The 142,973-nt window shown below is 37.6% G+C and overlaps 1 protein-coding gene across 4 annotated transcripts; it reads left to right on the top strand.

The window, feature by feature from the left end:
• Window positions 1-23,638: 23,638 nt before the first annotated feature.
• On the top strand, window positions 23,639-130,340 carry nfatc1 (nuclear factor of activated T cells 1). 4 transcript variants are annotated; one of them, XM_088601267.1, is made up of 11 exons: window positions 23,643-24,556; window positions 32,024-33,095; window positions 36,721-36,880; window positions 54,323-54,525; window positions 58,522-58,694; window positions 60,762-60,902; window positions 76,001-76,056; window positions 79,286-79,418; window positions 93,303-93,700; window positions 93,800-93,998; window positions 126,901-130,340. In XM_088601267.1, exons 1-11 carry the CDS (start codon window positions 24,424-24,426, stop codon window positions 126,954-126,956), a joined length of 2,724 nt encoding a protein of 907 aa, XP_088457393.1. In that variant the 5' UTR covers window positions 23,643-24,423; the 3' UTR covers window positions 126,957-130,340. The 4 variants fall into 4 exon arrangements, with proteins under 4 accessions (XP_088457390.1, XP_088457394.1, XP_088457393.1 ...); XM_088601264.1 differs by having other exon boundaries at window positions 23,639-24,556; window positions 93,303-93,998; XM_088601268.1 differs by lacking the exon at window positions 93,800-93,998 and having other exon boundaries at window positions 23,642-24,556.
• Window positions 130,341-142,973: the final 12,633 nt, after the last annotated feature.

Genomic DNA, 142,973 nt, shown 5'->3' with positions numbered 1-142,973 from the left:
CTTTGTACCTCAGCAAGCCTTGCTGTCACCTCAAACCTTGTTATTAAAGCTAGAACCAGGCAAGAACGTATTAAAGGTCCATTTGGGGAGTCTTTTGGTAGATTAAGAGTTAAAATTTCATCCAGCCAGTTGTTAAAAGAATCCAGAGACATGGCCTGTGCCACCTAACAGATAAGCCTCTTCCAGACACCCACAATGCTTTGTGTAAAGAACCAATTTCCTATTCTCCACCTGGAATTGTTTTCCATTTTAGTTTCCAAATGTCACTCTGTGTCCTTGTTTCACTACTGTGAGTGAGAAATGATCCCATTAGTTGACCCTATCTGTACCCTTAGGAGTTTTGCATATGTGAATCAAATCTCCTTAAGGATTTTGAATCACTTAATATATTCATACATTGCAAGCCCCCAAGAACAGGATATTTTTCCTTTTGCTCTTTTTTTAGCTATTTAAGGGGATAACACCCTTTTTGTGTTGTGGTGACAAAAACTGAACACACTATTGTAAAATAGGTTTTATTAGTATTTTTTAAAAGCTTGAGGATAACCTTCTATTTAAATTCCACAACTTTTGCTATAAAGACAAGCATTCCCATTGCTTTCTGCATTGCTTCCCCATATGCCTTGATGAGGTCATGGTAGAAACAATATTAATTCCCAGATCCATTTCATGCATGGCTTCTTGTAATTCAGAGTCACCCTAGCAGTGTGTCTAGTGTGCTTTTCTGCTGCCGGTGTGGATGTGGACGGTTTCCCCTAATCAGTGTGGAATATCATCTCTCATGTGTCAGTCGAAACCATGATTTTGTTTAATTATTTTTGAAAAGTCCCTTGCGGATGTTTCTGTGTTTCTCTCTTCCACTATTTTGTATCATGTATAAGTGTAATTAGTTTACCTAAACAGTATCAGAATATAAAATCATTTACATAGAACAGAAAGAGCAACAGGCCTAAACATTGGCCCAGTTAAAGGCAATGATGTTGTATTGCTTTCTGCTTACCTACAGTAGGTTTCGACCCGTATGCAGGCATTACCTTGGATTCCTATGGATTTTAATTTGAGAATCAGCTTTATGAATATGCTCTCGTGCTACTGATTGTAATTGTTGCTTGTCTGAAGAAATCTAGCAAGTTCATTCAACAACACCTTTTCTTAATCCATGTTGGCTCTCTCTTAAACCTCCATTGTTTTCTAACTATTCCTTCAGTTTAGGTACATTCCTCTCTGAAAAATAGAATTAAAAATGCAGAGCTTCAGCTGGAGTCTTCTTCAGGTGTGAAGGAGAAAGAGTGAACAGGAATTTGAAGAAAAGGGGTGGCTCAGGATGAACGAAAGAGCAAAGTGAGTATACACTAAGTGTGATGAGTGAGAAAGACCCTCCAAAGACATGGACATCTGGAGAGGTGTGAGAAGTGGAAGCCTGTAAATGAAAGCAGAAATTACTCTACCATTGAGAGCTCGTGGATGATGTGATCTTAGTTTATGGATGTAACTTTTCTTATCTTTATGATTGTGTGCTGTATTATCGATCCTCTATTATTTTGTAATATTTAATTGCACTTTAAAGCACACAACATTCCTTTACTTTTGTGGTTCTGAAAAAAACCTTTGCCTCTATTGCAGGCTTTTCCATTTCAGCCACAGTAATAGCTGGGTAGAATGTTTTTTTTCTGTTTCTGAAAATCAGCCATGATACACGGAACGTGTTATGTGGAATACTTACGCAGTTGAGAATCTTCTAATGTTTTTAAAAAATCAAATGTATTTGCATACTGTCAGGTATATAAGTTTGGCATGGGATATGTAGATTCTAAATATTGACCCTTTTGAAAAAACCAAATTCACTCAGCAGCTAAATGTGGAAACTTTGCAGGGCGATGAATGTTTTTGCAAGGCACTGTACGAATGTATAGATCGGTGTGTGTTTATTGAGCTGACGTTTATCGCCCTATTCTATCCATCTCAGGGTAACACACTTTCCAGAAAATACTCCTGCCAGATTCCTTCCTGTGCCATGGGTGCTAACTCATGCTGAGCACACAAACTCCAATGCATTTGTGATGGTCTAATGTTGAGGATACTAAAGGAATAGTAAATGATGCACATTGTACACCCCATTTTTTATAAAACATGACTTGACGTGTTTGCCTCACATGACAAATGAAATAACAGATGACATAGAAAATAACATAGCAAATGACATCAAAATTGTTGGAGACAGGAACAGGGTAGCAGCAATAATTAAACCAGCATTTAGCAACTGTGTGCAAAATTCAGCAGTGGTAGTGTTTTCAGTTCAGTGGAAAATACAAGCAGTGGCAGGATTTTGAGTTCAGTGCAAAGCAGAGGGGTGTAACAGGGGTAGGAGTGGAGGGTAGGAGGATTTAAGAGGTGGAGTTAAAGGAGTCTTATGACTGTGGGGTAGAAGCTTTCTTTGAATCTAGAGGTCTGGGCTTTTATACTCCTATATCTTCTGCCAGAAAGAAGAAGAGAGAAAAGTCCATTCCCAGGGTGGTTTTGGTCTTTGATTATATCATCCTCCGTTCTGAGGCAACATGTGGTGAAGACGGTCTGGATGGAAGGGAGTTCTGTACCAGTGATGGTCTCAGCTGTCTCCACCATACCTTCTGTATTTTTTTATGTTCATGAGCTGAGCAATTGCCATACCAGACTGTAAACTAACCTCAAATCTAAAATGTTGAGGTTAGCAGTACTGAGCACAGATTACTGATCCATTATTAAAACACTGTTATTAAAACTGGATCATTTTCTTAACAGTCTTATGCAGTATATTTCCTGAGTAACCACAGATTGCCATTGAAATTTATAGCAGTTCACTTACAAAAATGTACAAATCTCCACCAATCTGTGTACTTCACTGTAGCCATCGCAATACAGCTCAGACATGACCTTTGCTGACATCATCTTCATCAGAGCTGAATAGATAAAATGACTTATTGATTAAGATTCAGCAGCAATGTGTTCCTTGAATTCACACACTGTATATTCTTTTTTTTTGCATTCAAAAGAATATTTCAGTATATTTTACTGTCAGTGGCATACATAATTGCTACCGGACAGAATCCATGTAGCATGTTCTATTTGTGTTTCATGGTTTCTGTCAAAATACAGTGTTTCTCAGAAGTGATTGTACAATCTTAATAGATTTTTTTGTGATTGAGAATTCAGTTCATTTTCATGCCTTTGTGTTTTATGAAAGGAAAAAGGTTTAATATTCAAAAAACCTCTGAAATGTTCTTGTTGTATATCCAAGTTCAAGATTGCTTTAGTTTTCAGTGTTGCTTACTTGGTTTCACAAAAAATGTGGCAAGTTAGAAAGGAAGGAACTACAACAAGTGTTGCTAATACTGTCATACAGATCTTCATAACTCATGTGGGAAATTACAATTTCAAAGTGTGTAAGAGAGATTTTTGAATATACAAAACAGTTGGTGGAGTCCTTGTGTAGCTTTAAACATGTAATAAATTAAGTTGCTGTGCAGCAGAGAACTTTTAGGGTTGCTTTTACACAACGACTTAACAAGCACCTAGATTTTCTTATTATATCATTGACCTACTGTAGGTTCTTAAGGAATGTTAAAAGTAAAGTTTATACAATGCTCCTTCTCCTTGCCCCTTTCCTGCCCAGTTTGTTGTTTGCTTAGTAAATCGGTAGAATTTTGACTGGCAAATCTGCTTTCCCAGAGTTCTGCACTAGCTGCCCATGCAGCACCAACATCCTGTTTCAATAGCTGTGCCTGTTTTTCCTGTTTGTGCTTTTACAGACCTCAAAAACTGTATTTGCCTTTAGCACACAAAGAGTATGATGTACAATAGGTTCATTACTTATTTACATTTGACTTAATATTTTCAGGATAGCCCATATTTAATCACTGATTTGAATCTTCCTGAGCATATTCTTTGTCTGCATATAAACACATGCACTATTTCAAATCTGGTGTTACCCATAATATGTAGAGAAAGCACAACCCTTTTGCATTTCTTTTAATAAAACCATAGATTTTAATTTGGTTTTGGATGTAATCCCAAAATATTAAATTAGTTTCATACCAAAGCAATGTGTCAGTAGTTTATGTTCGTTACTCTGTGTTAAATCCTCTGACCTATGTTTTAGGTCTTAAAACATAGACTATGGGTTTTGCTTTGGTTCAGAGACAGGGAAAGTCAAAACAGAAAAAAATATTTTTCATGAGATTTATTTGTGAGGAAGAAGCTATAGTGAAGAGATTATTGAGGTGAAGCAGGAGTTGCAGAAAAGAGATTATTGAGGAGAGCCAGGAGCTGTGGGGAAGAGATTATTAAGGTGAGGCAGGAGCTACAGTGAAGAGACTAAGTGAGGCAGGAGCTACAGTGAAGAGGTTATTGAGGTGAGGCAGGAGCTACAGTGAAGAGATTATTTAAGTGAGGCAGGAGCTACAGTGAAGAGATTATTTAAGTGAGGCTGGAGCTGCAGTGAAAAGATTATTTAAGTGAGGCAGGAGCTGTGGTGAAGAGATTATTGAGGTGAGTCAGGAGCTACAGTGAAGAGATTATTAAGTGAGGCAGAAGCAGAAGTGAAGAGATTATTAAAGTGAGACAGGAGCAGAAGTGAAGAGATTATTAAGTGAGGCAGGAGCAGAAGTGAAGAGATTATTAAAGTGAGACAGGAGCAGAAGTGAAGAGATTATTAAATGAGGCAGGAGCTACAGAAAAGCATGACAATGCTGAGATAATGAAATCTGAGATGCAAGGTCACAATTGGACAAAGGGAATGTTGAAGATATAAATTCACTTTAGCAACCTGTTTTAAGAAGCAAATGAAATCTGGAATTAAGTATGCATCTTTGAAGCCAGGATTTAACAATTATCTTTCAAGTTGCAGCAACACATTTCTCTCTTTTTTGATTATTTTTGTTAAAATATATATTTTTTAATTTTGGTCTTGATCTTGATTCAGTTATAATCTTACCATGTTAGACTTGCAATGCTTCCAAAGCTGTTGCTGACTCATTCCAAGTTTCTCTGGCTGCTGACTCCAACTTCATTTTATGGCCTACTATTAACTTTTTGTTCAGTTAGAATTATTTTACCCTTCTTACAAGGTTTTTTTTCACTTACACATTTTTGGGTGATCATTATAGTGCCTTCAGATGTTAAAAATTGATAATAATACAAAAAATGCACTGACACTTTCAGGATACAGTATTTTTTCCCTGAGGTTTATCTTGTTAATCTTCTTTGTAATATTCTTCCTAAACGGAACCTTTTATTTGCAGTTACTACTAATACTGTACATTTATATATTTCACAATTTTTGTAATCTCAGAAAAGTCTGAGATTTATCCACCTTAATATATGCAGTTTGCTTTATAGCATTGATCCATTTAAGGCTTGAAGTTTTTTACCTAAAATTTTGGTGATGTGATTGAAAATCTGTTACTTTAAATGGATAAAAATCTGTGTTCTATTTGGATTGTTCATCTAAAGGAAAAGTGGAGTTAATTTATGTTATACAGTACAGTAGATCATTTACAGTGTTGACTGTAAATCTATAACTTGATTTATTTGGAATTTGAAGCCAGTTATTATTAAATATATGTGGTGGTTGCTGTAAGCTATAGACATCTTTTGTTCTGCAGTGAGCAGCATCATTTAGTGAAATTCTTTCTCATTATATAAGTACTGGGTTTATTTTAATGAGAGAATTAATCCTCATAACATAATTTAAAGACAATCAGACTCATTTTCAAACTATAACCAAACCTGCTGCAACTTTTCTGTGCCACTTAATAAGTCAGCTTTCTTGACATTAGCATTGCTATTTTATTTGGCTTATGCTTTTATTCAGATCATCTTACAGCTATGCTCATTAATACAGCTAGGCATTTTGCTAACGTAACAGGAGTGTGGTTGCTTGAAACAAATGAAGTGTCCCTACACAGGGCTTGAACCCATCATTCTTCAGTTACAAATCCAGAACAGTAGCCACTGCTCCACACTGCTGTTCTTATGAGGGTTAGGGTTAGGGTCCCCTGTCTTCTTTGGAGCTCTTTGTGGTACTTGTTTACTAGTATGTATTAGAGGGGTTCATAAGAGAAGCTTCATCGTCTATCTAGAAGATATTTTAATAATCATGATCTCACATGATTAATATCATCTAACATTAATAAATTGGAGCAATATTTACTCTAATTGCATGAGTGGAAAAGATTCTTGTTTGGTAAAAGGCGAGGGCCTCTAAGGCATCACAATGATTGGCTGTCCTTCAGACAAATTAGAAGTATTTTCACACAAGCAACAAAATTTTAAGCAACTCCAAGGTGAGATATTATAACAGTGAAATCTTTAAAAGTTTTCGAACTTCATTAAAACTATGGAGAACACATCACTTTTCTCTTATTTACCTGTTTAGGTTGCTTACAAAAGCACAGTTCCATCCATCCATTTTCTAAGTGCTTTATCCAATACACGGTCGCATTGGAGCTGGAGCCTGTACAAAGATATATACACCCTGGAGGACACCAGTCCATCATAGGGCAGACAACAGCCAGTTTTCCCAGATGTCCATTAATTTACCATTATGCCTTTGAAATGTGAAAGGAAACACACAGCACACAGAGAAAAACCCACATGAAGAACATACAAACTCCACAGAGATAGCACCCAAGGGCCAGAACACAGAGACACAGCACTGCCAGGCAGCAATGCTCACCACTGTGCCACCCTAAAAGCGCAGTTGTGATGGAAAAATAAGGCCTTAATTGTATCATGTCATCTAAAATCTCCAAAATCTGCAAGAGTTTCAACACTTCATCTTCACCTTCACCCACCACCTCCTACACTGAGCCTTCTCGTTCTCCACTATTTCCTTTATCTCTCACTGGTTTTCTCACAGTTCACCCTCCTAATCTGATTCTGACACCCATCTCAGATTCTGACATTTTCTCTTTGCTTCACTGTCACTAACATGCCACTTAAAGTATAAAAAAGTATGAAATGGTCAACTTCACTTTTTAAACAGAAGAGAATTCTGGACAGATTCTCGCTTGCAATGATGAGCCAGATTGTACCTCTACAGTTTATACCATACAACAGTTTTTTACTGGAGTGAGTGAGTGAGTGAGTGAGTGAGTGAGTGAGTGAGTGAGTGAGTGAGTGAGTGAGTGAGTGAGTGAGTGAAGTGCTTTGCTCAAGGCTATAACAGTAGCATCCCACAAAGGTTCTGGGGCCCACAGCTCTCCATTCCAAAGGCCAGAGCCTTAACCATGTTATTGCCCCTGCCCCAAATCATTTGTAAGGCTTACTCAAACCCAGACAATTGACAATGAATATTCTCTTCATGCATCACGTGGTATAAATGGTGTATACTATACATATATTTACAGCAGCCCCTAAACTTGATGTCTTACCAAAGGATCATATAGAAAGTATCACAATTGATTTGTTATATGGATGTATGAATATGAAAGTTGAACCTTAAATCTGAATTTTTGTATTTCATTGCAAAGTGTATTCTTTGTTCAGCTTTATCATGTGAAGCAAAAATCTTCTAACTTTAGCTACATATATATGAAAAACACATATTTCTTCAGTGCCTCTTCACTTGAGAAATTCACGTTTATTTCCTGGAACCGTGGAACCTGAATCACCACTTTTCATGCACGGGTCGACTCATCCGCCCAAACCACACTAAACGCGACACATGGCGGAGTGTCTATCTTCAGCCCCGCTCAGACGATTCCTTCTGACAGGACGTAAGCCCAGCTGATGTGGAGGGGGGAGGAGTTGGGGGGAAGGCTGCTTGCGGTTTACTTTTTCGAGCTCTCCTTAAGTAAAACCATGTGAGGGAGCCCGTTCTCTGGTTTCCCTGATTGGGAGTCTGGTCCTGTCCAATCACGAGAGGTGGCGGTGGGCCAGCTGTGGCAGATCACAGGCAGACTGCGGACTGCACTAGACAGTCAGAGGGGAGTGCAGAGGGTTCCCTGCAGGCTGTTGCCAGGTGGGCAGACAGACCCACCGTGCTGCTTGCGCAGTAGGCTGATGAGGAGGGGTGAGAGGTCAGAACGTTTCCCAGAAGCTCAATAGTTTACAGACCACATTCATGACACATCCCATGTCTGAGTAAGAGGCATGCAGTGCCAGACCCCGGGGAAAAAGAACATACTGTAATTTTTCAGAAATTATTTAAGGTGGAATAGGGCAAGAAATGTCATTTTAAACCACGCTTGGCATTTTTCACAGTTTTGAACATACTTCCATTATTTGTGGATTCTGGTTTTTACCTTTCCTCCCCTTGTCTCCACCAGGTCCGACTCCTCAAATTCTAGCAATAAAATGGGTCAGTATAGTGGGCATTCCACTTTTTCAAACATAATCTCTCTTTCAAGTCTTAAGAAGTCTTAAGAATGAGAGGAAGAATTTTGTGTTATGTCTGTATACTGTAGATTCCATGTTGAGAGTTAAGATCTGTAACATTAAGACTTTTATGATAAATGAATTCTAACACAAAAAACTAATTATTTTTTACACAATGCAAACACAGACTCTTTGTATATATTGCCAATACAAACAATTGAATCTCTGGTCCTAGAAAAGAAGAGCTCATCTGGAAACTAGAAGATGTATTTTGTAGCAGGAGAGTCTGGTGAGATATAAAGCTTGTAAGAACATAAGGAAGGTTAGGTTAGGTTAAATGAAAGGAGGCCATTCAGCCCATCTAGTCCATTTGGTAGTTAGTAGTTAATTGATCCAAGGATCTCATCCAGCAGTTTCTTGAAAGAAACCAGGGTATTCTCTTCGGCAACACGGCTTTGTAGCATATTCCACTCTCCCAAAAAATCATTCTTCAAGCCAGATTTGAACCAGAATTCTCAGGACTTTCTGCACTACAGAAATGCTTCCATTCTGCCAGCTCTTGGAGGTACAGTACATGTGCTTCACTTTATGTTTTCTCTTACACAGAAAGACAATTATATTCACTACTGCTCTGTGAGTTAATTCTTTTTTTAGAATTCCTCTTTGGTTTGTAGGAGTTTTAAAGTATGAAAAATATAGCTGCTTCAACCATAGATCCTTTTCAATACCATCAAACACTGAGGTTCCTTTTTTGTTTGCCTAAATATAGAGTTCCTTCAGTTAAATATACAGCTCTCTCTAGTCCATTAAATAAATCCACCCATCTCTAACCGACCTATTCATTCTCAAACACAACAAATTCAAGTTGTGTTAAACCTGTCTGTAAGCTGTTTGACGTTGTAGGGAAAGACAGCATATCCTGTTTACTTTTGCTGAAATGGGTCTTGAACTCCTGCGACCTTTAAAAGCTCTGTGGCTTTTGCATATCTGCAGTTCTACTTATGTTTAATCTGTACGATTCTTAAAGTACATTGAAACCATTAATAAAAGCAGAGCTATCAAAATTATTAATTTGTAATAAATTAAAATTAAAGTAACTTAAATGCACCTCCTGTAGCACGGCTCAGACCTACTGTAGTACAGAGGTGGCAAACAACTCACATCTATTCTCTACCAGTTTTTCGTGGCTTTTTTTAGAGTTTTATTTACTGTTTTTTTTCAGTTTTCTTTCTTGGGTCTAAAATTATACTTCAGAATCATCAACAAAGAAACAAACTAGGATGCATTCTTAAGTATTGTCTCTAATTTACATCCATGATTTGACATCTCTGTGTCTCACAGTTTCAATGTAATAAGCAACATTCATGTTTCTGTTTCAGATTTTACTATTTTATGCTTTGAATTGGATTGGAGAATTTGCTAAATAATCATAGCAATAAGACATTTTAGAAATTTTTCCAGGGTGGTCTGTGCATTTCAAGATTCCCCTAACCCCACATTACAGCACTTCTTCTCTAAGCTTACTAGTCCTTAGAACTTAATTTCAAACATACAGTATCCTTTTAGAGGAAACTTTGATATGAAATTGTCTCTGACTGACACTAAGTAGTGCTCTGTTTTTCTCAAGGACTACTTCTAAAACCAAAACTTTGTCAAATAATGGAACATTGGAATATCAATTTCATTCTGCAAGAAATTCTCTCCTGATAGGCAGACCTATAATTTGGAATGGGTGAAGGAGATAAAAATTACTTCACCAATTAGGTAAGAAATTTAGAAAAAGCAGATTACACAAACCCAGGGTGAAATTTAGCCAGGACACCAATGTTAACACCCCTACTTTTATTAACAGTACCATAGCATCCCATAAGTGGTCAGGACTTTGGTATAACATCTCATCTGAGAGACAGCATCCCTGGTCACCATACTGGGACTTTGGATTGGAAATTCTGGTCCAGAGGGAAGAGGGACACAGCAGCAACCTGACATACCCTGGCCTCCTTGGTCTTCAATTCTGGCTTGACATCTGAGATCTGACAAGATCAGGCTACAAGGTGGTAACATCGTATTAGATAATGCACCTAATACTACACTCCATTCTTTCCATTACACAATTAATGTGAATTAGCTTACATTTTGGTCTTCCCTATGAGTAGCTCCTATTATATCGATGTCAAGATTGCCTAACCAGTGATTGGCTGAGCAAAGGCAACTACTAATCCCTAAGGTACAAAAGAACATTCTGCACATGCAGAATTATTGGTGTACACAATGTCAGTCTGACATTAGCCATGCCAATAGTACAGTAGACCAGGTGAGCAGAACAATTCTGATTGCTATCTCTGAGTAAACACTAGCCAGTGGAAAGTCCCTGCTGGTATCTAGATTAGTGCTGCATCCTTAGCAATCTGATAAGGAAGTGGTATTGCTCTTTTGCTTTGTTCTACAGGGCAGTGATACATGCATACTGTATCCAAAGATCCAGTAGCTGCCAAATATCCCTGTTGAGCTCTGGATCTTGACTGCTACCACCAGTCAGGATCATCCATGCCTGTGGTTGGAATTCGTGTAATATGGAAGAATAAGGACAGGAAGAATATCAGTGTGAGTCATGGTAATTTTCTGATTGCAGATGCAATGGATATATTTGGGGTTGAAATCTGAGTACTTAAATTCTGGTGGGGTTCAAAAGAAGATCTAAGCTTGCAGAGTCAAAAAGCTTGCAGTGCCTTACATTAGATTTTTCTAGATTAGTGCAGCATTCAACCATGAAGTCTTGCATGAAGTCATGTCATGCAACAGAAAAGTCACTGTAACAGATATTCATAATGGACTATAAATCTGTTCGTGAAGACATTACACACATGTTTAATTAGTGAACTGCTTCAGTTAACAGTGAACAATCGGTTAACAAAGCATCTAAACCCATGTGAAACTGTTCCTCTGACAAGTCAGTCTTACAAGGCGGTGGATGTGGTCTTCAATGGAATGAAAGATAAAACTAGCAAAAAAAAAGTGTCTTCTTAAAATCATAACACATACAATGCATAAACAAGTACATCTGCCTTTGTTTTTTTTTTTTTTGGTCCAAAAGAACTGAGGAGAAACATTGCTAGAAAACCTTCATAACCTTCAGATTGACAGATGGTCTCAGCTAGTCTATTGTACATCCATGGATTTTCTACTTCTTTGAGAATCATAGTACTGCTCTTTTATTAAGTGATATTTTCTGGATTCTACCAAACATTCTGTAGTTTTCCTCACCATTAGTCTAGCAGGTTTCTCTCATATTGCCTTTTGTTTATCCATTGTACATTTAAATAATTGATTATGCAGTGTTTCTGTTTAACCTTCACTGTTTAATCCTTTTTTTTACACTAGCAGGTTAGGCAGAAAGAATCTTTTTGTCGTTGTGTGCATTTCCTTAGAAATCTGGTCAGTTCCATATGATTCTTGTGCTTTGTAAGATTGTGTACTTGCTATCATAAAGAAAATTACAGAACTTATTATACAGTATGAAGATTACCGAGATGTCTGATTCATGTCCAAAATATTCTAACATGACTAAGGACAAATTTGTGTCACTTGTCTTATTCATATATGTTATTCAAAAATAACATTTATTTCATGTACTGTACATTTAATGAAATAACTGTTATTAAATGTACAGATCAATATTCTAATTTAAGAACAATGTGTGGATATTTCAAAAGACTATTTGTTATTAGCTCTTTACAATTAACTTAATAAAGTGTGTATAAAAACTTATTTTCAGTGAACACAATTTGGGAGTTTTGTAACAGCTGCGTCTATACAGAAGAACTTCAAGAAAGTACAGTGTATACTGATCCCATTCTTTCCTTTACAGAAGACAAAACTGGTTCAATACATGTCTTATTCAGATAACTGTCTTCTTCCTGTTTTGTTGAAGTATTTAACTTAGTTGGAGAAGAGAGGACAATCATGTTATTATGCTATTTTGTTTCAATGAGAAGTAAAGTGCTAGTGTAGTGCTATTCTCCCTGATTAGGTTTGCTGTTGAATTTGAGTGCGCCCTTCTTAAATTAAAGTGAAACAGCCCGATGGAATTACCAGCAATTATAGTCCAGATTTTGGCAGCATTGAAAGAGAATTTAATTGTGTTTTTCTTATGTTTCAGACTATATTCAGAAGATATCTTTCAGCTTCTGATGATAATACCTCTATGAGCTAAGAAATCTACCAAGCTGCTTGTCTAGTGAATTAAAAAGCAGGGTGCAGGTTTCATTTTGAATTTTGCCAAATGTTATACACAAGTGCTTATTTGTTCCCTTTCTGTCGCCACAATTGTAGGGGTTTAACCAATTGCCACATTTCAGGTGGAGTCTGAAAAAATGTAGCCACTGTGGCATCTTTAAGGGACGTCTACCCTTTTCATTTCACCATGTTTCATCAGAAAAGAAAAGTGGTCAAATAAAAAGGGTAGAGGGTCCAGAAATTGGTGGTCGGATTTACTTCCTTTCTAGATGCAGGAACAGTTACACGAGAAGCCCTCGAATTTGTCTGTCTTTTGACATTCGGCCATCCAGTGTGAGATATGTCAAAAGGAACATTCAATTGCTCTTGCTCTTGCCTTTAAATGACTTTGCCAACCAAAAAAAAAAGTAAAATATAAAGGTAAAATCAAACCTTCGTTGGTTTTGAAGTTTGAACAGGTTAGGAAGGAATCCTCTTAATAATAAATCTATAATACCTTTTTATGAGGAAAATAACATTTTACAAGAATGTAAACTGAAAAACTGCTGGATATCCACAGTAGTTTTCCAGTTACAACTTGCTCACTTACAGTACAGAATATAGACTGAAAAAAGGCTGAAAATTACAGTTAGTCATAGTTTCACTACATTTGCACTGTGGTTTGTTCTAGGAAGTCTAGGAAGGTTAGATGGTTTGAGCCAGGCTATCCCATTTTGCCACTGTGACTTCAGCTCACATGTAAACCAGCCCGAGAATGTTTGAGTTCAGCCGCATCCTCGCCTCAATAATTTAGCATATTTGAATTACTTAGATTTGAAAAAAAAGACAAAATTAGGAAAGAAGTGAGTGGTTTGCGAGCATTCTTACTAAACATTTCAGCCTCTAAATGGGCTCTTTCAAATTGTCCACTAGGATGAGGTAATGATATATTAAGATATGACGAGACAGCAATTCTCAAAAATGTTGTATTTCATATTATTTTTCAAGTCAAAGGCGTTGGTCATCAAGACAAATTCTATTAACTGGTTGTTCGCCATAGAGATGACAGATTGAACAGTGGAGTTGATGCTCATATTTTTACAGAAGATAGTAAAAACGTACGGTGAATCATTACACAGCCCTTAATTGCACCGGAATTTGATACATAAACCATCAGCCACAATGGAACTGTTGAGTAGTCCTTCATCATTTCTGCACCTGAGGAACAAACATCATCCTTCAGCCTGAGTAACTGTTGCAAAAAGCCAAGCTAAAAGATACTGAGGTGTTTGAGCCTGCTCCCTGCTGAGACATGCTTTGAGTCTTTGAAGGTTGCTTATTTGACTCTGCCATGGCTCTTTTCCTTGCAAGTGACAGTTCAGACATTCCTGGAAACTGCTGCAAAGCTTTTCAAGTGAAGGCCTGCACCTGCTATAGATATACAATTCCCTTCAAGGCCCTTGCATTAGAGAAATTAACATTCAGGGTATTCAAGGAAAGAGAATAGAAGTATAGTAGCATACAAGTTAAACACCTAAAAGTAAATATAATGAGACTTAAAACAATACACTAATTGTATTTCCTTTACAAAAAAGTGATTGAGCATCGACTGTGAAATAGTAAAAGACATGGACATTAAACATAACACACATTTCAGTATGACTTACAAAAGGAAAAATCTAATCGATTTTCAAACTTTAGGCTCAAGAGTAAAAGATTCCATTATCTGACAGATTTAATCTGGAAAAAGACTATTGTGAGTAGTGGAAAAGAAAAACGGAGTTCATGTTCTTTCACTTCAAAAGGGGATTTGGAAGATGGAATCTGGAAGATAGGTAAAATCAAAAACCGGGCCTTATCGTTGTCCTGGAGAGGGAAATCTGCCTGGAGGGAGGAGAATGACACTTGTGAAAGGGGGAGAAAGGTCAGCATCTGGAGGTCTGTGTCGAAAAGAAACAAACAACCATTTGCCTCACTGGAGGAGCAGCAGTAGCTCAGGCCTAGGGAAAGGCAGCTGTGGTGAGTGTTCTCCCAGGACCCAGCGTAAGCAGTGGTGTGTGAAAAACCCAGAGGCAGCAGCCTAGAGATTGTGTCTGTGGACCTGCACTGATTCGAAACCTCAAGACATCATCACTGACAAAATGTTGGTGCTGTTTTCTTCGGAAACACAGACAGACAGAACAGTTTCCCTGAAAAATGTGGCAGTTCCTAAAGTGAAGTTGTTAGCATTTTACTTTATTTCTTGTGATACTTCATTGTACCTGTACTCATTTCTTTCAATTTCTTTGAAATATATGTCCACACTGAACTGTAAAGCAAATTCTCCAGAAGGTGCAGTGTCATCAGCAAGGAAAAAAGAAAGAAAAATTGTAAAAAAGAGCTAATTGGCGTGTCAGAAACTATTGGCCGAAATAACAACATCTGGGCCTGCGCGGCAGAGAGAATGTGCGGCGGCCGGTGCAATGTGGCCTTTGGGAATTTCTTCCTTTAGAAAACTCCCTCGGAGCTGGAAGCATGCCAGCGTGTCCAGGCAACAACCTCAAACACCAGGAAACAGACTGGGGGATTCCGTCATTTCACTGGAGAAAGAAGGAAAGCATTGAGGAGAGACAGGAAAGGAAAGTAAAAAAAAAAGAGGACCCACCTCCCTGAACCCTTGGTTGAGAGCTAAATTTATAAATGCTCCATATCCATACATGTGTACATACCAGTCATTTATCTGAAATTCATAGTGTAAAAACTGGTTTTGACGATGCTGAAACTATTTAAAGGCTGCTTTTTAGAGGAGTATTATTTTATCCTTAATTTGTACTTTCAGATTAAGAAGTCCAAAAAAACAGTTATTGGTAGTTTTAAATCATTTTAAGAGGTTATAACACATCATCCTATGAGCAAAAATGTACACTATATGCACATGGAGAGGGACTATGGCTACATAAAAAAGGGTTTAGTTACTTAGACTACAATCATAGAAATTGGGTAAAATGCAAAACAAAAAAAAGGAAAACAGTCCAGTGCCAAAGCATTTTTGTCATATTGTCTTTGACTGGACCGAAAAGTGCTTCTCTAATGTGTTGGACATGTTTCAATGCCAAGTAAGTCTTCTTACAGTTCTCATATTTCTGTTTGGAGCACACTTTAGCACAGTGTGTTAAATATGTTACCTACAACATGTGGTCAGTTATAATTAGGCTGTGCAAAGTGAGCATTTATGAGCGTACCCAGACTGTTTGCTTTGGTTCATTCAAAGTGATTAAAAACAAGAAAACATCTTCACCACCATGATATTACAGAGGAAGATGCTTGCAAAGTTAGCTTGTTGTTCAAACAACTGTTTCCTAGAAACTGCACAGTACAGAGCAATGAAAATTAATACACATACACATGAAACTGTGGAGAACATGTTCCGATGGACAACAGCAATACACACCATACATACTGTACACACCGTGTTAACATTACTGGACTTGTCTCCACTAGATGCACACAGCTCATCATTATCACAAATGGTGATCAGCCATACTGCAGATAGTGTTGTGCAGCTTTCTGACTTTATCACTGGCTGTGGCCAGGTCAATAAAGAGTGCACCACACTTATGAATGGCTTCAAAACCTGCCTCAATGTGGCCAGTAGTCAGTGGCAATTTGTGCTTGCTGCAGTGTTGCTTTTAACCTGCTTGTTCATAAGGGAGTTGCTCCAGGAGTGGCTCGATTCTGTTCAGTATGAGGTGATGGGACAGTTTGAAACAGACTAAGGGGTGGTAGCAGAAGCTCTTGGGATCTGTTATTAGGTTTTTGAGATTTATGATTTTCTGCAATATTGGCTCTCTTCCAAAGGCAAATAAGGCAAATACTCAGGATGGTACCTTTTCATTCTTCAGTTTTTCCAGTTAAGACCTTGCACATGACCTCCCAAGACTTCAGATGGTGAGAAGTCGTGAGTAAGGCCTCATTCAGCAGATGGGGTGTTCATTATCTGCTTAAGTGTTTTCCTGACTAGGTGAGAGGAGGCTCCATCAGGGTGCCAGTATTTTTTTAATGTGGGTATGTGCAATGGAATCTAGGGTGATGGAACAGGATGTTCGGGTTTTGCCTGAATTTGGAGCTTGCGTGTGAAGTTCATATTTTCAATCAACTCCCACAATCTTGTTCTGCAGATATTATTATCCATTTGGGACTTTATTTAGGATGCTAGACAGGAGACATCCATGTCATCCATTCCTAAAGTAGATGTATGAAAGAGAAGACTTATTTCCCATTATAAATGGGCAAGGAATTGCAAGCACAGGTCAAATCAGGCCCTAGAAAGGCAGAGATAAAAATACTGTATATCACGATTAAAGACATTGTAACTACTGAAGGTTTTGAGAGATAACAAAATCATAAATTGTCTCAGAATGGAAAACTTTCAGAAGGCGAAGGGGAAATGATTAATTTCTTAAATTAAGGTTCACTCGGGTGTTTACGAAATAAAGTTTTCAATAGAAAGGGGTAATATACATTCACTGGAAAACTGTTAATGTCCATCCAAGAAAAGTGTTCACCAAGGAAAATACCAACAATGTGGGGCTAGTGGAGGAAAGACTAAGTTCTATATTAAATAATATTAGCAGTGAAGATGCATAAGTGTTACAGGTACACAATGTGTTTAAATCACCAGAGCAAGATGGTATGCTACCAATGCCACCAAATTAAAAGAGAGATGTTATTTCTGAACCATTAGGAAAACCATCACTTACTGTATGACTGTTCCACAAAAAGATTATTTCCCAAACTGAAAGGGGTAATCCAAGGTCATGCAAGTACAGTATGTGGACTGACAACTGGCTAAAAAATAAAATGAGTACAGAAAGGTGTTGAATACAGAAATTGGGGTGGAATTGGGGCAACCAAAGTGATTGGTATAAGGCCTGCTGTTCTTCCAATTTATATAGATAACATGGATTTTGATATATGATATTTAGTGAAGTTTTCAGTTTTACAAAAATAAGCTGGTTAGAATGCACTGCAGAAGCGACAAACTAAATTCAAAAAGACAAAATTAATGACTAGGTCAACACTTGCCAAATGCAGGTTTCAAGACATGCTGTATATAAATTTATATCAATAGATACTGTACATAAATGTGTATTTATGTGTAAATATACTGTACAGTGTATCTACTGTTTAGACATATACAGTAGGTAGTGTACTGCATGTAATAAAAATAAAGTATTATTAAAAATACAATACCAAATACCATCTCATAAAAAAAATAAAACCTGACAGCAGGTACACATTTGGGGAAATGAGCACATTTAAGAAGCAAAGATTTATATTTAAATATTCTGATCCCTCTACTTCATTACACACTTATCAGTCAATAAACAGTTAATATTTATTAGTTAAGAGTTAATGAACAAAGAAATCATTCTGTTGTATTTTAAATATTTACAGTTTAGAAATCAGTTGCAAAGGCTTTTCAGCTTGCTGAGTGCAGGTAATAAAATGTTTTTGGCATACACCACCTTTAAATCATTGTAATAGCCTTCGCTGTGACAGTCCGAGCAGCGGCAAATGAACCCATTCAGTCTCTTTATACCATATCATTACTGAATTTGCTACAATACTGAACTAATAAAATAAAATGAAACAAGAAACCGGCTTTAAATTGAAAATCACAGCAATGCCAGGGGGTCTGTTCTCTTTCAAAGGAGATTCTTTTTCCTTTTGTACTGTAAGACCTTCTTCCTTAGACAATTTGGACAGAGCTCTCTGCCACAGCGCCAGGAAAGAGTTATCCGTCAATGAATTATGTAAAGCACCTTCTTTTTAAGTCATAATTGTAGTTTAACCCTTTAACTGCCTGATAAACAGGTGCAAACACATTTTCATCTTACTGTATCTTGATTTTATTTGTGGCATTTGATTGTTCTTTTACACTTGGTAAATGGAATTTGTTCATCTTTTTTTATAAATTACATTCCTGCAAGACAGAAGAAAGGTTAATCTTTAGGTTGTAGTTATGTACTACTTCCCAACTACTGACAGCCCAAAATGATAATCTAAAAACACCTGTTTACTTTTTACAGGCTCTTTAAAGAATCCAAGTAGACATAAATGTGACAAAACTACATAAGTTTGGAGTTTGCATATTCCACTGTATCTGGATGATTTTCTTCAACTGTTCTGGGTTCCACCCAGCTCCCGGGGGGATACTGGTGTGATGAATTGCTGTCTCCAATTTGTTACTGTGTGTGGGTACTATGTGATCACTCAAGTCCCGTCTGGGGATGGCGTTTTGCCTTGCAACTTACAGTATTTGTTTGGGAGAGATTTGTTTGGGTCACAAATACCTGTGACCTTCACCAGAAATAAGAGTTTCTGATAGGTGTTTGTGTTCATATGGCATTGATGTCATTCACTGTGTTGGAAGCACAGATGTAAAGGGTATATCCTGATATTATTGTAAGTGACTAAAACTTGTTAAAACAAAGGTTTGATATAATGTGATCTTAAAAAGGCTCAAAACAATATGTTATGTATTTTTCCTTCTTCAACAGGACCCCAATAAGCAAAAAATGTGTCCCAGACTAAAAGATTAAAGCAGTTATATACAGTGAGGTGATTATTCTTAGAAATCTATTTCAGTCTCAACTGAAATGCTCAGCTGCAAAATTTAAATTTGCATTAGGGATTCATCTGGAGCTTAATACTACATTTAAATAATTTTGTTGCTGAATAATGTAATTGTCCTGGACTCCTCTTCCTAATAGTTTCTTTTTTGTGTCGTATTACAAAAAGCTTCATGATCTAAATATAAATCCTACACCAATATCCCCGAATAGAAAACTGAGAAGATTCATACAAAACAGCAGGATTTTGTATCTTAACCATCTGTGTCAGGCCCTACACATCATACAGGGCCTGACTCAGACTCTCAGATGATAGTACACATCTTGCAGGTGCATCAAGAGTACAATGAAAACTGGCCAATAGTGGTGGGCTCAAGGATGCTTATTTTAAAGTGTCAATGTATTTTAAACAACTTCTGTTTTTGATTGTGGGTAGTCAGTTACTAATGGTCCATGTGACAATCATCTTCCTGCTGTCTCTTTATCAGCTGCAGGCATACAATCACATTGCTAGAGGGAAGTTAAAAAAAGATTGTTGCTAAACATACAATCTCAATATGTCCAGACAAGCCTAGGACAGCTTCCAGAGACTCTTCATTGTTGACGTTAAGCCTATTTAAATACGTTTATCTATTAATAGCTCGGCAGAAGAGAGAAGTCTGAAAATTCCCAGGTCTCAGTTATTATGAGTGGGTACTTCTGTCCCTCTCAGGAGCACTTCTGAGTTTACTGAGACCAGGATGATCTGTGGTTCTATACTAGACTAGACTAAGCAGTACCTTTGTGCGAAATATTTGAGTGAAAAAAGTCACCCAAAGCTGCGTGTTGTGGCCTAGTAGTTTCATTAAGATTTATATCGCTATTATACTTGAATGTAAAATTAAGGCTGAGACACAACAGCAAAAATAATTAATTTTAATTGTATTTTTCTGACTTTAAATGTGCAAAATCTACACCTCTGGGCATACTATCAGCCTTTACAGTTTCCTTCTCTAAAGTGGACATCAACTCAGTCTCTATATTGAAGTCTATATTTGAATATTTTCAAAACATAGTCATTTATTTAAATGACAGCTGCTAATTTTCCTTTTGTTAGTTACTGATATGGTAGGGCTCTGAAATGGACTCCATTTTCGAATAAATAGCTATGGAGACACTAAACGTACATTCATTGTTTAATCTGTGAGCTTCATAGAACAGAATGTTTGAGTTAATTTATTAAAATGAAAAAATCTGCAACAAAGATGCATCAGTTGGTTTTAATTGAGGACACCAAAAGTATAAAAAATAAAATTTAAGTATTATTACACTTATACTGTTAAGCCAGTCTGTATTTTGTATTTATCTGACAAACTTTTAATCTTTATTCATAGACCTCACTACGCTAGACTCTATACAGTGATGTGTACCATAAGAAAGCAAACAAATTGTAACAGCAGGCACATATTTTCCAGTCTGCAATTAATATATTTTTATAAGACCAAGTAATAATGATTTTGTGTCAAAGTGTTTATGAAGATTGTGTACTCATTAATCATGTAAATATAAAATAAAGTCTTACTTTTTATTGTTATAAACAGATGTGTTGTGACTGGTATTTCATTTTACCAATCAAAGCTCTGTTACTTTGTAAAAGAGTGGACACTTGTAAAGAATGTGCGCCATCATAGTTCAATTTTTGCTTGATCCCAGGCTGAGGATGAAATTACATATAAATATATATTATAGGACACTTCCTACACAGTTTAATACATGATGGTGGAATATGTTTTTTAAGAGCAATTTTTGGGATACACTCTTCTCATAAGGATTTCTGTATTCTACATCTTTTATAAACCTGCAAAAAAACAACCATAGCAAACAAACAAAAAATATCCATAATCCATCTACACCTAAGAGTCTCTTCTGTGAACATTGAAATCTGTTCCCGATTATTTATATGTAATAATCTTCTATATCAGCTGCCAAATGGTTTTTCAGGTTCAGAGAAGCCCAAAGTTTTATCACCACCTTTATATCCAAATGAATTAGTGTCCAGCTTATTAAAACTGTCACTAATTACAGAGCACTGGAACCTAAATGCTGATAGTGATATTGCTAACTACTGTATAAACCAGTTCGGCAGTAATAACACTGTATATTAAGCTAGAAATGGACAAGGGGACTGCCTTGCTGTCCAAGAGTTATTACACAACTTGAAACAGATTGGTTTTATAGATTGGTGGAAAACAGAATGGCCTTTCGTTACACAAGTTTTCCTAAAATGTCTCGTTGCACAGGGGAATGTCTCTACTAACCATTTTCCTTCATAAAATTCCCATAAATGTTTTCAATGAAAAACAAAAACATATGTGTTAGAGTTCAGACTAGTTTCCTCATTCTTACTTCTTCTTAGCTACTACTGTATTGAAAACCCAAATGGCAGAAAACATAAAAGACTATAAGATATTATCTTGTTGAAGGAAACAAATGAGAGGAGTCCAATTGACCCATATTTGCTTTGGTTTGCTTTAAGCAAACAGACCTCTGGGTTTGTGCCCATAATAGAGGATTTAGATAATAACAAGCAGTGATTTATCTAAAATGAAATAGGTCAATAATATTACATCTCAACACAATTGCCCCATGTTTATCAAAGGCACCCTGTTCTGTTTGAGAAAAATACAGATGTTGAGACAATGGAATTGTACTCCTCTCCTGATGAGTGACTTGTGCCACTGGTAGAAATAGCTGCTTAAGAAAATCTCACACGCAGATTGATTAATTAATAACTAAGAGTAAAATAACAACTCAGAATGCTTTCTGTATGAGGACAAAGAGACAGTCAGCCCCAAATTCAAAAGGATATTAGTAAAATGAAACAAACTGTGAAAGGAATATTAATAGAACAATGCTGTCCCCTCCCCCACTATTTTTCCTTCTGCAAAGATGGAAAATATGCAAATAAATACCAACTTTTATACTCTGAAACTTACTTAAACTGAATTTGTCCCAGTACGCATGGTCACTTGAAATCACAGAGTATGTTCTTATTCTAAAATGATCACATGCATGAATGAGATTATCGAAAAATAAAATATAAATTATATTGAAGTTATCATTTATTCTAAGCTTAACTGAAGTTCAAAATGGCTTTATTTCACAACACAAATAAGCTTTGACTTTGCTGCAATACTTTTGGTGAGCAAAGTATACAAATGTTGTCATAATAGTGATCTGCAAAGAGGATAAGTTTTTTACCAGTTATGAAAAAAAGTTTGTGAATTACAGAACCAGGGTAATCTGGCACGTATAAGATAGCCAGACCAAGAGGTACTGTATAGAGCTAAACAAGCACAAGCAAATATTTTATTTCATTCTCGTCCAGTATCTTTGCTGATGTTATAACATTTGAGGTGTTTGTGAGGAACGAAGATGAAATCCAAAAACCAAGAGGATTAGACTCTGAAGTTAAATGAGATCAGTTTGTTTTGTTAATTCTTTAAAGATTTCCAATGTAAATGCAGGGCTACTACTCTGTCAATCAGACAGTTCTGGCAATATACTGTACAGTACTGTAGACCAGGCAATACTGCTCTCTTACATGTGATCAGCTGTAACCTGAAGGGAGGTTTGTGACTTCTTTCACTTTTTTTCAGCCATTGCTTCATCCCTTGGCATTCTCTGATGTGTGGTGAAAGGATTTTCCATTGCAGCATGAAAAAGGCAAACTCTTCATCTGGCAACACAAATCTCAGCACTTGTCTTCCTCGGTGGCTTAACTGCAGATGACAAAGTCTCGAAACATTTCTGCCCCCCCCCTCACTTTTGAAAACATTTCGGTCAGAAGTGACAAGCCATTCAAAACAGTTTCCCCTCTGCTAATTTGATACTAATCTGCAAGCAGTGCAGCAGGTGCCTAACATAAACATTACTCAATAATTAGAGTTAGTCTACTGTCAAGGGCAAACGCACCTGCCATTTTACTGCAAGAAGGCTCTAATTCATACTAATATTACTGCAGCTTAGGACACAAAGATCATGCATTTATATACACAATTGATTCTTCTCAACAATTATAATTTAACTGTTGTTTAAAATACCCAAGGAAGGAATACTGTCTCTAATCACCTAGTGGGTGATGTGTCTCCATAGTTCTGATATCCAAAAGAAATTCTCTAGTCTTCAACAGAAAGTTCACAAAGACATTATGAAGTGAAACTGAAGTAATACATTTATGCAGTAAGTCTTGATGACAAACTTAAATACTATAATTTCCAAGTTACCTTAATGCTCTAGAAATATAAAATAATTGTAATATGAAACATTGTAACAAAGCTAAAGAGATTGATTCTTGTTTCTAATTTGCATGTGCTTCTATTACTTTTTTTTTAGAAATTCCGTAGGCGTTAAGGAAGCAAACACCACTATATATATATTCATTTTCTTAAGTGGTTAGAGTATCACTCTGACTATTATGCTTAAGTGGAGGATGTAGATTTTTCAATAATGACGAAGATTCTTACTGTAGCAACTTTTGTTTCAAAACGAGTAAATACTGTAAACAACTTCGGCGGAGTCCATTGTATCAGTAGTCCAGAAAGACTCAAGCTATAATCTTTGTTTTTTATATCTTTGTAAACAAATTTATTTTACGCTACGACAGGACTCCAGCAGAGTAAAAGGAACGGGTCACTGTTCAGGATCGCCAACGATAGCCCTCTCTGACTCCAGCCGCAGCGCTTCGGTCCTACGGCTCTAATCTCTGTTCCCTCAGTTAGCTTTTCGGCTGGGAGCTGGCAGGGAGAGGGTATAAACGTCACTAACAGAGGGCGGGGAGAGGTTCTGGAGGTGTTTTCCAGCTTTAAAAAGGCAGGAGTCTACTCTTGACAAGCTCTGCGTCACAGAGACAGAGTCACTGAAAATCTCAATTACATTATCACGAGAGACAGCAAAACACTCCAAACCATTCCTTGTCTTTTAAGAGAGGCAGCCACTCCGCTAAACTTCCCTGCAGCCGCTATGCCCATACATATCCCCTGTTCTTAAATATCAGTCTTTTACTGTCACTTGGACTGAAGGCATTTTTTTACTGTTTTTTTTATTATAAGATTTTTTGGAGTTTTTGTAAGCCTTAACTTTCCTATTTAAAAAAAAGAACAATATTTGTAGACTTCTTTAGTAGAAACGGGATCTCGGAAACTATACCAATCCTTTGAGACATTGTTACTACCGAGAAAGGAGACCTGCCGCTGATTGAATGCAGGATAATAGCTATCTGAGTGTCTCTTCAAAGTTCACCTTCGGACCACTCTTTTCTTCATCTGTAGGAAAGGAAACTTTGGAATTGCATTTATTCCCGCCCTACACCACCATGAAATCTGCTGAGGAAGGTAACTATGCTATATATATACATAAAAATATCTGTGCAACTTTTACGGTTTACTGTTACCGATGTACAGTAGCAGAGACTTTCGTAATGGTTTTAGCCAACCCGTTCAGAATTTCTTGGTTCACGTCTGCAGGACGATTTACTGTGGGTTAATTCGCGACAACTACTACAGAGGAAAATGAATTAAAATTAGTAAGATTCCCCCAGCCCAAGTGTGTGATGCTGTGGTAGACCACTTGTCTCCCAGTGCAACCGAAAAGGCTTTTTTTTCTTACGGGTTATTGCCTATAGGTGTCTCCTCTGTATAACTCATAGCGCGGCGTTGTAAATTTTACATTACAGCAAAGCGTAACAGAAAAGTTCTGATGTAACACTTTGTAGAAACCATTTGGAAATAAGCAGAATCCACTCAACCATCGCTTCTCGTTCAGTTTCACCATAATGTGTCTTGGTCTGAGGTGTATGAAAAGTAATAACTAATAGAGGTTGCGTCGGTCACTATAACTACGTAAAATGTAATACATGAGATGTACTGTAAGTGGACCAGCAAGCTTAGACTACTCATAATGCTACCGCTACTGCTACTACTACTCCTTAATACTAATATTAATAATACGAACACCTTAATTTCCCGTGGATTCCTGTTCAGATATTATTAACTCCAAACTGCTCTCCCGAAATGAAAACCACATTGCTGTTGTATTACCCTTAGATATTAGACGTTAGTTCTTTACTGGAAGAAAAATGTGTGCCAATGTGTGAAGAGTCGATTAAAAACCAATTCAGCTTCCTTTCCTCACTTCTTTTATTTCGTTACGCGCTTGCACTTGTTGACTGGGAGGTCTCCCGAGTGAAAAATCGAGGCGAGTGTAATTTGCTAGTCAAGGTACTGTACCTACTGTAGTGCTTTAATTTTCCACAGACGTTCAGTGTCGGTATCCTGCCTCCGTGCTCTGTACTCTGCGAGTCGAATAAACCGGCACTTGTTGCTGCATCACTCTAGGAAAAGGTTTTGCCAATTTGGCATCGTGTACTTACGGGGTGCCCTGGGAGGCTCCTGCGATTGCAGGGCTATAGTTACTGTACTGTCGTTTTACTGTATGTGCAATTTTCACCACCCTCATTGTAGACCCCCCCCCCAAAAAAAACAAAAAACAAAAAACAAAAAAACAACAAGATTTAAATTGTATGCTGGATTACAAAAAAAAATGTTTAACTTTTGTGTAAGAAATTGGGCTGCAAATGATGAAAACCTTATCAGTTACTAATCTTAAAATTGCCAAGAAGAAAAATCAGGTCAGTGTGCTCTCTTTAATTTGACTGTATACCTTTCCTGTTACTTTAGAATATATACTGTCTACTGTATGCTGCGAAGAGGGTAGCCAATGGAATATTTCATAAAAGATTTACCTCCTGCCTTTTTAATGCATGCAGGAACAGGAACTCTGACAGAACCACACAAGGTACAGTACATGTATGAATGTCTTCACAGGTACAAATACACTTAAATAAATGCATTGGAGTGACATCATCCAATGAGTTTTTAATGCAGCTGTTGATGTCATAGACTCTAGGAGGGACAACCTATCATTATTTTCAATTGCTGAAATGTTGACTTGTAAGTCTTATAATTGATAGCAGACTGGGGTACTGGCGACTCCATCCCCTTGGCTGGTGGAAGCACATCATCACTTGATATAACCAGCATGCTGACTCCAGCAAGATGTTGATCCCCCCTACTGCTTTTGTGGTAACTTAAGGCTATATGAGAGCCAGACTCCAGTGGTTGAAGCCTAAAGTCAATACTGTGATGGCAGCTTCACCAGACATCTTCCTATTTAACTGACAGCCAAATGCTGTAGGGATGTGAATGGTCAGATTGGTATCAGTCGGTCAATCAGTCAGCATCCTTCTAAATTAGATATGCTAAAAAACCAATATGCTAATCCAAGCCTGCAATATAATTTGAAAAATCTGTATATTTTTTTCAAAAAGATAACGCTAAAACTCTGTTCTGTAGATCAGTCTCCCAAGGCATTCTACAACATTGAACTTTATCTTTATACATACTGTAATATTTCTTGATGGCCTAAACAATAAGATACTTTTTCCAGCATTCACATAATCTCTTCTCCTGAGTCTACCTGATTTTGTGTTCAAAGAACGTCGACCCTTTTGCTTGGCCCTGAAGGTTGCCTGAATAAACAATTTTGTTGACTTTTGATTTGCTGTATTCCATTATGTTAGTTGCCTGTGTAATTCTTAAAACAGTATTTGCAATATCATGTGGTCAAATCAATAAGATAATATAGCATCGGTGTCGGTGACATCTGTGCTGTGATGGACGCATACTTCTCATAAGAAACATATTGAGAAACCCTCTGCAAAGAAAACACAACCTGATTTTCTTTGACGATGAAAATGTGTTAAACTCTTTGTAGAAAATAGCTGACCATGGCTGATACAGTTTTAATGATACTGTGGTATCATTCACGATGCAAAGAGCTTAACACAACATAAAGTTAGGATCTGATCAAAAAAATATTGAGTGCTGTCGTGAAATGAACTGCACACTTTCTTGAGGGCTGTTCTTGTGGATTTATTATGCAATTTGCCATTGGACAGTATGTTAAAATGTAATTGTGTATTAGTTTTATTTAATTTGCTACTTTGGTGTGTGGGTTTTTAAAAGTACTTTAAAACTGTTTAGAATTACTTTTTGGATAGGGCTCAAATATTTATATATCACAGAAAGCCTGAAGGAACTTGAAAGTTGTTGTTAAATCATTAGACCACTTTTTCTGCACAGAATTCATCTGTAACAGAATTGGAGTACATACTGTATATACATGCAGTTTGATTTTCCAAATTGCAGATGAGTGGAACAGATTCTAAAATTGGTTTATTGGATTGCATTTCATTTTCTCTTAAACATGCAAACAATCATTAACACGGTCACCATAAAAAATCAGCTAATCGAGCAGAACAGGGAAGGAGAGAGGGAACTAAGAGAAAAAAGATGGAGAAAACACAAGAGCCATCTTTATAAGCTCACAGGAAGGATTCTTCTAAGACTAAAAATCACATATTGTGTTATTTATAAAAATAAATAATTGGAGCCATATAGTGTGAGTTTTATTTTTACCAGTTTTAGATGGTGCAAGACATCTCCCTGTGAGTTTGTGTAGGCGGGTCTGATAGTTTCCTTCACAATCTGTCTGAAATACACTGGTCAGTAAATAAATGCACAAACAAACCACATGGTCAGAGGCCCTTGCGCATTTCTTTACATACAGTACATCTTGATTGAAGACACAGAATTAAAGTGGACCTGCTGGCTGTTAATTGTTGAATTAAGTAAGGGCTCACTATTTCTGAAAGACTTTGTGTCAGATATGTAAGAAATGTTGCTACAGTACCTACATTTGTTTCATGCAGTTGTGAAGAGACATATCTTAAATCTAATTTATTATTGCTTTGCTTTTCTTGTGCCCAACTGAACAGTTTTTACAGGATCAGAGTGGCATTTTACGTGCAGTAGAACCTATGCATGAAAGTAGTACAAACCTAGTGCAACAGAGTGTACAAGGCATGAATGAGATCAGGTTTTGTGATTAACAATACAATGTCATATTACAGTATAAATGAGGAAACTCATGTCCACATGCTTGATGATCACTAAGGGGAAAATGTACTTTGTGTACTACGCAGGATGGACTTCAAAAGTGTTGATTTATGAGTTACTAAAATAGGCTTTATAAGGCTTGACTTTCTCTTGTGTAAGAGAAAGCCTTTTATTCAAAAGTTGTATTAATTATGCATGCATGTAATCAGAAGTCCTCATGCAAAACAGGGATGTGCTGAAAGACAAAACATTTTTATGCTTATAGCTAGCACCTGTCACCAGGAGTTTGAAACAGTTCACACTCTGTATATTGAAAATGCGTTGATTCCAGTGTGTGCATCCTTGCTGCACAAACTTGCTGCTTGAATCTCCATGCTGTACAGTATATAGATCCAGGAAAGAATATGCTTTTGCAGAGCACCCAGTAATGAGCTAACCTAACAGATTGTAGCACTGCACTCTAAGAAACTCAAAAAGTGAGCAATTCATAAATCAGGAACCTGGTTTATTTATGTTTCTGTTTTAAACAATTTTTGTGTGTAATGCATTCATTTAGTGCATATAAAATTGGGATTCCTAGAAAAGTGAATGTGTGAGAGAGAAAAAACAAACAGAAAAGTATTGTTCAACTCCTTAGCAGAGGTTTTTCTTTGTTATTGGTTATCTATTACATTTGGAAGATAAATTCCATTGTTTTTATGTTATAGAAAGAAAGGATAGAACTGTGAATTGCATCATTTGGCAATGTGTTGGTATTGCAAGTAATATAATGGTTCTTTTCTTACTGCGTACAGTACATTAAACATTTGCAGTATAACTTTCATGGATGTGTATTCACTTTGGCCCATTTGTTGCAATTTACATCCCTAGTTGTAGAATATCATCTAAAAGAGTAAGATTTTTTTATAACATTTAAGAGCATTCATTTGGTTAAGGTACCATTCTGATTTTAGATTAGATTTAAGTCTAAAACAAATAAAAGAAGAATGATGTATTAAAACTCCTGTTTGAGGGAAACTAGGCACTTTTTATGTTTTTAAACAACTTGTTTTTTGAGAGGATTATAACAGCATTAGAAACATTCCCGGTACATAAAACAGTATTGGTATTCTGAATTTTTGTGGTCCCAAGATTGTGTAATGCCATTAAGATTGTTTTTCAGTTTGTCTGAAGCACCAGAATTTCGTAATTCTACAGAGGCCTAAATTTCAGAGCAGGTGCACAACTGTCTCTGATTCATGTAGTTGAGCCATTAAAAAAAAACACAGGGTTCAATCTGATCAGGTAAACATTTTACAATTAGACTATTAAAATAAAATACACCAGTCTCACATATTATATAGTATACCAAATTAGAGAAGACTTCAGCAGTTTATTGTAAAGTTCAAGGGAATTCTCCTTTCTCTTCCTTTTTCCATCAGACAAAATATCTACATCTTTGATAAACTAAAGATAGCTCTGGTTTCCACAAAAGCTTTTCATATCCTCCATTTGCTGTGTAAGAAGGGAAACCTATGAGCACAAAATCCATGTTTACAAAAGAAGGAAACAATCACACCATGATTAGTTACAATGACTCTTCTTTATTTTCTTAGATTGCTTCCACACACCCCCAACCCCTCCTTCCTTCAACAAAGTTGACGGGCAGCAGGTTTTCTTGTTTTGTCTTTCTGATGTCATGTGTGTTGCAGACCCGGAAATGCAATGTTTTACATTTTCAGAGACAGCATCAGATAGTGTGAACGAGTGAAAGCAGAGAGAGAGAGGGCTGAGACTCCCAAGAGCAGCTACAAAGCTTGTGACTAGGAAGCTTATGCTAAACACCTGTCACTGTTTCCTCTGTCACATCGGATATTGTGAGCAGTATTGCCTCCAGCCTACGAGCAGCACATGTGGGCTGATACAAACGGCACTTAAAGCATACCTTAACTGTAACAAGTTTAAGCAGTTCAGAAAGTCTGTGTTGCTGAGGCTAAACGATGACCACTGTTCCAGAAGAACCGGAATTCGATTTTAATTTTCTGTTTGAGTACAACCAAAGTGAAGAAGCTAACAGCTATAAAGGTCTGTAATGGGGACGAGAAAAGGGCTTTCAGGGGGCGGAGGGTGATTTCTGTCTTTTTGGGTTATTTTAAAAGTGTGGTGAGCTATCTAATACTTCAAATAAATGTTAAATCAAGTAATACGGCAAAGGTGATGGGGAAAACAAAATCATTCTAAAACTTTGGAATTGAAAAAAATATATCTTACCCCAATTAACAACTGTAAAAGAAAATAAAAGCAAATGTTTCTTGGCTTGTACAGAAACCTGGAATGGTCAGTAGCTGTTTATGTTTTTTTCAGTATTTTAGGACACTGTATGTTCTTAGTTTGACAAACCACAGAGAGTCCAACATCTGATAGTTGTCACTTCTATGTCTTAGTACCAGACATATTCATATTTTGTGAGTATGGAAATGTGTGCCCTGTATTTTGCAGTGTTTGATTCTTTTTTTTACCAGTATATTGTTCCAGTAATAGGAAAAAGTAACTTGAGCCAGTTTGATTGTGCAATAATTATGTATGGTGTGTGCTACGTCAGGTTAGAACTGCTACAATAATGAGTATTCAGCTCATGTATCACTTCATGATGAGCTAACAAGGAAGGTGCAAGGGCCTTGAAGTTACAGAAGTCTTGAAGAGCTCTGGAAGGGAAACCCCACAATTTTACAAAAAGAACTTGTATTCTTGTGAAATGTATCTGTGTTGTGCTCCACCAAAGCTGGTCTTATACAATCAATCAAACTTTATATTATACAGTTTCCTTCAAGGAAAAAAACCTTCACAAATCACTGTATTAAAAAAAAAACTGATTCATTTACAATAGAGGTAATTTTTTATTTAATTTGTTTATTGGTATTTAGTTTTAGTTAACTGATTCTGTTTACAGTTAATGCTTTTGTTTTTAATGTAATACAGGTGATTATGTCGCTCTGAATAACAGATTCATAAATAAAGATAGAAACGCTCTGAATAACAATTACTTCTTGCATTTTGTCACCAATTTGGCAAATGATAGGACAATAATTTTCCTATTATTTTTGAAAATCAGGTTTTAGATTCCTTAAACCTTACGTACATAACGTACACCTTTCAATTGTTTTATTAGAAAAGTATTACCAGATAAATAGGTAATTGTATTATTTTTTTTCTTCTGAGCCCTCTGTAACAATGTGACTCACTTTGTTCCAGTAGCTTCAGTCGCAGATACACTGGAGTCTAGTCTAAACATATCTTGAGTGCACTATAGGAGATAAATTATCCCACGTTTTCTCCAGCTGTTGAGAAGAGGCTTATATTTTTTTCAGGCCAAATATTCTTTATTGCCGAATGTCAGAGTTAACAATGTCAATCTAAATAACGTTTTCATGCATGTTAGTGATGTACAGTATGAAAGGCAAACGTACCCCATGCAGGTTTGCGCTGCTTTCTCAGAGCTCTCAGGTCCTGGGGCACCTTCTGTGTGGAGTCTGCATATCAGAGCAGAGTGTTGTAGTGTCAAGAGTCTACAGACTAGGCTGTACTAAACAACAGGTGTGCTATCAGAAACAGTATATATAACAAAGTCGTATTCTGAAGGCATGATACAATTGTTATACAATTTCTACTTTGCTTGAGAACCATTTTGGTGGAACTAACTGTATTAATGTCCTTTGATACCAGCCACCTGTTGATTTGGCCTTAGGCACACAGCCACTGCAACACATGCCAGACTTCTTCATTTTATTTTTTTTGTTTGTTTTAGCCCCTGGGGGGGTCTACTGGTGCTGCACTCTAATGAAGTCATGCTTCTTGTTTTTCTAGAGGCTTTCAGCTATGCCCCAAACGTCAGCCTTACTCTTCCACTCAGCATGGGGAACCCTTGCCTCTCAACGCCTTACCACAACCTCCAGTCCAGCCCGGTTATCTCTGTGTCTTCCAACCATCAGCTTGGCTATGGTGGTCACGAGGATAATGGAGCCCCTGGTTACTATCTGTCCCCTAGCATCAGGCCAAATGGAGCTCCAGCCTTGGAAAGCCCTCGGATTGAAATCACACCCTACACTGGGCTGCACCATGGCAACCAGTTCCCTGAGGATGAGATCGAAGAGAGCATGCCCAACAAGCGGGGCAATTCCATTGTCACACTGACCCTGCCAAATGCGGACAACTACAGGGACCCCAGCTGTCTGAGCCCCGCCAGCAGCTTGTCCTCCCGGAGCTGCAACTCGGAAGCCTCGTCCTACGAGTCAAACTTCTCCTACAACTACGACAACTCCCCCCAGAACTCGCCCTGGCAGTCCCCTTGCGTGTCTCCCAAGGGCACAGCCCAGGATGAGCGTTATCACCAGGGGCTGGTGCCGTGCCCTCTTGTAGCCTCCCCAAGGCACTCGCCCTCCACCTCCCCGAGGACCAGCATCACTGAAGAGAGCTGGACAGGCAATCGGAGTCCCAGGCCCTCCTCGCCCTGCGGCAGCAAGAGGAAGTACAGCTTCAATGGTGTCCCCTGCAGGCACCCCTCTTACTCTCCCAATCACTCGCCAACACCCTCACCCCAGAACTCCCCACGGGTCAGTGTGACAGATGAGACCTGGCTGCCTAATACCAACCAGTACACAAACTCAGCTATTGTAGCTGCCATCAATGCCCTGACCACTGATGGGGTTACAGACCTTGGGGAAGGAATCCCTGTGAAGTCGAGGAAAACCATGATGGATCACAGCCCCACCATGAGCCTCAAGGTGGAGCCAGGCGGAGAGGACCTAGGTTCTGGGGAGCTTCCCCAAGAGGACTTCTCTAATCCACGCTTACCCTTCAAAAAAGAAAGCTTCTGCGGGGACTTCTTGGTCGTGCCCCCTGCCCCTTACAGCTGGAACAAGCCAAAACCTTATATCAGGTAAGAAAACCTCTTAATCTTGTAGAACACAGACAACGCAGTATTTCTTTTGAGGAAGAGGTTTTCAAGGTGGTCTTATTCCAACTATTCTGCATTAATACTCCTACCCCCTCTTAATGAAACATTTTTATACTGACTAGGCTGAGTGACGCAGGTAGTCAAAGCTGTCTACTTACTGTTCCTCTAGCCTCACCCAGCGTCAGTGCCTGTTCTTGAAAGTTATCAGCACTGATGCCTTGCCTTAAGTTAATTTTGTTTTGTTATATAAGACATTACTCTGAGGAGGCAAGATTCATTTCTGAAATGAAAATCGGTTTTGAAATGGGGTTTTTAAAGGTTCTTAAGCTGCTAATGGTGTTGACCTGTGGTGTTGCATTCATAGTCTTAAGAGCTGAAGATTTTTGTCTCTGTAGTACTCTGTTCATTGAAATAAGTTAACAAAACTGAAATAGAGCAATAAAACCTTTAAATCACCACACCCTGATAGCTGAATAAATGGATATTCTTTAGGCTCTTTACGTATGAAAATGTATTTGATTGATGTAGTTAAAGGAATAAAATATGAATTCTGATATCAACTTTTTTTTTCCTCAGCACCTAATTGGCATTAAATCAAAGTGGAAATTGATCATTTGTGTTGTTGTAGGTTTAGTGATATGTGTTCTCATTTCTGGCTGACTGTACAGTATGTAGGCACTTTTTTTTCTGCCACAAACTAAAATGTTTCTATAATGATAATTTGCACATTGGCTAAGCTAATTTTTTTATACATAAATTTGGGATATTCAGTAACTGAGGCCAGTTAAAACACACAACTAAAATATTACAACAGCTTTTTATTAAATCTCAGGACATTTTTATCATAAAAAATGCCAAGAATCAGTTAACTAAATGTGAATTTACAGACCACCATAATTTCAGTCTGTCACTCCAAAACCTATTAATCAGTTATTTCAAAAAGTACTTCTCAAAGGGAATTCACAATACAATGTACAGTATGGTGTATCTGTTTATGTTACACTAAGGGTTGCATCCAACAATTAAAATTACTAATTAATTTGAAAAAGAAGATAGTATTTTGAAGGTGTGTTTTGGTGCATGTAAAATGTGTCACTGATTCAGAAGAAAATGGTCACACCCTGGAGGGAAAACCCCATTTTGGTGAAAAACCTGGAAATGTGGTTATTTTAAGTATTAATGTTTCCAAGTGATGATTAAGTTTCCTACATGAGTTACTTCACAAGTCATGTGAAACTGAGAAATGATACTATTTTAGGTGTAGCAGCAAGAAATATTTAAATTACAGAGACAGGCTCATCACATTCTGTATATGATTTTATATACAGTATATATATAAATATTTATTTTTGCATGCCTGTCATTATACAATATCATGATATTTGGTCTTTCCTGTGCAGAGCAAATCTATCTATATATATTCAGCATATTTGTTCCCTGAAATTGGAGTTTGTAATTATTGAAGTAATATAATGGTTTGTATCTTCAAAGAGCAGTACAATAACAGTTCAAATTAATTTCTGTTTACTTTCAGATGGATTGCTTTGAAAATCAAACCCACTTCAGAAATGGTCATGCACTGATTACTAAAATGTATAAAAAATGTAATTTCACAATATCTGTGGTCATACTTCCTCTTATGTGAAAGCACTTTATTTAACATGATTTATCCGATAGAGAATTTTCATATTGACTCAGTAGAATTTTTCCACTGACATTTTTTCCTGTAGGAAATACAGTGTTTGATGAAGATAATCTCAAATAGGAAATGATCTTGACAGCCAAACAGAGGGAAACAGTTGGTGGAATAATTGCATTGCCTTGTGCTTTCATGTTGACCTCTTTTTGCTACTAATGTGATGTCATGCTTTGACTGCGGTGATAAGGAAGAAGGGAAATTGGTTCATTTTGGGGCTGCAAGGTCAACAAACAAACAGAGAGAGTTCCGAGAGGACACTGTAACATTTAGGTCATGGGATTATGATTGGAGAAGACATAAAAAGTTCATAAAGTACATTTATTATTAGTTTTATTTCTCCAGTATTTACATAAGAAGCCTTTTTTAGCTCTATTGAAGTTCACATGGCATGCCACAGAAGCAGGAGAGTTGGAATAAACGCTCTTCTTGCTATGTTCTTTTATAGCCATAAATGTGATAGGTTTTACTTTGTAAAAAATGTCATATCAGTCACAGTAAACTTGTAACTTAGTAGTGGGGAGGACATCAGTACTGTCTTGCAACTTATATCAAGACAGAATTATTTAAAACTCAAGAGCAATTTCATAATTAACACAAGAATTTCATTTTCATACAGGTCATGAAAAGCACAACAAATAGAATTATGCTTTGAGATTAGAGGTCTCAAACATTTCGTTTTTTAGATGTAGATGTTTTTACCCAAAGAAGTCCCAACCCATTTGGGAATCATCACTAAAAGCACAGATAGGGACTGTGGGATGGGATGGGACTTACTGTAGCTCTAGTACAGTAAAAGGTAGGTGTCGATCAAAAACAGTAGACAGACATTTTTGTGGATCTGTGTCTTTAAAAAATAAAAATAAAATTCAGTGCTCCTTTCTAGAGATCTGGGTATGGTTTGCTGATAAACTGTTGCTTCTAAACTGCAATTTACAGTATTTCATGTTACTGTGTACATACATTATGTACAGTAGGTCCTAAAAAATCAGTCATGTCATATGTCATATGTTATATCAAATTGTCTTGTCATATTCTTTTTAAAATATAGTCATTTGATGGCTATAGTGTGAGAAGCAAAGAAATCTTAACAGTCTTGATCTGTGTCCTTAATTTCTGGCGTCCTGACTGTTAGATACAAGAATTAAATACTTCTAGATAAGCACTGGCAATGTTCCCTGTTTTTAGCTCATTCAATAAGAAAATAGGCCTGTGTTAAAACATATTAATTTTAATTTAACAGGAAACTTGAGTTTCTTTTAGTGTGAGTGTTACATTTCAAAAACAATAAAAGTCCTTTTCAAAGCTGCATAATGGGAGGCATTTTTGGGTGATTTTTACGATGTTCATATGTCATGAGATGGTTTTCTTTTGTGGTGTAAGAGAAATTATTTTGCAACGTTTGCAAAGCTTGAACCACTCAGCCTCATTCTGCTTCCCTTATACTCACGATGCAAGTGATGGCTTCTGTAATACCATAAGATATATAAATGTGATTACATGCAAGATAAAATAAAAAAGTAATATTTTAAACCAGGAAAATTCTAAAGGACAGTTTCTAATTGAGTTAATATTCTCTTCTTCTTGTAGTTTTGCCTGATTTAATTGTACATGCATTGTAATTGCATTAGGATAAGGTTTGCACCCCATCAAACCAAAGAGAAACTTCTCAGTCCTGATAAAAATGCAAATATAGCCCATTAATCTTCATAACACAGCCATCACTGATGTCCAAGCCTTTTAAATTACTTATGTCATGGTATGATCGTTATTGATGGATATGGCCAATGTGAGATGGGGATAGATGGGCTGCCTCCTGTGGTCTTGGAAGTAATCGCGCTGTGCTCCTTTGTGGTCTGTGCTTTATCTGCAGGGTCATGAATGTTTAATCTGAACACTTGTTTGTTACAGCCCCTCCCTGCCAGCCCTCGACTGGCAGCTGCCATCCTGCTCCGGTGCTTACAGCCTGCAGATTGAGGTGCAGCCCAAATCCCATCATCGCGCTCATTACGAAACGGAAGGGAGCCGAGGTGCAGTGAAGGCACTGGCAGGAGGGCATCCTGTGGTGCAGGTACCGTTATTTCTAGACTGTTTATAAGTCAAATTACCAATAACTGGTCATTTACGATCCTTGACCTTTTTCTCTACTCCTTACGCCACCTCAAGTTGTGACATGTTACGTCCCAGAATCTAACTACTGCCTGAAGCTGAGATACACCAAAGAAAAGTCAGCCAATGTGCAAAACCTTTCCCTAAACCAGAAATACCAACCTGAGAGCCTGATATGGTGACAGTTTGCACTGAGGTGTTGGAGATGCCAGTTTCTGACTGCTGGCATAGTCTAGCTATCCTGTGATAAAGGCTAGAATCCCAGCTTGTGCTAGTTGTGTTCACAATTGTTGTGCCCTTTCTCCAGTAAAGTAAAGAGCTTCCTGTTTATTTCTTGTATTAGAAATAAAACATATATGCCGCTGTGCAAAACTCCTAGACGCAATCAAAAGTTAAAGTATACATGTGTTACGAGTGCCAACAGTTTACTTTAAGCCCCACTGGTGTTTTCTATTATTATAACAACTGTGACTTACTAGTGTAGCTTAAGCAGCCAAGCTGGTCCTTTATCTATCTAGAATTCACACTGAAGAGAGCCTTAAAAGTCATTCATTGTTAGCTTATCCCCTTCATTACTTTCATTTACTATTCTCTCCATACAAAAAGCAAAAATGCTATTTTGGTACTACAAAATATAGATCTATCAGGATTAAGTTAATAAATGTTAAAAAGATTAAAAAATGATTTCATAAAAAATTAAATCACTGAATTGTGTACCTGTATAAAGAAGGAAAAAATAAGAAAATAGAAGAATGTTAAATGTCTAAAATCTTTACAGAGCAGTGTAAAACGGTCACAGAGAAAGGCAAGATCCAGATGCCCTTTTACTTTTTAAAGCATTCCCTCATATCAGCTCTTATATCAGATTCGTAGACCTTTCATTGCTTTGTGGCTAAACTTACATCCAAGTCTAAGAAATCAGCAAATCGAGGGCTTAAATCTAAACCTAGAATAGTGGTTAGTACTTTAACTGGAGAGCTTGGGCTCAAATGCCAGGTGGGAGATTGGTGTTGTAACCTTAAGCAAGGTACTTCATTCACAGTACTCCAGTAAAATACTGTACCCTGCTGTATAAAGTACTCTCCTGGTTGCCATTGTAAACAGTTGTAAATAATTTGTTCTCAACTGACTTATCTGGTTAAACAATGAATACAAACAGAACTATGGATTTATTCCGAACCCATGTAAAGACTTTGAGAAGTAATAGAATGCAATAAAATGCTATACGATATTCCTGTTACAGTACTAAAGAACTACAGAAGGATGTTCTGAAATAAAATCAGAGAAGATATGAACAGTGATTGGCCTCACAAAGGCTTGTGTTTGCTTATGGGTTCAACCAGAGCTCCAAAGGCCATCATAAGGTTTCTCCATACAGAATCCCTCTTTTATCCGCTTAGTGTCACAACATCTCACATGTTTTCTGCTGATCATTTCGAGTTGAAACTACTCTTACTAACATCATATATTATCACTGCCCTCTATCGCTGTATTTGACACTACCAATGTGCTTTGATTTTATTCATGCAGTAACTCACCATGACCTGACTCCTTCTAATCTGACTTGCCTACTACTGTAGTACAGGCTGCCTGTACTTGGACTGTTCAACTGGGGAAATGAAGAACTCCATTACATTTCTTCATTGTGGAATGTCTTGCTGTGTTACTTAGTCTTGTATGATGCATCAAAGTGGCATTTGCCTTGAAAAGCAACAGGTGCTCCATTGTTTAAAGGGAGAAGGATTCTGCCTAGAGAGAAATGGTACAACAGTCTTTTCAGAAGAAATCATCATCTTGCTACAGTAGGTATTTGTCTGCATTACCAGGAAGCAATATTCTGTAATTTCTCCATGAAAACTATAATTACAAACTTATGTTTTTACTACATAGAGTGCTTGGCATACCATAACTGTGAAACTTAAATCATATGCTTTAATTTAACAGACTCTTCTGGGCTGTTAGGGTCCCTGCAGTTGATTTATTGGTCCTTCCCTAACTCCTGTGCTAATAAATCAGACAACATTCAATTTAATAAGAGACTGTCTGACAACTTCCACTGTCCTGCCAGCTGACAAGCAAGTCTTGGTTATCTGAAGAATGGCAAAGCCCTGTGTGTCGCCAAATAAACCATAACAGACAAGTCAAGGCCTGCTTCTTTAAAAACTTAAGAATGTTTTAAAAAGCTACAGTAAAACAAATTCATAGCAATGATCTGTAAACCAGTTCCTGTTTGTTACATAACATGGTTTCTTACCTCCCACTGGGGCTTTAAAATACATTCATGAAGTGTAGAAGACTATGTTTCATGGTATATGAATCTTAAGAATTGTCAGCATAATTTTGTATTTAACGTGCACTGTTAAAATATCAGTATTGAAATGACCACTGTTATAGAGATTAAACAATTTTCTACTTAAAATATCACTTTGAAGTTCTTTTTAAATAAATCTGTGACATATTTATCAGCATATTCAGGCTGACTGTAGCAGTACAAGAATGTAGTTTGTGAATGATGACATTGTAAAATATCGTAACATTTTTTTCCAGAACCAAGTCTTTTGTTCATCACAGTGTTTTCACAGATGAAAATGCTATATTTTTATATAAGACACAACTTAACAATTTCCTTAGATCATGACATTTTGAATTGAACAATTTTACTTACTGTAAGAACTGAAAGCAATACTATCTTATTTGCTTACTACTTAAAGTAAAACACTACAATAAATTCTAGGAACTAACTCTAACAAATTAATTTCAGCACAGTGCTAGTGTATTTTGAATTTTAGGTGGAAACAATTTTCCCCATCTTTAGATTACTTAAATTACTTTCCTGTCTATACTGTCTACATAGGAAATCTCTGTGTATGAAGCTACAATCCAAGAGTTAAATACTCATGAATAGAAAGTTGTTGTTTTTTATTCAACACTAATTTAATGATGGACTACTAAGTAGATAGCAGGTTAAATATGAAAACAGTTCCCGTTAATGAAAAACGAAAATCCTCCCTTGACAAAAAAATACCCTTTTGCCTTCATTGCAGTGAGTGAAAAACATGTTAAATCAAATGCCACATCAAGAAACAGGAAAGTGCCAGTACAAAAAAAAAATACCCAAGTCAACAGTAGGGGTTTGATTCAGTTAAAAGAAAAGCCAGCAAGAAATTAATACTGTTGCAAAGTTGAACTGTGGTGCCAAATACATTTAAGACATTCTGCAGTTCTCCAAAACAAGAAATCATTAGGGGATGCCACAGACATTTCACTCTGCAATACCCGAAGAGTTAGATAAATCCCATGTGCCTTTGCAATAATGAGTTCCAGTTGTTGGGTGCAGCCGTGGAGAAAATAGTGAGAAACAAGAGATTCAGCAGTTCAACAGGGCTTGGTGCTGGCTTACCTGGAAGAGCTGGGTTCTCGCTGATTTCTTCTTATAGCCCAGAGGATCTTGGGATCTTATTGGTGAACTCTGCATCTCTGACACACTGATATCACCTTTAGCATTTTATAGTTTATAATTTGTTGTTCTTGAGGGTCTGGGACCTGATGATTTTAAAGTGACCTTTTAGCTATGTTGTGCTTAAGGCTTGAAATAAAAATTGAAATAAAATACAAAATACATATGTGTATAGAACAAAACTCTCTGATTTTTTCAATTTGTTGCCTAATGTACAGACTGCATTTTTGTCTTGGAGGGTTATTTCTCTCCAAGAAAAGTTCAATACTGACACCACATTGAGTTATGTCCCATGGAGCAGTCTGTCTCAACCACACAAGCCTTTGGCAAACTGTCCTCTCCTCTGTTGAGTTGTCAGTAAAAGCCTTTAACAAGCCACACGATCATCAGAACGTCCAGATTACAAGGTATGGGGAATTGCGGACACTCACAAATCAGCCTTTCTGGTGTTTTTCCTGTGCCTTTACCAAAGGTTGCGTATGTCCTGGAACACAAATGCTCCTTAACTGCATATGTTCTGACCTCCTCACATCTTAGCTGAGTTTGTAAAGTATCACTGTTTCCCTTGTCACAGACCACACATCTGTTATAGAGATGGCAGTCTCAAAGCCTGCCTTGGCAGTGAGGCAATAAGTTTTAATTTAACCACAGTTATATGCAATGTCTGCTTTCATCTTGAAGAATAAGACTTCGTCTACCCTTCACAGAGCCAAGGACTAAAGCATATCTGAGGGTTTTTCTGAAGCAATCTCAGTATAGACACCTTCTTATGGCCAAGGTGAATGTCTTAAAAGCACAGTCACAAACATGCTGTGACTAAGAAGTGGTCTCTCTTCAATACTTTTATGGGTTTTTTTATTCATTAGAATACCTGAATACTGTATGTCCAAAACTGTTTTTTGTTGTCATATTCACAGTGTTAGAAACAGAAAAATATTCTAGAACAGAAGAGAGCTTGCAGACAAAATTTCAATCCATAGAGCTCTTTTGATGTTTAGTAGGTATCCAAATAGCTAATCCTGTAGCTCCTTGAAAAGAGGTCAGGTTATCAGCTTTGACAACACGCCTGGTTAGCTTGTTCCTGACTCCCACAACCCTTTATGAAAAGAAGTGCCATCTATTCTATCCTCAATTTTCTACAACCCTGTAGTTACCACTTCGGTTCTCTAGTTTGTGTTTCTTATTTTTTTGTTCAAGACTGAAGAGGCTTAGTCAGGGTGATATGCCAGCAGCCCTTCAACTCACAACTGGCAACCAACTGAAGCGAAGCAGGTGTGAGCCTGCTCAGTACCTGGATGGGCAACTAAGGTTGCTGCTGGAAGAGGTGTTAGTGGGGCCAGCAGGGGGTGCTCACCCTGCAGTCTATGTGGATCCTAATGCCCCAGTATAGTGACGGGGACACCATACTGTAAAAAGAAGCCATCCTTCAGATGAGACTCTCTGTGGTCACCAGAGGGTTTCTTGAAAAAGGGTGTAACCCCAGCATCCTGCCCAAATGTCCCATTGGCCCTCACTAATTGTGGCCTCCAAATAATCCCCATCTATGATTTGGCTTCATTACTCTGCTCTCCTCCCCACTGATAGCTGATGTGTGGTGAGTGTTCTGGCGCACTATGGCTGCCGTCACATCATCCAGGTGGATGCTGCACATTGGTGGTGGTAGAGGGGATCCCCATTACCTTTAAAGCATTTTGAGTGGAGTGTCCAGAAAAGAGCTATATAAGTGTAAGCAATTATTATTATTAATTATTTTACTTGTTAGAATATAACATTCCTTTGAGCTCAAGAGTACAGTATGGACTGACTCTAGAGCAGCATTCTTTTCTGTAGTGACCAAAACTGTACATAATATTTTCAATAAGATCTTATTTTACAATTCTAACATAAAAGCCATTAATGTCTTAGAAGACAAAAAGGCTTTTGTCAACATAAACACTTAAAACGTAATCTTAGCCAGCTTTTTTATATTGATAATTTATGTTTTTGCTACCTTTCTCTGTCATTTTACTGTTTCTATTCCATGTCCATAAAACATTAAACTTGATGGAAACCCTAGATCCCTTACAGAGGATAAATGTAGGGTCTGGTAAATACAAGGTAAATACAAAAATACATTATTCAATGGATTTTCAATCCAATCCAATTTTTTAATCCATTGTACTGTAATGCACTGAATAGCAAGTCTCACTCAAAGATGAGACTCACACATAAGACAACATGAATTTTAAACTTCCAAGAGCAACCAGCATGTGAACAATTGCATGGTCTCTGGTATATTTTCACATCTGAGTGTACAACAGGAAAGTTGAATTCATTTTAGTTAATTGTAGAAATTACATAACAGTTAAAACAAATTATCAGTTTTTACTTTTTGCAAATGGGAATGAGCAAAAGCTAAACCTACAGTGTACATGTGCGATTTTCCTTTTTAACTTTATTAAATGTCTTTTCATTTTTTTCCACAAAATTGTATCTTTTTTCTTTGCCAAAATCAGTGTGAGCTCAAAAACAACTTTTACAATCAAGAACACATAACCGCATACTGAAATAGCCCCATATTTTACTTTTGTTGTTCATGTCTCTAAAAAAAGACAAAGGCATTTTAACTGTAAAACCTTCATTAGATAATCTGAGTGTGGGTGTGTCAGGATGCATTTTTAAATGAGGGACTTGATCCAGCATTAATTGTAAGCAGCACACTTGTTCTGTTGGTGTTTTTGTTTCCTACCTTCAGTGTAAAGTTAAGGGAAGATCCATTTCAGATGTATTCCTGGCACATTGTCAGTCTGTCACAGCCCTCAGTCTTACTGTTAGCCAGCACACTGTGGTGTTCCCTTCTGTGTGAGTTGGGAGGGGGGGCATTCCATGCTCATGGCCTTGGTATTGAATAACTAATAATTGTGGCAGAATGGCAACTGGAAAATGAAGCTAAATAACTACGTTTACAATAGTTTGAAGTGATGACTGGGACTAACTGGATTTATAGAGTGAAAGATGGAGTGAATGATAAATTAGCCAGCTTTGTTCTCAGGACATTAGACTGAAATACTGTACACGTCACTCTGCCCAAACTGCTCCATCTCATCTATTTTTCTTTCATGTCTGGGTTCGCATTTTATGAAATCCTATGTGGAAAAAACTTTTTTTTTTGCAGCTGTCAGATGATTTGTTTGACTGTCAAATGACTGTGTTGCCTTTCTTCCTTGGTATCAATGACCTTCACTAGACTGGCGCAGGTGGAGATTGGGTGTTTTGGGACCCTGTATTGAAATTGTCTGCCTCTTGTGCGTGACTGTATGTTATTATGTCATGTACCAATTTGTGGGAAGGCTTTTGCATCATACTGTAAGGTTTCTACAATATATTAATTGTGAAAAAGAGCACACAAACGTGCAGCTACTAAAAGTGCAAGTTTTTTTGTGGTAATTTGTAACTTTGGAAAAGACAAATAAACCAGCTGGGTTGTGAGTATTGCTCAGACGGTTTCAGTTGACACCCAGGGATCAAAAGAACAAAAACTGGCTAAGCCACTTAGCATTGAATTTCAGGAGGCAGACGGGCTGTTTTTGTTAAGTCTTAATTTGTTTTATGCAGTACAAAATGAACAGAGGGGCTTGACACATCTGTCTGTGCCTGTAAGACTCTGAATACTTGGTTATGCTGAGTTTAAGCTGTGTTGTAACGATCTCTATGTGTTTTGCCAGCCAGCTGAGCAATGCCACGTGGAGAAGTGTTCTACACATTCCTCCATGCAGCGATAGAATGTTTTGGAGAGAGAGAGTGAGGCCTGTGTAGTCAGATATTTTATCACACACACCCACAGACCAGGATAAATAAACAACAGTGCCAAGCAGCAGCTCATTTTCTTAAACAAATATATGCTTTGCAAGTAGTTAACCCTAACTTAATCAACCTTGAAAGCCTGTCATATCTGAAGCAAAACTTAAATGAGAAACAGCAGTGTTGCTGGTGTGAATTGTGGGGAACTGGGCACCGTCGTTAAACAGAAAAAAACTTTTCCCAATTTAATGTGTTCTCAAAAGCAAACTATATCACAGTATTTCTACAACGAGGTGTAAAAGTTGCTAATTTGTGTACCAAAAATATGAATTATTAGCTCAAATTACTATAATTTACAACTGAAATACACCTATTGGTAGACTTTTGAGTGTCCTTTACTTTCTGTTCAGCTATTATACAGACAAGACTACATGCCCTGCATAATGAATTCACTGGGGATTTTAAAATACAGCTAAAATGTTTCATTGTTGGCCCTAGAAAAGGTCCCTAAAATTAGTCAAATCTGGGAAACTTGTATGCATGTTTTTGGCTCGTGAAAGAAGATTTCATTATGAATACGGTGGCATGATTTCCTTAGGTATTTATGCAAAAAGCCGCAGCCCAATATCCAGTATTTCCAGCAAGTGCAAGTGCATGAGCAAGAAAGTGAGTCAAGGAGTACAACTTGCTTTCATTATGATTGTTAATTGTGCTGGCTCTGTTATTCAAGGCTGCTTACCTTTTAAACAAAAGATTTTATTTTACCTACACAAGTTACAAAGCCTTCATGGTGTAGTGGTCTAGCAAAAATAATCAAATTTGACTCAATGCTCTAAGTAATAAAGCAATTGCAGCAAATCTGTGTTGGATTGTCAAATCTTGAAGATCCGTCTGATCCAGTGGTTTTGGAGGAGGTTCTGGCAGGCCATCAGAGCAGTTATGACCTGATGTTTGTGGATATCTTGATCCTCCATAGAGACAGGAGATTGAAGACAAGGAACTATTGTTTGTCTAGCAGAAGATGAAGAGACAGAAAGGTACAGTAGCAGTGGCTAGAAAAATGGAGGGATCAATGAGAAATAAGACAGAACACCTCTTGATCATGCGTGGAATGGATAGTGAAGGGGTGGTCTTTTTCCAGCCCAATTACCCAATGCATCATAAAAGAGCTTGGAACCTGCACAGCTGAGAATAATTAAGTAATTGATTATACAGCTGACAAGTGTGTTATGGCATTTGAAATTAATAAATGCATTTTGACATGTTAGGAAAAAGCGGTAGGTCCTTCCAGTAAAACTATAGGTGGTAAGTTTAAGATGAAAACTGATAGGGTAATGGTAAAAGCTGTTGTTATGGAATGTGTCCAACTACTGTTAGCTGGCAATGCCATTATGTCCTAAGGACTGAAGTAAACATATTATTTCCATTATTTATTTATTTTTAGTTCAGTTACTCTTATGGTCATTTTACCAGCTCATGAAGTATTCTGTTCAGAATTTTGCACCAGTCAGTAATTTACTGTATATTAGTGAATCTGACATAGTGGGTACAAAAATTCTCTGTCAGCGTGAATGAGAAACTTTGCAAGAAAAAGATATTTAATCCACAGAGAGATGAAAGTTTGAGTTACTTGGCAGTCATTTCACTGCATACTACCTCGTGCCTTCTGGAAACTGATTCTGGGAGTTTGGGACCCTCAAAAGCAAAATAGCATACAAATGTGTTGGGCATTTTTAGGCTAGTGCCTCAAAAAGAAACTGTGAACGACAAGTTTATAAACACTTCATCCAGTCTATTTTTGCGATTTATACATGATGCCAAACACATGCTTCATGATGAAAATTGGTGGCAGCAGAAAGCATACAAGTATAACTCAGAAACTCCTCGAATTGCATGTGCAAAGTACAGACTCAGTTTATTCACTGGAAAATATGTGGAAAGCACAGTTTAAAAAGACTTGTTGAACAACCACAAAATCATAAAAGAAAGTATGCCATATTCTGAAATACCACAATTGTCTGTTGCTCTGGCTGTGCTTCAGATTGGAACATCCCTCTTACAAAATGCTTCAGGTGACACAAAAAAAATAATAATGCATGTTTCAGACATTATGTTAATCAGCATATCAGTAGCGTATGTTCAGGACATTTAAGGTGTAAGCAAGCACAAGTTAGATAAGGGTCACACACCACTGTAGTTGCCTCAGGTGGTTGCTTCCACAGTTTTTTTCCTTTTCAGGAAAACTTAATCTATTACAGAATTAGTTAGCTTGCTGTGTATCTTATCACTCTACAATACACCATTCCATACACATACAGTAAGTATTCTCGAAAACCATTTTATAAATTTCTCAAAGAACAAATTATCATTTAGATAGCCACAGTATTGTATGCATGCCTCCTAAACATTATCTCCTCAACTGTCTGTCTTCATAGATTTTCACAGGGTCCCTTATGACCCTGAGTTGCAATATGTTTGATGAATCAGTTGATACAATTGGATTTAAGGCCAGGTCTGATCCTGTTTTGAGAGATGCACAGCTCCACAATGTTTCCAGATAAACACAGCAGTGCTTTTCCTTTCTCCACAGGCTAAGACACTTGCAAAATCCATCAAATATGCACCTAATATTCGAGCCTTGAGGAGTAACTGAGGTTGGTCACATTTTCAGATGTGATAATGTTGTCTTGCAGCAGGAATCAATTTCAGTTTCAGAGTTTCTCTGTTTCATCTCCACAATTTTCTGGGTACATGACCACCATGTCATCATCTAGCAATCCACAGTTTTATTTTTTATATTGTAGTTGAAAATTTACAAAGACAATTTTCAATTGTAGATAACTGAACGAATCTGAAACCTTTGTGCTTGACCTTATTTAATACAAAGATTTAATATCAGGAGTACATTAAGTAGGAAGCTTTATTAAGGTGACTGGTCATATTAAAATGCTATTAATGCACTTAAAAATGAATCTTGTTTTTTTCAGAATGATGGAAGTCATTTGGTCCCTTGTCTCAAGTAACACCCAATGTTGTAATTTTATAACTGCCGTGCTGCAAACATTTTCAAATGAATCCCTTGTTAATTAGATCATTCTACTCGCTTCACAGTTACAGTATGGGCTTGATCAGATTGACTTAGTGATTAGAACTTAATTAACTTTGTGTGCCATCAACAGTGACTGTTCACTACGGTCCTAAAAGAAATTACTCTGTCAAGTATTTAGAAAAATACTGTTTTTCATGCCTAAAACTTCTGAATTTTGAACTTTGGAAGCATTGAAAATATTCTCTATACCCATAGTATGGATTTAGAAAATATTTAGTTTGTTGCGAGATTTGTCTAAGAATCTGACTGTATTAGTGAAGTGAATTTTCAAGTCTACACCAGTTGTAAGAAAGCATTCCACTTGCTGCTTGCAGAGCATTTTGAAGTTTTGTTTTATGAAGGTCAGTAAATAAATGATTTGATTGAAGTCCTGTCCAGAGTGGATCCTGCCTTGCACCCGTTGCTTGATGGGATAGGCTCCAGCTCCACTGTGACCCTGTATTGGATAAAGCAGTTTGAAAATAGATGGATGGATGATAGTGTTTTATGTGCTGTATCATTTGCCTATAAAGTAGTTAAGGCCCTTATGACCTGCAACTCTTTTACAGTATGTCCTACACTGTTGTCCCAAGATTACAACATACTCTGACCAGAGCAGCTTTTGCACTTTTTAGACATTAACAACTGTTTATTGTTGTGCACAGCTCTGAAAAAAGGTAGAATTAAAGCACAATTCAGAGTAAGGAGGTAACTGTGCGGCAGAATGTGCTTCTTCCAGTGCTTTTGCTCATGTTGTCTTGTGTATAAAAGTAGTTAAAGAGGTTGGTACAGACCCCTCTTCCTTCACCCTTCTGGAATGTAATGTTTCAAACCTCTTTGGTTTTATTCTACAATTTAAAATCATTTACTCTCACTTTCCTGTGGTTTTACCACCCTTCTATACTTAGACTATGACAATACAATGATTCACCGTAGCAAGGATTCCTTTACACCTGTGTGGCTCTGTGGTAATACCCTAATCAAAGCTTACTGCCATAAATCATTTTGCAATCATAGTCTGGTTCAGTAAAGGACACCGAAATATTGCTCAAATCATAAGAAAGCACTGCAAAAAATGAAAGCATTTAGAACTGTTTCTTCTGAGAGCTCAGGATTTTCCAGGCTTATAGAAAGTTCCTCATCCTGCTTTTCGAGTCTTATAGCCAACTAGCGCTTTAACAAATACAGGGTCATAGGGGAGCCAGAGCCTATCCTGGCAAGCAACTGGCACAAAGCAGGATACATCTTATATGGGATGCTAGTCTATCTCGGGGTACACACAGACACAAACAAGCATCCACTCACACCAATGCCAGCTTTCCCTTTTAATGAATCTTTTGGACTGTGGGAAGAAACCATAGCACCCAGGGGAAAGCCACATGAACATGGGGAAAACATACAAACTCCACACAGATAGCACTACAGACATTGGACCCAGGGCTACAACACTGCAGGTAGCAATGCTAACCACTTGCCACCATTCCACCCCCTATAGTCCTATAAATACACTGTGAGATGTGAATCTGTAACCTGTAATGTAAAAGACAGTTTTAAGAATAAAAAAAGGAAAGCTTTTATTTAGTGTGAAGAGAGTAGTACTTACCTATAACAGTCCCGAGAAATATCTAAAAAAAAGGGTATGAACCTGACAGAATGTGTGAAAAACAAGTGTTTTAGTTCGATTAAGCTTCGCAGCTCTTTGGCAAAGCTGTTGCACTTGCAGAGTGTAAGGGGGAAAGGGGAGGGTAAGATCCTGTGAAAAATGACACTGCATGTTATCATGGAGAAACTAAGGTACAATAATAATATTTGTATTTGTATTTGTATCTGTTTTGAATTATTGATCTTTGTCATCTGCATGTGTGCCTGTGATTATGTAGTACAGTCTTTCCAATTGAGAAACATTTAGGGAAATTTTGTGGTGGCTAAATGAGATTTGGACATTCTTCTGTTGTCTGGGGAAGACTGCATTTATGATGTGGAACAAAAGTTTGAAAGTGCGAGGAAAAACTTCGGAAGATGAGTGAGATTTTCCTGTCATCCCAGCCTGCGCTGAAAGCTTACACCATCCCGAGGCAGAGACTTCAGATTTACAGTATACGATGCTGTATAACTGCTTATTACATACTGGCTTTTATGCAAGAAACCACACATTTAATTAAGACATTTTACGGTCAACACAAATTCCTACATGTAGGCAATCCCTGGCTGAGTAATACACAATAACCACTGTGGAAACAGGCAAAATCCCAGAAGTGCCCCCCTTTATTCTTTTTTCTACGTTATACTGCTTCTAAGACATGAGCTGCCTTCATATTGGTGTCCCTCATTCCTGTTGCATTTGCTGTCTTTTAATTGTTTATAAAGCTCAGGCAGAAGAAACCAGCTGCACAAATATACATCAGGACACCTGAAAATCATCTCTAAAATCCCCTCCTGCTGTGTGTCACAAGGCTCCTCTGTGCTCTGCTGCACCGTCTGTACGGCATGACTACCGTGTTGCTCATCTAAATTAAATTGATGATTTGTGTACTAGTATCACTGTTGGTCAGCCAGAAACGTTGCTGAGACCCTCCGATATGCAGATTTTATGGTTGAACTGAAGGCAGGGCAGACAGACAGAATGTGAACCTTAATAATTCAAAAACAAATTCCTTCTGTCCTTTAAGAGAAACACAAAAGATAAGAAAGCAGCGATTCTCATTTGTTTAAAGGCTTCATTACAGATGCATTCTGCCTGTCTGTGAATTATTATCATTTCAAGGATTCAATGTGCAGAAGGGTACAAGTTTTCAAGTGGTATGCGGGAGAATTTAGAGCAGATGAACAAGCCACAGTCGAAGGGTTTTTTTTTTTGCATTGCCTAACTAGATTATCACCATCCCTGCCCTACTTTCATTTTCCACCCCTAAACGTGTATTAACCACAGAAAGTCATTTGCATCAGGGTGTTTATTTACACATCAGCAATGTTCTTTAAAAAATAAGAAGGAGGGAGTGCAGCTGTCTAGTTTCCAGCAGTGCAGCTTAGTGCAGGGCACCGGGTGCTTTCTGCGGCCTGTCTGTTAGTCTGGGTGAGCTGCATCATAAAAGCTGCATCTGCCACAGTTGGGTTATGTTCAACATGCCTCTCCACCCCCGCTACCGCCACCCTCCCTCCTTGTTCCTTCCTTTATTGGGACTTCCTGTGATCATCTTGGTTCAAGCCTAATCACCAAAGCATCAAGTGCACAAGATACTTATCACAGTGGTGTGAAGAAGCATAGGGCCTAAAAGAACAGATCCTATTACAGATTTAAATGAACAGCACCTTCTCTGCATTATATACTGTAGAAGAATTAGAATTGTTTAACCCCTACCAAAAGGCTTTCTACACATTGGATCAATTTTGATTAAGTCCTCTGTCTGGTTTTTGTCCCCTCACTACTTTCCAGTGCTGTGAATACAGATATGGCATTTCTACACAGTTCATGGTGTCACTCCCTTCCTTTAAGTATGCATTCTGTGCATGTCCCCAGGCCAGATCCTCAAGACTTCAGAGTTTATCAGAAGCTTCAGGTTCATCTCCAGCCAATGGCTGTTTAAATACATTTTCCCCCTTGTCTTCATCACTTTAAAAGGCGAGTTATCTATTAAGCTAAAGCTGTGTGAATCTGTATTAATATATATGAGTGGCAGCCATTTCTCATCCCTTCTTAGTCTTTTCTGTCCAAGACTAAAGGTGTTCTGTTCCTTCAGCCTGTCAGTGTAGGACATTCCCTTCTGCCCCAGAATGCATCTGGTTGCTATTCTATGGACGGATTCCTGATCAGCAATATCTTTTATGTGGTGTGGTCACCAAAATCGTCCACAATATTCTAAGTGAGACTTTATCAGTGCATAATACAATATTAACATAATATCCCTTAATAGAAATTCTGTGCTTTTAACTATGTATCCTAATATTGTTTCCCTTTTTAATTGTTTGCCTACATTATCTAGAAGATGTAAAAGATGTGTCAACATTAATCTTTTCATGTAAAGGAATGAAGTCAAGGCTGTAGTCGACGGTTCCTGAAAAGGCTGTTGTTACTCACCATAGAATCACATACTGTGTCTGCAGTGAGAGGACGCAAAATTATTCAGCTAGTTTGAATAATGGCTTTGCTCTTGATTGAGGGACTCCCTTCCTTTCCTGTGTGATTGCAAGTAGGAAATGCACAGCTATGTTTATTGAGAAATAATGTGAGTTAAAAATTGGATAAGAATGTAGCAAACGTCTAACGATTGTGAGGTATTAGAACTAACTGTGAGGTATAATAACAAAGACCGCAAAGTTCTGATGGGCTACAGCTGAACAAGGCCATGTTGTTGTTTTGTTTTTAGCTTCATTAGCTGTGAGCCCAAAGTTAATGATTTTTGTTTCTTTTTTATTAGAAACCGGTAGCTGTTAATAGTTGCCAGTGAAAGGGAGGCATGGAGTCCTGGTTGTTTGAAGTGGTTTCTATGATTCAGTAGCCCTTTCATCTCCATGCAGTATTAGAGCTGGCCCCCTGCCAGAAGGTTATAAGACTTAATGAAAATCATAGCATATGTTGCATTCTGTATAAAAAAGCAGGCTACTCTGCAAGAGAGGCCCAGCATGCCCTAGTATATGTGTATATTTGCTTTCTTTGGAACGGTTAGACCCAAACACCTCTTGTAAATCAAACATGGACCCTTCAGGAGAAGCATCTGATGATAAGTTAAAGGATCCCAGGGTTGTTTTCCCAATTGGTGACAAAATAATCAGGTACTTTACTCACAGTATTGCAAGGTGTAGTTTAAGCAAGACAGGTACTTAAAAGAATTTGCACACATACTGTACATTTTGAACACAGTTTTTGATATCCTTTGTTCTACGAATACGCACATACATTCAAATATTTGATATGGAAAGAACCATGAACGGGTCCACAGTGTTAATTCCAGAAAACAATATGGGATGGGGACAGGCAGGCAGCTTGAGATAACACATATTTTGGAGGATGTGTCCCACCCTCGAGAATGCAAGAGTAAGGCCAGTGGGTTTACAACTGTAGGTTCTGAATATGGGGCACATTGGAAAAAATAAAAAAGAGAAAAAGGTTCAATATCAATTACTGGTGAAAGTAAATCTGATGTTTGCAAGGTATTCAGGATTCCAAATTGTTCTTTTTAATAAGTTAAAAGCCTGTGAAGAAGATAAGGTTTTGTTTTGGAGACTTTTGAAAAATAAAAAGCCACATTTTCATGTATTATGATATGACTTATCAAAATCAAAACAGTATAGGTTCAACAAGGTGAATTCCAAAATCCTGGTACTCAGAAATTGCAGTGGTTAGAAGAAGTTCACTAAACAACATAAGGTCATGGAAAATGTTATGTTTTTAGGTTATGACAAATTTTGCTTTCTGAAAAAGTTTAATTCTTCACACTGTTCTAATGTCACTAACGTTGCTAATACTAAACGTACACTCTTTGGCTTGCTTTTTGTTTGAAGCCCATGAATACAGTATCTTTTTTTAATTTACTCAATATTGTCTGGTGCCTCACTTGTGATATATACTGTTTTACTTCTGCAACTGGTAATCAAAAGGAAAATTAATTGTTTTTTCAATGCACTGTTAACAATAGAGAAGTCAAGGTAGGAAAAAATCATCACCCAGATTACTGGTTTTCTTTGGGAGGTCAATATCTGGTCTCCATGTTGTTATATTTATATCACATTTTGTTATATTTTACAGCTTTGTTAAGTGCCTTTGGGCAACCTTGTTGTGAAAGGCGCTATATAAAAATACATTGAATTGTATTTATTGGATTCACCAGTAAACAGGGGTTATTTGGAATCTGAGTTTCCTTAAAAGCGTCGTGGATGTGGTGGTAGTTTGGCATTCTTCATAGCTCAGTAGATAAACAGTGGCAAGATATAGCTGACAAGATTTGGCTAGACAGAGAGCTGAGGGCAACAATTTCTGCCACCTGTCTCTTTTGCTCATGGTAGACTTTTATAACAAAGTAGATAGATGGAAGACTTTTATAAGAAAGGTTTACAGCACTCCCTATTGTGTCAACGGCTATGGTACTACTTATCATTACTGTCTGCTGTGTTGCCCATATTCATAATTAATTATATCGAACTTAATCCCAGTCCTTTTAATACTGTAATTCATATATCCTTGGTCATGTATAAACTGGGAAATGGGGATTAAATTGAATCACAGGTCATTTCCACTTGTAACTAAGGAATCATTTTAAATCTGATGATTACAGTATGTCATAGTTTCAGAATCTTTATCCTAAATTAAAGTTTGCCATGGTAACTTTTGCAGAAACATTTTCTGTTTTACCATGATTTGCTGCGCTCACACAATGAAATGTTTACATATGGTTTTCCACATTTTGTATGATAAATAATCATTAGCTCTAATAAATGATCATACTTTTAGTATGAATAACTTTCATTCACTGTACTATAATTTACACTTTCATTTTTCTTTCAAACGTAAGTTGCTATTTGATTTCCACAGGAATATGCTTCACTGTCACAAAAAAGGACATTTTTCAGGGTAACTTGTGACACACACAATAAAACTGACTGGTGGATTATCCAGGCTCCAGATAACACCAGGAAACCTACTTTTCATCTAGGCTGACCCAAATAATAGAATTACAAAGCACTTTATGATGTTCATATAAGTTTGAAAAACAGTGTCCAAATGCTGTGAATGAAAATACTTAGAATTTTTTAGATCTTGCTGTTCATTAAGTCCACCAAATCTTTATTTTATAGACCCTGTAGCTGGTGAGCTTTTCTTTGAACTGACCTGGAGATCAAAACAAGAAAAAGAAGAAACAAAAGCTGAAGGGGATGTTCTGGATTTAAGATTTAAATTTACTCCTTGATGAATGCTCTTCATGTCTTCTGAAAAATAAACTGGGACATAGCAGTCAGTAGCTATCATTAATACTCTCTTGTCCTTATTTTGTTCGAATTAGGGGCCTCTGCCTGTAAAAGCCTAAATTGGTCTTTAGGAGTTTACATCTATGTTGCCTAGCTGGAGATGTCTGTTCTTTTGCCAGCTCCACGGTTATATGGAAAGCGAGCCGCTCACCCTGCAGCTCTTCATCGGGACGGCAGACGACCGCCTGCTGCGCCCGCACGCCTTCTACCAGGTCCACCGCATCACGGGCAAGACCGTCTCCACCGCCAGCCACGAGGTCATGCTCTCCAACACCAAGGTGCTGGAGATCCCGCTGCTGCCCGAAAACAACATGCGCGCCATGTGAGTCCGCCGCCCTCCGCCCTCCCTGCTCGCTCTGTGCGAATGTGTGAGCGTGCGCGCACGCCCGCGTGTTAAACCTTCAGCAACAGCTCCAGCTAACACGGTCCCTCCTTGGCCCTCGAAACTGCCGAAGGGTTTTCTTTAAAAACTGCCTCCCGTCTAACTTTGTGCTTGTTTGCTGGTTTCAATTAAATAACAAGAGGGGCAGACGGCAGAGAAGCCGTGCTGTGGAAATGCCAAGGAGCTGCTGCTCTGTTCAGAAGGCAAACTCTGGCACTTTGCAGATATTTAATACAATATGCAAGGGGGCCTCAAAAAGTTGTATGCAACAGACAGCGAAATAGACTACAACTCTTTATGTATAGCCTCAGATTGAACTGGATCTCTGCTGCCATGCAAAAGATTCAGTAGCACCCTCTAAATGAGTGTACTCCCCTAATCCATCTAATCACTGGAAAAGTCCAAAGCAAACTTTACCTATCGCTATGGAAACTGATTAGCTGCAACTTTATAGTTTCTATATCTGGCAAGCTGGACTGTCCTGAAATGAGTGGCCCCAAATGCTATCGGTAGTAAATTTCCTGCTAATAAACTCATGAGCTCAAGTTCCAAAACACCCAGTTTAGATCCCTCAGGGCTTGTTACCAGGGGTTGTTCCAGCCTTCATTGCAGGCAGTAGCATTTGGCATGGATTCATCAAGTCACTGTGGGTCAGCAAGCCCTCACTCAGCATTGTTCAGGAGGAATAATGAACTGTAATTGTAGTTATATCATGGCCTCTCTTAAACCTTTCTTTTGCATTGGAACAGTTCAACTCTCCCTTGACAATGTTGGGTGAGGTAAGGGTATCCCAGAAATTCAATTTTAAAAAAAAATGTATTCTGATATTTTTATACTGTCACAGGAGTTTTGTTGCTGGAGACTTAAATCACATTAGGCGATACCCTGAGCTTAATTTAATATACTTTGACAAGGGAGAGACAAAATCAATTTCTTTTGAGAAAAAAAATCACAATATCCTCATGAGGTGAACAGATTTGTTTAGATGATGTAACAAAAATAAAAACAAATCCAATGTGTAAAGGAAACGCTCCTTTGACTAAGGGAATATACACGACTAAATACAGTAATATCCCAGAAGAATGGCTTCTGAAAGCTAATATGCATTTCTTTTTAGAGAATTGAGCATATTGCCCTAAAAGTAATTACATATAAAATAATGCAGGAACTTTGGAACACACCACACAATTGCACTCAATCTGGGTGGCTACAGGCAATTAATGGGGCATCTGTTTGTATGGAGTGTGTGCACTCAAAGTATTCTCAGGGCTGTAGGTATAAATGTCAGAACCAAACCTAGAAATTTTCCTGCAAATGTTGAAGTAGGTTACATATTCAATGGGAGATCTTTTAAATGTAGTGTTAATAGTGTAATTAAAGAAGTAAAAAACTTACACTAAATTTCCATCCTTTTTTATACATGCAAAACAATGTGTTTAGCTTTCCTGAAATACTCATTAACACTTATAAAGTGCACTGCATACTTACCCTGAAAAGTTAAGTGGTGGTAGCAGAACAGGTTTTGAAAACTGTAGTCTTTCAAAAAGAGAGAACAAGCTAGGAAAGTAAAAGTGAAGTTTTCTCCAGGGCTTCAACAGGAAAGTGTAGGCTGGTGGCAGCAAAAGGTTATGCTCCACTTACCAGCCCTGGTGGAGACTTTCCATAGGTTGTAAAAAGGCATCTTGATAGTTCTAGTCATGGCTAGCTTTGCGTGCCTGTGTGGGTTGAGGACAGTTAAAAAGATTTTTTTTGTGTCCCCTTTTGTTGTTAAAACTTTAGAACTACATTGCATCTGTAATGCAATAACTCACCTAATTTTATTAAACATTTCTGTATTTTAAACAAGTCACCTTGTCTTTCCTAACTGCTATTTATTGTCTTGCAAAATGTTATTGAAAAAGATCTGCAAGTTATCCCTTCCAGAAAAAAAAAACTTTTAAATAAAAATAATATCCACCATCAACCATAGAAGTAGGAATTTACGTGTTTTAAATCAGGTAGAGTTCACACTAAATGTGAATTTAAAGGAAAACTTATTTTAGTATGGAATCATATTTCGTTTTAATAAGCAGAATTGTACTACTTTCAGTGAATTTAATCCATAATTAAAAAACACAGGAATTATGTAAATATCTGCCCAGATGACAAAAGTAATCTTTTTCTAGACACAATCTTTACTGAGCAATCCAGGTCCTTTTTTTTATAATTTCATGAGCGGGTAAGGCAACAAATGAAGTATTTTCCACTGAAAAAAAAATCCTTTAGTGGAAAACCCCAGACAGATTAAAGGTAAACGTGGCATTTGTTAAAAATGCTGAAGCTATGATGCTGAAAAGTTGAAAATATGGAGCAAGAAAGAAAAGAACTAAAATGTTAATAAATTGTCTGAATAATTGCAGAAGTGGGTGTTAAAAGTGATGTCTGAGCCAGCAGGCTACTCTGCTGGAAATATCAATGGGGGGAGAGCAAAGACCTTAAAAAAGGATCTCACGGGAGCCTACTTTGTGGATCGTAAAAATGTATATTTATACATTTATTAAGTCATGAATGTGCAAAACAGTAATTTTTAAGATTTGGTGTGAAAATGCAGGTCTGCGGAATTGAGTGGAGCTTTCAGTGGACCTGACCGATTTGACCTCAAAGCATTCTACAAATCCCACCTCAATAAATCTTGAGCTGGGATGTGAATACAGAAACAGATTTGGATCTGTCTGATAGACTTCAGCAGGGAGTTCCACGAAGATGCAGCTTGACGAGGAGCTATTCCCTGATGTTTTCACTCGTGCTCTGGGAATGACCATTAGTCCAGAATCCTGAAGATGAAGATCTCACTCAGGAATGTAGGGCAGTAAAACCGCACTAGGAAGAAGAGGCTGAGTTCAGTAGCCTTCTACTGTATATCTAGCAAAACAATTTTAATATCAATACGAAATAGGACTAGGAGCCACTGTAAAAGTTAAAATAAGAGCACCAAGTAGGGAATTGTGATAGTCAATACATGAGGAAAAAGTGAGTTATCTTGAGCCTTAAATAATATTTCTTTTGTAAAAGTAAGCAGCTGAGAAATTGTCAAATGCAAGTACAACTTTCATAATTGATATTGAAGTTGTTCAAATTTGACTCTCTGATTCAAAGCCATTAACTATGTCAGACTGCAAATGAGATTGAGAAAAAAGAAGTCACATACCAAATACCTCTGATTTGTCAGAAATAAGTAGGAGAAAATTCAAACTTATTTAGGTGTTGAATCAGCTGCTTGGCTGTTGAAGGATATGCTCATGGGTTAGATATTGAATAGCATAGCTCCAGGTGATTTTAACGACTTAATGTATGAGTATAGTCCAGCTCTTGATCTTAGATCTTCTGATTCAGGTCTTACTCCACCATAGACCTGTCTCTACTCAATGGTCACTAGAATGGGCCTTCTTGTGTGGAGTGCCACTTTTGTGGAACACATTGTCCAGATCCTTGAGACTCTGTAACTGTCTACAATTTAAAAAGTGGTCCCTTGAAGTTCACTTGTAATGTATAAATGTAGTTTCATTCTTGATTTTCATCCATCCATTTGGTAACCATTTTATCCGCTACAGGGACATGAAGGAACTGCAGTATGTCCTGGCAAGCAAAGGGCACAAGACAGGGTACACCCTGGACAAGTCACCAGTCCATCACAGGGCATATGCAGACATAAACACACACATTCACACCAGGGCCAGTTTCCCCAGAATCCAATTAACCTACCAATATGTCTTTGGGAGGAAACCCACACATCATGGGGAGAACATCCAAACTCCATGCAGATAGCATCCCAAGTCCAGAACTGATCCCAGGGCCACAACGCTGCAAGGCAGAAATGCTAACTACAGTACTTCACTAATGTGCTGCCCCCATCTTGATTTTACAAGGTTAATTTTCTGTCTTTGTTATTGTTGACAGAATCGATTGTGCTGGAATCCTGAAGCTCCGCAATTCTGATATTGAGCTCCGAAAGGGGGAAACAGATATTGGGCGCAAGAACACTCGTGTGAGGATGGTCTTTCGCGTGCACATCAACCAGCCCAATGGCCGGACTGTCTCTTTGCAGGTGGCATCCAACCCCATTGAGTGCTGTGAGTACACTGCCTCTTCTCTGTCAACTGGGAAAGGAATATACTCATTATTGCACCCCCATTGAAATAATGGCCATGTATGTCCAGTTACAAAAACAGATAAACAGATATTGTAGAATGCATACCTGACCAAAAGAGCCAATCAGCTTTGTCCCAGCCTCAGCATCTCATTCATCTTGGAACAAAAACAAAACATTTATTTTTAACTCTTGTCTTCTAACTTTTACTTTTTCTAGATTCTCTCACTTCCTCATTAGGGAACAAGCTGTTTTCCATCCCTCTCCACTCTGTGTCTTTAACTAGAAAGATGCAAGCCCATTGCTCATCAGCCCCTGGGCTTTGTTAGGCCAGCAGCACTGTTTTATGTTTAATGTAGATTCTGGCTCTTTCTCTGGAAATAGAAGCAAACAGTACAATGTTGGACAAATTAAATCCTGTCTTGATTTTCTCATTAATTTGTTAGGTTTCCCATTAACACTTTTAGGAAAATCCCAGTAAGTTCACCAACTCTGGGAATCTGGGTGAGGTCTTCATTCCTCATGGTACCCTTTTCACAGAAGGGGAGACCACTTTCTTGACCGGACAAGCGTGACAGCATATCTCAACACTTGCCAGTGTGAGGTCCACAGCAGTGGATTGGTGCTGTGGGGGGTGTGGACAGTGGTCTTACTCTTTCAAGTTACTTGAGCCACATTAAATGTTTAAAAAAGTAAGGCAAGGCAAAAATATTGCACAAGTGCTGCTGCAGGATTTATTTCCATTTTGTAAAATATAGCATGATTATATCAGACAACAAAGTCAATGACTGTGGATCAAAGCATAGATGTGCTTGTTCAAAGTATTAGTTTGGTTTCTCAATCCATCAATTCTAGTCTGGGCTGGTTGTGACAAGGTTTCCCAAAGTAGCAGCTGTCATTTAGAATTTGTATTTCCCTTGTGAGAGTTTGCTATGTTGAGTTTACCTTAGATTTTTACTTCTTGGTATGGTTTTGTGATGTGACCATGGGTATAAAGTGGTTTGCTATGGAATCACTAGGTTCACTACACTGGACCATGCGAATAGTAAAATGCTGTGGAAAATGTCAGGAGGTGACATGAATGCTTGTCAAAGTGTCAGAAGGGTTGTGTCAGCATGAGTGTTGTCAGCCTATTTGATCCTTTTGACTTGCTATGCGCCTGTGAGTCTCAACATTGTCATCAGTGACAGTTGCATCATTCCTCTTGTTGAAGCCAGCAAGGCTGTGGACCCTTTGGGGACTTGCAATTTGAGGATGGGTCTGGGAAAGCCTGCAAGGTTTCCCTCCATTCTGTCATGACACAGGCATGACAGTGACCCACACTGGGTGTGCCCCAGATGGTAGTGGGGTTTTTGGAAGGAAAACAACATTTTTTAATTATTTCAGATTTTTAACTTGTTTGTATATTTAGCTGTGAATATTATTAAGAAAACACTTTTCAGTTCATTTTTTAATACCTTTGTGGAAAACAGATTATACAGTGCTGCTAAACTGTATACTGACTCAGACAAGTAAGGCTAGAGAGCAATATCCAGACTGGAAATTGTTTTGGAAGGTTGGTAAGAATCAACAGGAAAATTTAAGATTTCTATATTAAAAATCTCTTCCAAAGTCCAGAATGATTTTCATTTGTTTAAAACTTTTCCGTTTGCCAATATCTGTTCCTAAGTAATATTTTATTGTACGTCAATATTGCAAAAAAAAAAGCCTTTTTGTTACTTCACAGTATAACTCAATGTCAAAGGCATCTGTGTTGTGGAGTAATAAACTATAATAACGGTAATTAAAAAACAATGGAATCCTCTGCGCTGAAATGTTGCCAGTATGGCTCTATAACATTTTGGTTAAGTCAGTAATCTTTTTGCTCCTTCTGAAACCAGAAAGAAAGCACTTTCTGGAATACAGAAGAGGGAGGGGAGCAGTGGGGGTTGTGGGATTCCTCTTGGCAACGTAAGCACTTTAAAAAAAAAAGTGTCTGGCGGTTCGGGGGTAGACGGGGAGTGGGTTTAAAGGAGCACAGTAGTGAGGAACCACTGCTTCTTCCAAACAGCTCAGAGATCTGCCCAGGAGCTGCCTCTGGTGGAGAAACAGAGTGTGGACAGCTACCCCGTGACTGGAGGGAAAAAGATGGTTCTGAGTGGACACAACTTCCTGCCCGACTCCAAAGTGGTGTTTGTGGAAAAAGCCCCAGGTAGGCTGACCGCCTGACAGCAGCCAGCTAAGAGTGAAAACTGTTCTGTGCCGTCTCACTCCCACTCAGAGCCTCGAAAATATGCGCTTTCCCCTCTCCCTGCCGTCAAAATATTCCTCAGCCTGCCAGAAAGCCACATGTGGTGTACATTAAGGCACTATATTTTTAACCAAACGTATTTACATTTGCAGAAGTTTCCATTGTCTGTTCACTGACGGTTGCCACAAGTAAAGGAATGAATCACAACAGGGCATGTGCAGTTACTCTAGAGTTGGAAGATTTGTTTTGATTTTTTTTTTCCATTTGTTTCCCTTCGGATGGGAAGTGACGGTTCCAAGATGTTGATATCAGACATTTACAAACAGAAATTTCCTTGATTAGCTTTCGAAAATTTGAACATTTCACAGGCAAAGGCGAAGAGTGTAAGCACATGCTGTATCATATGTTGTCAGGGTACCACTGTTTGTTATTTTGTTTTTGAATAAAGGGAAACCAATAACCCCTCCTGCAGTTCTCAAGTCTGCTAAAGGAATTTAAAGTGCAGGCCCTGTTTCTTCATTTACCATTACTGCAATTTCTCAGTCTGCCCTGCCTAAGCCTTTCCCTCCAGTTTAACTGGCCCAGTAATGTCTTCACTTTTGCACCTGATCTGCTGAGTAGCTGAGCTACAGATTCAGAGGGGCTAAGTATTACCCCAAGGCAAGCTGCATCTATGGGGGAAATGAGTGGCCTTTAAATTCTCCTCTTCCACATTATTAATAATAATAAAGACTCCAGCAGAAGAAAACATTAGTCCCGAAGAAATCCTTTACTTTGTTTGATTTTTCACCCTGTATTCATTTGACTGTGGCCCTTGAGGGTTATATTCATGTTGTATAATGTATTTTAAAGCTGCAGTGTCTAGGGGTGTATATTTTCAAATGTGGCAAGCTTTGTAGGTTTTTTTTTGTTATTTCATTATTTCATTGTATGTGGTTTTTTTTTTTCCCCGAGATGTTAAATAAAGCAGAACTGAAATGACGGCGGCCTCAGTGAGATTCAGAAATGATTCAACGCTCACAAAAGACTTCATTCTCCTGAAGTGCAGCTCTGTGTCTGGCATTTACAACAGATATTCACATATAAAATTTGCCCCCAGCTCTTTGAAAGTCAATGTAGAAGTCTACAGGTATAAATTAAGTAAGAGGCAGGAAAATATATATATTTTTTACTCTAATCATAGCTGTTAAATTTTAGCTGGACATATTTGGGGGAAGACAATTCAGAGCATATTTTTCACTGAAGAAACAAAATTGGTGTCCTGTAAATATTTTAAATTAAAATATGATGCAAATATTGTGACAAATGTTTTTTGTTTGTTTTGTCATTTATGAATAATTGTTGTCCCTTTATTGTATCTGTGGCTATGGTCAGACATTAAAAAAGTTTCAATTCAAAACCTATTAAAATAAGATGTATTAAAAATCAGAGGAGGCCAGCTGGACCCTGATGCCCATGTTTTTTTACTCAGACCCATGTGGGAACCCTTTATATACTATTTGTCCAAACACGACTGCAATATGCAGCCTAACACCTGTTTCAGGCAATGGGACCAACTAGTTGGTTCAGGAAATGAATTTTAAACTAATTAAAAAAATTATTGACCAGAAAATCATGTTTATCTACTTCAGTAAGCAAATAATGCATGCGCTAAATGCATTCTCAGTCTTTGTTAGACTCACAAAGGGAAGAGAACTTTACCTATTATTCTTTTACGGTACAATAGGTAAAATAATGATTTGTCCCATTATTGGGAAATAAATGCAATAAAAGTGTAATTTAAGGGGAGTGATTTTTAAAGAAAACGTTAAGCACATAGTTCCTTCTTTAATTTACAACAAACCTTTGTTAATTACAAACATGAACATTCTTATGCTTGTAAGGGTATAGTTTTTAAACAGAATCTAAAATACATGTTCAGTGTTTCCAGTTTACTCCATTTTATTTGATCTCAAGGACCCCAAGAGACAGACTGAAATGCCTGCAAATACAAAATTCTTTGTTAACCACAATGAAAAGAAGTTAAGCTGTTCAAAAGATGCAGGGCTCACAGATATCTAACCTGGTAAAAATCTGGTGGTCTACTAGTCAGGTGGTTGCCTGCTCATTGTTTGTGTGACTGTATAAAGGTCTCTGAAGAGACAAGGAATGAATAGGTCACATCTGGGGATAGGTCTGCAGATACTGTAGTATCCTCAGTTCATTGTGCAAGTCACCTTTGCTGCTGGCCATGCACCTGCTGTTACAGAGTGCTTATAAAGGTAATTGATCTGTACAAACAAATTTACTATGAACACTGCATTTTAAACAGGTGTGGAACCATAGAAAACACATTCCAATGCATTCAAGCCATTGCGGACACTAGCTGAGGTGCTCTCTGATGTGCATTGTTATTGCTACTTGTTTCATGATGCACAGATTTGCAAAAGGCCAAATAACTTGATTAGCATTATATTATCAGACAGATCATTTAAACTCACTTGAAATCAAATCTCATCTGTTTTGTGAAATGTTCACAAAAATGATTGGGGCCAAAACCCTGATCCAATCTGCTTCCAATTTTTTAGATATTAGAAAAATCTTAACACTCAAATGGATAACCAGTTTTAAAAAATACAGTACCTGAGTTTGATTGTAACAAGAAGAATGGAGGCTGTTAACTAAAGTGAAAAGCTGTCTGTCCAGAGGCTCAAATGAAGGAGATGTGTGGGTCTTTGTTTCGTGAATGGAAGAGGCCGGCTCTAGGGCCCTGCAGGAAAGCTGGACTGGCCTTGAGAAGTGAGCGCTCTTGTTTTTGAAGAGGGTTTCCCTGAGTCTGGCACTGGTCTCAGATTCCACAGTGAGCCTGCCATGGAAACACCCTCACTCCCCCCCCGCACCCCCCTCTGCCTCCTCCTTCTCCTTCCAGTATTTCTTCAGAGAAGCAGCACTCCAAACACTTTGGTGCCTTGACATCCTGACTGATTAACCCTCAATATTAGTGAGCTCCTGAGAGTCTACACTTGACTCCCCTCCTGTCCTCGTTAATGCACTGTTCGTCGCTGTGTGTTAACAGACTCAGACTGAAGGGAATCCCCCAGAGGATGGCCACTTGTGTCTCTCTCTCTGCCTCTGCCAGCCAGCCAGGCAGCTAACCTGATTAGCTGAACACAAGGAAGATCGCTAAGCATCAGGGAGCCTGCTATTGACATTTCAGAATCGTGTTTGTTTAGCATTATGAGAGACTCTCAGAGGTCTTCAAAATACAGTACCTTTAATGCTGTCTCTATTATCTGACTTATATTACCTTTAACAACTGTAGTCTTTATGGGCTTCCAGGTTCTTTATACAAATTGGTTGTCAGGTCCTAAATGTGTAGGTCCGCAACCTAATGTACGTAGACAAAAAGTAGAGGGACTTTTATTGAAAGATACTCTTGACTTGTTCCTTTTGTCCTATAGGTACAAATAAATGCATTTAATTTTGAAATAGATAACTGCAAGTTCTCACTTGCAATCATTGTAATATAATACCATCATATCTAATATCTATTTTGATAAATGCAAATTTAAATGAGTAATGTAGTGCTCTGCAGAATTTACAACTATAAAAATGTATTTTTTTAAACAGTTTTTTTACATTTTTCTCAAACCCTTTTTGAAGTGCCAGACTATTTTCAAACCTAAAAGAAGTCCTTTCCCTTCCAGCTTTAAGACCCAGCAGTGCATATACTTCATCTCTGTCCAGATTTTTTTCAGAAAGTTTTATGTCATGAATCTGGAATTCTATTACCTTGGAAAGTTCATGAATAAGGCTAATAAAAAACCCTCCATTCTGCATAATATCCCCCTAATTATGGGTTTCTGGAGTCCTGACAGGCATTACTAGTCCAGTAATCGAAGGTTAAGCAGACTATTAATTTTCCGCAATGTTTTCCAATAAACACCTCCCAGAAATACCAGAGTTTTAAGTAGCAACAGACGTGCCCCCACATTCCAGAAAGATGTATAACCAAGGGTAATCCATTCCACTGGGAAAGAGCAAAGCCAGGGATCAAAGGAAGTGATAGCCCAAGCCAATTGCTGCGGGGATCTGTACGTCATATGGAGAAATTTCACCACATCAGTATGGCGCTGTCTGACAGCTTTATTGGGATTAGTTTACTGTTTTTGACTTTGTCATGAAAAATGCTACAGATGCTAAGAAGATGCAGTGTGTGAATTTACAACTACTATATAAGCTAGGCACGAGCACAAAATAACTCATAAAAGGTTGCAGATGTGATTGGCCATTGGTTTCCATTTTACTCATTGGGTTGCTCGACCTGTGCAGTATCGCTACAGCAACCTCATTGAGCAGCATCCTCAGGGTCTAAACTGAATCAGATTTCTTGGGGTAGCAACATACTGTAGGTTGTTCCAGACAGCCAAGATTAGTTGTGTCCCCTGTTGTATCCTTTGAAGCACTCGTTTTTAATTTTAACCCCTTCTTCCTAGTCCCAGTTTTCTCTCTGAGTTTTAACTTAATGTGTGGAGGAACATACTTCTTTTTAAGATTTTAAATGCCTACATAAAATTGCTTTTCAGTCAGTGAACTAACATTTTTCAGATAACATAACTGCAATTCCAGACAGACAATTTGAAAGTAGGCAGTTTGAAATCATTGACATTGAGTTGTTATGTGCATACAGTATACTGACATACTGTATCTGCTATGTCATGCTATTTTCATTCTGCAAAACTTCAACATTCACTAGTGGATATTTCTGATGTTCCACTAAGGTAATAATACTTTATTGAAACTGCACATATGGTGAGGCTCATAAGAACATAAGAACAGTTACAAGTTAGAGGAGAACCTTCAATCTATCTCTCCCATTTGGTACTAAATAGTAAATTGATCCAAGGATCTCTCCTAGGTAATCCTTGAAGTAAGCCATTGTAACTACATGGCTGGGTAGCTCATTCCATACTGGTGCTGCATGACATGAGATTATCTACAATCACGGCCACACCAGATTCTGGCCTCCCATGCAGCAGAAATCACACTTATGGATTGATAGAAATTAATATATTTTAATTCTTTAACGGTAAATATTATGCTGCATGTAAATATCACATGGTCTACATGTACTGACTCCACACCCTTGTTGTACAGTATATCTATGCATTCTGGTCTTTTTTCTAGTTTCCTTTTATTGATTGGAGGAAGAAAGTGATGAACATACTGTACAGTAACTAATTTATTTTCATAAATTATTTTTAAAATAATGTATTAAATCTTTATGTATAATATTAATTCTTGTTACATACATGTAATACCATACACTTTAGTACAGGGACTGATTATCTATGTACAGAATAAATATGTATGTGTTCTTAAAAGTGTTACTGAATGTGCCATGCATCAGCCAATTTTTTTATGCAGTTTAGTCAACAATGCCTTGGATGGTGAAGTGTTCCACAACAGTAAACCCTGTATTCAGTAGATCATGACAGAGCTGCTAGTGTAAAGCTTTCACAGATGGTGGAAAAACATATTGAGTACTTTCCACAGCTCCACAGAAGCTGTTCAGGCATAGAGCATTAATTTCATTTCATACTGTACTGCGTTGCAGGAGGTGCCATATTTCAGATGAGATATTAAACAGGTTCTGACTACCTGTAGTTACTAAAAATCCTGTGAACTAAATGTAGGGCTGTTCATTATGATGTCTTGGAAAAATTCCACCTCAGGATTGTTTCGTCTATCATAACTTTGTCTCCTCCATTCAATTGGTAAAACAGTTGCTTGTTTCTCCACCTGCTTTACTTTGTAGTATCCTTCTAGTACATTAGGGCTGGCCTATGCTGAAAATTGCAATGATCTTTCTGAATGAACTGTGCTGTACCAAAACAGGGAGTTATTGTTAATTCATCATTAGGTTCTCAATTAGGTACCAGTAGAAATAATTTGATATTCATAAAATGCATTAGGCTTCCTCCTCTTGTTTGTTTTGCATTGCCTTATGCAACTGGCCAACTATTTGTTGTGGCTCAATGCTCTGGCAAGCGTTGGTTGTAAATGTACTAAATGTTGGTTGGACACATACAGCAGTCTGTTTCTACAGGTAGTACTTGTCCATGTGTAAAATATAGAAGCACACAGTTTATAAAAATTAGTATGCATGTGGCCCCAAATATCGCTCTTTTGCAACCTTGGTGATAGAGTATACTGTGTTTTATGAATTCCAGTTTCTTTCCATTATAGCCAAGAGAGCTCTGAACTACAATTGTTTATCAATATGACTTCCGTGTGACAGAGCTTCAGCGTTGAAGCACTTTAGTAATGGAATGTTTCTTGTCAGGAAACACGTAAAATGATTCCAGTAGTCAAAGAGCTGTAAACCCAGCCTTCCTAATTAATTTGACTATTGTTGTTAAAAATACCTGGACTGAAAAGTTAATTATTTCATCCACACTTTAGTAATTTCCTATATTTTGGTTCTCACAAGTTTTGCCAACTGGTTAATCAAGCTCCAGTGTGCCTCTGATCCTCAAAGTGTGGTGTTTTTTTCATTTATTGTTCTTTACAGTGACATTCAGTATTATTGTTTTCATTGTGTTCTGTTTATCTAGAGTGTTACATTTGAATCATTATCTAGTGTCCTGGAATATTATGCAGGTCTTACTCAAAAGTAAAATGGTTTGAAAGGACACTTGTTTGATCTGGAAAAACATGCAGAACTAGCAAAATAGAGTGGCAGTAGTAGTTTGTGATACTGCCTTTGACCTTATAGGATTGCAGTGTGCTTTCACATTGTGCGAGGTTGTTTAGCCATGATAGTTTGCATAACAGACTCTTTATAATGTATGAGTCCCAAGACCTGAGTTTAACAAGATATATTTGCAGGGAGTATTAAAGAATAGCCTTCACATGTCTCTGACTGTTCCAGAGTTCATTTCTGCGAAGAGAGCACTTTCTTGGAAGAATATGTCCAAGCTCTGACTGTTATTGCAGCTTAGAAATGGATAGAAAGTAAAGGCAAACCTGGTCAATCATAAAACTCCAATCATGAGCTCCACTGAGCACGTGTGGACCAATGTCCAAAGACTCTCCTGTTGGCCAGGATTGGCTGATACTGATGTTTTACAATGCCAGTGTAGTTCTAGAATAAACATGTTTTCTAACCCTGGCACCTATTTCACTGTGTTGCCTATAAACAAACACAAGATGAGCTTAAAGGAAGAGAGATCAGTGCTTTCAGGATCCTACAGTTTTCACAGCCTTAATTGAAACTTTGACACGTGTGACTGAATCTTTAAGTTAGGTCCCTGTATGTACTGTTAAACATTAGCCTTGGGGCCTGTTTGTGTGCTGGTAGGAAGTGCATCTTGTTCACTGTGACTCATCAGGGAGGGAATCCCTGTAGAGCATTATGACAGAAATACTTTCCTTTCAGATACTGTAAGTGTATGCCCCTTTTTAACATTTCTTTGATAGTAACAGAAAAAAGACTGCTTTGCATTGCGTTGAAAAGTCTACATATTAGTGGACTTATTTTAAAAGCTACAGCGCTAGTAGCCTGTCTTCTCAGCTTCAACAAAAAAAACACCCACTGTATGAATGTTTTTTTCTGCACCTTTTTATAATGAAATGCTGCAAGCAAGTAAATATAGTTTCATTTCACCGTCTTCGTTTTTAAGAAGTTGCTTAGGTTTAGGAATGTGATTCATTGGTTACAGAAATCATGCTCAGAGCACAACTCTTGAGTGTGCATAAAATAACAGAACTCACTTTCACAGGGAGGTCATTTTATACAATGCTGCTTTGTTCTTTGGTTCAGAATGTATGAAACAATCTGTCCTTCCCTTGCTTTACTTGAGCTGTGGAGGAAATTAATTCCATCTTGTAAATACTGGTTTATTTCTTCTCCAGCAATTTTCAGGGATTGGCCCGTGTTGTCGCATGTGGGCAGCAGGCAGTAAACATGTTTATTGGTCCTGCTGCATTTCGCCCCTGCTTGGCATTGCAACAGTATGTTTTTTTCTGTCCTGGCATACATGCCGCTACGTGCCTGTGAGAATGCAGGATTGTGTGTGGGAGGGAGTGGTGGGGAAGCCTCTGTGTGACTCAGACAAAAGGGAATTCCCTGATGAGTAGGAACGGTTTTACATCTGGGCTGATTGGACCTCTGCCTGGGACTCTGAAGGAGCAGTCTGAACTCGCATCCACAGCAAACAACTCAGAGCCACAACCTAAAGGTTGCTCCACAGCCATTGTGTGCTGGGGCCTGCTTTGAAAGGTTCTTTAAGGTGCTCTCATTTCCACACGTTCAGTGGCAATTAGCAGAGGTAAATTAGCAGGTGTCACGTTGAGAAAGAAAGACAGATCCAGACACAGACGATTGTTTTTGGCAAGAACCAGTGTCTACTGCAAGATCCAAGTTTAATTCCGAAAGATTATCATAATGAGAGCTTGCCAGGTGGCAGTCAGATTTACTAAAAAAAAAAATACTCAAAAATGATCTCTGAAAGGAAAAAAAGACATAATCTTTTTACAAGTGCTTCTATAGTTAGCATAGGAGTCTGAATTTCCATTCTCAAACCACAAGAATTAAATAATTGTGGATGTTTTTTGTCATTCCCACTTTTTTTTGACAGAGGAGAGTTCTGTTCTTCTTAATGGGAAAGAATTAACAAGAGATTAACAACCTCTGAGCTGTACAGTGCTGTCACAGTCACAGTCAGAGGAAATGTATGACAAAAGCAATATCTGTACAAGCTCATTTTGGTCCTTTGATAAAAAAAAAACCCATTGTAAAACATCAGTTAAGATGACAATATTATATTTGTACAGTGTTGAAAATACATATTTATAAATTCTTAATAAGAGTGAAAGGTGATCACAGGCTTTCACATGGTAGTATCCTTAACATAAACATGATGAAACACTTAATTAAAGACATACTGTATGTAACTCACAAAATAAATAGGTTTCGGTGTTGCGTGGTTCAGTGTTTGTAGTCTAAACTGGAACTTAAGTTTGTTTCTTCAAAGTAACTCAGTTCATATGCATCAGTGTTTCTCAAAACCTTTCTGCTTCATTGTTTACAATGATTTACAACAATTGCAGCCAACTGCACAAGCATGCAACATCTACCCTGCTAGAAACGTGGCATTGCATACAGTATATCACAGCCAAACACTGCATGATCAAGTCATCTGCTTTAAGTGCTATACAAATCTAACCATCTCTCTATACTGATCTATGCTGAGTGACGCTCCTCCCTGCTGTTTATTGTGGCCCCTATAGTTTCTACAGACCAATTAAAAGCATAAGCAGCTGTTTGATTTTCTTGGTAGCTATGGATGACAAATGGCGGAATTGTATATTTTCTGATCCCCACGGGCAGCCATTAAGTGAACACTCTTAACATGTCTCCAGCTACTCGATGTTATGTCTATGCTGGTAATTATTTGCTTTAAGGAAGGTAAGAGAAATATTGCGAGTCTGCCTAAAGTCTGGGCAGCTGCCAAGGCAAAGGGTGTTGCCTAGGGTTTCAGAATTAGAAGCATTCTGCAGATGTTACTGAAAGCCAATGGAACATTTTGTGGTTATCAGTCCTCAGGCACACTCTGACATGAAAAGGTATCCCACACATGTGGCATCGTCCCAGTTCATCTGGAAGAAAAAACGTTTTTTTTTATTTTAATCCTGCCGAGCTATTTTCCTGACTAGGAGCCTTCAACAAATTGTTCCATTTCACATTTGCTTGTACATATCTACACATCACGAAAAAAAAAGGAAAACCTGCAAAACATGTTTACTCCAGGAGAGTTGACGTAGCGGTCTAAGGTTTCCCTCTTGGAGTATATCCCAGTGCGGGGGCGGCGAGATTCCCTCTTGGTTCTCCAGACGTAATATGAGGAATCATCTGCCCCTTCGTCTCTGCCACATAGCAGCCTGCGCTATCCAAACCCAGCGTCATGGCCTTTTAATGAGTTGTCTGCTACTCTGACTGTTTTTATTGTCAGCCCAGTGTTGCTTCAGTAGAGTGTAATGAAGTCGGTTGACGTGCTGCTTGCAGTTTTTTTTTCAAACCCCGCTCTAAACTCTTAACCATCTGCGTCTTTTTTTTTCAGTAACGTTTACAGATCTTGGAAATCGATACCTGGTGGTTTCCACTAGAAACAGTCCATGCACAAGGCTTAACCTCTCCACTCCCACCCCCGCAGATTCTTCACCCGTGGCAAGCCAAGTCAAGCACAAATACTTTTTTTTTGTTACATTGCGATGTTAAAAAACATCTCTCTGGAAATCAAAGAGCTGACTGTGCTCGAACCGCATTTCTTCATGGGGGCTTTATTTTACATTTGTAAGCGTTTGTAAAAGTGGCAGCGCACGGACGCCAAGAGCTTTCTAAACTAGACATTTTTAGAGAGGGACCTACACAAGCCTAGCGTGGTTTCTACAAACATACGAGAGTGATTATTTCAGCATTAGACACTAATACCAGCTTGAAATGCTAAAGAGGGTCCCTATCTCCAAAAGGGAAATTGCATCAGCATGGACAATGTTAACAGTGTTTAGTGTGATGTAATATCTATTAACCATTAATGACATTCACAAGAGTAAAGAAGTTCACGAAGATATTTTTCTTCCATGATCGACCTTTCACCAGAGTTGGGTAGTATTATAGCTTTTACAATCAGGCACACTACTTATAGCTACATTTCCAGATTGAGAAAAGTAAGCCTGCTGTTACTAATGCAACCTGTAGTTCTTCTTAAACTGCTGCAGATACAAAGAGGCTTCTGTGTTTTATAATTTCTATTTCAGACAGTGCTAATGAGTCACTGGCATAAATGTGTTGTGGTTTTCTAATGATTGTACAAACAGAGCAAAAAAAAGTCTATTCATTGAAGTGTGGCATAAAAATAGCAAAGAAAGTTCTAACTGTTTTAAAAACTATGTGCATTTTGGATTTCCAACAGCTGGATTTATTTTTTTATTGGCTAACAGGAAGACTGTGTGCTGCAACAAGTTGCAGTTAAAGGAAGAAACAATTTAGTTTGAGTGTGAGTTGAGGCATGAAAGGTTTAATGCTTATTTAAAAAGAATGACAAAAAACTGCACATTTGGGAAGAAGAGCTGATGAAAGTGCAAGATTCCTCTTTCTTGGTACAGTATGTGAGGGTCTATTGAAGACCATTTTATTATCCTGATTTTGTGACATTCTCACTCTAAAGTACTTCACATGAATTGGGGAGAGGGAGAGAAAATGAAGAAAATTTATTTTATGTCCAGAGGAGCAAAACTGTAGATGTTCATACCATTGGGTTTCCTTTGATCCAAAATGTGTCAGAGCTGTCTAAGAGGAAGTTGCATCAGATGAATTAATGTTCCGACAAGTCCACCCAAGAACATTTGATGTAAAAATCCTTTACCAAGCCAGATACAATTATGTAGTTCATTTGAATTATTGTTCTAAATCATAGCCTGAATAGTTTGAAAGTTAAGAATGTCTGTATGGTAACACTCACTGGCAGTAATGCAGAGATACTGTGACAGTGCCATTTTACTGGCTTTCAGTTACAGGGAGCATTTAACCCAGATTGTTTCATACTGTTAGAATACGTTTGGTTTAGCAACACCAACTGGAGAGACACAGTGTGAACCAAAATAATTATGAACATTGGGATTATCAGAACCCAATAATATTGGTAGAATTGGATCAAAGGACAGACTCGGCCAGCATTTCCTACAGTAGGTTAATTTGCTACCAGCTAATTTTACATGCACAGCTTGGCCTAATATTACCCTAAGACATGTTGATGAAGCAGAAGTCAAGCTTTTTGACAGGATAATAACAAATAATGAACAGTTGTGTAGAACTTTATAAATGAACCAAGGCCTCTTGTACCAAAGAGACAAGAGCAGTATATCAGTTGTATGTGAATGCTGACATATATTCCTCTTCAGTTTATACAATTCCATCTGTTGCTAATCGAAATGAGACACAGAAAGAGCAGAGTTAGCATTGTTTCCAAACTACACATCTGAGACTATTGTAACATGAATAAGGTTGTGCTGCAGTATTATAACACAGAAGAAAAGTTGCTGTTGTTGATGAAGATCACTGATTTATCTTAGCAATAATATTCTCCCTTGTACAGTACTATAAACCTTTGTCTCAAATGTAAGAAATTTAAAATAATTATCATATATAACCAATTATAATGATACATTAAGAAGACAGATGCTGAGTGTAATACGTGAGTGTAGTTTGTAAACCTGATATACCATAGACCTTCAGTAAGTGGCAATTCCTGATAGTTTTCCCATAAAGATACCACTGACGCACAAAGACCTTCTTACAAAAATGGAACAAAATCATTCACATCCGCTCCTGATTTTTTTCCACCCCGTCTCACTTTTTCTTCCAAATATTGTGGGCTAAAGAGGCCTGGATCTTATCAGAATAGTTGCATCACACTATTAGGAACACTATTGGTTCTCTGTTCTTTAGTGCTCTTACTGGGAGGCATCTATGGTGTAGGATGAATGATTTAGGGGTTCAAGAAATAGTTTCAGCTGAAAGGTAAGAGCAGAACTCCAGGAAGACAGTAGTTTCTGGTTTATTCCTGCATGTTGTTTCATGTTGTGGTATAAGTATTATATAAATGATGATAATTATATTGTAGAAACAAGACAAAGTGCTAAATATTCCACAGCCCCAGTGTTTCTTATGCAAGATAGCGTCTAGCAAGAAAAGTAACATTATACTGTACCTAATGAGTAATACATACAGTAACTTCATCATTCGTGTTTGTTACACAGTCCTACAGCTATACAATGCAGTCCTGTCTGTCTGATTTTTACAGAATCATACACATCTATGGGGAGGACAAAGTAGAACGAGATCATATTAAATTTTGTACTATATACTTCAGTTTTAATATAAAACCTCGTTCAACCTCTTACCCTTTTTCTAAGCATTGGAGTGGTTCAAATCATTCACAAACAATGTATGCATATACTGATTAATCTGATGTACAGTGTTATGTTCTTTTTTAAGAGAAAGTATTTGTCCAAATTAAAGTCACCCTTTGATTATAAAATATGGGAGACCACTTTTTAAGCTTTTTATTTTAAGCTACTAATAATGACTTCTTGTTACTTTTACCTTGATAACTGCTTACAAAACCGAGAATTAATTAGGGACATTTTTAGTTGAATTATTTAAACAGTAACATCTTCTACTGAAGACCACAATAGATTCTGTTTCATAGTAGTCAAAAAGTAAATATTCATTTTAATTACAAAAAAATGTCTTTGCACAGTAACAGCTACAAATACAATAGAGGCACAGGTATTGCCTTTTAAAATATCAGTACTAGATTATTCATATACAATTTAGTAGAAATCTATTGATATAGACTTGCCAATGAGAGAAGGACATGTAGAATGTTTGGTTGCTGGTAGCAAATAGATCCCAGGTTCTTGTCCAGTTTCTTGTTGTTGAGGGAAGGGGACCAGACTCGTTAATTAACATTGAACACAGGACAGCTTTCCTTTATGCATCAGTGCAGAGGTTACTTCACTTTTCACATCTCTTAAAAGTGCCTAGTCCAAATTCTTGAACATTTAAATGAAAATATGTCAAATGCTACTTTTTATCTTTTTCATACCCATAGTAACCGTTACATAGTTGTACTCTCGAGCATTTACAATTAAGCATTCATTTTACTTCAGAATAACCCTCTACAGTGGGCGGTATGGTGGTACTGTACAGTGGTTAGCATTGCTGCCTGGCAGTACTGGGTTCCTGGTTTCAATACCTGGGGTGCTATCTGTGTGGAGTTTGTACTGTATATTCTCCCTGTGTTTAAGTGGGTTTCCTTTGCATGCTCTAGTTTTTTCCCAAACACATGCTGGTAGGTAATTGAATTGCTGCTAAATTAATTTTAGCAGCTGTTAATTAGCACCTGGGAAAAGCTGTACAGTATGAATGTGCGTGTATTTGTCTGTGTCTGCATGTGCCCTGATGTGGACTGGTGTTCCATCCAGGATGTATCCTGCCTTGTGGCTGTTGCTTGCTGGGTTAGGCTCCAGCTTCCCCTGACCTGTACTGGTTTAAGCAGTTGGAAGATGGATGGATAACCCTTTAGAAAATAAGCATGTTAATATTTATTGGATTAAATTTAGCAGCAATTCAATTCAAAACATTTTTACATGATTAAATACAAATAAGGAGAAATAGGATTTGTTCATTTGTGTTTGTTATTCTCACTAGTCACAACAGGGGAACATTTCTGATATACAAAGTAACAATCAGGTTAGACCAGAACATTACTGTCAGGACACAATGCAGAATTCCAAACCTTTGGCACAAGCCAGGACATTGTACTGTAATTAAAGTAACTGCCTGGAAGCATCAACATCTACGGCTTCTGTAATAACGGCCATTGGATTTTTTCCGATCTTCGAATCAATTTGGGGATGCAACAGGACAGCGGTTAGCAAACATCCAGCTATCCATCTATTTTCTAGCTGCATGTTTTAAATCAGGAAGAATTTTCCTGAATTCCATTTTCTAGCCACTTTTTTTAATTCAGGGTCATTGAGGAGCTGAAGCCTATCCCAGCAAGCAATAAGCGCAAGGCAGGATACGCCCTGGAGGGGACGCCAGTCCATCGCAGGGTGTGCACACAGGGACTAGAGGAAACCGGAACACCCAGAGGAAACCCATGCAAGCACAGGAAGATCATACTAACTCCCTGCAGAATGCAACCCAGGGCCCCAGTACTGTGAGGCAGCAGTGCTAAACACAGTGCCGCTTGTTAACAAACATTGTGGTCCTAAGAAAGAAGGATTTTCAGGACATTTAGAATAGAATTAGGAGAATCCCTCATATTTATTCACTCTTTAATGTGTTTTCTTATTGTAGCTCCAGCAAGTGTCAAGTGGCACATTGTTAATCCTGTACTTACTTCTTTCACTAGTGGGCCTGAGATAGTGATCACCATCCTATCAAGTAAATTCAGGTTAATTAACAGTATAACTTAATAATTGAATGCATTTTTTGTTTCTTTAAGATGGCCACCATATATGGGAAACAGAAGCAAAAGTTGACAAGGACTCGTTCAAGTCTGTAAGTAAAGATTAATCAGTGCTGAAACATTACATCTGTCATAACAACATTACTTTATGAAAGGGACTTGGGGAACTCATATTCTTCTTAAATAGAAAAGCCAGGAAAGTTGAGTAACACTTTAATGAGTTCAAACTTCAGAAACACAACTGAATTATAATGAACCAATGGTTTGCTCTAGTAAAATATTTCTGAAGCACATCAAAGAATTTACAAACATGAAGAATGCAACATAGAAAGACAAAAAACTATGAGAAACCACAACAAACGCAATTGGTCTTGTAGTATTACAACCCAGTTCTCACACTATAAAAAAGCAAGACATTTAGCCTGCCACTTTTAATATTACTAAATTCAATTCAAGGTCAGTTTACATTATATAATACAAATTGTAATGTATTTCTTTAAAGATAGACACTTAAAGATATTTTATTACAATATAATAGTTTGTATTATAATTGTATTTTTTATTTTCATGTATTATATTATAGTATATAAATTGGGAACTCTTTTGTGATGAAGGTTCAGGCTGCTCCTATAACAGTTCATCCAGTTTGATTTTTCAGGGAAGGAAACAAAAAGTTGAGACCTTTTTTTACATAAGGCTTTCTTTGGGGGGGCAGACACTGACATGCTACGGATGTTAGAAAACCCACAGCTGCTCCTTTCTTGTCTTTGCATGGCAAGAGCTTATTTCCATTCTGGGTTCTGAGCACATCCTGCATTAAAATCTGTCTGTCTGAAAGATAAATGGGCTGTAAAAATCTGTGTTGTTGTAATACTGGACATAGACCATGGTAAACTGTGTTTTGCCAGCTGTAAACCCCTGTGATGTTTTCAGAGACAGACACTGTGTTCATTAGTCTCAGCTGCCAAGTGGGACGCTAACCAAGGTTGGATCACTGTGGTAGCTGGAATACAGGTGGCATCAAGACTAGCTGAGTGATTTCTCACTTTTACCAAGATAATTAATGCCCCTGTGCTTCTCCAGCTCCTCATGGATAGTATCATTAGCCGCAAAGCTGCATAATCCCTGTATAATTAAACTTCATATGAATCTAAAATGCCTATCGTGGACAAACCAAGGAAGAATTAAGCTTTCAGATCTGCAATTTTTGTCCATCAAACACAGAATAACATGGACTTTATTTGATCTTTTTCTGGATTTCACTAAATATTAGTACCATGTTTGAAGCTAATGAAATGTGCTCTTGTTTTATTCTATAAGAGCAAGTAAAGCCATTGTACACTTTTCCAGGACTGTATTTTCTTGTGCTTAATTGAAAAAATGGCCATCTTCTATAGCAAGGAGCCTGCTTTAATATCTGAATGTTTTTCTATTATTATGCAAAGGTCTCTCTCTGAGACATTACAGTGAATGTGTTTTAGTTTTGTCTACAAAGCCGCCTTTAGTTTTCCCCTCTCTAGATGCTTGTAATTGTCAACAGGGATTCCATTTCTCACTTCCCAATAATGAACTGTGGCAATTTCCACTTGCTAGGGTGCCAAGTACCAAACATAAAATATATATTTTTAATATTTTATAGACCTTTTTCCTTTCAAATTATATTCTGTATTGCATCACTTGGGTTGAACTTGGGCGTATTCTGTGAAGACTCAGTTATTAAAGAAGGTTCAAAAATAATAAGTAGAACTCTATTCTTTTTACTTAAATATTGTGGATGTTAAAATCACATCCACATACATGTCTTGTCATATTGGGCATCACCTTTCTTACATGTTTGAAACAAAAAACAATAATATACAATATGTAGTCTGTAACTTAGCTTCATATAGAAGTGAGCTGAAACAGACTTTTACACCCTCGATCCAGAAATCTGATTCCTTTTAAACAAAGACTGTTCTTGCTAGTTTTACTCTTTGGAAAGTCCTATTTTTTTTACAAATTTGGGACCACAGATTATATGCCCACTTCATTTAAAATATCAGATTTTGTTTCTCGCCTAACAGTGATGACCCCTGTACCCACATGGGGAGAATGAGGAAGAGCAAACAGGCTTCTCTTAATTGTCTATTTATCAAGCCATTCATCTTTAGTCATACTTCAAGCTCTGTAATGAGACACAAGTCGTTCAGTTCTGAGGTGCAGCTCTCAGTGATGTCACTGCAAGCATCACTGTTTTACGCGTAGCAGAATAAATAATCAAACACCACCCTAGCAGTGCAGAGCCAATTGTGGGAGGTCCCTGTCTTAATATTTTTTGTCATGTGTGCTGCAATTCACCAATAAAGTCATTTTGTTAAAAAGTAAATTTGATGGATAGTTAACACATGTAAATTGGTTGTGAAGCAAGTAGGAAGGTCATTTGTGTCCACAATTCTCATCAAGTTTGCTTCAAGAACAATTGGAATGTAAACTGTGAATGGCTTGATCTGTTTTTTGAACTGTGGCTCCTTCTGAGAAACAGCACATCTATTGACCACAGATATTCGGCCCACCCAGGCTGAAACTGGGAAAGACAATTTCCTATTCTTAGAGGGCTTGTCTTTGAAACACTAATAAAAAAACTAAAAAAGATTTGTGTAAGATCTTCTCCTGTCCTTGAGTATTCACTTAAAACATGTCTACCCTCCATTGTTTAGAAGGCTGAAAGTGAATTAAGTTGTTCCAGAAGCCATCTATTATAATGACTGGATATAGCAGTTTGTGACGGAAAAAATATTGGTGTTGTGGTAGAGCCTCAAGGGGATATATCACCAATAGCACAGTGCTTTCTGCATCTTGAAGCAATGGGAATGATAAGGAACCTCCAGCTCACCTCACCTAAAGCTAAACTATTAGAAAAAAAAATGAGAGACAACAATTAAACTAGCCACCTTTGGAAGGTACTGTAGAAGCAAACTGGAGCACTGTGACACATTGCACTTTATGTATTTATGCCATACCATGACATGCTATCTGGAATGCATATGAAAAGATGGGAGGATCCATGTAAATCCTCTTGAATTTCTTGGATCAGCATCAGCAGTGAAGCATAAGCCAGAGGACACATGTAGAAATTACAGGGAAGTTTATTTAATAAGGATAGCAGAAAGTAGTTTTTAGAGAGTTGTGGAAGTCTGGAACGAGGTACACAGTCATGTTATTAAAGCTGATACCCTGGCTTCCTATATGACAGAATGGGTGCGTCTGAAATGGATGGATAAATAGATAGAATTCTCTTTTGGAGAGTTTTTCCTTAGAATGAGTGTCCTTTTTGTGTTGCAGACTACATTGGTGGTGGAGATTCCCTCATACCGCAATAAGGGCTTAACCAGCCCTACCCAGGTGAATTTCTATGTCTGCAATGGGAAAAGGAAGAGAAGCCAGTACCAGCGCTTCACCTACCTTCCAGCGAACGGTAATCTTCAATGTCTCATGTTTTCCCTTGTTTGTGCCGAGTCTCATCCCCCACTCCTGCACTCCGTTCAAATCTCCAGGCCTTGTCACCAACTGTAAGGATATTAAACTGTCGACAGTACTGGAAAACCCCTAAAACATTGACGTAACATGCTGGTTCTCATATGTCTTCAAACATTCTGAGTAATATTTTATGAATTAAAGTATGGAAGTGGACTTTATTTCTTCAAATTTTATTTCCAGACCACACTCGTCCTGACCAACAAAATAGTTGTGAGGCCTTTCCCAAATATTTGTCAGGCAAATACCTGTATCTCCTTTGTGTCATACATGCTTATAACAATACATAATCCTCTCTATTAGGGTGGGGAAGTCAAGTGGAGTTTCAGACTTAAAAAAAACTAGCAAGACGTGTTCTATTGTATTCTTAGGCAAATATGTCTTTCATTAATTAAAAAGTGTCCGCTTTGAGATATTTACAATTTCTGCCTGAAATTGTGCATATAACCATTTAAGGTTTTGTAATAATATGGACATATCTCTTAAAAGTCATTTTGGACTGGACTCAGATAAAGGCCTTTCCAGCTTTATACTGTATATGTCTGATCTTACTTATCTGTGTTGGTTTTGTGTGAATGTAACAGGGTTTATTATGTTATGTGACATAGTAACCTGTGGGTTCTCAAGATTGTATGGAGCCAGATTGATTTGGGATTCACCTTCAAGTGCCTGGCCTGCACAGCCAAGGCAGGCATTAGCCCATGATGCTGACCCCTGGCTTTTGGGAGTTTGATTGCTCTTTAGTCCTGAGCCATAATGCCACTGTAATATGATCAAATATGATCAAACCATTGTATTCAGGAGCCCGCCGTTTGGTATAATAGATGTGGTATTCTTTCTGACTGAATTTCGGATTTGGCTTTCATTCAGTGCCTCTTTAGTAAAAGGTGTACCTGAAATGCCAGTGAAAATCAGAGGTTGCACCTTTATTGGCTTTATACCATTTATTTATAAAGAATCTGATTAACTGAGAGGAAAACTGAGGAATACTTTATCCTCAAAGGATTGATGTCATCCTGGAAACTTACTCCAAATCAAATCAATCCTTCATCAAAAAATGAATCTGCTGTGAGTAGATGATGCTTCATGAAGTCTGTAGCAGCGATCACTCATTTCTAGCTCATAAAAATAAGTTCTGTAGCATTTAAAAGAATAGCAACTCCAAGTACTCATGTGGCTAAATAAGTTAAAACCCACAGTGAACTTTAGTAGGACCACATCATATGTAATTATTTGTTCTGGATGATTGATATCTTAAGAACTGTGAGGGTCAGAAAGGGTTTTTTATTATCTCTAATGCTGTGTGGCAAATTCTTGCCATTTCAGCTATCACTGAATCAACCTGAAGATTTGCTTTAAACTGTAACTTAAGGTCAAGGTCCTGTATCTTTCTCTTATTATAGAGTAGCCTGGAATCCAAGGAAACACCCAGTTTCATTCATTATGGATTTTAAGGTGGTATAAAAATACAATGAGAAATGTTTCATACAGTATAATCTGTACATTGTTATAGGAATTAACTTGTGTCAGATATGGCAATTCTGTGGGTACAGTTACATGTAAATAGAGGCCAAGAAGCAACGACACAGGACAATTTGTGTTACAGCTCAGCACTTTATAGGATATGACAGGCAGTCTTCAGAGGGAGATTATCTTGCAGATTTACAAATCTCCCAGAGTTGCTTTATAAACAGTAAACAGAGAGCAGTATTAAGATGTAATATTTAAACTGATAAGAGAATCAAAGTGTAATTAATGTTACACTTTTTATGGGGAGGAGATATATACAGTAGTTTTTACATAGGACTATAGTATATGAATGAGAGAAAAATGAACTTAAGCTATGATGTACTGAATAACATACTGAATTGATGTCTTTCTCAGTTAATTGGGCTTTGAATCAGTCAGCATGTTTACTTTGTTACCAGACTCTCACAGCCAAAACTTCACTCATTGCTTCCAACACAGTGCTGAAGAGTGGTTCCTTACAGGTTAAGTCTTTATTTGAAACCTGATTGTTTTAGAATAGGATCATGTTGCTAGGAGGAATATCATGATTATGAAACACTTAAAATTAAGTTTCATTCCCACAAATAAAACAAGCCACTTGAAGCTCACATCCGCTGCTGTCTAGTATATTGCTGTAAATCTTCGAGGTTAATTCTATTAGTTTATTGGAAAATGTGTTTCAGATATTTTGAACTATGACTATAAAGGTTGAACTGTAAATCTAGCAAGAGACAACAAGTGGCTTGAAAAAGATTTCTTTCACCAAATCAGTTGGTTTCTAACTTTTTGCGCAAAGCTCAGCCTACCAATGCACTGGAGAACAAACCTTTGAACATCATTATCTAGAATTGTTCCTGACAATGCAGCTTCAACAATAATGTTTAATAACATAACAACTTATCTCGAAAAGTGTAATTATATGAATATATCTATTGTGCCAGATTCATTTTTACCATGTTCCCTGACTGTTTTGTTTTTTTTGTCCCAAGTTAATTAAAAGATAAGTAGATAATATTATCTGTCATGATAATATTAGCAATTATGTGGCCTAGGTTTTCATCTTTATAATTTTCACAGTTCTTCAGGATATATGATGGTTTATAATGAGCAGCAGTTCAGTCACATCTGATAGGAAAATGACTTAGACTGCCATGTTAGAGAAGGCCCATATTTGGAGATGCAGCTTTGCTGGTGGCAAATTTGCTATGGGTAACTGTCATGGGATATTTGGCTGTATCAGCCCACATATTTGTGCTGTAGATTTCATCAAAGTCCCATAACTGATCCTGATTAAGGCTGAAAGAATTGCTGTTTTGGTGTTACACATTTACGTATATAAAGTATAATGTGTACTTGTTTTATCTTTTTATCTTTGAGCATACATTAATATTTAGTGCATTTATACACAGATAAAGAAGTAGCTGACAGCATATTTTTATGGATAGAGACTTTGAACTCCCTTTTAGAAATGCTTAAGTAAAATAGACTAAAGTTGCTTTAGCAAACATACTACCATTTCATTTTGAGGACCTTGTGAGGATACAAAAAAGTGGAAAGGTTTAAGTGAACATTGACTTTTAGTTTTATTTATTGTTTGACATTAAATGATCCCATAATATACATAATGGCAGTAATGACTAATGTTTAGTTTAATTCAGATGTTGTTATATGGACGTAATGTGTAAATAGAGGAGATGCAAAGTATACATTAAAAGGCAAATAGATACTTTGGTATATGATATTGTTAATAAACAATTGTTGTATTGTAATTTGCATGTAGAAGTATTAAGGATGGTTAGGAAGCAATGTATAAATCCAAAGTAAGACATCTGGTGAAATTTTTAATCTGCTTTCAATATACTGTATCTCCCAAAATATCTCCCAATAGAGAAAAGCATCTATACTTATTCCATGGTTGAAAGATCAAGACTTAAGCTGACATTTTTAAACAAAATTAAGCGTCTCTATTCAAGAGTTCCAAGCTTGTCCAGAGGATGTGTTGTGTTGTCCAGAGTTTAATGTCTTGAGTCAGGACAGTGTCATCAACCAGATGTGACCAGGATTATCAATCCCTGAAACAGCAGCAGGGGTCCACTGGTATTTCCCGGTGTTTGCTGTGTAATAGTGTGCGCTGTGGTTTACCTTGTGTGTGAGTTTGTCATTTTTTGCTTTAGGGAACAACAGGTGAAAGGAGTCACACATGTTTCTTCAAGCCATTTGAAAGCAATAAAGGTGACAGCTTTGGCTATTTCAAGCATAGGTCAACCAGTAACATGGAAGGGCATAAACAGGGACATTAAAAGAAATGTAATTAAAATTATTAATCCTTGGAATCACTGGGAATGATATATTTTGCACTTAGATACTTCTAGATCAAGTTTAAAATGATTAGGATTTCTCATAATATATTGTAGGATGCATCTGATGGTCCTGGACTTTTAAACAGTACACAGTGGGTATTCATTCTTTCTCCTAGGCTGAATTTTCCAGTGTTCTCTTATTAAACTCTTATTTTGTAAAAAGATCATTTTCTTGGGGAAAAAAAACAAAGTTTTGTTTGACCAAACTAATCCACTGTGCTTCCCCAGGGATTCAGGTTATTGGCTTTGTAACCAAGCAACTTTTAACATTCTACTCTGGTGATATTTGAAGAAAATTCTTTGTTCATGCAGTGTTGATAAGGAATTGATAAAGGATAGCTAAACATTCTTATTATAGGAGAAATGCCTACATTAAGACAAGACTATGTATGTATCATAATTTAATACATATAATCCAAAAGGCAGAAACACGTTCTCTGAATATATTTTAATGCTATGTCTATATAATGACTTTTTGCGTTGTATTTTCAGGTTTTTTTAAAGGATTTTTGGAATACAAAAACAGGGATTCTCCTTCAATTATTTTTAAAACCTTGTGTTAGGGGAAACATAGCGTAGCTGCCCATAAAATGTTTCAGAGTTTTAGTTCCAAACCTGGATTAAAAAAATAATTGGGCCCATGTGCCAAGTACTCTTGATTCTGTACAGTATGTGATGGGTAGAACAATGAAGTCCAAGGCAAATAGGCAAATGAGAAGCTGCCTGTAGATTTGCAATTTACAGCACAGGACTGTAATTAAAAAAAGCACCCAAGTGGATCAGCATTTTGGTTTAATTACCTGCTCAGACACCATGCTTGTAATGTTTCTCACATTTACTTTGAGGATGCTACAATAGGATGCATAAATTATATCAGACTGACCATCATACAATAGCAATGGAAGGAAAAAACAAGTAAAGCACTCTCTTACACTTCAAGTACCAGACACAGAGTTCCATTTGTGGTTTTATTCTGAAATAATACAAAGGAAAGTAGCAGTTATAAGTGTTTTTTAATCAAAATAACACAACCATGAAAACCATTTTGCTGACAAAATAGGAAAGTTACTCTGAAAGGTGGGTGGATAATCTGGCTCCTGAACTGTTATAACTGTTTTAAAATTCTTTGAAATGTTTTGGAAAACAGTTACTTTTTATGCTGAAGAAGATGCAGGAAATAGTTGCTACCTTCCCACTCTCTTCAGTCATCCCTCTCTATTTCTGTTGTTTCCTCTTCATACGCAACCGAGCCATGTGGTCTTGAACACACACACTCAGAGAAAGGATGGTGTTTCTGTATACAAATACAAAAAAAACACACACACAACAATGAGAAGGAAGCCATTCACTGTCATCGAGTATTTTTATTTCCTCCCAGCCATGTAAATAAGGTTTGTGGCCCTTCATGGCCAAATCTATTACCGTCTGTGGTGATGACATTTCAAATACACGGCTCATTAGCACTCGCGTTTTGTAGCACCCACCTTCTAAAAAAAGACACAATGCCAAAAAAAGACTATGTCTGTTCACATAGTGACGGAAGCGCTCGCGCACAGAAAAATACACTAGCTCTTTTAAATTGCTTTAATGAGGATGGGCTGTCATGGGTGAATTTAGTCGTCTGATCAGAAAGGGCCACTTGTTCCAGCATGAACCAACACAGTTTCCAGGAGCACCTCTGAACAGAAAGTTGTTTCTTTGTTAGTACAGATCTTTCATCCTGTTACACAGTTCCTTGAAAGCCTTTAGGAATTACAAAGCCCAGAAGTATTCTGCTTTTCTGGGCATCTGTCAAATTTATACGTTGTATTTTTTTCTAACTGTTCTATCTGCCCCTGAAATAGCTTATTGTGTGGCCTCTTTGTACTGCTGTTGTGGAGTTACAGCTCTCTACTACTGTGCACTTAATGATAAGCATTTTATTAGTATTCATTCTTAAGCAAGGTGGCAGTAAAATTAATAATAGTTTAGTACCATAAATATGTTTTTTTATTAATCATTCATGTAGCTTAATGATGGACTTTCTACAGTCTAATAATATATTAGAGATATTTAAAAGAAGTCATCCGATTCATACTGTGTAGTATTAATTTCAGGAATACTATGCATTTTTAATGTTGTTTTACATGTTTAACATGCTTAAAGCATAACATTGATTATTTTTATCATCTTACATCAACAGGCAATGTGGGAATCTGTTGTAACCAGTTGTCTTGTAACCAGTTGTCTTCTTGTGGTTGTTGTGTTGTCCATGCTGTCAATGGTTAATAACTGATGTGCTTATTTCTGACTGTTTTTGTTGAAATAAGCCAGAGTAGTGTTTTATTCTGTCACTCTTCACAAAAAATTATTATACTCGGCCTACCAGTTGTACTTCTTTCTGCACGATAATCAAAATACATTCTATTTCTTATAGAGCTTGTCAGATATAGATAAGGCTGAGCTGACATTTTCATATGCCTCCACCAATGACTTATCTTCACCCTTATCGATGAATGAAGGAACTTGCTTATCATTGCATTGTTTCCCAGCAAGTTCTTATCAATAGGCGCTGATTTATTTTTTTCTTCTTGTATTCGTGAAACAAATAGAAAAGGTCCAGTAAAACGTTTAGCTGGAAAAAATAGTGTGTAAAATCTCACAGTCATATTTAATTTATCATTCTTTGACCACAATGTTCCTTGTAACATTCATTTGAGAAATGTGTGCTGTTCTACACTCTTTAAAAGCACAGCAAAATGTAACAAAGTGGAACTGAAATTTTGGTAAATAATTCAAATGGACTGTGCAAGATACAGACCTTAGACATGTGTGAAAAAGATGAGAAAATGTCTAGTATAATAATCATGAACATTACTGTGCACATTTAAGTATAGCCACATATTTATTTTGTTAAATCTGCTCTATACATTACATTGGCACAAAGGCTGTTTCATAAACCTAGCAATTATATTAAAAGATACCTTGGTTACTTTTATTCCATTATATATTTTCCTGTAATTTCAGGATCTGTTTATACTGTAGTCCTATTCCAAGGGAATTAATGACTGGCAGCCTCTCTTTGTGTGCCCCAGGATTATAAGTATTGCAATTGGTGTTAACAGTCAACACCTGAGCTTGAATCAAGAATGCTCCCTTTGACTGTTCATCCTTCAACAATGGAGACGCAGGCTGTCTCGGCCAGCTTGCATTAACATCTATATTCTGTACATGGCCCTCGCATACTGTTCACATCTGTGAGCTGAAACAGTGTATCATCTTAAGGGGCAAATGTGCAGGTACAAGCCATGGTGTACTGTAGACATTTGTTTTAGGCACTTCCTGATCTATATGATTTAGATTCTGGTATACTGTATTTAGCCAGCTAATTAAATTGGCAGATGATACCAAATTTAGGAAGCATCACAAACACAGAAACAGAGGTTAACTGTTGTAAACTTTGCTGATCAACTTACCACTGTTCTGCATAGAGATTTGGTTTTTTTTCCGGCCTTAGGCTATGACAACCCTCTAAAATAATGTCATCCTTATTGGTGGCTTTGTAGTATAAACTAAGGTGTAGGAAAAACATACATTTTTAAAATGGTCAGTTTTTTGAGTCTTACAATATTCAACTGAGTATTTAGAAAATTAGCATATTTTCACAGATTTAGGGAACAAAAAGGTGTAGCTATTGTACATTATATCTTGCAGGTTGAAAAAGACAGTCAAACAAGACAAACAAGAGCTGGAGAAATGGCTCTCACAATACATTGTATATCTGGCACAATACATATCTGGTATCTGGCCACAAGTAAAACTCAGTGAAGATGATACCTATCCTGAAAGCCTGATGTCAAGTTGATTTGTGAAGATCATGAGGTTCTTTGAAGACCTCATGATACAGAGAACTTTATTTAAATGCATGTAATGTAATCTCGACTAACATCTTCTTCCTGTCCAAATCGTCTCCAATTTTTTTTCTCACTGAATAAAGCCCATCTGAAAACTCGCAACTGTGTTTAAGTGAAAAACATGTTAATGTTATTTCCATTTCCTTCTTCTATATTGTCTCCAGCTTGATTGGCATAATCATTCTTTTCTAATAACTTCCAGTAAATTAGGAGCAAATTCTACTCTGCAGCAAAAAGCATTGACAATCCTGCTTGAGTTGGGTAGTGCTTTCTTTAGAGAAGGCAGATCTCTGCAAAAAAGAAGACTGCTGGATTTCTGAGAGACTTTCTTTGGTGGTTGGAAACAGGAGGATTTTTATACAATTTCACAGGAAAAGGGAGTACAAGAGAAAGAATTTGATTTCTATGTGAAAGTTGTCTATCATGAATGTCTATCATGTGTTTCTGCATGAAAAAGCTGGTTGATGTACTGAAACTTTTCCTTATTGTGGGTGGCTTACTTGTATCAGTAAAATTAAAACTCATTTCAGGTCAAGAAATCATTGCAATTCTTGAGGATTATATTGTATAGCTTGTATAGCTTTGTTGCATCACTACACGAACATAGCGGGATGAGTGTTTTATTGCGGTCCGTAGTTTTATTTGGGTGGGCATGCTCACATTTTGCATAAGCCACAAAAATAAGCTACAGAACCTTAAAAAATGAATTTCAAATAAATACAGTTAACATGCTGGAGGAAAATAAAATAATGAATTACGAAAACAAATCAATCTAATAAATGACTCTTAGTTGTTCATTTCCTGTCAGCTCAAACCATTTGGAGGAGGTCAGCTAGAATTGTTCAAATGTCTTTCTTCCCTGCCAGTTTTGAGCCACTGTACACTCCAGCACCAGTCGTATACCCCTATTTCTCATACATTGTTGTCTGAGCAGGAGGTGGAAGCTGTAAACCCCACAGGCCTGTTTAATATTCACCAGCCCTGGGAGCCAGGGATTTTCCCTGGAGGTAGGCTGTAGAGACCTTGGGGGCTCTTACCTCACTCGAGCGTCGCTTAGTTCCAAAGTAGACAAAAAATGACGTAAATGCATTTCCCAGCGAGAGTCCCCAGCTGTACCAGTTCTGAGTCCAGAGGATTGCCGCTCTTCCTTGCAGTAAAATACCTACTGCGTGAGCTCTGCTGCTGCTGTCACTAGTCTTTTTGCACAGGTGCAGTACAGCATTTACTCATTAATCTTTAAGGGTTTATTCCAGTGTCTGTGTGCGAGTTCACAGGAATTAGTATTATCATAGATTAGAAGAACATTTTGAAACTACTTGCAAATCTACTTAATATTTTAACATTGTTACTGTTGTTGTTGCTGTTCTATGATTTACAGTATAAATGTGCTACAAAGTAAATTTAAACACTTAAAGGGTTAGTGAAAATGTCTAGAAAGTGCACATTTATATGAATTAATGAACTGCCACTAGAATTGTAGTTGTACTCTTTAGTCATGTTTCTATGTAATGATTGCAATGCACTTGAATAATACATTTTTTCAATAATAACAAAAACGAATCAAAAAAGAAAAATGGCTTCACTTGTGAAATGTGTATCTTAATGGGAGCTGGGTCTCTGTCTGGCACAACTAGAGAGTGTGCCTACCGTACCAGGGTGTGTCATCGCTACAAAATGATGATAGGCAAGTGTATTTCCTTGTAGCACTGTTGAGAAGAGAAATAGTCTATCCTTCTAGAGCTGTTGAGGAGAAAATCTAAACTAAGAAATCCTAATGCTGTGAAAGATGATTCTTGATACAAAGAGAAGTATTGAGCTAACGTTCGACAGACACCTATTCCTGGTAGGAGTTGCAGTAACCTGGTAGCGTAAGGCACAAGTGGGACCACACCCTGGTTGCCATACCAACACATTGCAAGGATTTTGTGGCAAATATACTATAGACAATATAGAGAATTCAACAATCAACCATCCTGCGGTTTGGGAGGTGGGAGGAAACTGGTTCATCTGCATAAAATCTGCTTGGAACTAGGGAGAACATGCAAACGCCACATAGAAGGAACCCCTAGTGTGAACCATGCCCAGGATTCCAAAGCTGTGAGGCAGCAGCACTAATCGCCTTGCCACCCACAAGGAGACCTATTTAAAGTAAACTTTACTTTGGAGGAGCTGCTGAGGCTGTAGTTTGTGAAGATATTTGGTAAAACAGCCAACCACAAAAAAAACACGTTCATTGGTGGATACGGAGCCTCTGGGTATTTGCTTATGTTCTTCTGTGATCGTTACATCCTAGAACCCTTAATCTTGTCCCAGGCAAGCCTTTTCTACTTTTTATGCCACTGATACTCCCAAACATGTCTGCTGGTGCTACGGCAAACATTTGCACTCCCACTCATCTTTCTTTGTGCAGTGCATTTAAGTGCTGATAAACACACTTCCCCCCTCCCTGCCAAAATAGGAACATTTGCTATTTAAAAATTGAGTTTCTGTGGCTTGCATCATCAAGATGTCTCTGTTCAAATATTGTTCATGGAACATGATTAGAAACAGAGAGCCCTCTTCAAAGAGTCCTACACAAAATGGGTAATCCACCTTTTTTTGTCTGTCCTCAAGAGCTTTATGATGATGTAACCAGGGTCAGAATGTGTTAAGGAGGAGAGGGGTTGGGAATAAGGGAACAGCAACAGTGTCCTGGAAATTCAAAATAAATGCAATTTACAGACCTACAGCAGCTCGTAGAAGCTGCCAGGGGTTTTCAATATTCAAGTGGGGAAGCAAGTCCTCCAATATAACGACGATAAAAATAACAGAGGCACATCTTAAATAAACAGGATTGTGAAATGAACTGCAAGCGGTAACCTGCAAAGGCTCAAATATTTAGATGTAGAACAAGAAGGAAAACAAGAGCAGAAGCCAGTGCTGCCCTAATAAATCATCAGGTAGGAAACAACAAGACCGCAATCCAGGCGAGCAAGCAGAAGAATTTAAAACACATGCTATTATGGAATTAGTATCTGTTAGATGTGTTTAGATTTAAATAAAAATTACTTTGAGTCATTAGTTGTACAAGCATAGCAGGAATAGGTGCTCACTATAAAGAAAAAAAATCTGTGAGAAGTTCTTCTAGGACAGAATGCCTTCTGATTGGAAGGACCATATGGCCTTGCCCTCTAAAACTATACTTACAAAGAACATAAACAGAAGCAGATTGAAAGGTATAACTTAATTTTTTTTACTTATTTGGATCCAATTCTGGAGCTGTATTTTCAGCTTAAAGCTTCAGTATGTGTTGGTAGTGATTCTGGCAGCAGGGAGATGGGATGAGTGGTATTAATTCTTTCTTGTCCCTGCTGGCAGATTTATGAAGCCTTTGAGGACTACTGTGCCCATTCCTAATTCCAAAAACCTGGATCCGGGCCCACCCGCCCAGTTTTGTTGTACTTAGACATGTTTATTTTAAAAGCTTTTTATGTTCTTCAGGGTTTTTTTCCTGTGGGCTTTGCTTTTTGTGTGTTCCATTGTTATTACTGTTATTTAAGACCGTTTTAATTATCTTTTATGCAGTGGAGCTGGGATGCTGTACCTACTGTTGCAATAATAATAATAATAATTGCTTACACTTATATAGCGCTTTTCTGGACACTCTACTCAAAGCGCTTTACAGGTAATGGGGACTCCCCTCCACCACCACCAATGTGCAGCATCCACCTGGATGATGCGACGGCAGCCATAGTGCGCCAGAACGCTCACCACACATCAGGGAGGAGAGCAGAGTAATGTAGCCAATTCATAGAGGGGGATTATTAGGAGGCCATGATTAGTAAGGCCCAATGGGAAATTTGGCAGGACACCGGGGTTACACCACTACTCTTTTCGAGAAGCGCCCTGGGATTTTTAATTAGCACAGAGAGTCAGGACCTTGATTTTACGTCTCATCCAAAGGACGGCGCCTGTTTACAGTATAGTGTCCCCGTCACTATACTGGGGCATTAGGACACACATGGACCGCAGGGTGAGCGCCCCCCGCTGGCCCCACTAACACCTCTCCCGGCAGCAACCTTAGTTTTTCCCAGGAGGTCTCCCATCCAGGTACTGACCAGGCTCACACCTGCTTAGCTTCAGTGGGTTGCCAGTTGTGAGTTGCAGGTTGATATGGCTGCTGGCTGGGATACTGCTAGGATAAATGAGTACATACCAGTATAGAAAGAAATTAAATATTTTGCACACAGTTTGGAGGAAATCTTTTAGTGATTAGTTATTTTGTTTTAAGCTGACTGTCCTTCCTGTTATATTTTTGTCATTTAAAAAGTATCCTTTAGCTTCTTTGTTTGCTGTTTTTTTACAGTCGATTTTGAGTAGAATAATCTGATCAATGTGAATTAATGATTTATCCTTTTTTGGACTTAAATAAATTAACTATTAGTTATTATTCTAATTTGTTATTAATTATTTAAAAAGTTAGTCTATTATTAATTATAATTAATAGTTGAAAATACTAGTGAAGAATTTGGCTAGATTATGCTGTTTGTGATATACATTTACAGTAAGCTTTGAATGTGTAAAAGACATTTGCACAACAGTGTACAGTCTGGGGAGGGGAGGAATAATCTTAGGTTACTTTCCCAAATATATTATAAATATTGTGATATTTGTGATTTTGTTTAATTTATGGTGTTTAAAACCCAGGTTTTTTGCATTTATTCTTCTGCTCTGTAAGGGACTATTACTGTGATGAGGAGAAGAGTATGGAATTAGTTTAATAATAAGATATAATTAGAAGACAGAAACAGATTTTATAAAGATTTGTGTTCATTTTCTGGATCTCAAAGGGTAACCATGCTTGGCATACGTGAGGTGTAGTCCATCTGTCCACCCATATTTGTCATCATGCTAGCACAGAAGGTGTCTCTTAAAACCATAAAAGTAACTCATGCAAAAACAGTAAATCTGTGGTTCCCAATTATGTGGAGTGGAGTAGGGCCTTACAGCCTAGAGAACTTACAGTTGCTGCCTGGACTCTGGCCTGTGCTGTTAGCTGACTGTAAATAGGCTTCCCCAAGCAGTGACAGTCCTAACTAGGGCCACTGGGATTGCGTAGGTTCAAAGTCAGCCATGTTCTCATCATCCTTCTGTGCAGTAACCCCTGACAGCCCCTGTAAGCTGTTGGTGTTCTCATGAGAACTGCATCATTCCTCCATCAGTTCTGTGTGCTGCGGTCTTAACAATGTGAAGAAAAATCCTGTAGCCTGGAAGTGATTCCAGAGAGTGTGCTTGTGATGTAATACTTAATTATTCTAAAGTAGTTTAAAATAAACAGCTAAATTTATGAAAGTTATATGGGCCTATAATCTTTAAAGAGCCCAAGTATTTCAAAAACAGTAGATTGGAAAAGCTACAGTATGGCTTAGCAAGCAATTATAAATATTATTTTTGCACAGATGTTGAAACTCAAACTTGCTGTTCCTTGCAAATGAATTTAATCAGTTACTCTAAGCATCTTTTTGAATTAATCAAAGTGAATACTTTAGAACCACAACAACATTGTGTAGCACTTAGTTCCTGTTAAACTTAGCATTTTTTTTTTGTTTTCAATTAACTTGTCTGCATTTCCTTGAGCATTTCCTTTAGTTTAAATGAGGGTTCCTGGGATCTGCTGAAATACACAGATTGCTATTTCATAAGAGGCACAGTCTGTCTTGCAGTCTGAGCCTTGCTCTTTTCTGAAAGCAAGTAATTAGTTTTACACTGTGGAGCCCTGGGGTCTAAGGCTCCTGCTGCAGCGAAATGTTTAAAAATATGCTTTTATAGGATATTAGAGCTGGAGGAGAATCCAAAGAAAATAGGCCTTTTGAATATTAGAACCAGCTGTGACTTTCTTGTGCTGATGAGTCATCCAGTTTTTTAGTTTTTTTTTTATTCTTCAACTGGGTGGGAGAGCTAAGCGACTGACACACAGAACTCTCATTCAAGAGCTTGTTTGTTTTGCTGAGGGTATCCTAGCCACAAGCCCACTTGTTCAGTCACATGAATTCTGAACGTGTGTTTATTCAATTTTTTTTTCAGTTCCAATAATAAAAACAGAACCGAATGATGACTACGAGTCCACCCAGCTGTGTGGACCGGTGGCCTCTGGACTGAACGCGCACTCGAAGTCGTACTACAACCAGCAAGTGTTGACCTCCATGATACCCCCGGACCCCGGCTCTTGTCTGGTGGCCAGTTTCCCTTCCTGTCAGCAGAGACACATGGTGATGCCACCTTCCTCTCCGAGCTCCAGCCCCAAACTCCACGATCTCTCTCCCTCCGCCTACTCAAAATGCCTTTCTGGTGGGCAGAACCAGTTGGCTTCCCTTCAGCAACCCACAGCAGGCGTGGCCACAATCCAGGAGGTGCCCAGTCGGTCAGTGGTGGTACACCCGAGCTCTCCCGATCAATCATCTCTCATCATGCTGCAGCCCCAGGTGAGTCAGCATCTGAATGGCAGCTGTTCTCATGGTTACCAACAGCCAACGCTCTGTCCCAACAGTCCTTCTTCTTCTCCGGTTCCCTCTGCTGCCCAGGAGCCATCATACGCCCAGGCCTACAGTCCGCCACAGCCTGTTGCCATGGGGCAACCACTGCCCAAAACACAGAGAAATGGCTCTCCCACAGAGCAGCCAGGGCCACTGCCGCTGCTGCAGGAAGAGAGCAGTCAGCATTCTCTGCCTGTCACAGTCAAGCAAGAGCCCCAGGATCTGGACCAGATGTACTTAGATGATGGTAAGTGAAAAACAATACACAGGCTCCCATCAAGCCCATTTATTCAATAATTTGTTAATTATGAATACACAGGCTCCCATCACCCCCAATCTATTAATTAATTGGTTCATTATTAATGAACTGGCTCCCATTATCCCCATTAATTAATTAATTAATTTGATTTTTATTAATGCATTGACTGCCATCAACTTGATTTGTTAATTAATTGGTGAATTGATACACTGGCTCAGATCAACCTGATCTATTAATACATTGGTTAATTATTAATGGACTAACAACCATCAACCCGGTTTATCATTTGGTTAATTATTAAAGTACTGGCTCCCATAAATAGATTTATTAATTGGTTAATTATTAATGCTCTGACTCCCATAAACCCAATTTAAACCCCCCAGGGCACAGTGGTGTTGTCAGGGACACCAGGCCTACTACACCTTGAAGTCAGTGTTTACTTAAATACAGTATTAATCCACTGGCTCTCATCAACCCAATTTATTAATTAGTTAATTAATAAATCCACTGGGTTTTATGCAAAGTTTTCTTCAAGGGTCCCCCAACAAGGAAAACATTGCCTTCTTTTCTCTTGCCAGTAATTCAGTTCATCAGGGCTTAAAGATATGAATACAGCAAAACAAAGAAAAAGCTTGCTAATTCATGTTGAGGAATCTGAAAAATTATTGTGCTTTGAAATATTTTATTCATAAAATATATTTGTCTGTACACTTAAAAGAAAAGAAGTGCATCTTGAGGCCAGTAGCGAAATAAAGCTGACACAAAAAATTCCTCTTTTACATAAACTTCGACTATAAGCATTGATATTTTCCTGGTCATTCTGTATCTGCACTGGCGTAGGTTGTGAATATTTGAAATTCTTTGTCCCCCCAGTAGTGCCTAAATAGGTTGGAGTAAATATCAAGATTGAGCGGTTGTCACCAAGATTGAGCGGTTGTTAAAAGCAGCGTTTCTCAAAAGTGCACAACTGCTCAGAAGCTTTATTTCAGATACTAAAGATCAATTAGATCTCTTAAAAATTTTAAAAAGTGATGTTCTGCCAGAACTAGCAAAAATTAAGGTAAAACAGGAGAAAAAAAGCAGCAACACACACATTGTGATCCAAGTTGTTTATATAAGGCCTACTGAAGGAAGTAAAACAATGGAGAAGTGTTTCCTGGTGTGGTCTTTTTCCTATTCAGAGAAAATCAAAAAGGTTTTGCTTTTGTTGGGACTGACAAGAAGCAGGGTAATTTTTTTAGATTCATTTTTTCCCACTTTACATGCTCTGCAATAAGGTTCTCATCATCGGACTCATGGGTCAAAAGGAACTTCTGGCTTGCATCCCAGTTTCTTCAGAATAACTACTGTATTGTATTGTCACTTGCTGCGTTGGTTCCTATATTAACTGTAGAAATAGCCTTGTGCATTGTTAGGTTTGTTGGTGAACATTCAGCGATCATTGTTGAATTGTGATTAATACAACAATACAAGAGTGGAATCAAGTGAAGTAGGACACTATTAAATCTTAGGTTTGAAACAGGTTGTTTTGTCAGAAAGACTGGCTTGGAGATGAGACAAAGTATTCTGGTTCCAGTACGCATTGACTAGCAGTTTGCCTCTGATATACAGTATACATACCAACTAAAACATGCATACAAACTTTTTAACTTCCAAATGAATTCTGTGTCAGCACTTAATTTTCAGTGTGAGTATAGGTCTAGATTTTATCCTAATAGTTTGATATCAAAAGTAATAATTTGTTTATGTTTTGAATGCATTTTCTTACCAAAGGTTTTGCCAGTGTCAATATGTTTTTTAATGCATTGGGAAACAAAACAAGTAATGATTATTAGGAATTGCATGGAATAATACAATGTGATTCTCTAGAATTAAAAGCCTGAAAATAACAAAAAATGAACTAATAAAATTAGAACCATCTACTCCAGTAATATTATTAATCCAATTATTAACTGATTACTAAAAACAAGAAGTGACCTTCCTGCAACTCATACAGTAAACATTTGTAGGTGTTGTTAAATTACAATGTCGGCCATAGCTTTTTGCTATCCTAACACTAGTTCAATTTCAGTAGTGTTTCATGGAACAGTACTTTATCCGCCAACAATGAGCTGATGAGAAATAAAAATTATTTGATATGATGTCAAAAAATGGACACTGTAATTTGTTAAAAAAGCAGTTATTCTGACAAAAGAATGGTTGTACAAGCGTTTGCTCCCAAATAATCTCCTTGTCCAGAAGCACACGTCTTCAACTTCTAAGTTGCACTTTCTCAGTTCTGGATGTCAGGATTTCTGAAAGGGGTGAGTTGTTGGACCCCTGTGCCAAGCCGTGAGGAAGGTAGTACAAGCAAAAGTAAATCCACGATAACAAATCCAAGTCGTTAGGCAAGAGCGAAGTCAAAAGTAGGAGAACCAGGTCGGGTAGTCAAAGGAGTCAGGTCGAGAATAGTAGTGCGCACAAACAAAAGAAAGCTGTGGAAGACTTCTCAATAGTGAGTGTGGGTAAGCCAGTGAAGAGTGTTTAAATATTGAAGAGAGAGAGACATGGTCGGTTAATTAGTTCCTGGATGAGCGTGTGTGGAATTTAGCACACGTGGGAATGCCAGGGAGCTTACGGGAGAAGGTACGAGTCGTGACACTGGCAAATCTATTGCTTACGGCTGTTGAAATGTTGCATACTGAGTTCAAGGATCAGAGTGTCTAGGTAAAGCTAGTGATGCTGCCATAGTCTAGACATTGCATTAGACATTAGTGCTTGTGCATATACAGATAACATTGATGGTGCAAAAGGAATTATTTCCATGCTGAAAAAATCCCATGCACTCAAGCAGTCGTATGTACAGTAGGCAACCTGCACTAAGTAAATTTCAAAGGTTTTTGTCTCTTGCAATCGAGAATTGCTTGTCAGTATGGTTTCTAAAAAAGTCAAGTAAATAGGTTTCTGTGGTAAATACTTTTTTAGTCACTAGCTTATAAAAGGTAAGCATGACAAAATATCTGTAAAATTCTTTTTGTGTAAAAGTAAAATAGGTATAGTTCTCTCATTGGTTTCCTCATACCTACAGTACAGTAGTTTGCCAGCGAGAGTGTTTCAGAACATTCGCTTACACAGCTTTAAGCTGACCAGCACCCTACTGACTACACCATGACAAAAGCAGGGCTCTCCCAACAACATATGAACACAGTTCCATTGGGACTTTAGAGGCTTATTCTAGTTGTAAAAGAGTAGCATTCATGAGATCAACAGTAGGCAGAAGTATATGTGCACAGCAGCTCGAAAAGAAATTGGAGTGGAATTGTAATTGAGTCAAACTGTAGCTGTCAGCACAACTGCCTCCATGATGACTGCTTCTGTCTTCACCTCATAAATAAACAGAAATCCAAAGCTATGGGCCTGTTGTCAGCACTGCAAAGTGCCCTCAGAAGTACTCAGATCTATCAACATTGGGCATCTTCTTGTGAGGAACACTTTTTTCGGATACGTTTTTTTTTTCCCCGCACATAACAAAATTAGGATTCATCTTCTGACTGGGCTAAATGTGAACAGAGAATGTGAGGTAGACACCATATTCTGTATTTCCTGGGGATGCTTGGTTACTTTAAATAATACACATGAAGAGCTATGGAAACTGTATACTGTAGGTTAAAGGCTACTGTATGTGTTATTTTATTTTCAATAAATTAATACAAAAATAATCTGCAACCTAACACTTCTGCTTCAGTAATGCAGAGGATTACAGCATCGTCTTTTATGTAGGATGAGGGTGACCATGTGGATTAGGATGTAAAGGTTGAGGGAGGTGGGGTAGGGGATGATGCTAGTGGATGGATACTAAGCTATGAATGCTGGAAGGAAAATATTAATGAATCCCGACTATAGAGGAGGAAGTTAACATCAGTGACATTTGGTCTTGTGAGCCTTAGTTTCTAACTCTGTTATATGGCGTAAATCATGTAAGAAAACTTAAATATGTTCAATCAACTTGCAAAAAATAAAATTGAAAAGTGAAATATTAAATATGCACATAAAATTCAAACTTTTGTCTTCAAACCAACACCAGCAAGAGCTTAAGGGCAGTGTTTTTATCTTTCATCGACGTTTGCTGCTCATATAAAAGCCTGATAATTGCAATCTGAAATCCTTCTTAATACGTGCTGTTTGAAACCTCACAGTTTTGGAAGGAACAAGTTCAATTTTAGAATCGTGCCATGTGTTATGCCATGTCTTCCAGTTTAAGACACTAATGTGCACTTAATTGATTAGAGAAAAGGCATGTACAGTAAACATGGATTTTAATGTTATTTTAAAATTGAAAGTTATTACATAAAAAGAAATCACAATGTACTTTTTGATTGTTTCAATGTCTCTTAACACATACAGCATTTTCCTAACTGAATGTGATGATGTGCCTTTTATTGGTGATGTTGCTTGAAACAAAAGACTTCTGACAGGTGTTAAGATACAGTATATGCTGTACTGTGTAGTGTAACAGCCCATACAATAAAGTTTCTAAACCTCACAAAGTTTTCAAAACTATAGCAAAACGATGTACAGTCTGCAGCTACAAATGTTATTCTGATAAGTAATATTAAAGCTTCTTTAAAAATACACTTAAAGTTAACATGAAAAAAACACTTCCTCTAAAGTGAATGAGGTTGTGTCTTGATGACTCATGGTCACACTATAAGTGAGATATTATGTAACAAGGACACTCAGAAAATAATAAGTGTAAAAATTGAAATGTGTTTAGAAGTGCTATTTATAAAGTATTTTGCTTGAAAAAATGTAATACATTATTTTACTTTATATTAACTTCATTAAATTCCGAGACAAAATGAAAGCAAGGTAAATTTGTATAAGTCGATGCATCCTCACCTAATCTGCTGTCACTTTAGCATAACGAATTTCTATAACCTTGTGGAATATATCTGCACATCATATAATAATAGATGCATTAGGGATTCTCCGGAATTTTGTATTGATTGCCGAAAGATACTGGAGTGGCTCCTCCTGACCACAATAAATGGCGCACTTAACGTCATCTAATTTTTAAATTAGTACCTTTGGTTAGTTCATGGAGACCCAGTAAGTATGTGGTGGTAATAGCATACTTTGAATTTGTCTACCAAATGAGGCATTCCCATTCTCGACATGACATAAATCTGAAAAAGTCAGGAGACGTGGGTTTTCCTTTTAGACTCATTACCCTGTGTGCTAGTAAAGGATCCTCTAAAATGTGATTACATGTCTTCACTAGACTGTGATATAGCACTCACCACTAAGTGTCCCAGTACAGGGTTGGTCCTTTGAGTTAATAGGATACATGAACTACCCTTGAGCTTAAAAATATAATTTAATCCCATATGTTACAAAGAAGGAAATGTCTTTCAAAGGTCCGTGTGTGTTAAATCCCTAACCAGTCTCCAAGAACCCTATAGTTACCAGTTAAGAATGCCTGAAATATGAACAGTTTAATTAAAAAAGAATTCCGGTTAACAAAATGGTAGACATCAGAATACACCCAGGGTTCATGAATGAACATTAACCAGTTATCAGTTGAGATTAATGGGTATGACAGCATTTTTTATATTTTGCTACTAACAATTTATAGAAGCTTGGTGAAAGAATGAGCATTCGTTGGAAATGTTAAGTAGCCAGATTTATAATGTGACTGATTTATGTGTCTCTTCTAATAGGTCACGTGCTGTTGAAGGAGTTACATCATAATGGTTTTTGTCTCCTGAGGCTCCCACATATTATATTTATATTTTGTGCTGTTGATGTATTTCAGATTGAACTAGACACGATAACATCCCTTTGTGAGACAGTACAGTAGATTTATTGTCTGGGCCCCAGCCTGCTCTGTAATTTATTATTTTAGAGGCAAATGAATTAAACTGTTAACTTTACTAGTGATATAAACACGGGTGACTGTGTCAAAGGGAGTAACATGGGTTAACATATTATATGTATATATTTCTATTCATTAAAAGGAATCCAAACTGTTTGAAGTAACAGTCAAAATTCATGAATGCTTACATTGTCTCCCTAAACCAGAAAATTTACAAATCTGTAAAAGATGGCAGAGCACTCCTAACAGAGCTGTATTTTATTGAACAGATTGTTCATTTCATGCGCATGTCTCAGCTGAGAGAGTATCACAGTCAGCGATGATTGACAGAACACCTTGGGTAGGTGGTAATAGACTGTGTGTGATCATAGAATGTGTTTCACTTGCTCCAGACATTCATTATATTATGCTTTGCCCAAAGTTTACAACTCCAGTGTGGATACTAAATGAAAATACATAAATCTAGTAGCTTAATTTGGCTATACTAGACAGCATCAGATAGACAACAGTAATCATGTAGCTGGAAACAAAGCTACAGTTGGGGATGCGGTTATATTCACAGTGTGTTTGTGTGAATGCAATATAAATAAGGAATTAAGTTTCCTTAACTCTGGGACTTAATTCTAGATTCCACTTATTTCCATTAGGAATTGTTAAAACTGTATTGTGCTTTGTGTTCTAGTATTCTTCAGTGTATCACAGTATAACTGAGATGATTAGATACTACTTTGAAAGCAACAGTTCAAACACTAGCATTGTCCTTTAACATAGTATAATAGTAAACTAAGGATATGTTCCCCTGTTCTGTATTCTGAACTGGTTTCATCTTCCTTGTTTCTGTTTATTGACCACAACTCAATTAGTTTTTACTGTTTTTACACCATCCATTCTTCTCTAACACCTCAGATACTGTACGTCTCAAATATAGGCCCATAACAACACTTTATTTTTTGTACTTCTTACTGATTGTATTGTGGTTTAACTGGTGACTTTAAACATCTCTACTTCATAGAAGAATAAACAATCATAAAAGAGAAAAAATGACCAGTTTGATGCCAATGTGAGTTTAATTCTATTGGGAATGACGTACTCATGTTGTTTTCTAGAAGTAAGAGGGTATTCTCAAGTAATGAAGCATACATTTCTGACATTGTATTTTTTATATTATTTGGATTGGATATAATGTTTTTAGAAAATAATGGTCATAAATCTGTAAGTTTGGACTAAAAAGCACAAGAGTATTTCTGACCTCTCACATTATCAATTTAGATGTTCAAATCGAATCATAAGACCTTTGGAATAATGTCCTCTTAGCCACAGAGCAGAAATCTGAGTTGGTTCATACTAACTATAGTTATAGTTATTTATAGTATAATCAATATTTCTTACTCAAGTAGATCAGGTGTTTTAAATAGATTTTAAAAAAGAGTTTCCAAGAGGTACTGTACATCTAATAGAAGGATTTCACAAAGGGTACTGCCTGAAATTTGCAGCTTTCATGGGGTTCAAATGGTACAGATCTACCAACTAGGGTTTCGCTAGTTCATATGCATCCTGTGCCCAAGTCCAGACATTTTCACCCCATCTAAAGCAAGAAGACCCACTGCCCTCAAACAATTTATGGACTAGGTTTTCTACTGGACACAAAATCTAATTATTTTCAATGTGGGTTGCACAATGCTCAAGGAAGCTTCAGCAAGTGCTGGTGTTGCAGTCACAAGCCAACTCAAACAATAATTGATCATTGCAATATGGGGGCATGAAAGGTGAAAGAAAAATATGGGGGATTGTGAAGAAAAATAAAAAGTTATTTTTTGTCATGACAGGGCATTTGTTTATCATGAGAAACATATCTAAATAAGTTAGCACAGTTTGCTGGCCTTACTCAGTTTTTGGCCAAGACTATACCTCACCTTGTGTGGGAACAGTAGTAATGGTTTACAAAAATGAACGATATCTTGTAAGTCAGACTCATCAGGGGAACAAGAAAAAAAGTGACATAATTTTCTTGTCCTTATTTGGTGAAGTTGGGCTTATGTGTGATCTCTTCTTTGGATTGGAAATTGCCAACAGGAAGAGACCAGGCCACAGTTCAGCACTTATACAACTTACGTTTTGAGACAAAGAAGTCACAGTATTGCTGAGGGTTTAGTTTCAAAGCTGTGTAAAGATCTGCATAATACCTACTCCAGAAATGTTTTGTGTGTCTTTTCACATTAGAGTACAAAGTGAGTAATGATATCATGAAAGGTTTTTGAATGTACAGCAGCCTACTAATCAGAGTGGCAGATTTTTGCCAGCTGTGTTTCACTACACTGAGATCTATTCACAAAGAGCTGTTTTCATGTGTGCAGTACATACATATACATAACTTTAACAGGTAGTCAAAAATGGCCCATAAATATTTACAAAATTGAACTTTTCTGCAAGCCTTATGACAATGTTGTGTCATAAGAATGGAGGTCAACCTTCAATTATGTGCTGAAAGTTTGCTTTACCTCATATGTTATTTTTTAAAATTTGTTCAATTTTAAAATCAGAAACAATCTGACAATCTTTTACCACCACATGTCATATGCCAAGTCAAAAATTAGGGCCCCGGAGTTGTACCATGGAATAATACCCTGGAATAATATCATGATTATGTAGCTGTTTATGGTTCTGTGTTTTTTATTTCTCTTCAATGACATTTTTCTTGTGACAGTTATCGGAACAAGAATGTCGAGTTCTGGTCTTGCTAGGTCACACTCCAACAGGTTTTGTGGGTCTCTCACATCTGGCAAAGTTAGACCAAATTTAGTGTAACACAGTACATAAGAGCAGAGGTGAAAGCAGGCAGTCACTATGGCCCTCTAGGCTTAGACACCCCAGATTTTGAAGTTCCATGATGTTGTATAGAGAAGGCCTGCATATCAAAAGCAAAATGTTGCTTATGTTGCCTATATATTGTCAATACTTCTATACAGCTGTTTTGGAGTGTTTCATTGCAAATCGGCACTTTCATTCTTACAGTACATAATTCCTGATTATTAAACATAAAAATAAATGAGAAGCTGGTTGTAAGCAGATTCAGGAAAGAAGTGGAGATGAAAAACCTACAAATGGCGTAACTTTGTACTACTGAACTAAAATTGTGTCTTTATTTTTTTAGAGGTGGCAGGCTGATCTTTCCTCAGTCCAGATGTCATTAAAGCCACAAGCAGGTTGAAAGCTCATTTGGAGAAAGACACTCTGTCTCTCCCGTCTAATAAGGCAGCCGTCTGAAATTTCTGAGGATCCCTGTCCGACATTGCTGGTTTCCCTTTGGAGGCAACAAAAACCTTTCCTCATGGAAACTTTTACTCATCTGGCTCCTTGCCCAGGGCCAGGTCCTCCGCAAACCTAATGATGATTGAGAGTGTACATGCTGCGATAAAACATGCTGAGTCGTTAACATTTCAGGGGGCTGGAGGTTGGCGCTGTGGCTAGGAATTAGTGAGGGAAAGGGGAATCATTCATTAGGGTGAGGACTTTAATGGAGATGGCTATGGAGCGAGTGGAAGTGGTAGACCATTTTGATGAGATGGTTAAGTCCGTGGTTAGAAGCTTCGCTTTTACAATGCTCAACCTGTGACCTCAGTAGTATTCCCTGAAAGAAGGGCCTCAATAACCCCCTAATAGATGCAGACATTTAGTGCTCTCTGTTGGTTAAGTGCAGTGTCAAGACAATAATGTACAAGAGGCCACGGGCTGCTTCTCAGTTTATTGGCAGGTAAACGCAAATGGTTTTATAATTTATGATTTTAAAAGGGATATAGATTTTTTTTCTGCTCTGTTTTAATATTCTAGATCCTGTATTCCTGGCACTCACTGAATTCACGTCAAAGTAAAAAAAAAATGAACTTGGGGTTTTTTGGATTTCTGGGACTGTATTGGAAAGAAAACTTAAGATTAAATCAAAAGTGGGTCTCCAAGCCCCCAGAAGGCTTAAGCAAGGGTTAGACGGCTAGGAAGACAATTATTAATCAAAGGGCAGATTTATGCAGCAGATGTGTATGAATCTGGACTCACATTAAGCTCTTATGAAATAAAGGTCTATTGTATAGACAGTGACATGTAACTGGGAACAATTGTTTGAACATAAAAGCCTATTGTGTACCGTATGCAGACACCATAAACCCGTATACCTATTGAATATAAAATGTGTGTATATTTGACCATTTTCTCTTGTAAGTTTAAATAATGTTGCAGATGCTGCCCATCAACTTATCAAGAAGAAAAGAAAATCTGTGATTCATTTTGTTTTAAAGTTTGCTACTATTTTGAAGTGTACTTATTTTATAATCTGCAGCAACATAGAGTGTAATGTTAAATGGGAAATCACAGAATTAATCAAATGTTTTTTTAAAACTGGCAGCAAACTTTTACCCAATGCAAAACTCAAATTTGTCAGTAGATGTGTGGCCTTTCATCTGTCTGAAGAATTCACCCTGCAGCAATATTTTCAGGGAGAGTTCTGTGACACCTGTAGGCAAATCATTGTCAAACCATTGGACTCACTTAGAATGCTCTACCAGTGCCCAACATCTATGATTTTAATAGATCGCTTACAGCAATTATTGAGAATAATACGGTATTTTAAAAAAATCAGTTCCAGAAGCACTTTGTTATACTTACACTATATTTATATATATATATTATATTTATTATATACTGTATATGTTATACTATATTTATAGTATATGTTTTCAACACACAAATGCAGTAAACAAAGTACAACCAGCCTTTTGGCATTATTACAAAAGTTATTTCAGTAACCCTTTTCTAAAGCCTCCTTTCTTTACAAGGCATCACAAAGCTCTGCTTAATAATACATTTTGAAAGAGACCATTTCTATATTTTTTTTACAAAAGGTCAGTTTAAGTATTTGGTTTTAAGGCATTCTATTACAGCATTGAAGTGATCAGATCCCTGGAAAACAGCTTCTTGTTGCCCACAGAATGTGGCCAGACAGTGGGAACATGTGAGTTTGGCATCAATGGACCAAAGGCTATGTCTAGGGTATAATTGGACAGCTTAGTATTGCTAGGAGGACACATGGGCAGAAAGCAGGATGACTTGTATATGCTCCAGACATCACTGGCTTATGTCATTAGCTGACTGTGATCAGATGTCTGGCTTTCATTTAATCAATATTCGTTTGCATGTATGATATGATGCAGTGGATAAGACCAGGGGCCAAAATATACTGTCAAATTCCTTTTGAGTGTCAGGTCTAGATGTCTTGAAGCAATTTTTGCTTTATAACAGTAGTCACGTTCCAGAAAATAAGACACTGAAACGGACAGATAGAAAGAAGGACAGATAAAAGGACAGATGTCCAGCTGGAAATCAATTCTAATTATAAAACAGCTTTCATTAAACACTAAAAAGGCAAAAAATTGTTTGTGCTGCTCCTCTAGAATTGGTGACAATACTGGAGTGTACTTCAGAAAATGTCAGACAGGATATAGGACAGGATATATTAAATTTCAGACACATTATACCAACAAAAACAATGGGGAGTTAGATGACAGAAAACATCTTTCAATTTTTTTAAATTAATTACTTAGTAATAATACGTACCTATATTATTACTATAATAATAATATGTACCTGCAATGTGGGGGACATTTCTAACAACAAAACCATCTGAACCAATAATCCTATTGTGCAAATTATTTTTAAAAGTTAAATTTATAATCTTCATGACTTCACAAAGTAATATACTGTATACAGTATATAGTACTCTTGTCATAAGCCTTTCTGCTTTACAGTATGTGTTTAAGAGAAGAGAAATAAGAGAAACAATTATGCTGTTGCAGGTAATTAAGCGAGATTAATTAAATTCATCAACTTTATCCTACACAACCATCCTACAAAATGTGACAAAAGTCTTTTTCTGTCCTAAATATTTCCAGGTAAAACATTTTAATCCGTTTTAAACATTAAAGGCTGTATTAAATGTCTAAACTTGTTGTGCTGCACACTTAGAACCAACAAGTGTTCTCCGCCTTTTATGTCTCGTGCTTAATTTACGCTTGCTCAGTCTAAATCAATTTTGACCCTCCACTGAAACTGCTGCACCAGCTTGGAAGATGGAGTAGAACACACATGTGTCCTCTGAGATGCTGGCTTTGCCAAGCCATCTGCTTTTCTTCTCTCTGCACGCCAAGGAAGCAAACAGAAAAGCTATTGTGTCAACTAGATGAAGCTCAGATTGGCAGAGGTCACTAGTACATGGTAAACCAGAGATAAACCAGCCAGTACTATGACACCAAAACCCTGGCAAGAGATAGGGCACTTAAAGTAATTGCAAATTAAGTAGCTGTGCATTTCTAATTGAAAACTGTAGGCACTTCTTTGCACATATTTGCAGGAATCTAGTACAAGACAAGTAGTCATATTGTCATCCTTGAAGAAACAGATGGATTAAACAGCAACTCCTCTACATTACGCAGCTAGATAAAAAGCCTACACTAATTTTATCAAATGGGCTACTTCAAAGCTCCTATCTCCTACACCTCCTTCCCCCGCCTTTAAGAATGTGAGATGCTACACAAGTAGAAAACTAAACTAGCCTAGATTTGATAAAACAATCACCGATGTGCCTTGCACTTGCCTTCCATTAAGAGGCGTAAGAAGCACCTGATCTGAATGGAATTTGCTATAGGCAGAAACATTGAAAATTAGTATTTAATGAATTTATTTGACAAAAGCAAATGAAAAAGATATTAGAATTACATCATATAAATGATTATAACAATAACAGTGATTACATAAGAATCAAAATATAAAATTGGACACAGATCACTCCAATAAACCACGTTAACAGAGGTCAGTCTGCAAAGTAAACACTAAGCTCATTAATGGCTGGCATGTTGGAGCTTGTACACATTTGCAGACTTAAGGAGCAATGTAAGAAAAACACAATTAGTGTGGGCTGTTTATGAGGTGCTCTAAAGAATCTAGAAAGCAACTAAGAATGAGTGTGCGTCTATGAAATATAGATTTTCATATGTGCTTTTGAAAGAAAAAAGGTTTGAAAATTTGACAAAATTATTTTCTTATACAGCTGCAGTAATTTCCCAAAGTCCCCAAATGTATTTTTTGCAATTTGTGTTGTCTGCCTTACACGATGATATCGGTAATGTCTGCGTTTCTTGATGTTATGAGCTGACACGAGCTGACCTGAGCTAACATGAACCCCTGCAGGGACTGGTGTTGGACCAAGCCACTTCTTTTTACTTAAGTACCATGGAAGACACTGGGTGAAAGGCAGTGTATTTAAGGCCATGCTATTATTCATTTTAGACTTTTAAGATGAGGAACTAGATATCATGTTATGATTCTATAGGGAATCTTCTACTTTTAGTTTAGTTAGTTTTATTTTAGTAGTAGGGTCTCTACTAGCTTCTTACCAATTCTATAGTGCTTTGACTTTGCATTTAATCTTTAATGTTAAATGATGCCATTTAAACAAACAAATTCCTTTCATAATTCCAGCCACTCAATCATATTATCTTCAGTAATGGTGAAAGAATCTGTCTGGTGAGTAATTGCTATACTATCTAAATAAATAAGGTTTTTCATGGCTATAACTTGATGTAATTGGATACAATATATTGTATATTTAAAGAGAAATGTGGAAAGACCAGGGATGTCTAAAATATACTGTCCTGGTGAAAGAATTAATTTCTAATTCATTCATGCTGTGAACTGGTAAGCATGACACATAAACAACATAAATGCAAACTGATGCCACCAAACATTTCTAAACATTTGGAGATTGAGATCCCTGTAGAGTCTGCCAAATGACAATCAAAACAAAATACTGCTGAATTTGTTGTGAGTTTGAGGTTAGTCTGTTGGTAGCACTTTGTTTCTGCATTAAGGCACGCATGAAGTTAACTGGTTAGCAACAACCTGCATAGATCCTGGATATCCACTGCAAATCAAATTTTGGATGTGCAGCTATTACTCACCTGTGCTGTCAATGTACTGTATGTGTGAAGCATTCAAAAATGCTTTTCAGCTCTCAAATGGCAATGGCATCATTAGAAGTATTTAATAATTAACGTACATAGAGTATTGTTAAAGTACTATTTTGTTCACCAGACTAATTCCAAACTAATTATACTTAACTATACCTTTCGCAATTATGATGCTCTTAATTTAACGCAAATAAGATGGCATACTAGGAGCAATACTCGGTCCAGGCAGTCTACTACCTAAGAACACAGGGCTGTTTGGCCACTGAAGTAATAAAATCCACTTTTTTACCCTGTTACAGTCATCACCCCCACCCCCCCACCTCCTCCTCTGCTATGCCTGCTGTGTTTTTTTTTCCTGTGTAGACAAAAACATTGATTACAGGGGGACACTATATCGGCTCACCGCCAACTTCATGCACTGAACCCCGATTTACCGTCTCTGCGCTGCTGCTTTTTCTTTGTATTTTTTTCTGTTTTTGGTTTCCGTCCCATCTGTAGGAACCTCAGATCAGGCAACCCCCAAAGCTCTATCAGACAACTGCAGCTGCTGCAAAGCTTGGATAGGGCAGGAAATAGGTTCCGGAAGAGAGAGAGGGCTTGCTCCAAGCCACAAGAGAGAGAGAGATGTTGAAGAGTTACCTTGGCGCTTTTTTGTTTCGGCTTCAGCCCCCACCTTGTAAAACTCTTCATTTTAAATCAAAACAGGCCAGGGCCCCTAGAGGTGTGTGTGCCTGTTTCTCAGCAAAAGAGCCGAGTAGAGGGCGGGTGGGTTTCTTGTTTTTTTTTTTTTTCATTTTTGAGGTGGAGAAGGGGTGCTTTCTCTTGAGTAGTCACCTCACACAGGTCTGCTGCTGGGTTATTTGATACTACTGTGCATTAAGCACAAAGTACTGAGCACCCAGAAAAAGGTCCAGTTGCACTAAGGCTAAAGAGGTGGAGCTGATGCATGTGTCAAAAAGATGGATTTGTGTGTATTAGAAAAACAGATGAGAAAATAGCTTATGTGTTCTTGAGGTAGCCACACTTAGCTCATTTTTGTTTGGGTTGTTTTTTTCTCCTTCAAGAAGCAGGAGCTTTTTATTCATTCGCAGTTTTTTTTTCTGCTGCTGTTGATGTACTTCTTTTTCGCTTTAGTTAAAAAAAAACTTCTAAAGGAACATTTTGCAGTACCTTTTCTTTTACATCACTGTGATTGTGACCGTGAAAAGAAGATTGAGTCGCTCCAGTAGGTTTTATAGATAGAGCTATATGAACATTTACAGTATATATAATACTGTACAGATGTGGTGACAGAGGCATGATGACAAAATGTCTGCAAAATGTCAGCCTGACCCATTCTTTAAAAATAAAGCAAGTGAGTCATATAAATTGGATTTGCTACATAAAATGTGAACATCATTGCTCCATATATTTGAAAATATTGTTTAATCTGTACTGTAACACCTAAGTTCTGGAACAGATATACTGTATAGGATCATTTTATAGATTCACTGAAGTTATAGATTCAGTTAAAGTTAAAATCTCATTTAAAAGGCATTTTAAGGTAAATATTTAGTTGATGCTGTAAAGCTAATCTTTTTCAAATGCAGTGTAAAGCAGACAGTTCAGTGGACAAAACTGTGTGTTTTCATCTTACAGGAATGATTAGCTCTCTCTGCAGGATGGCAATGAAGTTAAGAATGTGTTTAGGACTGGTATGATCCAACCAAGCTCTAAATAGCACGGGCATCCCCTTCATTAAAGGCTATTAAAAGATTTCTAATTGATGTGTTTGATATCACTTTCTGTTGAAAGATATGCACTATTTCTGCGTACATGGCAGGGTGTTAAGTATATGACATTTTCAAACACGTAAAGGGCAGCATTCTGTATTTTAATTATAGCCCCCTTATGAGTTCAGTGAAACGTATCCTGCAGTGACGTGGTCTGCGGCCAGTCGGGATGGGGAAAGCCAGTGTTATCTGCTGCACTTGGAACAGTTCCCTGACTTCACCGTGCTCAGGCGAGCAATGGGCCTTTAAAAAGCCCTCCTTTCTTCACAGTAGCTGCTGTCACCGGCCCATAAACTGCTGTATATCACCCAAAGTTTTAACACCACAGGCTTTCAGACAAACGTTCCCTCGGCACACACCACTAAAGAATGAACAAGCACAAGCGAGCCCTCTGATGAACGAGTGCCGAGTCTTTGCTTTTGTCTCCTTTTCATTCTTTGTTTTCCTCCTAGCCTTCTGTTTTCCCTCTGTCTTTTCAGTCATGTTGCCTGTTGCCAGACCCCCATTACGCAGAAGCTATTTCCTCTTGGCAGATGACTAGATGACTGCCAGAATATTTGAAGAGAAAATTATGTGGCAGGCAGTGTTCGGAGACTGAGCTAGGGGGAAGCTGTGTCTCCCCATCACCTGCAAATATCCAGTGGTCTCTTGGCGTGCGCTGTACTCGGCTTATGGAAAACAGCTTTATTTTATAAGGCTAGAAATGAAAGGATAGAAACTAAAGGGAAGGCAGTGGTGATGCACTCCATCTTTCTAAAGAAAGTTGGCAATTTCTATGTTTCAACTAAAAGAGAGAAAGTGGTGATCAAGGTGGCAGGTACCACTACAACTGACAGCCAAAAACACCAACACAAAGAGCATATTTCCATTCTTGAATATTTACACAGTGTACTTCCCCATAACCAGCAGAATAGAGACAGTTGTTGTAAGAATAAAGGTAAGATCTCAAAGTGCTTTACAGGCCATGTGCTGTAAATCCTTTGGCCCCTTAACTAATAAAACTTTCTCTTAGATTCTGGTGCATCAATTTTTTTTCCATTAATGTCTCTGGCACTTTAGTAAAAGCCTGTTATCTGTGAAACACTGTGATGACGTATTTCCACGCAATATAGGTCTTCAGAATGTATGTGTTAAGCATGCAGGCAATTAATAGTTTAAAAACATTTGCATCTTACAAATCTTACATGTCTTAAATCTTACAATCTTTTAGAAAACATAAATGTCAATCGGTGTATGCTCTTTGCTGTGAATATAGAGCAAATTAAAATATATTTTTCCAACAATGATATTCTCTTACAATCAGTGATTTAGAAACTTTGAGCACCTCATGTACTGTAAAAAGAATACTATTATGGCAAAGTATAATCTAAGTGGTCCACCTCCAAAACTAAAATCCAGGCAATAACAAAGACATTAGTGCTGTCTGTCTTTTTGCGTTGATTATTTTCATTCTTTTCTCAGTCAAAATCTGTGCATTTCACTCTCTTAGCTTTTTAATAGAAATGTTTTCCATTAAGAATAATTTTACTTATAACAGTGTCCAAGAACAGATTTTAAAGCTAGTTACAAAATTCAGTGGGGGGAAATATAACCTTAGAGTAATGCTGTAAAGCTCATTAATGAAGTGCAGGAAGAAACAACAAGTCCTCAAACACTTCTGTTCATTAGCATAAAGTTTAATTTACTCATAACACAAAATTGCCCTTTTTTGACCAGAAAATGTTGGATCATGCTACATAGTCCATCGTTACTGTTGAAGCTTTAAAGAGTACAACTGGTGGGTAGGCAGCTCTAATTTGTAGATGACATTTATGCCTCAACTGATGGGTATATTGAGAAATATTGAAGCAGATTATAATCCCAGACAGGCAGGAATTCGATCATAAGAGATATGACATACAGATGCAGCCATTCAAAATATTCATTTTGGTTGCACAAGAGGGGTAGGGTGTCTTTAAAAATAGTAGATATTTGTAGAAACTGAATGGCCAGCCATATCTCCAGGTTTAAATGCATGAGGATAGAGCTGAGAGCACAGCTTTTGACAACACCACTATTGGAAAGAAAAGAATGGTTGAACCTGCAGCTCAAACCTAAACCACTGAGGATGTTAGTATAGCAAATACAAATTAAATGATCTTGAGTAATTAAGCAAGCAACAAACCAGCTACTGGCTAGCAATAATTATAATGTAATAAACATAAAATAATATGATAATACAGTATAATAGTGCAATAATATTATTACACTATAATGTAATATAAGAAAATACATTATAGAATTGTCCCCTAATCTTGAGCATTTGTCCATGTAGGTCCAGTTACCACGAATACATAAATTATAATGTTTTATTCCATAGGCCAATATTGATCAGCAGAAAAACGTTTTTAAGTGTTCAAAAGTTTATGATGAATCTGTTTAAGATTTTAGTTTGAAATTGTAGTTTCAAAGTCATCTGTCTGATTTAAAGCATCTCTGAAATCCCATAATAGAACTGACAGCAAATAGGTGATTTAATACACGTGTGAATAAATGCTGATATCAGCACATTCGATTATGAGGCCGAATTCCACACAGAGACTCTCCCTTGTAAAATATACCACCATTTCTTTTTTTCAAGAAATATATGTAATCGGTTCAGTATGTTTAACTTTTTGCACTGTATCTGAAACAGGTTCTCCTCTGTAAAAATATGTATAGCTTATTTGATCCTCTTAATCATTTTTATTATAATACCATTACATTCATTACAAGCTGTGTGTGAATATGTATTAGTGAATCTTGACTGCTGGGTTATTAATCATCAGTTTCTGAACAGATTTACAATAGGACTCATGAATTTATATAACATTTAAGAGAATCAATCTATTCTTTTAAATAGATATTTAAAAAACTATATATATTTTAATACAGCCACATGTGTAGCAAAAGGCTTTGTGGTGGATCTTCCTTAATGACATGTTACTTGCATCTCTTTTTCGTTTTATGTGATTTTGGAAATCTAACAGGCACAGAAATGGTCAGTTCAGTACGAAGAATATGTTTAAGGTTCTTTCTTCTCTCGTCTGCCACTTTGCTTACAGATTTTTTTCTGAAATGTGTGTCAACTGTAGTGTGAAGTAAATGAAAATGCACATGATACACCCAAAAGAAAAATCTCTTGTTTTTGTCAAATCATAATCTGGGTCATTTAGACAAGAAAACAAAATTTAATCTGTTGATTGGTTTAAAAGCTGAAATTGTTTTCCCATTTATAATTTTGAGGAAATATGAAGAGGCTTCCTGACCATTATTGTATCAGTTGGTCATCAGAAGTACAGTATGATGGTTGATAGAAACAAAGATGAAGCACAAGATGGATTTAGCAAGGAGAGGAGGCACTGCACAGAATTTCAGTACAGTGCTTGCGGAAAGTGTTGTAATGGTCCTTTAATTTCAGAGCTGGTTGTGTTTTTATAAGACTCTTGAGAATTCAATCCAGGCGTCTGACCAGGTGCAGAGGTACAGTTGTGTGCACAGCTCTGACACAGAGAGTTATGAATCAGTTCCACGCGCTGAAGATTAAGGCTCTTGAGACGCAGCCGACCGAATAAACACAAGCGTGTTGCACTAGAGAAAACAATTCCGAATCCAGCAGGGATAAAAGCTAGGAAGGTAGGAAAGAGGGGAAAGATAGAGAGATGGTGTCAGGCCATGGAGACTGGGAGAATCTAGAGATGATAAAGTGGATGATACGAAGCCATTGTTATTGTTTTGGCTTTGAAAAAGGGAAGACCATTTCCTCAGTGAAAGACATCAGTGTTTTGTGTTCCTATCACTTCTTCAACTCATCTGGGCTTTGACATCACTTATGGGGCGAAAGCACATTTCCACAAAGCACACAACGACATCCTCATCCCAGAGCTCATTTAATCATCAGCTGTGGGAGAGAAAACCTGTTCGTACAGGATACAGGCAGTTCTGTGCTTGCTAACCTATGTCTGCGGGTTGTCTTTGCTTTGATTTAAGTACAGAATACTGAATGTTTCCTTGGCAGTAACATTGAGACTTTGATTTTTGAACTTGCAGAACCTCTGTCAGAACATAAAGTTTCTGTCTGGGTATTAAAAGAGGAAATGGCAGATATATATTAAACCAGTGACCAGTGATTCATCTTTGTCACAATTTAATAATAATATTACTTTTTAAAACTGAAGTCTTTCTGAGTAACCATTTTCCTTGTATAATATGAAGATGAGAAATGCTACAGGGTACCTATTCATTAGGTGTTTAATTTCTTTGATTGACCAAGAAATTCACTAGTGCTTAAATTTTGCTTTTTAAATTTCATTTCCTATTTATTTCAGTTGGGAGAGGTCATACAAATAGGATTTTATAAGGAATAAGCTTAGTTACATTGTGTCTCTGGCTTTAGGTTGGAATCTGTTAAAGTTTTTGTAACCAATGGAAAGAACAAAATTCCCCAAATAAATTTTAATTATATTTGACGGAGCTGCCCACTTTATTACTGTGAGAGGGAATTCCTCATCGGGATCCAAGACCTCGTCTCCTGCCAACGTGCTTATGTATGTACTCACCGTTGTTCCTATTGTTAGGCTTACTGGCGTGTGATGAGCCAGCTTGGCCTGAGACCCAGGCTGCAAAATATCTCTACGCCCGTGCAGCTGCTAAAGGCCATTAAATCATTTTAGAATTGTGATGTTCACTCACCACCAAATGAAAACACATTCAAAGCCTGTTCGTCCAGCTATAGCTGAGGCTGGTACCAAGCAGTTCTGTCCAAGCAACAACGTCCTCCTGTGTTTTTGATAATATCCAGTATGCTCTGTATTAGAATGTTCTCATACTTTGCTATGTTTAACATCCACCTTGCTCAGAAATTAAACAAGGACTGATATATTGTTTTTTTACAATGTTGGGAATTAAGAGGTCTCTCCATGGAATGCAGCTGCATCAGCTGAACAGATCTCCAATGCCAGTAAAGGAAGGAATTCACTTTGTATGAACTGGAAAATGTTTTTTTTTCTCATTATTTAAGCTAGACTGGCCTTCCTTCTCTCAGAAATGTGTGATAAACATTGTGTACAACATTCAGTGAAATTTAAGAACTAAACCCCCCATTCCTGTGAGGAGAATATGTATATTAGGATCTCCCAATCAGCACAGACATCCAGAGTCCCACACCTCCCAACTCTTCAAATCAATGATTTTAGGTAAATAAAAATGCATGTATGGTCTGAGTTCAGACTTGTTTGTAAAGGTTAAGCAGAAGCACTGCAAGGCCTTGGTGTCGCTTTCCTGAAGAGTTTCAGATGATCCTGGTACATGTGATAGATATCGTATTATTGTGTTTGTTACATTTTGGGTTTTTTTGCAGACTAAAATACAAGACCTAAGATTATCACTTCACATTTTCTGAAAAGTAGCAATTTAAAACATGCTGAGGTTTTGGAAATATACAGTATTAGCCCTCCTTTAAATCAGTGTAGTACTTGCAACTGTTTTGGAAAAACATAGTCAAGACTCAATATTTGGAAGAACGTGTAAATTTGGTTTACATTCCAGATAGACCCATTTTCTGCATCAAGCAATAGGACACATAATTATAACATCAGGGTGAATTGTAGTTTGACATGAGGCTAGGCTGTTTAACTGTGGCTAAGAAAGTTCCATTTCCAGTCCCTTTCAGCTGACTCGTATACTGGAGTGCTGAGTGTGTGACTGCACCTCCTTGTGTTCCAAGCTTCAGATGAAACATGAAACTGTGGTCGTCTCCAGCAAAGTAAAAAAAAAAAACATATATTTGCAATACCTTCTTAAAATGAGGAATGCAATAAAGGTCAAAACATTCACATTGTTGTATTTGCCTTGGAATATTTAAAAATAAACCAAAAACAACAAAATGGTAATAAAACTAGCTGGCTTGTTTATTGAAATTTGGTCAGCTTGCCCTGTTTTGAAAAAAGTTATAAGCGGGGCTTGTGTAGTAGGCAGTAACCTGTTTGGCTCTCTGCCTTTCTGGCACAAAGTGCACCGTGAGACTAGCAGTTCGCTAACACCTCCTGATATGCACGTCTCACTTGTACATGTTTGCCACCCACAAGAGTTGTGGTTCCACATTTGCAGAATGCTACCTGGCTATGTGAGAATGCTTCTAGACAGTCGCTTGAAAGATGTTGAGGTTGGGAAGAAGGACTGGCCCTTGTGTGCTTTAATGTTGACAATTCAATCAGCGGGGTGGAATATGATCACCTAAATGGCTGCACCCTTCCTTCTGATGATTTCAAGATACGTGTGGGTGGTAGTAAATTGTCCATAAAGTGTTTATGTTGAAATTGAGAGTAAATTTGATATTGTGGGGAAACAAAAAAAGAAATAAGACTCAGGAAATTGAATTTTACTAATACAACTTCAAGTTTAGATTGAAAACCCCAATCTTAATGCATCTTTAATGTTTCAGAAGCAAACTCCAGAAGTTCAAATAAGCGTTTTCCTGTTTATTAATTGCCTACTGAATCAGATTCTAAAGTGTGGATAAGCTTTATAGATATTCACTTGCCTTATTACAAAGGTCATCCTATGGAGTAAAGGTTGTATAACCCTTTTATTTACAGATACATCTCTTTCACCAGATGAACCATCTCTTTGGCATCCTAACCATGTTGATTGATTGACTGGTCATACTGCTGGTCTCTAAGCATATTCCCAAACATGGCTCAAAGTGCAATAGATGAATATTTTCTGTGCAGACCCAAAAACAAATGTCAGCTTCATGTTGTATTCACGTTATGGGCATGCTAGTGCCCAGCATGCTAATTTTACTGTATATGATTTGATTACTTGAAAACAGATTCATTCTGAAAATTATTATTACACCATCATTGGTGGTTAATGCAAAATGTGGTTGTTTTCACAAAGTCTCTTTTGAGTTGCCATCCGAATGGCTCTTTTTGCTTTTGTAAATCTTCGGACCAAAAATAAAGCAGTGCAAAACCCGAAACCTGAAACTATTGCGATGCAATGTCTTGAATACGTACTGTAACCCCAGATGTCAAATGTTTTCCTGTTATGAGCCCTCTCTCTTCTCTTCTACTGTTTTCTGATGATTCCAGTTCTTCTCACCTCAGGCATATTGCTTACAGGGAGACAGAGAAAAGGACAATGGCTGGAAATGGATGTTTATAAAGACCAGTTTCCAGTTCAGGCGTTTCAAGCACACATCTAGGAAATACAATTCAGGTGGGCATTTACTGTGTGCGTGGGCTCTAGACTTCCACCAGAAGTGATAATACTATAACATAAACCCACTATGTTCAGGAAGAAACTCACTGTCCGCTTAGTGAAATAAACATTAGCTGTCTAAGAAAGGGTCATTGTCATCTTATGTATAATGCTATGGTTAAGCAATGGGAAATCTATCATCTGTGCTGGAGATTCCCACATTTCTGTGGTTTTGCAGGAATGTAAATATGCAGGGTTCTATGCCTCTTCAGTCAGGAGCTTGCTTATTGAGGCACGGATTACAGCATTATCTAGGTCAGTAGGGAGGATCACAGGTGCACCTCAAACCAGTGATATTCTGTTAGGGATGCATTGCCTACATCCACCACTTGAGGAGAGAGGCCACTTTGATATTTCGAAATGCAACAATGGAATAACACCACATTGCTTGAGGGACGTGTGTAGGTTGTCTTCAGTTCTCCTAAGCTGGTGCAGGGTTCTATTGAAAATGTCAAGGTAAATAATAACTGGTCATTCAATGGTGGAAATGTAGACTGAAAAAAACAGATTGGTGGAAAGGATAGTAAATTAGCATTTACTACCCTTCAGCTTCTTCTGTTGTTATACAAATGGACATTTAAATAAATCTTATAATGTAGCAAGGAAAGTTTAGGATGTACGTACTGCCATCAATCATTCTCTGGTTATAAATAATAATAATAATAATAATTGCTTACACTTATATAGCGCTTTTCTGGACACACCACTCAAAGCGCTTTACAGGTAATGGGGACTCCCCTCCACCACCACCAATGTGCAGCATCCACCTGGATGATGCGACGGCAGCCATAGTGCACCAGAACGCTCACCACACATCAGCTGTCAGTGGGGAGGAGAGCAGAGCAATGTAGCCAATTCGTAGAGAGGGATTATTAGGAGGCCATGATTGGTAAGGGCCAATTTGGAAATTTGGCCAGGACACCGGGGTTACACCCCTACTCTTTTCGAGAAGCGCCCTGGGATTTTTAATGACCACAGAGAGTCAGGACCTCGGTTTTACATCTCATCCGAAGGACGGCGCCTTTTTACAGTATAGTGTCCCCATCACTATACTGGGGCATTAGGACCCACATGGACCGCAGGGTGAGCGCCCCCTGCTGGCCCCACTAACACCTCTTCCAGCAGCAACCTTAGTTTTTCCCAGGAGGTCTCCCATCCAGGTACTGACCAGGCTCACACCTGCTTAGCTTCAGTGGGTTACCAGTTGTGAGTTGCAGGGTGATATGGCTGCTGATAAGTGAAGTTCCTACTAAAATCACACTGGCACAAATGATATAATTATCTGGCAGATAATTGAGATTAACCTTTTTTGTCCTTTTGTGACAGGACAAGCTTTCTCGTAGAGGTCTGGCCTCTTGTAGGGTGTGTAGGATATGTTAGTGGCAGGACTGCCGTTTCATGTGTAACTGAAGCAAATTCAACATATTTGTAAGACTAGCAGGGAACTGGAGCTGTAAGAGAAACAAGTCATGCCTTAACTCAGCTGGCAAGGCAAGAGCCACTGACGTCCAGTAGCTGGGAGTCTGAGATTAACTAAACCTACACCAACCCTGTTTCAAATGTAATAATCATAATATAATATTTGCTTGTGAAATATCATCTGTTCCATTTCATGGCTAGCTTAAATGATTTACACTTACAGTACTCTAAAACCTACCCTGTGTTCCCTTGTGTGAATATTCCTTGTTTTGATATGGCAGTACTCTGTATAAGTGGAGACCATGAAATATAATAATTTAAGAAAAGGGATACAAGCAAAGCAATACTATAGAGAACTTCAAACAGGCATTTTCTCTCAAATGTGTTTTAAAACATTTTAATAATAACTATATACTGTATGTGATAAACATATATTGCATTTCCATAGTGATTTGCATCCTAAATGTCTTCACATTTAGGAGGGGGAGCTACTATATTCACCACTGATAGGCAGCATCCACTTGTTGCCCTGGCCACCTGTGGAACAGCCATACAGCACCAGCAGCTTCGCTCAAGTGGAGCAGTTAGGAATTCTTACACTTATGATTTAACCAGGACATCAGTGCTAACAACCCTCCTCCTTTCAAAAGTGTTGTGAGATCTGTAATGACCCAACAGACAGTACCCCTGTTTAACTATCCAAAGTTTATTTACTGCCGGATCTGAAGGACCACAGCTCATAGGACACACAAATACCCCTTCTAGCCACACTGGGACATTGTTTTGAAATTCTGGTCAGGAGGCCAGAATGCCACCTACTGGTCCACCAGCTCCAACACAGCTCACATCAGAAAGCTTGTTTTCCTTGGAGATGTCCCATCCTAGTACTGACCAGGTCCAGGTTTGCTTAGGTTGTTGGAATTGTTTGCACGCTCAAAACTCGGGACACCCCCTTCACCCAGAATAAAAAGACCACAGCACTTTCAGTATAGCAGTTAAGGTATATACAGTATGTGGGAGTTAGTCATGGTAGAGAAGGGAGATATGAAAGTAGAAAAGTTATCCAATTGTATAATGTGACAGTCACTTGTAACAGTACTATTCATCACTAGTAACAGAAGCGTTAAGCCAAGAGGATCATGTTTTATTAAAACTACTTGTTGTCTGTCAGATGCACTCTAAAAATAGCACAGCCGGTGGTGATGGCTCTTTGTGATAAAAGAGATAAAAATAAGTTTGGGTTTTAAAGAGATCAGAGGCATTTGAGGTATTAAAAGATACATTTCTTCTTTGGTGGGGGTTTGTTTGTTTTTTAATTTTCGGCAGTGGAACCCTCTGTGTTAGACTTTCCATTCCTACATTGTTTTTTCTTGATTTCTTTTTTAAAGCTTGCACTGTTGAAGAACAGGACTTATTTCGGTAATAATCTTGCATTAATATTGTTTACAATGTATTGTAATGAACATAATCCCAAATGGGTTATAGGTAAATGGAGTCAGAAGTTCTCTAAATTTAGATGGATGATTATGGCCTTCATTGGGAAAAGTGATATCGGAAATTTTTCTCAACAGTATTTTGGCTATTTAGCTAATTAATTTGAAAAAAAAAAGGTAAAAATAGAACAACAAAAATAAATGTGGGTAAAATAATTTGGAAAAATCACTCACTTACTCCAAATAAAATCTGTAAAATAAATTATATAAAATACTTATTTTTATTTTCCGTATCTGTGCCACCCAGATTTTTTACCTTTAATCTGTTAAATAATTTTCAAAGAATGAGGAACATAAAAGCTATGAAAATCGCTTTTCAGCATGACTACATTAAACTGTTTTGCTTTGAATTTACATGCTACTCAACAAAGAAAATTTCATTCACATGCATTATCGGTAAAAGGGACCCCAGGGGATCCCAACTGGTGCTTTCATGTGTCTTTTCTCTATAATCACCCCAAAAACCTAGTTGTCAAAATATTTCTACAAACACCTCTTTGGCTAGACTTTGTGGTGATGGTGTGGTGAACAGCTTTGAAAATGAAAGCCATATTCAATAGTTGTTAGAGAAGATTAGACAAAATTAAAATAAACTGAAACTGAAACTTGGCTAGGTTGGCAGTGCTGTTCTTGAGTGTACTGTTGAGAGCTCATGGAATGGCATAAGAGCAGTAAAATATGTATTGAGTTTTTGTCACCTGGGTACTTGGTTTAATAACCCGAGAGTTATAACCGACAGGCAGTCCAGTTTAACTAAGGATGTGACACGTTTGCTACACCATCTAGAACACAAGTGTGTTTACAGCCTGTTTAGTTTAATGGAAAAACAGTGGGATTGTGGTGGAAATCCAAATGGACTACATGGAATCACATGCTGTACAGTAGATGCATGATAGATGGTGTAAGACATCCAACTTAAAAAGCTGTGCTTAAGAACTTCAGTTGGATTTACCTTTGGTTAAGTGGATGTCCCATGTCTCCTGCACATTCAGCATGAGCATTGCAATCTTGTCTGGTCATTTTTATGCATTTCATAGGCTAGCAGCTTTGCATGTAGAACACTACAGTATGTGGCACTTTAAACAAAAACTCCAAAGTAGTGCAATGGCGTTGTGACAGATGTAGGTGATGCCCTTTTGTGTGAAATTACAACATCAACTCTTAGTTGAATCAAGTTAGCTGTACTTTATAGAATGACTGAAGGTTCAGATGGTGGGTTATTTTGCAGAGGGAAACGTTTACCAGGGAGAAATAGAATGTTGTCCTGGCTGCATAGAACAAATTAATATTTTGTGTTTTTTATCAAGTGCAATTCAGTAAGCAGGTTGTCCTAAAGGTTTAAGTAATGCTTAAAGAGATTGAAGCAGCAAAACATTCATAGGAACATATCACTTGTTCACATGACACTTAAAAAGAGAAGATGGTATACCTTTATTTTTTATACTTTTTTCAGGATAACAAAACATAATAATTAAAATAATAAAACATCTTGTTTGAATTATTTTTGATTATAATGGCTATTTGACTGTGGTGTAGGTGGGAAAAGTTCTTATTACAATACTTGACAACAGCACAATTTCTTTTCATGTAGATAAAGTTATCTCTTTTGTCCTTCACATCACAAAGTGTCTTGAAGATAGAAGATAAAATGAGGTTACACATTCTTCTGTTTGAGTCTCAAGCAAAGGAAGAAAAAAAAGCCAGATAGCTTCCAACAGGTTGTTGCGTAACTCAGGAGGAATGCAACATGAGGAGAGAGCTTGACCTTTTTCCTTGTCCTAGTCATTTGAAAAGAATTCTTTTTCAAGACCTTTGCAGATGTCTGAAGTACACTTTTTCCAATCCAGCTCTACATACCGGCTGTAGGAAGTCTCCATTGAATCAGAAAGAAATGAGCGGCAATAATAAGCAAGCAAGATCAATATCTTTCTTTTAATTGCCACAACTTTTTTTCCTGTTCCAGATTGCTTAGGTATTTATGTTTTTACTTACTGAACACATGTGACAAGTTAATAACTTTGTTCTTGACATCCCTTTTACCTACAGTGAGTAGTACCCCTTTGTATTAGTCTATCAGCTGCTTTTTTCTTCATTTTGAGTGTGGTACAGTACTTGGGACACAAGAATTAATCTCTCATAAAAATAATGGATGGGGATGTCTTCAACAAAAAGGAGATTTTCTTTCATATATTTGTGTTGTTTCTATATATATATATAAGTTGTATCAGTTAAGGCATGGAAATGTTGGGTACCACACTGCACAAGACTAATTCAGAGCTCTAATATACTTCACAGTAGCATGGGGCTGATATTTCTATGATACCCTTCCTTCCCTTGAATGCACAAGTACTGTGTTTAAGTGTTGCATTACTATAAAAATGATTAATTACTGCTATATTGTATTCAGTTTGAAGTAAAAAATAAATAATTTTACAGTTTCATATTGAAAATGTACATTGTCATTGAGATGTACCAGACACAATCTATAGTTTCTTTTAAATGTAAATGAGGGTATCTTTTTACTGTTTCTTTCCCAGCGATGTTGTACTTTATCTCATCATCGAATGCACCTGAGCTTTGTTCCAACAGTTAAAACTTAAAGTGCCTGTGAAAATCAGAGGCTTGTGAATAAACCACGTCAAAGCTGAAACAGCTTGACCAAAATGAAAAATGTAGTGAAATGAAAACCTTTTGCCACATTTTAAAAATGCTTTCAAAGAGGGCTGTGGCTTTGCCTCCTGTGCTATGACGAATTAGACAATAATTTTTACTTTTTTTTTCATTTACCCTGAAATTGATAAGAGACACAACTGCATCATTAGTTAGCTATAAATAACTCTCATAATTTCATGTGGTCTAACAGTCTACCACATCCTGTTTCAGTGGCTTGTAATGTTTCAAGGGGAGAGAGCCCTTATCTCAAGATTCAAAAGGTAGAGTCAAATTACTACCCATGGAACTGACAAGTGTGCATGTTTTGTTTAGTTTTTTTTTCATTTTTATTTTTGTCAGTGGAAATGTTGAAGGCGAAAATGGAAAGTATTAGTTGATAAAGAAAAACACTGTGGTTGAGATGTAGGTGTCAATGTTCAAAGCCAGAGAACAAAAAAAAGGCAAACTTACCATGACTCACAAACAATAGCGGTTACAGAGCTCCTTCGCTTAAAAATAACTTTTTTTTTCTATTTTTCATGTACCTCCCATTTATCAAAAAGAAGATATAATTCCTCAAAGTCAAAAGTATGCAGCAATAAATACAACAGCAGTGTTTAAGTATAGATTGAATGAATTAAAATAACTGAGCGGCTCCTGCTGTTATATAATAGAATGTCTAAAAATAAATTTTGCAGGTAAATTCTGGTTTGGCAGAAGACAGTCATGTTAATAGTAAACACAACTTTGGCTCTATTTTCATTTTTCCACAAAGATTTCCACACATTTTCACCCAGGAAGAGACTGCTAAAAGGAATGTTGTTCTCCTCTGTTACAGAGTGTAGCTGTATGTGATTTGTAGTTTGCAGCTTCTGTTGTGGTTTTGCTTCTCAAAATAGCATAGAAAAGAGCTCAGACCGTATTAAGAAAGTGCAGGAAAAATAGGCATCAACAGTGGGGATCTACAGTAAGTCTGATCTTCATTTTTATTTTCTCTAGAAAAACATATCAGGAGTGATTGATGAAGACTGTGTACTTTAAGCTTGTTTTAAGCACATTGTGTTGTCTTGTTCACAAATATGAATCTGTAACCTGAATTGGCCCTATGTTAGTAGTCTATAAGACGCTATGAGTCCTTCTCCTATAAATGCAGACTTTTTAGCTGTGTTTCAAACCTTCACATGTAGGCCATTGGTTTCATGGGAGAAAAAAAATGTGACCATCTGGATTTTTTTAATGCAATTATTGATGACAAATATGGCTGTTATGATTATAATATAACATTTCTAGAACATTTTAAGCTAGACACATTTTATGGAATATTTGTTTATGGAATATGAATTTAATTCATATCCCATACTGTCATATGATGGTTTTAATTCCCATTTTATTGGAAGTGTGAATTAATCTGGAGGGCACTTTATTGAAAGCACCAAGGAAAGTGAAGTTTGCTATTTTGTTACACTTTTGGTTTACAGGCATAATTTTTGCAAGTTTAGTATAACTGTTAAAAGGACAGCAATCTTGTATGTGATGATTAAGTAACGTGGGTGACTATTGCAATAGCCAGACAAGCACTGTGTTTTTTGGGAGGTTTTTTTTTTTGTCTGAACTCTCAAAAGAAACAAGGCAGGTGCACTCAGTTAATTTCCCTTCTGACATAATTCCCTAAAACAGATGAATCTGTCTCAGTTTAGTAAACCACAGGATCCAACAGCAGGAAGATATACAGTAGATGTGAGATGTATAGATACAGTACCTGTATGTTTGAAAGTAGTCAATACACATGTTCCTTTCCTCATTAAATGACATAAAAAGCATTCCTTCTTGTACAGTATTTTTATGGGCTAGCTAGTAAGGGCATGGAATGATTTGAACATGGTTTTGCACCATAAATTGCACCACAGCCTGGCCCAGGTTTTGTCTTAAGTATTTCTGTCAGTATGGTATTGATACTGACACAGCAGATCAAGGTTTTCTTGATGCAAAATGTATTGCAGAGCTCTCATGAGGACTGATTTTCCAAAAAGTCAATTAACCTGTCAGTATGTCTTTCAACTGTGGGAAGAAATCTAAGCGTACATGTACAAACGCATAGATAACATACAAACTCCATGCAGAGAGCACCCCAGGTCTAGAATTGAACTCTGGGCCCCAGCCCTGTGAGGCAGCAATGTAAAACACTGTGCCACCATGCTGTCTTAATAGAAATTTGTATTTTTTGGGAATTTTGAAAGTTCAGACACTATATTTATTCAGATGCCAGGCTTCACATTATTAAATTATGGATTTAAAGTTGAGTGTGTTTTGCATAATTTATCTGGGAAAATGATAAAATAAAGAAATACAGTTTCAGGTGTTGTCTTTGGTAAAACAGGTTTTTTTTTTTTCAGGTGAAATGAGATGTGAATTGAGCTTATGGAGTATTTTTTTTTCTAGAGTGTACAGGTTTCCAGGTTCTACAGTGCTGCAACAGCAAATTGTTAATTGTTATACATAACTACATATTTACTTTCCCAAATGTGATCTTCATGCAGTTGAACTTTGTGTCTTCAGACTGTTTTTCCTTTCTCATATGGTGTAAAACAACAAATCCGTGTAGTCACACGTGAAACAGTATTTTTATTTCACCAGCCTTCCTTGGAGCTCCAGTTTTGAGACTTTCCGCATACAGTATGTTCATGTTGTCTTAGCCTTCTTGCTCTGAGAAACAAAAGCAGATTAAGCAGCTTGGTCTGTGCTACGTGGAGAAAGACACTTCCTCCTTTGACTCCGTGAGGCTGAATGCTTGCTGAACATTCTAGATGGGCTTCTCAGACAAGGAGCTGCCTAGGATGTGATATCTTCCTTTTATCAGAAGGACCATAGATGTCCTGCTGTTTATTTAGCTCCAGCTGGTCCTTGCCATGTTCAGTCATTTCCTTTTCATCTGCCAAAGAACACAGCTGATAAAAGGATGCAGTTTGGAGTGTGGGAACCGTGTGGGGTTGACATTTTGCAGGGAAATGGGAAAGGCAAGAGCATGAAGCATCTCTAAGGAAATCATAGACCATGTTATTTCTCATTGCCTCATAATGTCAGATAGCTTTTGTTTTTTGACTCTTTCCCTCTGCTCTAATTAGAATCTCTATTTTAAGAAAATGCTTAGCATTACAATATGTAGACGGACAAATCTCTGATTTCAGAAGTGCTTATCAAAGTGCTTAATCTCAGAACGCGTCTCGAAAAACTGCTGGTGACACATTCAATTTGTTTTTTTTTCTGTGGCACCAGAATTTTATATTTTAATTAATGTTTTTAGGTGGTTATCATTTATTTACTTTAAGCTGATCGGAGCGACAATATCATTAAGCAAACTATCCATCCATCCTTTCAACAGAAATAAGGCAATTTTGAATTAATTCATGGTTTGATTTGTCCAAATATTACTGTATCAGGATAAGAATTTGTTGGGTGTTTCCAGATCATTTTATCTTGGTGCTTGTGCTCATTGTCTGAAAAAGACTATTCCAGTAAATGAGGAAATTGATGTCTGATTAAATTTTGTTTCAGGTGGAAATATTGGAGTATCCCAATATTATAATGTCATTGTTGTTGAGATGCAGAATCCCAAAATAAATGCATTGTTTTTATTGTGAATGTTAAAATAAAGGTGCCATTATTCTGAAATGGTACAACATACTAGCACAGAAATATCCAGAAATAAAAGGTGACATTCTGTACTTTTGCTTCATATTCATCTTTTCATATCAAATCTGAATTGCCTTAGTATACTGCAAAAACTGCAATTTTGACTTCACTGTCTCGATGCTTATGGAGGGTACTAAATGTTCCTCTTCGGTCATGAAAGATGAACACTACCTGTTTCAATTCAAACCACTGTTTTTATGCCACATCAGGAAAAGCAAAACCTTTGAAACTGAACAGAATGGATATTATTATGTTGGGTTTTTGTATGCCTACTGACCTGATAATTAGGAACACCATGTTCCAATGAATAAATGCTGTCAGTGACACGCAGTGTGCTGCTGGCTTTGTGGAGAATGGAGGAGATGTCCATTACCCTACCTGACAACAGCTATTCCCACATCCAGGTTCTATTAAAGACTGGTGAAATGGGAAGTTTAGTCACACATATAATGCCATTGCTCTTTGTCAATGGTACTGTATGTGGGACTGAACTGCACAGCCTCAACTTAAGGAAATCCTGCAAGAGGAAGAGGATCAGATTGGGCTGCAAATATTTCAGAATCTTGCAGAATCCATGCCATGTGTTGTTTGTCATTTTACCAGCCTACTATCAGTGTGATTATATTCATTTAACATCTTTTGCTCTTAATATTTTGGTACACAAGCCTACCTGTAACCTGTTATTATTCTTGTTTCCTCCTTTTGTTTTTTCCACAGTAAATGAGATAATAAGGAATGACCTCTCCAGCATTTCTGTCCATGGCCATGCATAGCTGTGTGGGATCTCCACCAACCGGACTCTTAGCACAGTCAGCTTGGAGGCAGGAGGACAGGACAACATTTCGAAGCACAGCTTTCACAGCAACAAGGGACTGATGTCTCCCATACCCGTGACTGAAGAATCAAATTTCCAAACAATTCACAAATGACATTTACTGTGTCTGTGGAGAAGGTATTTTGGCCTGACAAGTTTCTCCTCCATTGCAGTGTCAATGTCAATGAATGTCAATGAAGGCCTTAACTCCAAGAAACAACAACAATAAAAAACACAGAATACCCATTGCCTTAAAAATAATGATCTTCCAAGGACCAAGAACTCTATCATTTTATTGTAAAATGAACTTTTTGTACATATAGAAGGTTTGGCTTAACCATCTAAACAAGAGAAAGCAATGTCCAGTCTTAAGTGATGCTAGCTTCCAGGCTGTCAGTGCCCGGCATGGGTTTGGCTGTAACTTGTACTTAAGAGGAACAGCCAAGGACGTGCCTTATATTATACCCAAGCCAAGAAGCACGTTCTCTAGTTTTTTGTCCTTTTTTTAAGTTACATAAGTATTTTTATCTGATGTTTACAGAGAGAAAAAGCTGGAAACAAATTGTATGGATTGTAGTTATGTTGCCTTTGTTTCGCAACCCTGTTGTTCTTTGAAAGCAAAATGAAAAAGGAAAAAAAAAACTTTCAGGTAATTCATACATTACGTTCCTTAATCTATGCCTTAGCCCTTATTGCAAAAGCCAAGCATCTTCAGCTGTTGGATGTCCTTTGTTTTTACTCTAATTAAATGACCCACATTGCTGTGCAGTACACTACAGTTTTCAGTTCCTGACTGGGGCCAAAAGATATTTCTGTCAGGTTTGTTGTGAGAAAATTCTCAAACCAAGTGCTGGAAGTGACACATTAGAGAAACCAAAAATAACTGATAAATAAGCCAGCAGGCAGCAACACTAAGCGGAGCTCAAATTATTTGCCTTCACAGTCAGTTCATCACTGAGTTCATGCTGCTGTCTGTGCAGTAGACATACATATTACACACATCACAGAACAGCTTTAATTGTTTTTTACTATATCAAGGTAAATATAGGTTATTTCATAATGCCATTCGTATCAGGGACATATTTACAAATTCTTAAATATTTCTCTTTTTATGTTTTCTTTTGTTCACTATGAATGCAGTAAGCAGTTCTATGGTGTTTTTAGGATTCAGCAAACACACATACACATACTCTACATACACCCCCAGAAAATGAAGACTATAGACTATTTCAATAATGAACCCCCCAAAAACCCTTCAGTATCTTTGCTGTTAAAAACATTTTTAGATTGCATTTTTCTTTTCATCATTTTGCCTCAGGCAGTGGTGATGTGATAGTGTACTTGCCTATGAGGGTGACTAAAAGGGATTTACAAAGAAATCACAAAAGAATGTGTGCGGGCTCCGTGCACAATGCCTTTTTTGTGAGTATAAATGCAGTTAAGATGTGTGCATGTAAATACATCATTAAACTATGTTAGAGACAATCATTGTTTGCCTTCCTGAAAGAAACAAGGACAAGCTGGCAATAACAGATCTGGATACCAAAGCATTTTAAATTGAGTGGAATTATTACTCAAGCTTTAAATATTGCCTGATCTTAGATGCTCGTCGTAGTTAGGTATGCTTCTCCAAGCCCTTAAGAATGTATGCACTTTACATAGCAGAAGCAAACTTTGTGTTGGGGTCTGCGTTGTAACGACCAAATTGTGTCCATGAACCACCAAAAAAGCTGACTATATGAATCAAAATTAACTGCAAGATCTCTTCATGGTTTTCATCAAAATTTTTCAGCAAAGCTGTTGTACATTATAGATGTCTAGCTTCATAGAGCATGCAGTAATTATGCTTTTTATAGCTTAACTTAATATACCATTAATAGCTAATTATATACTAAGGATTGAATTTCCTACTTGTAGAGTATGTTGTAGCATGATTTAATACAAGAGATACAGTTATATATTGTGCCTTATCCATCATTGTCTCAACTAGACATGATTGCGACTGTATCATGCTCGATCAGGCACACAGTGAAATGTATTTCCTTTTAAATATTAAATATTTATAGGAAAAGGGTGTTTTATGTATACATGGTGACTTAAAAATGCTAAAAATAAAAGCCATATTGTTAATATTTGCACATTACTGTGAAGACAAGAATATAGTATGGCTTTAAACATATGTGTAGGGGTTTTACAAAGCAACTTGTATGGTTTGTGTTAATCCTAGCTGTTTTATATCACTGTCTTTGCTACATGATATCATCCATAGATATCTCATATTTCTTCTACAAACGTTCTGCTTAACAGCCCAAATGATTCAGAGCAATGCTAGCTCCAATATTATCCTCCAGATTCCGATCCCAGACAACACATATACTCAACAGTGGCATGCAGACTTTCCTTGAACCTTGACATTTTCCATCCAAAGCAATTGTATCGAACTAATTACTAAAAAAAAACAATTTCTGGTGCATGTTGAACTTATTCTTTTCCATATGACTGCATTTTAGTTGTAAAGATGTATATTCAAATAACTATAGTATCTTTTTAGTGTCCAACTGACCAAGTCCACTTTAAGTAGAATGACCCTGTCATTATGTCATACTGTATGTTGCCTTGTCTGACATAAAGAGGAGGAGATTCAAATGTACAGCAGATCCATTTTTCAGTTTTTTTGTATAAAGCCATTTTCTACTTAAGCTTTCAATAATTCTGGTTATTTTTTAAACAGACTCAAGCACAAAATTCTCATTGCTTACTGACTCCCTGTGTTTTAAAAGTAAAACTGTATCGACTATGTTACTGCAAAAGTCTGGTGAAATCTTACAAATTGAGTCTTCCACGCCTTCCAGAATGCAAACGATGCCACATTTCAAAACAAATTGTGCTTTTTATTGGTATTTGAAAATGAAGGTGGCTGGTCATTGTGACTATGACACCTTCCTGTTTCTAATGAGACTGGGAGGTGCTGGTAAATGTAGCTGGTCAACACTTGGCAGAATGCCATTTGTCCTGTGTCCCCACCTGCTGTTTCTCCAAACATTTCCCCTATCCAAAATTCCAAATCCGCCATCTCCATGGTGATAAAGAATAGCCTGGGTGGGGTCATCCTGCTCCTTTGCGCTCTCTCTCTCTGAATGGCCTTTCTATTTAAAGATCAGGTCACACCCCTTTTCTCACACATTTCCTTGACCCCTTTCCTGTCAAGGTTGTTCAGATATTTAAATGTTAAGGTGATTACCTCTGACACATGTAATGTTTTCAAAATATTCTGTTGTTCTTTTTTTGTTTGATCGTTAATGTTTTGTGTGTATATACAAATAAAGAAGCCCAAATAATAAAATGTACTGTTGTGTTTTGTCTCCCATGACTACCCGGTGCTCAGGAACTAAGTCACTTATGATCCCCTGTGATAAGAGGTGAAGCTAAATGAGTCTGATTGTGCATAAATCACAGTGAAGAAGCATTTTCAGTCTAATTTTAAAGCTGAAACTTTAAGATGGGCTCTTCAATCTCTCAATTTCGAAGGCACTGCACTGTGTTTACATACAGTACTCTGGCTGTGATGGTACATTTCGATACAAATGCTATTCATCTGTGAATGATAATATACTGTATAAAAAAAAATTCAGGTGGCTCCTGAGTGGCTCATTCAGTTAAAGTGTTCAGTTACAGTCCAGGTTGAGCCCTGTCATCCAGAAGTTGCCACCTGGAGCCTGAGATAGCGTAACAGGTCTCCTGCACTGAGCCAGTTACAGAAATGACATCGATCTCTTCTGAAATGTAGACCATGCCATGCCAGAGGACTAGACTTTAAGTGTGGCAGGGTTATCTGCAAATTACGGAGTGCTGCAGTGGAAGCTTGGAGCCCACAAGTGAATAGGATTGAAGCCCAGCAGGGACAGGATTTCTCCAGGGGGTGGCATGCAACTGGCTGAGCACTGCCCCATTTGGTGGTATGGTTGGTAACCCACAGGTTGCTGGTAGAGCTGTATATTTGTGAGCAGCCAATCAATTTAAAAAGGGTGGGATCAATTTGGGAGGCGGGTGGGATCCATGAAAGCCCACACTAGCAAGACAGACTCCGCCAAAATTACACCCAGAACCCTGAAGCAGTGAGGCAGTAGAACTACCCATAATGTCACCATGGCCTGCACTCAAAACACTGGCTTCTTCCATTGTCCCTGTCAAGAAGCATCTTTGAATACCATGCCCACAGTAGAACTAATTTGGTACTGAAACTAAGTTTCCCTGGTATTCTGTAATTCTTAACCTTTCTAATGCACTACAATAGAGATATATTCTACATAGTGTAGCTGTACAGCTGTTTAGCAGTACAAAGATTCAGACTAGGTTTTCTTATAGTTCTTTACTGTACAGTATATCCCTAAAGAACAGGGGTTATTCTGAAGGTGCTTTATTCCCCAGATCAAGTAAAGGCATTATTTCTGCTCCCGAGGGAGCTGAATCCAATACCTTTAGATTCGGATGTGGATCCGGCCGCATTAAAAAAAACAGTTTTTCACCTTAACAAATTATATATACTGTATATTTTAAATATGATGCCACAATGCAAATTCTGTACGCATCCTTAACCAGAGAGTGAAACTTTTCAGTGGAAGCCTGCAAAACAGATCTGAGAGGTTGGAGGGAGTAAGGAAGAGAAAGAGTTGAGCCTGTTTTTGCCTGAATATTAAGACATGTGGCCATGAGGGCACATGGGGAAGAATAAGAGAAGTGTCCACCATGCATAACAGTGAATTTATTGAAACTAATGAAGTGCATTTAGATACATCCTGCTGGAGTCTGGAGCAGTGGTTAGGGCTCTTGGCTTGGAAAAAAATGTTATCACTCCCTCTCTCACAAGAGAGAGAGACGACTGCTCCACCGTCCACTCATCAGGTGCTCCTGTTCTCCTGGAAGTATTCCAGGGCAGTTGAAAAGGATTGCACAATGATTTGCAGATACTGACAAGGCTGAAATCAGCCCACAATCACCGAGTTATATATTATTGTTAAATAATAAAATGGGTGAATTATTGACTGAAAAGGCATTGGCTATTTCCTTTTTCTTTTGCATTTTTCTCACAATGTCTTGCCCAGAGAGATGCTCATTGGCATTAAAAAGATATTTCCAAGGACAGCATCCTTACAGTTTGAGAAAAGATGTGTGACAGATGTTTTTTATTTAGCTAGGGAAAAGACCTGGATTTTTAACCCTATTTAGGATTTTAACAAATTTTGCATTACTGGACACAAAGAATTACACTAGGTGAGCACTGTTTTAGATTTGATTAATCGATCCTATGTTTATTCATATTTGTAATAGCAGTTTTACTGTGGAATACAATATATGTATATAACACAGGCATCTGAATGATAATTTGTGTTTGGTGGTCAAGACATGACACTCCTAAACACTTTTAATTTATTAATTTATTTATTACGTGATATATCAGATAACTCAAATTTTGGGTTTAGTTATTGGAATGTCTTAAAAGTATTTCACTGTTTATCTGAAATATAATACTATTGTTATAATCAATAATGCTAATTAACTGAACAATCTCCCAAACTGTTCTGTGATGCCATATGTTAAATGTTAAATTATTTGTCTGATATTACATTTGCAGCCCAGGGTTATAATAAACAACAAATTTATCACAAAATAAAATCGATTGTGGACCAGTGGACCCACAATTTACTGTTTGCTGTGTGAAAGTTTGCTGCGAAATCAAACCTTTGTTTAGCCAAAGTAAGATGAATCTAATCAATCAGTCAGTAGATTTTTAATACTCACTACAAGTTACACCCTTTCTACGTGAGTCCAAACCTAAAATACTTCAGAGTCTTGTTATGTTACTAACAGTATGTCTTGTTAAAGCATGCAAAATATATAGACCAGTAATTTAGGCTCAAATAAGTAATGGATTTCAGAGGACTAATTGCATGAGGCTAATTGCAAAATAAACTTTTACTTAGCTTCGAAATTGTAGAAGAAGTAGTTTTCAAAGACTGTCAAGGGGTAAAAGCCTCATTTTAGGGTCCAGCACTTACTGCTTAGGTTTTGGGATGTTACTTGCAAATTGTGACCATGATTCCCTGAGTGGTAACTAACAGTTGATCACTGTTACGCACGAGCAGGTGCAGGCTCACAGCCCTCTGTTGCCCCGGGAAACCGTATCATTCCCATAAGGGATGGCAGGTGTCCCGTGGAGGACATGGGCTGGACCACCTCCTTCAGGCAGGTTCCCCATCGTCTCTTTCCAGGTTCCTATAAACGTTCAAGGCGCCACCCTATTGACTCCATTGTAAACTTCTCTGACGACAAGTGTCAATTCTCCCTCCTGGAAGTAGCAGAAATCAACACAGAGCTCAGCATTCTCAGTAGGTTTTTTTGTTTCGCTAGGATCAATAGCCGGTTCTGCTTTTTTTCAAGCCTCGGCCTTGCCCTGCTCTGCTGCACCTTCAGCAGGATTGGAATTCTTGGAAAATCTGCTGGCATCCAGTTGAGAACCTCGAGTACATGTCCTGGTTACTTTCCATGCTTCTTTAGAGCAAGGCTTTGCTTTCCCTGATTTTCAAAAAGTATTTTGTTGTATAGAAATGATCATCTGCCAAACTTACCATTATAATTGTTTTTTTCTGTTTTTTATCCTCTTTATCCTTTTTATCTGTATGTGAAATTTATATGCATTGACGTGCATATGCTTGTCTCCAACAAGCTCCAGTTGAGCCTCCTCTTTAATTCCTGAAAACAACCAAAGACCCACAGACTCCATGCTTGGGTTCCAGCTAAAAATTCTCCACAGCTGCCTGCAACACACAGCAGAATCACTGCCCTTGATCTTTACATTCACTTAGTATTCTTATGCCTCTTTTTGTAGTGCTGTGCTGTATTGTAAGCATCACATGCTGTTTGGAGTTGGGTGGTTTCATATTCAACCAGGGTTTCCTCAGCCTGCCTGACTGCTGTGCCTCGCCAGGCTCCTGCCATCTTGCAGTTCTTGTCATTGAAATTGGATGAAAACCTAAGAAAGAAACAGACAATGACAGAACATGTATCAGATCATGTCATGTGAATCTCTCCTAGAAACACTCATTTAACAAACATTCAGAGAGCAGACTGAGCCCTGAAGGCTGTTTATTTAGGCAACTCTGATCACGATTGCACAACTTATTGAAGGCCATCAAGAGTGATTGGCCATGAGTGCTGATACCTGTGTGCAGTAACTCTCCAACTATAGGAGAGCACAACTAAGTTTTAAAACCACAAGTCTACAGGGGCCAGGGCAGAAGAGGTGAAGGAGGCTGAGGAGAGAAGCTGGTGTCCAACAGCATCCTAGAATATCTACCTCCTGAGCATATGAGGACAGAGTTTCCTAGCTGTTGTTAACACAGGTCCAGAGCTTGCAAATTCAGCTAGTCCTTATTCCCTTTCTCACATTGAACATACCACCATCAGCCATATCACCCTGCAACTCACAACTGGCAGCCCACTGAAGCTAAGCAGGTGTGAGCCTGGTCAGTACCTGGATGGAAGACCTCCTGGGAAAAACTAAAGTTGCTGCTGGAAGTGATGTTAGTGAGGCCAGCAGGGGGTGCTCACCCTGTGGTCTGTGTGGGTCCTAATGCCCCAGTATAGTGATTGGGACACTATACTGTAAACAGGTGCCGTCCTTTGGAGGAGACATAAAACCGAGGTCCTGACTCTCTGTGGTCATTAAAAATCCCAGGGCATTTCTTGAAAAGAGTAGGGGTGTAACCCCGGCATCCTGGCCAAATTTCCCATTGGCCCTTACCAATCATAGCCTCCTAATAATCTCCATCTATGAATGGGCTTCATTACTCTGCTCTCCTCCCCACTAATAGCTGATGTGTGGTGAGCGTTCTGGTGCACTATGGCTGCCGTCGTATCATCCAGGTGGATGCTGCACATTGGTGGTGGTGGAGGAGAGTCCCCATTACCTGTAAAGCGCTTTGAGTGGAGTGTCCAGAAAAGCGCTATATAAGTGTAAGCAATTATTATTATTATTATTATTATTACCACACCTCCAGCTTCTTCAATATCTCTGCAGAAGACAATCACTGATTGATGGTTGAATTCTGGGGAAAAGTGGAGAACTATGGGACAACAGGAACTGCACAGTAGTACTCTCTGTATGGTGCAATTAATGTAGAAAGGTGCAAATCATACTTCACACCATCAGTTACACTCAGTGAGCCAAATTAGTTGCAGTAGAGGTAACTACTAGTGGCTGTGAGCAATGAGTCACAGATTTTCAGACCACAGTATGATCAGGCAATTGTCTGTTTAACATTAAAGAGATGGAGCCTGGTGGTACAATACTTTCACTCATGACTTTGAAGACATATATTTGAAAGATCTGTGACATAATATGGGGTAAAGTTATTGGAGGAATCTAATATGGGCCTAAGATATGGCATAGTCTCAATCCACTGTAGATTTTCTCCGTTTTGTGTAGAAAAAGGAAAAAAGGCTAATCAAGAGTTAATTAGAATTGTCCAGAGTCAATTAAGCACAGCTGTTGTCAGTGGAAGCTCAGAGTATATGAGGGTGTGGCAGAGGGGAGTAAGCTGTCTGTTTTAAGACCAGGTAATAGTACAGGAAACCAAAGGTTTTAGCAACATAAAAGAGATTAGGAAATAAACAGTTTATAGTTTTAGAAGATAATATTATTTTGAAAAACCAAGACAGAAGTTTTTTTTTCCTCTTTGTCAAAACAAAGTAAAAATCAAGTCTCAAAACAAAAGAGTTCTTAGTTTTTGATAAGAGGGAAGTGAGGACCTCCAAGCCCTGTGCTTGTGACTAGCAAAACCCTAAGGTGTCGGCTCTCTAGAGGTGTTTTATACAAAATAGAGCCAATGGCATCCCTCCAGAGGGTCACCTCAAGAAGGTTAAGGCATTATTAAAAATCTAACAGCCCTTATTTCTAAGGAACATCTGATGCTCAAAGTGTTGACCTGTGAAGTGAAACACAACTCTAGATGTTCACATCCAGTGATCATGTAGATTGATTACCTGAATAATTAACTCTTTGAGCTTCCAATTTGAGTTTGCTTACCACCTGTCAATGTTGATGGCCAGTGATTGTGATTATAGGAGAAAATGGGAATGGAATGAATGTTTAGCAATTACAGTCCAGAAACTCTTTTAACATTGCTATACACATTAGGTAATGAACAGCACAAGAACTACCTGAAAGGCATTATTACAGGATTCACTCCTACAGTGAGCAAGACCATGTTTAGTGTAATAACCTACCATAAACCCCCCCAAAAAAGTTACTTGATCTAGTTTTGGAAACATGTTTATTAATTAATATACTATGGCCAGTAGTGTTTCCATTTTTCATCCTGATTGATGATAGAATTGAGTCCCATCTTAGATGTGAGTTTCTATATCTTATCTGTTCTTTGGGATGGTGTTATAGAAATGCAATCAAATTATTATTAACATTCTGTAACTCATCCTCAAAAGTTTAAAGAGGATCATGAGTTTAACAGGAATCCTTTCCCTGGGCTTTCGTCGCAATAAGCTGGAGTTCCCAATGCCCAGAAGAACCTTTTCAAGCTTCCATTATGTTCAATCTTCATTCACCTGACACTGATACAACAATTCAACAATTAGGATTCAGAAAACATGTCTATTAATTTTGATGATCTTACATTATTGATTGCTACTGTGCAGAGGAGGAGGCATAATGATTCTTTTTTGCTAGTCTATCACTCCCACTACTGAAATAATACACTAAATAACAAACTAACGGAGTAGTGAGACAGGGGGCAGCTGACCTCCAGTTGACACAGTGTTGGTTGCAGTGAAATTGAGATGTCACTACAAAATCACAAAGAAAACAAATCCAGTTCAATGCTTTCTTTAGCTCTCTGTGTCTTGGGATCAAGTGCATATTATATGGTCCACTGGTTTCTGATACTTAAATACAACAAAATAATATGCTCATGGATGAGGCAATATATATATAAAACATTATAAATATCTTATATATTATCTTTATAAGATATTTATGTTTTAAAATTAAGCCAATATTGTCTTTAAAGTGCTATTTAACATGGTATGGTGTACCCTACATAAAATCAGTGTATCCTAGATAAAATGGCCCCTGGTGAATTTAAGACTTTATTCACTATAAACAAATTGTCAAGGATGTTCCAGCAGCTGATGCATTAACATAATCAAGATTTGATGTAAAGAAATAATCAGAAATGCTAAGAAAAAGATACATGACGGCCAGGTCAAGGTCAAGAGCAAAGCAATGTTGTGTAATGCTGCTCATTTCAATATGGGCTGTGACAGTCCCTAGCTGTCTTTTACTATTGTAACATTTACACAAATAAGGTTACAGAGCACATCATTATCTATAGCTAGGGTTTTTGTTTTTCAATGATTGTTCCCACAAAATTGCAGTATTTTTATATTTACAAGTATTTTTGCAGACTTAGAAAAATCTGAGTTGTCTGCTGCTGTTGGTTGTTTCCTAGCATTTTGACATATCCTTATACATTTCACTTGGTTGTACAAGAGCAAGCTTGTATGAGAACTGGTGCAGTTTTTCTTAAGGCTTTTTTAGTTTAATATTTTGAACTGCTTCTCTCTTCAATATATTTCCATGAAAAGCATGCTATTTAAGAATAAAACTATTCTACGAATACAATGATGTTAAATGCTTTACGTAGCTGCAGTTTCACAGCAGTCAATCTTGGCTTTGTTTCAAAGAATATCACTGGCTCAAATGGTAAAGACCTCTCCTCAGAGCACAGCATGGGGTGTTATGGATATTGTGAGGATTGGGGGTGGAAGGATGTACTTCCTCCATAATGTGTGTATTCCTAATTTCAGTTCCAAAAATCTGGGGACTTAAATATACTTAAAAGTACTTGATATTTCAAAGTTTTAAAAGTCCAACATCAGTCCTAAAAATATTATCCCATTAATTGTTCATTGACAGGAGGTCAAGAATATTGGATCCTGTACCATTACTGGCACTAATGGCAAACTCTGACCCTATCAAGAGGGAATTTGCTCAATGCACTTGAGCCAGAAGAGCAAAGCGTCAGCACTTCTCTGAAGCACATCAACTAGAAAGTGCAGACTGACCTTTTCACACTGTGAAATGGAGTTGTCTCCTTAGTGCCCTCCTGAAATCTGGCTTGTCTATAATCAGTCCATCTGATGACAGCAGCATTACTTTTTGTATTGCATCTTCTCCTTGAATTCAACTCCACGCTGAGTGAGTGTAACCACAAGCACATTAACTGAGAAGTTAAGGAGCTCCTGGTTTTATAAATGTTTTATCGGAAAAGGTTTTTGTATAGGAACTTTCCTAAGGGTTGCTTTTACAATTTTGTTTTTTATTGCTCAGACAAAACCTGCCATTGCTGGATTGTATGGAGTTCGAAGATTAGAATTTTATCCAACACTCTAAGCTCCTGTATAAAACATAAAAATTATGTGAATAAGATTATGCTCAGTCAAAATGGTCAAAGTCTTACATTTCATGATACTATATTACCATTTTAAAAACCAAAGAGAGTTCAAGAACTCACTAGAATTCTGTAGGTTGTTCTTACACCTGGCACTCCTGTGCACAACCAATTTGACTAGTAAATTTTGAACATGAAAATGAAAGTACAAACTGGAGACATCCGACAACTGATAAACTATGTTTAAGTGAGCTCTTCTGCTTAAAGCACTTCTGTAGTTAATGAAACATTACAACAAAACAAACTTTTAAAAAAATCAAAACAGTAGGTAAGATGTAATATATTTATGGATATACTGTATATCTACAGTATAAAGGTTTAGTATTTTTAAATGAGCAAACAGAAAATGTGGAGTTTGCATGCTCCTTGCATTTTCAATTGGTCTTTTTTCAGGTGCTAAACCTCCCTCCTCTTAAAGACATGCTCACTAGGTTAGTTGTTATCTCTCAGTTGTCCCTGTTCATTTGTAAGTTTGTTTGTGTTTGCACTGTGTTTGAGAGACATTTATTACAGGGTGTAGTGGGTATAGTCTTATCTGCAACCTATACAGTACATCTGAGACAGTCTCTGGGTTTCTGTGACCCTTACTTAATAAACAGCTTCTACTGGATCTATAAAGAAAATGAATCAATTTCCATTACATACAGTATTGTAACGCCGACAAGCAGTGTGTGTAAGAGCCGGCGTACCAGAGCGGGTGACGTCACCGCCCTTCCCTGTGATAGCAGGACCACAGCTACTGGGCTGTGGAGAGATCTCTCTTTAGCTCACGGGGCTAGGTTTCTGCAGAGAGACGCGGAAGTCCCGGGTTCGAGCCTCCAGTCGGGATGGGGCCGACCAGATGCGGCAAGGGCGCCCGCCTGAGCCCCCGTTGCGTTACAGTATATAATATATATGAAAATGACTGTACACTCATGACTGTATTTCAAACGTATCCTGGGCACCAAATGCATGGAGATGATGTGCTACTCAATTTTTCCTGTGCTGTAAATGGTATCCCAGAGCTAGTGCTCCTAATGCCTAGTACTCTTTTTCACTTGTTTTAGTTATTCCAATTGTATTTTCAATGTATCTTTGTTTGTGAGATGGCCTATTTTATAGAAAAGGTTTGATTTTTTCACCACTTGTTTTCCCTACTTGCAAAGAAGCTGGAACTTCTGTATTAGTGTTGCGAAATGGTCACTGGAAGTGGAGACACTGCTTGGTGAAATTAAGATAGTGGTTATGAGCTCATGGGCTGTTGTAATAGGTGCAGACTTAAACAAGCAGATGTCAAGTATTCTGCAAATGATCTTGTAACTGCACCTGAGTAAAAGGTTTTGAGAAATGCGACCTGAGCGAGCTCGTACAGGGTTGGAAGGAGGCAAATGTTTGGTTGCCTGGGGTAACATCGGAAATAAGCCACTCTCTATTCTGGTGTAACGGTTGTATTCTTGAAAAAAGAACCCTATGTGGTTTTCAGATTTGGCTTAGTGACATGGAGAGGGTACATAGAATAAAAGGAGGCTGCTCTTCTCGATGTTGCAACAAACTTGGAGTGTTAATTCTCAGACTTCTCTGGTGCCCAAATGAAAAAATGCTTTTGATAGAAAATAGGCAATTTCAACCCTATTCAATCAGCTTAGGGCTCTATGCTATAGTTTTACAGTAATTATAGCTCACTGGCTGCCCAGAAATGACGGACCTTTCCTGTAAGGAAAGGAGGTTGGTGTTCTGGAGTGCTTGAAGTCCTCCATGATGGTGAACATCAGTTCACCTTGTAGGAGACAAAGGAATTTGTTAGATCTGAATGGATTTCCTCATCACAGCAATTTTTTTTTCAAGGCTACTAATATTCTTTGTGGCTGATTTAGGTACGAAAAATCAGACCAAAATGTAATTTCTGTGTTAACAGATTTTGTTAAGCAAGGTGATATTACACTGTTTCTTATATTGCAATAATCTTGTTGGAAAATGACATCATGTTTTCAACTAACAAATATTATTTCTACCTGACCAACTTGTATTTACTCTGATATGAATACAATTAGTACTTTGCAAGGCACATTTGCTGGGGCATCTTTGACTACTGTAGGTTTAGAGGTACCAATTTTGATTTCATGCCTTGATGATATACAGTAAGTTATGGATCTGAGAAAGGGAAGTGATATACTGGGGGGATTCCCAGTTGAGGTGCCCTCTATTCCTTTGTGATGTTCATTGGGGGTGATCTATTCTTGTTTTGTTGGCAAGTGAAGCATGTAAAGAATTTATGCTTATTTTTTACCTGTTCAATAGAATTATTTGTATCTAATATTTTGACTAGTAATAGTGACTTACTAGACCCATACTCAGTTGAACTTGTCTGCTGTAGTTCTACCTATCTCCATCACTTCTAACAATCCAGCCACACGATATAAACATGTCTTCCTCTCTTTCCTTTGAACAGAGACAAAACATAATCAAAGACCAATGTTGGACCATGGCTCAAAAAAAGCATAGCAACAGACTTGATTATGAACATGCAGGCAAGATTCTGTATGAGAGGGTTAGTGGTTATTCAAGTGATAGTGTATTGTAGCTTATGTTAAAAAAAGACAACCATTTTAGCAGGTACAAGTTTGCTTTGAGTGGTATGGCAATCCTGCTTTTCAGAATTTTTGTTCCATTTATTTAGTGAGATGTTAAGCAAGCCTTATAATCCTACAGCAGAGCTTCTGCACACTGCTGCATAGTAAGTGTGGCCACACTCACTGCAGTCCTGTGATCTTCAAAGAAGACTGGTGATAAAACATGATGGTGACAAATGTTAATCCGCCTAATCAATCAATTTAACTAGATTGCAATTCTTCAATAACTTGTCAGTGAAAACACTGTAATTAGCTACAAAAACGATTTTCTCATTTACTGACAGTAACTTTGTGAATTTGTTGCAGTTACATGTGGGAAGTTTCTTTCGATATTCAGTAAAAGTTCAAAACCTAAGCTTAGTAAGCACTTTCCAAATCAGGAAAATCTTTTATTTTCTTGGATTTTGTAAGTTCCTACAGTATTTATTTTGGCTAGGTGACTACTATAAATCTAATTTAAACTTTGAAAAAAGCTGTCTGTAAATTTTATTACATTTAAGAAAAACTGTAAAGTTTTGGAGCAGCTTTTAAAACTAACTCTTAGCGTATGTTGTAGTTAATAAAGAATAACATACTGTCAGATATTTCATGTCTTGTGGTCTTAAGTTTACCACAGAAAGTGCAACAGGACATTTGCACTGTATTTTACACAAAAGTAGGAATGCCTGGAGCTGTCGGCACTGTTGACTGAGTTTTCCCAGGCAATGTACAGATCCTACATTAACCAGTAAGGGAATTCTTCTGTCGTTTCCCAGGTATTAAATGACTAGGAGCTCAAAATAAACTGTGGTTACACAGCACACTTGATGCTTTCTGACAATCAATTTTTTATGGGACAGTAGTCATACATTGTGCAGGTTTCTGAAACTCGTGCAAAACATTAGAGAGTCAACAGAGCTGTGCTTTAAAAAGAGCCAAAGTGAAAGCAAGCTGGAATGTAGCTGAAAAATATGTGTATCTGAGCTTGTACAAAGCAGTGCTTTACATCTCTCCTTTGTCATGTGTCTGTGACTGGTCTTGGAGCACTGAACAAGTCACAGACATGACATCATTCCCCTATGAAATCTAGACAGTGTAAAATTCTTCCCCAGCAGAAGACCTGGTCTTTTGGAGTGGCAGGGTTATCCTTTGTCTTTAGAGTCATGTGTAGAGGAAGAATTCAGAAGTAGAGAGTGTAGCAGCAGTGTGCTGAGTGACTTACAGAAGTGATGTCATCCTTATCTGATATCTAGACGGCGCAGCTGCTGCAGAAGACCTGTTTTTTGGTGTGATGGAGTTTTCCACTTTCCTGAGAGTAGTACTGTGCAGCCTTGGAGCCCCTGAGTAGGAAGAATCTAGTTCAGCCAGGAGCAGGGAAAGTTGTATTTGTAACATGTTATGTTAACTATTGGATGTGTGGTCTTTCATTACCTCTCTGTTTACTGAAACCATTCACCTGTCCCTCATCCAGAATCATGCAATGAAATATTAAGGACCCACCACTGAATAAAACAGTGGGCTTCTGTGAGCAGTGTGCACAGAGCGTGGCATGTATTCCATAAGGTTTTAGCATATTTGTAGACTAGTCTCTGTTCATTCTTCTCAGGATCACAGGACAAGGATTGTCAGGTATGATCCTCTATCCAGCAGTGTATTGTCTGCCCCTGAGAGTATATTTTTTTGATCGGGCTTTTCTAAATGTTAATCTGTACACCAAAAAGCTGAAAATTGAGATCTAGGTATGATAGATTGCCAAACACAAATGTGGGAGGGCAAGGTGTTTTGGAGATATGTGATTGATGACAGATTTCAGATATTCCTTTTTTGTGCAATTTTTCATACCTGCATTGTCTCTCTTGTAAA

This window comes from Lepisosteus platostomus, chromosome 12, assembly GCF_059453375.1.
Source record: "Lepisosteus platostomus isolate fLepPlt1 chromosome 12, fLepPlt1.hap1, whole genome shotgun sequence".
Taxonomy (NCBI): Eukaryota; Metazoa; Chordata; class Actinopteri; order Semionotiformes; family Lepisosteidae; genus Lepisosteus; species Lepisosteus platostomus.
This window is presented reverse-complemented; position numbering and strand designations above follow the sequence as displayed.

Coding starts and splice junctions, on each gene's coding strand:
- nfatc1 (XM_088601264.1), top strand. CDS start 24,424: ATGCAGGATAATAGCTATCTGAGTGTCTCTTCAAAGTTCACCTTCGGA. Junction 36,881..54,322: donor GAGGGCATCCTGTGGTGCAG/GTACCGTTATTT, acceptor TTCTTTTGCCAG/CTCCACGGTTATATGGAAAG. Junction 93,999..126,900: donor CCAGATGTACTTAGATGATG/GTAAGTGAAAAA, acceptor TTTTTTCCACAG/TAAATGAGATAATAAGGAAT.